This window comes from Schistocerca americana, chromosome 6 (assembly GCF_021461395.2).
Source record: "Schistocerca americana isolate TAMUIC-IGC-003095 chromosome 6, iqSchAmer2.1, whole genome shotgun sequence".
In the NCBI taxonomy this organism is placed as follows: Eukaryota; Metazoa; Arthropoda; class Insecta; order Orthoptera; family Acrididae; genus Schistocerca; species Schistocerca americana.
In genome coordinates, this window is record NC_060124.1 from 201,286,326 (window position 1) to 201,387,405 (window position 101,080).

Below are 101,080 nucleotides of genomic sequence, written 5' to 3' on the forward strand. Positions count from 1 at the left end.
TTGAAAGTACAATGCATAGGCCTCCCACAGATATGGTGCCAAATGCCCCAGACATTCTGAGCAGTACACCTCTATGTCCACGCCTCATGTGTTTTTTTGGGTCGTGAGTGAATGTTACTCATTCATTGAGGTGTATCCCTAGGTATCTTGTTGTTATTTTCCTCTCTATGCTAATGTTGTTCAGCCTAACGATGGGTTTTCATTGTAAGGCCCCTTTGATCAGTAAATATACTGTATTGTTTGCAGCAGTTGTGAGCTTGTTATGGTTGTACTAGTCACTTATTTTTATAAGGACCTGTGCAGCCGTACTTTCGAATTGCATTCTCGAGTTTGCAATTGTTACTACAAGCAAGTAGTCGGTATAGACTACTATACCCTTCATCCTATCATCTTCATGCAGATTGTTTAGGATCAGTTCTATGGCAATATCCAAGAAAATTGGCCCACAGATTGAGCCTTGTGGGCATCCTTTACTTATTTTCTTGATAACATTTGTGTTCCTGGTTGTCATTGCACAACCCTGTCTTTGCAGTAGTCGAGTAAGCTGTTATATGATGGTTGGTGTCTGTATGTTTCGTAGCCTTTTTGTCATCAGGGAGAAGCTTGTTCAGGTCTGCTGAACATCTCCAGCTCCTTGTAGAAGAGCCATCTGTGCATCTAAGAGTTGACAGTACTGTCGGCATCTTTACCTTCCTGTTAGAAATTTAAATGGTTTGCCCCATGTATTGTTTTGTAGCTGAATTTTGACAAAACTGTTCCAGGACCATGTCTGGTGTTGCGCAATTTGTTTTTATAACTTTATTTTGCATCACGGTATAGTTCCAATCTAACCGCCCCCTGTAGTGCTGGTTTTGGTTTTTGGTATTGTTTCCTTTGTCTCTAGCGTCTTTCCTCAGTTTTGTTAACTCACTGGACCAGGGACTTTCTGTTTCGGTGCGGAGTTGGTCTTTGGGTTAGCTAATTGTTGTGCTTTTTGAAACACGTAGGTCAGGATGTGAGCTTTATAGTCTATGCTACCATTGACGTCCCTTAATTTTTGCCAGTCAGCCATTAGATCGTTAAAATACCGATTTGGTTGGAAAACGTTACCCATAATACTCCAAACATTCTCAGTTGGAGAGAGATTCGACGACCTTGCACACAGAGGTAGGGTTTGGCAAGCACAAAGTCTAGCAGTAGAAATTCCCGCCATGTGCAGGCAGGTGTTATATTGCCAGAATGTAAGCCCAGGATGGCTTTGTATGAAGGGCAACAAAAGGGACGTAGAATATCGTCGATGTACCACTGTGCTGTGAGGGTGACATGGATGACAACCAAAGGCATCCTGCTATCAATGAAATGGAACCCTGACCATCACTCCTGCTTGTCAGGTCAAAGACCTGGGTTGATATCCACTACTGTCTGGGGCATCTCCAGACACATTTTTGGCCTGGAATCTGATTGTTTTAGAATTGTCTTGAGTGGTAAGTCCCACTTCGAACTGAGCCCCAATGAGCAACGAAGACATGCCTGGAAATGTCCCAGACAGTGGTGGGACAGTCGCCCACCATATGGCCTGACATCCAGGAGTGATGGTGCCATTTCATTTCATAGCAGTTTACCTTTGGTTGTGATCTGTGGCAGCCTTATAACACAGCAGTACGTCGAAGCTGTTCTACAGACCATTTTGTTACCATTCATGGAAAACCATCCTGGGCATACATTTCAGCAAGATAATGCCCACTCACACACAGTGAGAGTTTTGCTGCTTGTCCTTTCATTTTCCAGACCACACCTAGGCCAGCAAGGTCGCCAGATCCATCTCCAATTGAGAACATTTGGAGCATTATGGGGAGAGCCTTGCAACAAGCTTGGGATTTTGATGATCCGACAAGCCGACTGTACAGAATTTGGCATAATATCCTTCATGAGGACATACATCGACTCTATCAGTCAACGCCAAGCTAAATAACTTCTTGTATAAGGCGTAAAAAGTAAGGCGCAGAGGTGGAACAAAGCACTGATTTGCTCAACTCGTGAAGCTCTTTCTCTTGAATAAGTCATTTACATTTTCTGTACATGTACATCACATCTACTGATTTCCATTTCGATACTTCTTTCGTGGTGCATCCCTTTCTTGTCGTAGACCGTACATTGTATCAGACAATTGTATCAGAACTTCCGTATTTCAAAACATATAACTTTTGTAAACGCCATATAATGCTACCATGTGATGCTCTTCTTCACCTAATACTTCGCTGTGTACAGTAACTTCGATATGTACAATGAGTCAGTTTGCACTCAAATGTCATCAACGAATGTAGTCCAGATACTTTGTATCCATGTTTGACAAATTTAATTTCGTTTTGCTAAGAATGTGTTGCTGGCATTTTGGTGATTCTACTTCTCTTTGTTTTTGATGATTTGCATTTTATATATTTTATTAGTTTTTTTACTCAGTGCTTGCTTTTTCCATTTTTATGAATTACATTTTACTCATATGTAACTGCACCAATGCTTTTCCTCTATATCGTTTCATACATTTCTCTTCTACAACGTAGGAGAATGGTAAAAAGCCAAAACACGTAAGGCAGTATAAAATCAATAAATACAGTGATCAGTATTAATATCATATTTTTAGTAGTCAGTTTTGTATTCTGAACATTTAAAGCAATTTGTCAATCTCTACACCACTTTAAAATGTAATCAAGATCTGACTCAATATTTGTGCAGCTTCTTTCAGACAGTACTTCATTGTAAATAACAGCATCTTGGTAAATTATTGTTTTAAAGATAAGTAACCATTACATTACATTTAAAGGAGTACACTTTAATGTAGCTTATTCACTTACAGTTTGCTCGAAGAAGAAACAACAGACAAGTGACTGAACAAGAGTAGTAACTATGTATATCATTATGATGAAAAAGACATGGAACATATATAAAATAGCCTTGCACAACATATAACAACAAGAAAAATAGTTAACTCTCAACACTCCTTCTTAATCCTTTTTCTTCTTAATTCATAAAACACTTAACAAATCGGTGGTTTTGTCAGTAGATCAGGGAGCTTACTTGAAATTTCAACTTGCTTCAATTTTATGGTCGTTTCAGTATGTTGTTTAAGAATTTTCGTGGAATGTCAATATGTCACTTGTCTCTTGTTATTTGTACTTCATAGGTATTCTTCAACCTTTGTGTGGGAGCTTGATCATCAGTACATACCTCTGTAATTCACTCAAACCTGAAATTCCAAGTTATTGTTCAATGTATCACATCCAACATACTTCATCGATCGAAGAGATGGTGGTTCCATATTGTGCTTTGGCCATTGAAGTTGCCACAAGATATTACTTTCAAGCATGTCAGACTCTGGGTCCTCCTTGCATGATAAAAACACCGCTGGTAGTGGATCTAGTCAAGACATCACCTCCATTATGACATAAGATTAGATTAGATTAAATTAGAGTAGATTAGATTAAGTTGTCGTTCCATAGACCCAAAAAATGAGATGATTCTCGTGGTGTGGAACATGTCAGTAAGTATTACATAAAAACATAAAACATTTCAATATAATACTTACTACTCTGATCATCTGTCAGAAGATAGTCGAAATAGGTTAATACAGTGCAGTAAACTGGAACAGCTAGTATTTACAGAATTAACACACTGTCAGAATGAAACACTGTTATGCACTATTAGTAAATTTATCATACACAAAGTACCTAATCCTGACTATTGTGACAAAGTGTTGTCAAAACTGAAATCTAACAGATGTTTTTATTTAATCTGTCTTAACAGTCTCTGTTAAGATATTCAACTATGGGGTAGAAGGACTTGCCTATCAAAAAGTCTTTCAAACTCTGTTTAAATTGTGCCTTTTCTGAAACCAAGATTTCAATGGTTGCTCACAATTTATTGAAAATGTGTGTTCCAGAATATTGGACCCCTTTTTGGACCAAGGGAAGTGATTTTAGGTCTTTATGTAGATTGTTCTTATTCCTAGTATTGGTACTATGTATTGAGCTATTGGTTGGAAACAGAGATGTATTACTTGCAACAAATTTCATTAAGGAACAAATATACTGAGAAGCAGTGGTTCGAATACAAAGTTCCTTGAACAGGTTTCTACAAGATGTTCTTGAATTTACACCCCATATGATTCTTATCACACACACCCTAAAAACTTTTGCTCAGTTTGATGAGTTGCCTCAAAACATGCAATTTTTTTATATTTATATCTCCTACATCTGGCATCATTCTCACTGCAAATACAGACTTGTTTAGGCCCTTAAGCAATTCTGTGGTATGCCCTTCCCAGCTGATTTTATTATTGAATTGTAATCCCATAAATTTAACACTGTCAACCTCTCCGATGTGCATGTCTTCATATGTTTTACTCAAGCTGGAAGGAAGTCTCTTACAGGTTCTAAACTGCATATAGTGGGTCTTATCAAATTTTAATGACAGTAAATTAGCTTTAAACCACTTGTTAATGTCAGTGAAAATTTGATTAGCAGCTATTTCTAAATCTGTACTTGACTTGCTACTTATTGCAATGTTTGTATCACCTGCAAACAAAACAAACATAGCATCTGGCAATGTAACAGATGAGAGGTCATTAATATACACAAGAAAAAGCAATGGAACCAAGGTGGAACCTTGGGGAACACCAAACGTAATTAAATCCTAGTCAGATGAAGACTGACTGCTTACTGCATAGGTATTTCACAACGGCATCCTTTGTTTCCTGTTAGATAGATAAGACTAAACCATTTCACAGCAATGCCAGTGACACCATAATATTCTAATTTACTGAAGAGAATGCTGTGGTTCACACAGTCAAAGGCTTTTGACAGGTCACAGAAAATGCCAGTAACCTCTAATTTATTATCTAATGAATTAAGTACTTTCTCACTGTAAGCGTAAATAGCTTTCTCTATATCAGAACCCTTAAGAAATCCTAACTGTGACTTGGACAACATATTATTTGCAGTCAGATGCTTAAGGAGATTCTTAAACACAACCTTTTTAAATATTTTTGAGAAAGCCGGCAGAGGTGAAATTGGTCGATAGTTTGATAGTATCTCTTTATCCCCCTTCTCGTAAAGAGGCTTAACTTCAGTATTTTTTATGCAGTTTGTAAATGTTCCACTGATAAGAAATTGATTACACAAATAACGTTTTACATAGAACACAACTTTCATGACCACTCTCTGATTAAATTTGTTGATATGTTAGCATACCCAGTGGAATACTTAGATTTTAAGGATTTTATGATGGATGCTACTTCTTTGGGATACGTGTCATTTCCATTTTACTGAAGTTATTTTTAAAGGCTGGTCTCAGATACTCCATTGAGCTGTTCACTGAACCTGGTAATCCCAAGCTGTCAGTAATAGAAATGATGTACTTGTTTAAGAGGTTTGCAATACTACATGTACTAGTTACGAAAGTCTCATTTATTTTTAGAGCTATCTGTTCCTCCGCCTGTCTCTGTCTTTGTTACCTGATGTAATTATCTTTTCTGCTTCGATTTCTGGGTTACTTGCTTCAATATTTTGCAGTGTTATTTGTAATACATAACAATTCTAACATCAGAGCTGTTCCTAGATAGTACATACAGTCTCCTCTTTGTCATACATATCTTTATTCCTTGTGTAATCCACAGTTTATTTTTTTACTTCTGTGTGATTTGAGTTACCTTTAGAGGAAAACAATTTTCAAAAGTGGAGGCAACTTTATTAATGAATGCTTTGTATTTTCCATCTGAGTCAGACATATTGTAAACATCTATCCAGTTCATGTCTTTGAGCAATTTCCTGGATTTCTCAATTTTTACTTACTCATTATCCTCCTGTTCACAGATTTAATAGATTTTTTTATCCTGACAAGTTTCAACATTTAACAAAAGCTGCTGCATGTCATGATCAGATAGCCCATTTATTATTGGTTTTGTGATATGCCTTTTTCCCCCTGGTTTGTCTACAAAGAGATTATCAATAGCAGTCTCAGAGCATTTACATGTCCTAGTAGCAAAGTCCACAGTAGGAACTAAATTGAATGATAGTGTTACTGACTGCAGTAATTGTTCACTGACAGAGCTTTTCAATAAATCCACATTAAAATCCCTAGCAACCACAATTTTCTTTTATTACTATCAGATGGGATTTACTATGAATCAACAAAGGCAAGCTGAGTTAAGCCTTCGTCAAAACATATACGAAACTTCATAGTTCCTTTTAACTACTGAGAAACACGTTCACCATCTTCCAGTGACTAACTTTCGTTTATTACTAAATCTTCCAAAGCAGTTAATATCAAAACTGAGATCTAAACGAGATACTGTCGCAAGGTAGACTCCCAATAGCGTCTCTATAGCTTTCAGTCCTTTCCAATGGAACATCATTGACAAGATTTTCTTCATATATCAACATTCCATGCTCCATAGGTTTAGCTACTGGATTCAAATCATAAAAATTAATTGCCTTAAGATTTTCTTTTTATACATACACAGATTTACAAAAATTCTTGTAAACTTATTTTAATCTCCGTCCCAAGATATGACAGGTGATTTCGAAATATTCAGTCATATGTTATTTCAGACTTGTGATTCAGCTTGTTCAAATCTTCAAAAACACTGTCTGTCCCCCTTCCAGTAACTAACCCATCGTCAACAACCAATGCTAATACTGTGATTCTGTTTTAACTACAGTAGATACAAGGCTCATGGTCAGTGTTAATAAACCCTAGTAACATCAGTATGAGTATTCCTCATTCTAGGTATTTGGACCTTGTTTGTGCAATATATAAACTATTCTTCAGCCATCAAACTCCATTTGTACCATCGTTGAATCAATTGGATTGGCTCCTGTAGATTTACTCTTGTAGATCGCAATACAGAAATACTATCTCTACATCAAAAGTTCTTATTTTCACTGCATTTGTAGCCGCAAGACTAGGAAGTAGTCTAACTGATTCACAACGTGCTACAGGGCTAAAGTTTCTGAATATCTGTAGTCCAGCCCTTCCTCTTGCTCAAAATCTCTTGCAACTAGCTTAGCTTTATAATGTCCATCTTGCTTTTTATGCAGTATCCAGTGACAGGTTAGTGTTTTACATTCTTTAGAAGTTATACAAGACTCCTAATTTACAGTTTTATCAGGGATATGTATTCATCAGACACTACTTTGCGCCAAGTTATTTATATAGAAATGTCTTCAACTTCGCGTATGATGACAAACTTTGCGTTATTACTGCATTATGCAGCCATTTTGTAGTCTATCGATCTGATAGACTGTCTAAAGTAGTTGGTCATGTAGTCTTTGGGCGAGTCTCTTTTTTGTGTTATATAATCAGATGACATGCTGCACTCTTCAGAGACATCACCCAGTGAATCATCATATATTTGGTTTTATTTTGGATGCCAATACTCAGTCCATTCTTCTTTTCTCTTGTGAAAGTCTTTACTATGGGAGCTTCTTCTTTACCTTCTATTCTTTCATCAAATATGAAATTATGAGAAGCAACAACATCCTTATCATTGGGTAGGTAGATTACAAATCATATCTAACAAAGATTCCTTTCTTTGATTTCTTTTCAGTCTTTCTTAATTTGTGATTCTCATTCAAAACATTGCAATCACACCCAAAACTTCTCAACTTAATAACTCACATTTTCCCTCCAAACCACGATTTAGCAGGACTTTTTCCCTTTACTGAAATTCTTCCAGTTTTATTTAATGTAAAGATCACATAATTTATCGTTTCAGCTCAGAAATTCTCATTCAGTTTTCTTGCATTTATTGCTGATCATGCTGACTCGACAACCTTATGCATTTGTTTTTCAATTCTTCTGTTTTGTTGAGGTGTGTGTATGTTGGTCCTAATGTAAAACATTCCAAGTTCATCTAGAGGTTTTTTTTTTATACTGAGAGCATTCTTGATTTTGGTGTCATCAGATTTTCTTCCCAAACTAATTTTCTTTCATTTTCATGAAAGTTTCTAATTTGGCAACAGCTTCATCGTTTGTCTTCAGAAAATAAACAATGCAGAAATGGGGAAAAACAACTTTAACCAACAGAAAAATCTTGCTCCTCCCCACAATGTGAGATCTGTATCACACAAGTCAACATGAATTACATGCAGTGTACGTTCAGCATCTTCATATTTGTCAGACGAGACTTGTGATGTTTGCTGTAGATACAACCAACAGATCCAAGCTCATTCCAATCATCAATATAATTAATGCCAATTCTATTTATCATTTGTCTAACATATGTGTCATTTTGATATTGCAAACTGTTTATGCCATTTTAATTGTGATTGCTATCATGCTTTTGTTTAACATGTTCATATGAAACAACATTTTGTGCACCTGTCACTCGCTTCAGCCTAAATCTACATTTTCCAAATTGTCAGTAGTTTTGAAAATTGAGATGTCCACATTTGAAATCTGAACATATACCTCATCTAAGTTTTGCATAACAGAAAATTAATTAAAGTTTATTTTTGGTTCATTTAAAACATTCTCCAGAACTACATCATGACAATGTTCTCCATCGAAAACCTAAAATTCAGTGTCTCCCACTCCATTTCCTTTGAACTCAGTAGAATTGCCAGTCAACACTTTCGTATATTGATCTAATTTTACATTATTTATTAACCAGTACTTCCTAAATATCATGTTTTGCTTTGTGCCACCGTCTTGGTAGCAAGTGTTTTCTCGATCAGATAGCAAATTTATTTAATTTACATTGGCAACAGATAATTCAACACTGGCTAGTGCTTTTCGTTTGAGAGCTTTTGATTTTTTGCTGTCGAGTTTTTTACTTGTGTCATTTCTGTCTGATGTTACATTTAGGTACTTAAGCAAAATGACCCTTTTCTTTGCTGTTGTGTTTGTACAATACGATAAATATTTGGAATATGGTTTATTTCTGCAATGTTTCTTTACATGCCCATTTTTACTGCATTTGAAACATTGAACTGTCGCCTTTTCCTGCCGATTTGCTTAGACTTCATTTGTTTTAAGATGAAAGCATTTTTGGCATGTTTGAGTGTTTTGTTTCATTTAATCTATCCTCTTTCAGATGCAAACGTTCAAATAATGTGTCGAGATTTTTGTAGGATGCTGCAACATTGCCCCATGTGTCATGGAAGAGATGAAATTGTGGTGATGATATCCCAAGAATTTGCTACACAACCCAGTTCTATTTCATAGCTTCAACTTTTGCCTCTGAATGTTGTGTGTATTCTTGAATCTGCATGTAGTTTGAGTTGCTGACTTAGGTGTATTGTATTTGTAACTGAGGAAATTTTCTGAAAACCTTCCATCATTAAATCGGATTTCTTGCCATATGGCATTTCTAATTTTTGTCATTTGACTAGCAGACTTTCATTATGCTATTTTCCTGGCTATATTGGTACTGATACTGAAAACTATAAAAATTTGGGCCTCGTGATCTTTCTCAATCCAAGATTTTACGTTTTATTCATTTTGTTCTCTCTTTCAACTTTAATATTAAATCTAGTTTAAATCACTGAGAAATTGAATTAACATTTCTGTAATGATCCTATGACAAACGTTCCAATTGTGACTTAATAGAATACAAATAGACAAATATACTCTCTCTGAACATAAAGCGCATTACTGACTTTTCTAAATGTACTACATTACTGATCTGTTTGTGTGCTCCTTTATAATAGCTGATATCCAATTTTCTACATGCATGTCTCTGATCCTGCAACCTCTCAATGAATTCTGATTTTAAAGATAGGTAACTATTTTTATTGTGTTTAAAGGAATGCACTTACAAACTGCTTGAACCAGAAAAAAAACAGACAAGTGACTGAGCAAAGAGTAATAACTACATACATCATTATTAAAAATACATGGAACATATATAAAAGCACCTTGCACAATATATAGCAACGAGACATAGAAAAATGGGTAACTCATCTGCAAAAAGTCTGAGGTAACTATTAATGTTGTTCACAAGGTCATTAACGTACAACATGGACAGCAAGGGTCCCAACACACTTTCTTGGGGTACACTCAGAGTTACATCTGTTGATGATTCGCCATCCAAGACAATTTGCTTCTCCCTCTTTACCAAAAATTCCTCAATGTCGTCACAAATTTTGCTCGATACCCCATAGGATCGTATTTATGATAACAAGTGTGTAGAAGGGATCTAAGACAAATGCTTTTTGGAAATAAAAAAATAGTGCGTCCACCCAACTGTCTTGGTGGGTAGACCATCAGTGACAGAGCACCTCATGTTCCTGCTGCTAAGAAGACGAATACAGCGTTCGTTTGTTGTATATTTTTATGAGCTTCCAGCAGGAGCGACTTATTTATTTACAGATATCTGTGTAGTTATTCGATTATTTTTGTAATTTCTTGCGTGTTCGAGTGCTTAAGAGGCACAATCTTTTATTTTAATAACAGTGCAGTGCACCTTACCGCCGTTGATATCGACCCTCAGATTGTACATGCTTTTGTTGGTTTTGGTTAGTATAGCTCAGTGTCAGATAGACCGTCAGTGACAGAGCACCTCGCGTTCTTGCTGCTAAGAAGGCGAGTACACCGTTCGTTTGTTGTATATTTTTACAAGCTTCAAATGGGAGTAACTGCAGTAACGTATAGGAACTGCGATTGCTATGTATAGATGCGAGCTGAGTTGGTGACCCTTCACTCACAGCTCCAGGCTCTGTCAGCTTCCATCAAACAACTTGAGGCTGCTGCCAAGGGCATCACTGTAGGGGGGTCGGATGCGGGGATGTGAGAGACGCTGAGCATGTCCCACGAGTCTCCCGTTCAGTCCACTGCTGTGGCCGCCCCAGGTACTGCCTGCACTGAGGTTGACCCTTCACCCGTGGTCGAGTGGGACGTCATTCCAGAGTCTGGCAGGCAGAGAAAAACTTTCTGAGGTGCCAATCGTAGGGCCTTCTTGGTTCGTTTGTTGAACAGGTTTCGGGCGTTACCTGTGGCTGACGATGTCTCTGAGCCGGATGCAGTCGTCCATCCTGTTCCAGAGCAAGCTTCTCGGCCCACAGGGTCTGGGCATTCACAAAGGGTGAGTTTGCTGGTAGTTGGGCGCTCCAACATTAGGTGCATAATGGGGTCCCTTAGGAATATGGCTGCCAAGGAGGGGAAGGACGCCAGTGTGCATGTGCACTCTGTGTGCATCCTGGGGGGAGTCATTCCAGATGTGAAAAGGCTGCTTCTGGAAGCCATGAAGAGTACAGGGTGCAGCCAACTGCAGGTGGTGGCTCATGTCGGCATCAATGACGTATATCGCTTTGGATCAGAGGAGATTCTCTCTGGTTTTTGGCGACTAGCGGAAGTGGTAAAGACTGTCAGTATTGCTTGTGAGATTAAGGCTGAGCACACCATCTGCACCATCATCAATAGAACCGACAGTGGTCCTTTGGTACAGCGCTGAGTGGTGGGTCTGAATCAGAGGCTCAGGTGGTTCTGTTACCGTGTAGGCTGCAGATTCCTTGACTTGCGCGATCAGGTGGTGGGATTCCAGGTTCTACTTAATAGGTCAGGAGTCCACTACGCACAGGGTAGTGGGGGCTGTGTGGAAGGGTCTGGGCAGGTTTCTAGGTTAATGGGCCTCAGGAAATCACAGAAAGGGCGTCCGTCTAAAAGGGGGCAGGTAAAACATAGCAAGTTAGTTGCAGAGGCGATCGGTATTGTAGTTGTAAATTGTTGTAGCTGTGTTAGGAAACAACCAGAGCTCCAAGCCCTAACAGAAAGCACTGAAGCTCAAATAGTAATAGGTACAGAAAGCTGGCTAAAGCCGGAAATAATCTCAACAGAAATTTTTTCTAACGATCTAACATTGTTCGGAAAGGATAGATTAAATATAATTGGTGGTGGATTATTTATTGCTGTTAGAAGTAGTTTGCCTTGTAGTGAAATTTAAGTAGATAGTTCCTGCGAAATAATATGGGTAGAGTTTATACATGACAATCGGACTTAAGTATTAATTGAGTCGTTTTACCGACCCCCCTACTCAGAAGATATAGTTGCTGAACAGTTCAGAGAAAAGCCTGAGTCTCATTTCAAATAAGTACCCCATTCATATAATTATAGTCGGTGGTGTCTTCAATCTACCTTCGATATGCCGGAAAAATTATATGTTTAAAGCCACAGCAGGCACAAAACGTCATTCAAAATTGTACTGAATGCTTTCTCAGAAAATTATTTTGAACAATTAGTTCATGACCCCACTCAAAGAGTAAATGGTTGTGAAAGCATACTTGATCTCTTAGCAACAAATAATCCTCGCCAAACAGTGAGTATCGTGACGAATACAGAGATTAGTGACCACAAGGCAGTAGTGGGTAGGCTGAATACCATAACTCCTACAACCATCAAAAAGAAATGCAAAGTACATCTATTTACAAAAGGTGATAAAAATGCTCTTAACGCCTTTCTAAGAGACAGTCTCCACTCCTTCCGATCTGATCATGTAAGCACAGAAAGTTGTGGAATGATTTCAGAGAGATAGTATTGACAGCAACTGAGAGATGTATACGACATAAATTAATAAGTGATGGTACTGATTCTGCATGGTACACAAAACGGGTCAGATGGCTGTTGCAGAAGCAGTGAAAAAACATGCCAAATTTAAAAGAACGCAAAATTCCCAAGACTGGCAAAGTTTTGCAGAAGTTCGAAATATAGTGCGCACTTCAGTGTGAGATGCTTTCAATAATTTCCACAACGAAACTCTGTCTCGAAATCTGGCAGAAAACCCAAAGCGATTCTGGTCATACATAAAGCACACCAGTGGCAAGACACAATCAGTACCTTCACTGCGCGATAAGAACGGTGAAGTCACTGATGACAGTGCTACTAAAGCAGAGTTATTAAACGCAATTTTCTGAAACTCCTTCACTAAAGAAGACGAAGTGAATATATCTGAGTTCTAATCAAGAACAATTGCCAAGATGATAAACATAGAACTAGATATCCTCGGTGTCGCAAAACAGCTTAAATCACTTAGTAAAAGCAAGGCTTCTGGTCCAGATTGTATACGTGTCAGGTTCCTCTCAGAGTATGCTGATACAATAGCTCCATATTTAGCAGTTATATACAACCGCTCGCCCACAGAAAGATCCTTACCTAAAGACTGGAAAATTGCTCAAGTCACACCAATATCAAAATGGGAAGTAGGAGTAATCCGTGGAATTACAGGCCCATATCACTAACGTCGATCTGCAGTAGGGTTTGGAACATATACTGTATGTGAACACTATGAAGGACCTCGAAGAAAACGATTTATTGGCCGGCCGGAGTGGCCGAGCGGTTCTAGGCGCTTCAGTCTGGAACCGCGCTACCGCTGTGGTCGCAGGTTCGAATCCTGTCTCGGGCATGGATATGTGTGATGTCCTTAGGTTAGTTAGGTTTAACTAGTTCTGAGTTCTAGGGGATTGATGACCTCAGCTGTTAAGTCCCATAGTGCTCAGAGCGTTTGAACCAAAACGATTCATTGACACATAGTCAGCACGGATTCAGATAATATCGTTCTTGCGAAACACAACTAGCTCTTTATACTCATGAAGTAATGACTGATGTCCCCAGGGGATGTCAAATTGATTCCAAGTTTTTAGTTTTCCAGAAGGCTTTAGACACCGTTCCCCACAAGCGTCTTCTAGCCAAACTGCATGCCTATGGAATATCGCCTTAGTTGTCCGACTGGATTCGTGATTTCCTGTCAGAAAGGTCACTGTTCGTAGTAATAGACAGAAAGTCATCGAGTAAAACAGAAATAGTATCCAACGTTCCCCAAGGAAGTGTTATAGGCCCTCTATTGTTCCTGTTCTATATTAACGACATAGGAGACAATCTCAGTAGTCGTCTTAGGTTGTTCGCGGATGAGAGTGGAACGGTAGAGAGACAGCTTTAAGGTGGTTCGTTGAACCCTCTGCCAGTCACTTTATAGTGAATAGCACAGTAATCACGTAGATCCAAAGCTTTCAGTTGGCATGTGTGAAAAGTGCGAATTAGGTTCCACATGATCGATGTTTTCGGAATCCATGCTATTTGGCATGGAGGAGGTCATTGTGTTCGAGATATCTCTTTCATGTCTTGGCTCAGAAAATGTACTAAGCTTGTGCAACAGTGAGCAGTTTGGTAGTTAACCTGGTCCCTAACGCCGACTAGTCGGTGTTCCAGTTTTCTTGGTGGACGGTAGGCGGTATGGGTTTTATGAACATTTTTATTGGGTTGCATAAAATTTTGACAAAGTATTTGGTGAGTGGTTATTATTATGGGCCAGTTGTACAATCTCAGAGAAATAGGGTGTCTAAAGTAAGCGAAATTATTCGCTACAATCAGAAATAAAGGACACTGAAAATAACTTGAAATGCAATGAGCGATAAAAACATAGCATTCCCCATGCTACAACTATGTAGATTCATTAATTAGATTCCTGTTCTGCTCCTACAACGTACATATATAGCTATTATTTTATGATAAATATGAATTGACTTATGTGGATAATACTGATAATTGATAAACACAAACACAACAGTTATGTTCTGCAGCTGAGGAGGCATCACCTTTTTTTCTCTTCTTCTTCTTCTTCTTTTTTTTTTTTTAACTAGTTTTCGTGTTACCCTTACTGTATTAAACTTATCTTGAGTAGGCACAGATAGTTGACAGGCTTCATTGAATAATGGTAGGTGGGAGACAATGTTGTTGCTCTGAAGCATTAATGGGCCTGTAATCCTAATAATTTCACTAAAGGTCGAAAGTTGTCCTGAGACTGCTGTGGTGATAAAAAAAGGGGGAGGTAAGACCCTAATAGACAACAGAGAGGAAAAAAATTTTCTACTATTGAAGTAATGTGGCTGAAAGAAATTTGAATACAACTGTTTTATGAAAACGGTTTGTTCCGTGAAAAATTAATGTTTTTGTCCAAAAACTGAAACAGCTGTTAATGTAAATATTACCCATAACTGGTGTGGTTCTTCAATTTGGTTGTCTGTTAAGGCACTGTTAAATAAAACGAAACCGTCCATTCCACTACTGCGGGAATTGTAACATATGCCAGATAAATAAGGCTATTTTGGTACGAATCGTCATTTTAATGTGTTCGATTTATACAAATAACACGACAGAATTCACGAAGTACTGAAATCAAGTGCGTACTACTGCAAATAAACAATATTACTTCAGAAAACAGAGAAATAGTCTAACCTCCCTGTAATATCCTCCAGTTTCTCTCTACAAGATTGAAAAGACGAAGTACGGCTTCCTTCGATAAGTGAAATCTGGATGTAAATTCGGAATCGGTGTCACCTCACGTTTTTCACCTTCCACATTCTCATGAACAGTTCAAATTCCCGTCATTTCTGTCTGCAACTGCATATCTCTATTCCTGCCGTCTTGAAAATTGTTACGCGGTTAAGCTCGCTAACCGACCAAAAATCACCGGTTCAAGTTATCCCGAGTTTATTCTTCTGCTAGGCGTTATTCCCTGTTGGAACAACGCGTTACTCGAGCTATTCCGGAAACTGAGCTTACGCGGTTGCTTACCGGAGATTGTACAACCGGTGCTATGGTATAGGCTTTAACTTGCTGAAACCACAGTCTAACAATGAATCTCTGCTTCATAAATTTCTTGAAGTAAAGTTACTTCTCTACTTTATAAATCACCAATACAGTGGAACTGGTGGGTGGTTAAAACATTTTACTGGTAACAAGGAGACAAATCGATAATGTCAATTTTCTGTGAAAGACACATTGTTACCGCTACATAGCGTAGATCTTTGTGTGCAATTTCAACTTCATTGGTGCGTTTAAGTTTAAATATTTTGAGGGCGCCAAACGTGAAACTCACTATTTGAAAGCGGTGTAGTGAGTGAAAGTAGGTGTTTTAATAACCTTGCTATAGGTCAGTCATGGAAACTGGAGCTTTACTAGTTTATCAGTGCAGAGTTTGCAAATATATAGTAAGTGACAGTAGTTACCTTGTTCCTGGAAATGAGGAACTCATCCTCGTCTCACGTAAGTGAATTTTCGTTGTTTCTCGAATTGTAGATTTTCTTCCGTCGTAGTATTGTGTATTTGCTCATGACTTCACTTTCCTATATAGCAGAAGAGTGTAATGACATGTGTAGAGACTGTATATAAATCTCCCGTATGTTCATTTATTTAATTAGTACTACAGTAGGCCTACTGTAATGTTTTGGGCGATTTCATCTTAAATCATAAATGTCAAGAGTGAATGTGTCATATCATCACTTCAAAGTTTTCTGAAAAACATATGTTGAAGTCCCACAAGACACTTCTCAAAAACTACAATAGGCCTATTTTGATTTTGTGATTTGTTAAAGCGATACAGAGCTCTCAGAATGAGAGTATTTGTAAAAATGTTATGAAGGGAAAGTTAAAGAAACATTATATTAGAAGAATCACAAACGATAGAGATCTGAAATTATTTTTAATGAAAACCTTGTTTACAATACTGCCAGACACAATTAACGCATTTTTTCATCTTTAATTTGAAAAGGTAGACTACAGAAATTTGTAACTTTTAGCAAACTTGAAAATTGTTTTGCAAATATGGACAGTCACAGGATGTTAGGGTAATTCCATGTCAAATCAACACAGTGATTTTACTCACCATTTCAGAATTTGATAAAACTTGGCATAAAGGTAATAAACAATAGATTAAGAAAAATACCCTATTTTATTGACATCCGTTGACCTGTTTTGAAAAAAAACCGGAAATGTAAAGTTTTCAGAAATCACCAAAACACACTAAACTCACTGCGGCATGATCACTTGACCAATGATAACCTGGGGCCTCATCGTGGACACACAAAAGTGTGTAATTCTCAGAGCAGTCACATATAACAACACATTCATCCTCATCCAAGTTTTCCTTGATCCCATTTAGGAGAGAGCTTTGTTGCTTCGTTAGAAAGTCATGAAGTATTAGTGTGGTTAGTTTTTCAGAAAATAATTCAGTGAGCTCTGATGAGGTCTTCTGTATGATTTCTATGTTGCTTCTGTCTACTGAAACCCAAGGGTTGAGAAGTATTTTCAACCAAATTACCATTAAATGCACTTTATAGTGGTTCTTTTTACTGGGTAACTTCAGGGGCAAAAATGGCAGTTTCCTATAATGCAGTGATATGATGTTGAGTTGCACAGCACTTTTGCCAAACAGTGTTTGTAACAGGCCAATTCTCCAATGGTTAAGATACCGAGTTTAGTGTTTTCTATCATTAGTTTGACATTTTGATGTGTAGTGCAAACACATACTGAGTGTGTTCCACTATGACCAGTTAAAATGTAGTGTTTTGGGTGCAGTTCTGCAAATTTACAAAACCCAGTCTTCATTGTGGAAAATTTAGCTTTGAAACTGTTGAATGCTTCTTTTAAATTGCACAGAACAGTCCTTTAGGTATTACAGTCTTTGTTCCCTGGCATTATTCTACTTATTTCGTCACTTTCATAAAAATAATTGCACACTATTTGCACAACCTCTTGTAACAAATTCCTTCCCAGTTTTTGCTCAGGACTTTCTAATATTCTTCTTTCCTTAAAAGTCTTTCTGCTTGGTGTACCCTGGTTGGGAGCATTGAGTTCATGCATTATCTTCCTAATACTAAAAGATTCAGACAAACATGTTTGTAGCGTTACTTTCTTTTTCGTACTAGGCCTACTTGAAGAAAAACTACCTTTCAGGTTACATATTACAGACTGTTCCAGTGACTCACATTCATTCTCTGAGGAATCTGTGCATTAGCAAATAATTGTTTTTTAAGGGCTAACTCAGTGGTTTTCAGTGGAATACTGTTTCATCCGAAGTTTCGTACTATGTACAGGGGACACTTCTAATTGCTGAAGAAACATGTATTTAGTGTCTCCAGAATAGCTGAAGGTGGAGGTACAAAGTTTGTTTCCTCATCATATGAAGATTTTTCTACAATCATTATTTTATTGAATATTTTTCAATGAGCCAGTCTGCTTCGTACAATTAGCACACATTTTTGATACTTTTGGGGTATTAGGAAACATATCACACATCCATTCAGGCACATTTCTTAGTCTCTTTGTTTTTCAGTGAATGATTTTATTATTAAGTAAGTGTGAAGACTTAAAGGTTTGAAGCAACTGAATCATAACAGCTCCAGATTCACAGTTACAGATGGCTTGACCTTGAACTGGCATGGCGAAACCTGGGCAGCTACAATAATAGCAGTTAGCTATTTAAGATTGTTGGAATCGGTAGTGGGAATTTCTATCCCAGTATGTTCTTTTTACATATAGTAATCAAATCTTAATAATTAGTTACAGATTACAATTGTATTAAAAAACTTAGTTTTAGTACTTCTGATAAAATAACCACTCATCAGTCACTAGTGACATTTTAAACATATTACAAATAAATGTATGAAAAATTTTACTGTGTGCTGTATGGCATAGAAAACCTCGTGGAAAATGCTGCAAAATGATACCTCTCCAACCATTTCTGCTTAATTAGGAGAGTTTTATTGTGTTTTTACTTTTATATGTTGAGCATCCATTAATCATATATTTGACATGGGATATAGCCTACTTTTTACATTAGTACAAAATTTTAAATACATGTTATGGGGTCGACAGAAGCGTCCGATCCAACGCGTCGGCTTTGACCCGTGACGTAAGGGTGTTGTCGTGTGTGACGTCATGACGGCGCGGAGTTTGGTTTGAGTGTGGCTGTCTCCAGTTCTGTTTTATTTTATTTACTTTTCTGATCTGTTTGTTCTATCTCGTGAGATTTTTTTTTTATTTTTAATTTAAAAACACTTATTACTTATTTTAATTATGTGTTTCCTCGATTTGTGTTTTAGTTTATTATATTTATCTTTCTGATCTGTTCTTTCTATCCCGTGAGGAATTTTTTTTTTTTTTAAAGACAAAAAACACAAATCAGCTACTGAAGCATCTTTATCTTCTATGGGTTGCAGGGGTTACGACCCCTGGGGAGGTGGGTGGGTATTCATGCATGGCTGTCTTCACTTACACGTTGTAGCTACGCAAGGCGTCTAAATTTGTTTATATTTAGTTTTCCCCCCACCCAAAACACCCCATTTCCCGCGCTTGTCCCGTTAGTGTCATTAGGCTTCTTGTGGAAAGTGTGTGTGTTTGTTTTTGTTTCCGCCATATTTATGACGTCATGGGTCAAAGCAGACGGGTGGGATCAGATGCTTCCGTATTTCCCATGTTATGTAACAGTAACATTGATTCAATAACATAAGTAATTTAAGCACATGATACAGTACAGTAAATCATTGAAATAAAATATATTAATATAATAGTACCACCTAGTATATAGTACAATAGGTGAAAAAGCAGTTTCAGATACATAATACAAAAAAGAAAATAATTTAAGTTATGTCAATAGACATTCATTTACTGAAGGAAATGATTTACATTTATGTTAACAGGTATTCATTTACAGTGTAATAGCACCTGTCTTGTAAATATGTTTTCAAAGTCACTTTGAATTTTTGTGTTTCTTTTATTTCCTTGATGTGCCGAGAAAGTTTATTGTTAAATTTTTTGCCAGTATCCAGTAATCCATTTTGTCTGAGAGTTGTTTTGATGTTCGCTGTGGAAGTCTGATTTTTGCATGGTGTCATGTGCATGGATTGCTTGATTTGTGCATGCTAAGTGGTTTTTAGTTTCTGAAATTTTCTTAATGTATGTAATTATCTCAAGAATGTACATGCAGGGTTGTGGTAGTATCTGGAGTGTTTTAAAAAGGGGTTTGCAAGAATTTCTGGGTGGGGTATTGTCAGTTACCCGAATGATCCTCTTCTGTGCTATGAAGCAGCTTTGGCTTATTGACAAATTTCCCCAAAAAATTATCCCATATCACAACAGTAATTCTGCTTGGGCATAACACACATTTTTTAGTGTTTCTTTTGTTGTACACCTAACAAGTATATTTATGCCATTACATATTGTGCTAGGCTTCTTGCAGATGTATTTAATGTGTGCCCCACTTCATGCTGTCCTGAATCCATAATCCTAGAAATGCAACATCATATGGGATGCAATTAGCAATCTGGAGAGGGTGGGGAACTGTTAAGTTCTGCTGCATGTTGTGCCACTGGGCGTCAACTTTGCCCTTGGCCACAGTTTGCCGATGGCTGTTCATCCTGGTGGACAGCTGGTTGGTGGTCATACGTGTATCAAAAGCTGGGCAATGATTGCAGCTGAGCTGGTATGTGATAGGGCTGCTTTCACAGGAGGCCCAGCCTTTGATGCGGTAGGATAAATCTGTGACAGGACTGGAATAGGTAGTGCTGGGTGGGTGGCTTGGGCAGGTTTTGCGCCCGGGTCTTCCACTGGGGCATGATCCTGGTGGTAAGAGGTTGGGATCGGGAGTGGCATACGGCTGGACTAGGATACTGTGGAGCTTTGGTGGATAGAACACCACTTTAGGAGGGGTGGGAAGTATCTCAGGCAGGATGTCCCTCATTTCAGGGCACAGTGATAGGTAATCAAAGTGCTGGCGAAGGATGTGGTTCAGTTGTTCCAGTCCGGGATGGTACTGGGTGACGAAGAGGACACTCCTCTGTGGCTGAATTTTGTGGAGGTGGTGGGTGGATTGGGGTTGTGAGGGGAAATAGCACGGGAAATCTGTTTGCGGACTAGGTATGTGGGGTAGTTCCTGTCTGTGAAGATCTTTGTGACACCCTCGGCACACTGAGTACTCGCCACCAAGCTGTGGCAAGAGAAAAGTAGACCACCCTCTGCATAGCCTGCACCTAAACATAACACACTGTGTTTCAATGGCTGCTTCACTACTGGAGCCATCTGGATCTTTCCCTCCACCACCAGCTTTCCTGAGCTGTGCAGATGGGAGTTATCATTACAGTACATTCTCCACTCCCGTAATTATCCCGGGCTCAACCTACTGCACCACAGCCTCCACCCAACAGTTTCCATCCCCTATGTGCTGTCATCTTCTCCCTATTCTCATCTCCCACCATGTTTATTTGCAGCCCTCTGCCAATGCATCCGCCCGTCTTTCCCCACTTTTTTTTCCCCACCTCCCTGCCCCACAACCTCCTGGCACTGCACCTGTTGTCAGTCTAGTCCCTGCACACTCAGACAGCATTCGTCTCTGTCCCCACCTTTACTCTACTATTGCTTCCCATTCCCCACTCTCTCCAGATTGCTGCTTGCATCCCATATGACGTTGCATTTTGACCCGAGATACTGGAGTTGGCTGTTTTCTGTGTGCGTGCGTGCGTGTTCCCCCCCCCCCCCACCCCCTCTCTCTCTCTCTCTCTCTCTACTGACGGAGGCTGTGGTCGAAAGCTGTGTGTCAGCATCTTTTAATCGTGCCCATCTGCAACTTGATGTGTCTTCTTTACAATAAGTTGCAATCTATCTTTTCCTACATTGTTAATCTAAAAGAAAAGAAATTTAGTATGGTGTGCCCTAAGGTTCTATCTTGGGCCCAGTGTTGTTCTTAATATTTATCATTGACCTAGAATCATCTGGTGATTCCCAAAACGGTGATCTTTTGCTGGGTATCTGACCACATCGAGATGCAGGGAAACAACATGGCCAAGAAGCATGTCAGGATGGTGTTGTCCGTCAATGTCCCATCCTGTTGCATGCTGTCACCTCATTTTTTGGCACGCACATCATATATCAGTGGGAGACTCAATGGTTGAAGGTGACAAGAAACAAACTGTGGTCACTCAAATTGACCACACAGGCATGGCAGACTTCATGTCAGCCTCACTGCTGGAAGGACGTTCTGCTTACCAGACTGCGCATCGGACATAGCCCTTTAATGTGTGGTTTCCTCCTCTAGTGGGAGGATCCATCACTCTGTGAGGTTTGTCGTGTGCCACTTTTGGTTCAGCATATTTTGGCAAGACGTATTGTATATACTGATTTAAGGGCAGCCCTTGGTCTGGATAGAGATCTGCCCACCATACTCGCTTATACCGTTTCCAGTGTAACAAAGGTGTTGAGATTTTGTGAACTGTCAGGCCGCATCCCTAGGTTAGTGGGGAAGGGAGGCAGACTTTATTGCATTATAAACTGTTCCACGTGTGGGGACAGCTTTTGTTTACCCATGAGATTGGCATGCTGGCTTTTTGTTGGGGCACTGTGGACCATGATGTTGATCATCCATCACCTAAAATAATAATAATCTGCAACTGTCCATAACTGTGAAATTGTTCCTGGTACAGGGTTTGTGCACGAACTTCCCTTTCAATTATATCTCGTAATGTTTGCTGGGATTCGTGTCGGGTGATCTGGGTGGCCAAATCATTCACTCCAAATGTCCAGGATGTTCTTCAAAACAATAATGAACAATTGTGACAAAACATCTTTGTTGGGGAACACGAATCCATGAATGGCTGCAAATGGTCTGCATGTAGCTGAACACAACTAGAGGACCCAGTCCATTCCATGTAAACGTAGCCCACACCAATATGGAGCCATCACCAGTTTGCACAGTGCCTTGTTGACAGCTTTCGTCCTTGGCTTCATGGGGTCTGTGCCACGTTCAAACTCTACCATCAGCTCTTAGTGACTGAAATTGAGACTCGTCTAACCAGATCTCAGTTTCCCAGTCATCTGGGGTCCAACCAGTGTGGTTACGAGCCAATGATAGGTGCAGCAGGTGATTTCGTGCTTTTAGCAGACACTTGTCTGGTGCCGTAGCTCATTAACGCCAAACGTCACACTGTCGTAATGGATACGTTTCACTATTAAAGCAGTTCTGAAAAATAGTGAAGCTCACATTATACTCAACATGTACTGAGAGTTAGCCTAAACTAGAGACTGATATTAGTTTCATGTTTGAGGAAACAGGCAAGTGTTTTGTGGATGGTGGCGTAAATGATATGAGATGGGAATTGACCCCGTCTCCATTCTGGAGAACTACCATTCTGTATCACTGAATTTGTTCTTACTCAGAATTCTAAAACATGTTTAAGCTCAGGTGTATTGATCTACATATAAAAGTAGTCTAAAGAGTCTTCTTTGTAACTAGTGTGTGTGTGTGTGTGTGTGTGTGTGTGTGTGTGTGGAGAAAGCAAGTCCACGTGAAATTGAATTAAGCTCTTCACAAGAGTCATAGACGGAGATTCTAGTAAGAAATTTGATTCGATTTGTGTAGCTTCAATGACCAAGCACATAAATTTACTTACTATTTGGTTGCACAAAATGACGGAAAAGTTGTGGTTGATGACACAGTAATGTAGTACCCTCTGCCTTAATGAGTGAATGGGTAGTGTATTTCCTTATTCAGTTTTCTGTTGAGACTTTTTCGGTTTCGGGATATTCTGTTTTGTGTTTTTACCATTCATTCATTTCCGTGTCCAGTCAGCCTTTTCAAAAAACAGTAGCTGCGATAGCTTTGTCATTTCCTTTTTAAACATCTTGTGCTGTGCACGGGTTGTCCAGGAGAGGGCATACAAGTAGGTGGCTTAGATCTTCTTCAGCCCCGCAGTCGCAAGAGGTGTCTGCACTCACTGGAAGGACTCCCCATTTCTTCAGGTTGGTCTTGCATTGGGGGACGCCCAGTCTTAGGCGGTTGAGGGACCTCCATACAGGATATTGTAGGTTTGCGCCAGGAGCTAGTTCTTCTTTTGGTGATAGGTCTACGGGCAGTGAGCTCTTCCATGTTGCAAGACAAATTGCCTCTGGTGCTCCCTCCAGTGGCGCAATCCTAGCAAGGAAACTCTTGCGGGATTTAAGGTGGGATCTTGCTGCCAGATGACCATACAGAGGATGTTGGCGGACATTCTCCTGCTTTGTCCTCTCATTGTATGCAGCAGTGCCCCCCCCCCCCCCCCCCTCGGGTGTTGGGTGGGGCTATTCCAACAATCTGATACAATTTCTGCACCGGTGTTGGCTTCAAGCATCCTGAGATGATCCTTGCGGTATCATTGACCGCAGTATCGACTTGCTTAGCATAAGCTGAAGGATTCCACACAGGAGCAGCATGCTCAGTGGCTGATACACAAAGTGCAAGTGCAGAAGTCCTTAGGAGATGCGGGTTGACTCCCCAGCTGCTGCCAATCAGCTTCTTAAGTATCCCATTGCAGTCAATGACTTTCTGTTTCACATTTAGACATTTCTGCCTGTACGTTAGAGCCCTGTCCAGTGTGACACCTAGGTAGGCTCGTTTTGGGCAATGTTTCAGTTGCTCTCCTCGCCATGTGATGTCCAGTGTTTTCTGTGCTTCCCTGTTTCGTAAGTGGAAGGCGCTCACTTGAGTTTTACTGGGATTGATTTTCAGGGGGTTGGCATCATAGTACTCAGAGAGTTCATCCATTGCTAGATACGGTTTTCCCTCTACTTCTTTAAAGGTTGGCCCATGAACAGCTACTGCTGTGTCATCGGCGTAGATGAAGAGCCTAGTACTTGCTGGCACTGGCTGATCATGTGTGTAGATATTGTACAGTGCTGGGGCGAGCATACTGCCTTGGGGGAGACCGTTCTTCTGCGTTCACCATCTACTCTTCTTACCCTATAATGTAACTTGGAATCTTCTGTTGTGAAGGAAGGTGGTAATAAGGGATGATAGTTGGTAGTCCTCAGTAAGATCATACACTTTAACAGTTTCCTGTGATTCATATTGTCGTATGCAGCAGTTAGATAAACAAAAGCGACTCCAGTCATCTCACCATGCTCAAAACTGTCCTTGATGTGCTGGGCTAGATTCAGGATCTGACTACAGCATGATTTGCCAGCATGAGAGACTGCTTGTTGTGGGATAAACTTCACTTTGAGGGTGACACTGATTTAGTAAAAGTACCGGCTGTTCTAATATCTTGAAGGTGTGGCATAAAAGGGAGACGATTGAAATTTTTTTGGATCATTTGGTTCCTCTCCAGGCCGAAGTATTGCAGTGACTTCTGCCACATTTTGTGGATGTGTAGCTTGGCGACACGTGTGTTCATTAGGCTTAGAAGCCACTCCATTGTTTTATAGCTGAAGTTCTTCTGTTCAACTCTAAGCTCATCGACACCTGCTGCATTATGCACCTTCAAATTGGAGATGGCAGCTTCGAGTTCAGCCATGGAGAAGGGATCCCAAAGAAAACAATGCTGTTTCTGGATAGCACTGAAGAGCTTCTTCGGCCATCCTTCCTTCTGTTTTGCCATTCTGCAGGAGCTAGGTTGCCAGCCTTGCAATTGTACAGGGTCGCCACTCAGGTTTTTAAGCAGTTTCCAGGCTTGTCTACTGTTCAGCTTCATGTCGAGGTTCTCTACCAGGTTACTCCACTTGGCCTTGCGGGTTGCTGAGATGGCTTGCAGCAATATTTCACCAGCTTGGTTCGTTTCCTCTGCAAATGGATCCTCTTCATAGAATTTGGTGTCTTTCTAACAACAGTTTGTTGGCACTGGACATGCCTGGAAAATACGGAGTTCTGTATCCTCGTGGAATAGTTTTCCTCGAAACTTGGATGCATTTGATGAAGTTTTCGTACATTTCAGGAAGCGGTGAAGTGTTTATCACTTTTGAGTCAAGCTCTTCACTGAACTTCTGCCAGTCAGCCTTCTTGATGTTAAACCTCTTCAGGCTCTACTATGGGATTCAGAGTGCATATGACAGGTCTGTGTTGGGTACGAGGGATGGCCTCTCCTACAGCCTTTATACATTCTACAGCTGCCTTTGAAGAAACAAAGCTGTTGTCTGGGTTGTACCCTCTTTTTCACCTGCCACTGTTAAAGAAGGGTGGGAGCTTCAGATCATGGATCAGATGTATGTCATGAGCCTCAGCCCATGTTTCTAGACTCGTCCCGTTTGTGTCGGTATCTGGGAATCCCCATGATGTGCTTCTGCAATTGAAATTGCCTATTGCCAAGTTCCATCTCTTGAGTGAGGACACCTTCCTGGGGGCGTTTTCCTCCACCCACTATGCAGTGCCTTTTTCTGTGGAATTTTTGTGCCTCATATCCGGCAAGGTAGCCAGTCCATTGTGGTGAGGCTGCTATGTACCCTGTTGGTTGTAGCCCCCTGATTACACAGGGATAGCTCTACTGATGCCTGCTCCGTTAACTCCCCACATATGCCAAGGAGTAGATACCCATCCCCTTGGGGCATCGGGACTCCCAGCAATGGCCATCCTGCCAGGTGGCCTTTGCTGCGGTTGGGTGGCACCTGTGGGGAGGGCCCCTGGTTGGATTGGGTGGCATTGGGGCGGACGACATGTGATGAAGCGTACCATGTCATCACTTGCTGGTGATCAAACGGCAGCAGTCTCGAAGCATTCCAAGTCTCAGTACAATGCAAGTAAGTATGATCCTAAATTGTCCACCTCCATGGCCACACCAGGGGAGGAACGCCAGGCTAAGTATGGCAGCAAACCTTATTCGCCCCGGTACTTTGTATGTACGAGAGCTGATGGGGACTCCTTTGTCTCAATGAAGCCTCAATTTTTTGTAGAGCATTTAGAGGACATGGTTGGGGAGGTGGAGGACTTACGTCCAAAATGCGGTCAGGGTCAGTCTTTATACAAACGGCATCCTCTGCCCGGTCACGGGCATTACTCGCTTGTGACAAACTGGGGGATCTACATCTACATCTACATCTACATCTACATTGATACTCCGCAAGCCACCCAACGGTGTGTGGCGGAGGGCACTTTACGTGCCACTGTCATTACCTCCCTTTCCTGTTCCAGTCGCGTATGGTTTGCGGGAAGAACGACTGTCTGAAAGCCTCCGTGCGCGCTCTAATCTCTCTAATTTTACATTCGTGATCTCCTCGGGAGGTATAAGTAGGGGGAAGCAATATATTCGATACCTCATCCAGAAACGCACCCTCTCGAAACCTGGACAGCAAGCTACACCGCGATGCAGAGCGCCTCTCTTGCAGAGTCTGCCACTTGAGTTTATTAAACATCTCCGTAACGCTATCACGGTTACCAAATAACCCGGTGACGAAACGCGCCGCTCTTCTTTGGATCTTTTCTATCTGCTCCGTCAACCCGACCTGGTACGGATCCCACACTGATGAGCAATACTCAAGTATAGGTCGAACGAGTGTTTTGTAAGCCACCTCCTTTGTTGATGGACTACATTTTCTAAGCACTCTCCCAATGAATCTCAACCTGGTACCCGCCTTACCAACAATTAATTTTATATGATCATTCCACTTCAAATCGTTCTGTACGCATACTCCCAGATATTTTACAGAAGTAACTGCTACCAGTGTTTGTTCCGCTATCATATAATCATACAATAAAGGATCCTTCTTTCTATGTATTCGCAATACATTACATTTGTCTATGTTAAGGGTCAGTTGCCACTCCCTGCACCAAGTGCCTATCCGCTGCAGATCTTCCTGTATTTCGCTACAATTTTCTAATGCAGCAACTTCTCTGTATACTACAGCATCATCCGCGAAAAGCCGCATGGAACTTCCGACACTATCTACTAAGTCATTTATATATATTGTGAAAAGCAATGGTCCCATAACACTCCCCTGTGGCACGCCAGAGGTTACTTTAACGTCTGTAGACGTCTCTCCATTGATAACAACATGCTGTGTTCTGTTTGCTAAAAACTCTTCAATCCAGCCACACAGCTGGTCTGATATTCCGTAGGCTCTTACTTTGTTTATCAGGCGACAGTGCGGAACTGTATCGAACGCCTTCCGGAAGTCAAGAAAAATAGCATCTACCTGGGAGCCTGTATCTAATATTTTCTGGGTCTCATGAACAATTAAGGCGAGTTGGGTCTCTCACGATCGCTGTTTCCGGAATCCATGTTGATTCCTACATAGTAGATTCTGGGTTTCCAGAAATGACATGATACACGAGCAAAAAACATGTTCTAAAATTCTACAAGAGATCGACGTAAGAGATATAGGTCTATAGTTTTGCGCATCTGCTCGACGACCCTTCTTGAAGACTGGGACTATCTGTGCTCTTTTCCAATCATTTGGAACCCTCCGTTCCTCTAGAGACTTGCGGTACACGGCTGTTAGAAGGGGGGCAAGTTCTTTCGCGTACTCTGTGTAGAATCGAATTGGTATCCCGTCAGGTCCAGTGGACTTTCCTCTATTGAGTGATTCCAGTTGCTTTTCTAAACTTTGCTTTTCGTTACTATTATGCCTCATAAGAGCTTGAATATGGTCCAGGCTATTATATTCCACAGGGGCCTTCTTTTGCAGTCTGACAACGAGCTGCGTGCCAACGTAGAGCGACGACGAATTCATTTTGTCCAGCACGTCCATCGGGGTCCGAGGGACAATCAGTTTGCCACCGGTGCCTTCATCTTGGCCTTCAAGGGTGACACCTTACCTGAGAAAGTCAAGGTGATGGTCTACCGCTGTGATGTTCAGCCATATATCCCTCCCCCAGTGTGGTGCTTTAAGTGCTGGAAGTTTGGCCGTATGTCTTCCCACTGTATTTCCAGCATTACATGTTGAGACTGTGGACGTCCATCCCATCCCAATACTCCATGTGCCCCGCCTCCCATCTGTGTCAATTGTGGAGAGCATCATTCACCTTGCTAGCCAGACTGCAGGATTTTACAGAAAGGGAAGAAAATCATGGAATATAAATAAGACCCTGGACCGACTGACCTACACTGAGGCTAAGACGAAATTTGTGTGCGTACATCCTGTAGCTATGACCACCTCTTACGACGACGCTACGAGAACAGTTGTCGCCCCATCAGTTCCTTGCATTCCTGTCACCTCTCAGTACCAGAAGACTACACCTGCCCTCTTTGTGGTGGGGGGCATTTGCCTCCCTTTTGCTCACACACCACCTATTTCGGGAACAACACCCCCATTCCAACCATCGGGGATATCAGTCCCCACTTCTGAGCCAGAGAAGCGTAGGTCTTCTTCGGCTCCTTTTGCTAGGAAGGGGTCTCTTGGGTCACTCCCTTCCCAGTTTTCTGCTAGTGGGAAAGATGACACCCGCCAGTGACTGAAGCAACCACAGGTAGCTGGTCGTAGGGCTTCACGGTCCTTCTCAGTCCCTGAGACGGCATCAGTGAAGCTCTCCCAGCCGGACAAATCTAAGGAGTAGTGAAAGAAATCTAAAAAGAAAAAGACCCCCAAGAACCAAGGCTCTGCAGTGGCACCCACACCACCACTACCTTCAAGCTCTGTGTCTGAGGATAAGGTCGAGATTCTGGTGTCCACTGAGAACCTAGATCTCGCCAGACCCTCAGACACAATGGATATAGCCTGTTCAGGAAATGAGTCTGTGGCAGCAGGTGACCCTGAGGCATAGGCTGCCTCATTGAGTGTTTCATGCCTTCCCAGTCTCACGATCATGTCATCCTCCAGTGGAATTGCGGCAGGTTTTTCCACCACCTGGCTGAGCTACAGCAGCTGTTAAGCTTTACACCTGCTTTGTGCATTGCCCTCCAGGAAACCTGGTTCCCGGCAATGCAGAGCCCTGCCCTTCGCGGCTACAGGGGATATTACAAGAACCGTAGTGAATATATTAGAGTGTCAGGTGGAGTTTGCGTTTATGTCCTGAACTCTGTACGTAGTGAACCTGTGCCACTTCAAACTCATCTTGAAGCTGTGGCTGTCAGGATACAGATGACGCAGGAAATAACTGTCTGCAACGTGTATCTCCCTGCAGATGGTGCGGTCCCCTTTCATGTACTGGCTGCACTTATTGGTCAACTCCCTAAACCTTTCCTACGTTTGGGAGATTTTTAACGCCCATAACTCCTTGTGGGGTAGCACCTTGCTTACTGACCATGACAGAGATGTCGAAAATTTATTGTCCCAACTTAACCTCTGTCTCTTAAATACTGGGGCTGCCACACATTTCACTGTGGCTCAAGGTAGTTACTCGGCCATTGATTTATCAGTTTGCAGCCCTGGACTTCTCCCATCTATCCACTGGAGAGCCCACGATGGCTTGTGTGGTAGTGACCACTTCCCCAACTTCCTGTCACTCCTCCGGCATCATGCCCACGGACACTTACCCAGATGGGCTTTAAACAATGCAGACTGGGTAGCCTTCACTTCTGCTTTCACCACTGAATCTTCCCCCACGTGGTGCTATCGATGTTGTGATTGATCAGGTCACTTCAACGATAATTTCTGCAGCAGAAAAAGCGATCCCTCATTCTTTAGGGTGCCCCCGACGAAAGGCAGTCCCTTGGTGGTCACCGGAAGGCGCTGAGACGATTAAAGAGTGTCAGCGAGCTCTACAGAAACATAAGTGGCACCCTTCACCAGAACATCTAATGGCCTGTAAGCGGCTTCATGCACATGTTTGCCTGCTTATAAGACGACGGAAACAGGAGTGTTGGAAGAGGTAAGTGTCGACCATTGGGTGCAATATGTTACCTTCCCAAGTCTGGACGAAGATCACACGTCTTTTTGGGTACCAGACCCCAACAGGTGTCCCAGTCATTAACATCAATGGCATGCTCTCTACTGACGCAAACGCGATTGCGGAGCAGTTTGCTGAGCACTATGCTCGAGCATCTGCGCCAGAGAACTACCCCACAGACTTTCACACCCTCAAACGGCAGATGGTAAAGAAAGTCCCTTTCATTCACTACATGCCACAGTGGACCCTATAACGCCCCATTTACAGAGTGGGAGCTCCTCAGCACCCTTGCACATTGCTCCGACACAGCTCCTGGGCCAGATCAGATCCGCAGTCAGATGATTAAAAATCTCTCTCGTCTGACTACCAGCGATGTCTCGTAGTCATCTTCAACCGGATCTGGTGCGATGATGTCTTTCCATTGCAATGACGGGAGAGCACCATCATTCTGGTGGTAAAACACAGAAAAAATCCGCTTGATGTGAATAGCTATCAGCCCATCATCCTCACCAACGTTCTCTGTAAGCTGCTGGAACATATGGTGTGTCGGCAGTTGGGTTGGGTTGGGTTGGGTTGGGTTGTGGAGTCACATGGCCTACTGGCTCCATGTCAGGGTGACTTCTGCCAGGGTCGCTCTACCACTGATAATCTTGTCCCTTGAATCTGCCATCCGAACAGCCTTTTCCAGACGCGAGCACCTGGTTGCCATCTTTTTTGATTTACGTAAAGCATATGACACGACGTGGCGACATCATATCCTTAACACATTGTAGGAGTGGAGTATCTGGAGCCCGCTACTGATTTTTAACCAAAACTTCCTGTCACTCCGTACTTTCTGTGTCCAAGTTGGTGCCTCCCATTGTTTCCCCTGTATTCAGGTGAATGGTGTTCTGCAGGCCTCCGTATTGAGTGTATCTCTGTTTTTAATGGCCATTAAAGGCCTAGCAGCAGCTGTAGGACTGTTGGTCTCACCCTGTCTGTATGCAGATGACTTCCGCATTTCGTATTGCTCTTCCAGTACTGGTGTTGCTGAGCGGCATCTACAGGGAGCCATTTACAAGGCGCAGTCATGGGCTGCTTCCACTCTTTAGCCGTGAAGTCGTGTGTCATGCACTTCTGTTGGCATCGTACCATTCATCCGGAACCTGAACTTTATCTTAATGATGATCCATTCACTGTAGTGGAGACATATCAATTCTTAGGACTGCTTTTCAATTCCTGATTGAGTTGGCTACTTCACCTTAACACCAACTGGGGGCAGATCGCTCTACACTGCTGCAGCTTTACAGAGCCCTTGTTCACTCCCGTCTTGACTATGGGAGTCTGGTTTACAGTTTGGCGATGCCCTCAGCGTTGCGACGGGAGCTTTTAGATAGAGTCAGGTGACCAGTGTCCTGGTGGAGACTGGAGTCCCTCCATTGCAGATCTAACATGCACAACTGCTCGCCAGTTACATTGCCTACGTTCATCGTTCTCTTGTGCATCCAAATTGTGGTCTCCTTTTCCCACCCATGGCGGTTCATTGGCGGCCCAGGTCAGGGCTTCCAATTGCAGTTCGTGTCTGATCCCTTCTTTCCGAACTCGAGTCCTTCCCTTTACCACCTCTGCTTGAGGTCCATTCACGTACACCTCCATGGTGTACACCTCGGCCGAAGCTTCATCTGGACCTTTTGCATGGCCCTAAGGACTCCGTTAACCCTGCCACTCTCCGCTGTCACTTCCTCTCTATTCTTGATGTGTTCCGGGGCTCTGAAGTTGTTTACACCGACAGCTCGATGGCTGATGGTAATGTTGGCTTTGCCTATGTCCACGGAGGCCATATTGAACAGCATTCCTTGCCCGCTGGCTTCAGTGTATTCACTGCAGAGCTTGTGGCCATATCTTGTGCACTTCAGTACATGCGTTTCTGTTCTGGTGAGTTGTTTCTTCTATGTTCTGACTCTCTGAGCAGCTTACAAGCTATCGACCAGTGCTACCTCACCATCCTTTGGTAGTGAAGATCCAGGAGTCCATCTCTGCCCTGGAACAGTCCAATTGTTCAGTGGTGGCTGTGTGGCCCCCAGGACACGTTGGAATCGCATGCAACGAACTTGCTGACAGGCTGGCAAAACAGGCTTCGTGGAAACCGCTACTGGAGATGGGCATCTCTGAAACTGACCTGCGTTCTGTATTATGCTGCTAGGTTTTTCGGCTTTGGAAGACTGAGTGGAATAACAGTATGCACAACAAACTGTGTGTCATTAAGGAGACTGCGAATGTGTGGAAGTCTTCCCTGCTGGCTTCTCGCAGGGAATCAGTAGTCCTTTGTCGGATCTGCATTGGCCATATGTGGCTCACACGTGGTTACCTCCTCCGTCGTGAGGACCCACGTCAAAGTCACTGTGGCTCCCAGATGATGGTCGTCCACCTCTTGCTGGACTGCCCACTTTCCCAGCACTCTTCCTTTGGTGTTGGGGTGACAGTGCCTCAACAGCAGCTTTAGTTTTAAATTTTATTCATGAAGGTGGGTTTTTTCATTTGATCTGAGTCTTAGCGCATGTCCTTTGTCCCCCTGTGTCCTCCACCCTAGGGCTTTTAGGGTGGAGGTTTTAATGTGTTGCAGAGTGGCTGGCTTCTCCTTTTTTATTCTCATGATCAGCCAGCTGTGGTAATCTGCTTTCATGTTTTTAATCTGTTCTCCCTGTTTCTTGCATCTCTCTGTGGTTTTCTTGTCATGTTTTGTCCATTGTAGTGTTTGTTGTCCTTCTGTTGTTCTTCTGGTTCTTCCTTTCTCCTGTTATTGTTCCGTACGTCTTCTTTGTTTTCTTCTTTCCCTTGGGTAATCGTTCTACTGGGAACGAGGGACCGTTGACCTCACAGTTTGTTCCCCCCCACTCCCACCCCCCACCCCCCTTTAAACCAACCAATCTGCGGAAATCCCTGACTGTGGCCATGTTTTTCGATTGGAGAAGGCCTAAGACACCTGCTGGAGAACTGATGTCCTCCGTACTCTTTACATGTGGGGCTTTCGTAGCCGCCTGCCGTGTTTCCTTCAGGCATTTTTAAAAGATCGAGTTTTCAGGGTGTGTGTGGGTTCTGCCTTGTCGGACACCTTTATCCAGGAAAACGGTGAACCTCAGGGTTCCATCCTGAGTGTTGTCCTCTTTGCTATCGCCACTAACCCTATCATGACCTGTCTCCCACTGGGCATCTCTGGCTCCCTTTTTGTTGACGATTTTGCTATCTATTGCAGTTCTCCACAGACCTGTCTCACTGAGCGGCGTCTTCAGCATGTCTTGATCGTCTTTACGCCTGGAGTATCGGCAATGGCTTTCACTTTTCCACTGACAAAACCACCTATATGAATTTTTGGTGACGCAAGTGGTTTCTCCCACCATCTTTACATCTTGGGCCTGTTGCTCTTCCGTTCCTTGAAAACTATGAAATTCCTTGAGCTCATGCTCAATAGGAAACACTTTTGGTCCTCCCATATATCTTACTGGCATTCCACTGTAGGTGGTTCCTCAATGTCCTATGTATCCTCAATGGTACTTCCTGGGGTGCCGATCGCACAACCCTCCTCTGTTTGAAACTCGACTATGGGTGCTTTGTTTAAGTGTCTGCACGCCCATCCCTCTTACGCTGTCTCAACACTATCCCTCATTGTGGCATTCCTTTGGCCACGGGTGCCTTTTGCACCAGCCTGGTTGAGAGTCTGTATGCTGAAGCTGCTGAACTGTCCCTGTCCTACAGCCATAACTTCCTCCTCAGCAGGTATGCATGCCGTTTTTGTGCCTTGCTTGGCCATACATCCTATACCTCCTTCTTAGATGATTCCTTCGATTGTCAGTATGGGGCTCGTCCATCTTCTCTGTTACGTTCTGGAGTCCTCTTTCGGCGCTTACTAAGAGGCTTAACTTCACACTACCTGCACCTTTCCCAGTCGGTGCGAACCCTTCACCACCTTGGCTTCGTGAAGCGGTCCGTGTTAACCTTGGCCTCCGTTTGCTTCCGAAGGACACTACTCCAGCCTTGGTCTATTGCCTTAAGTTTCACGACCGTCGCGTGCAACTTCGCGATGGTACGTTTGTATACACTGATAGCTCTCGGACTGACCGTGGGTTCGGATGTGCCTTTGTCATTGGGCACCCTTGTCTTTACATAGCAGTTTCCGGCTTACTCCTCAGTATTTACAGCCGAGCTCTTTGCCTTGTATCAGGCCACAGAGTACATCCGGTGACATAGCCTTTTCAATTGTGTCCTCTGCTCACTCACTCAGTGCCCTTCAAAGTCTATGTGCACTGTACACCGACCATCCCTTAGTGCAGAAGGTCCAAGAAAACTGCCAACTGCTCACTCTTAGTGGAGCTAGTGTGATGTTTCTGTGGGTTCCTGGTCGTGTTGGTCTGCCAAGAAATGGGGCAGCTGACACTGCTGCCAAAGCTGCAGTCCTAGTACCTCAGCCCCGAGTACCTATGTTCCCTCTGATGATTTCTGCATTGCGTCCCTTTGGCATCACCAATGGTCCTCCCTTCACTGGAATAAGCTCGGGCTTATTAAGCCTCTCCCACCAGCTTGGACGACCTCCTCTCGGCTCTCCCGCCGGGAGGAGGTTATTTTAACTCGGCTGTGTGTTATGCACTGCCTTTTTAGACATTGTCATTTTCTAAGTGGCGCTACCCCACCACTTTGTATACATTGTGCCCAAGTTTTAACTGTCCGCCACTTCCTGATGGAATGTCCATTTTTTTAACCTTTTACATTCCCATTTGGGTTTGCCGTCTGCGTTATCAGCTGTTTTGGGAAATGACGCATGGGCTGTTAAGTTGACCGCATTTTACTTTTTATCCATCAAAGCAATATGGCGACGGCCATTTACTTTTTATTTTTGGACCTCCGTTTCTGCATGGTGTCTGTTTTAGCCCTTTTTCCACATACCTTATTTTAGCTGTCTTCTGTTAAGTTAGTCAGGACTGACGTACAGTCTTTGACTCCTCTCTGTCTTTGTGTTCTATAGTTTTGTTTTGGGCATGTATGACCCCAGTTGTTTTTGCACCCTACTGCATAACAAAACAAAACAATACTTGTATTAACGCCACACAAAAACCTGTGTTAAAAATCACTGGTTTCCTAAAACATTTTTATGTTAATTATAGCTGCTAGCAGACTCGAAAAGAGTTAATTTACGATACATGTGGATAATATATAAGGCTACTCTTCTTTAAGGGAAAACTATTAACACAGTATGTTAGAAAACCTGCTACAGTAACTAAATTACAAATTCTGATTTGTTACAAAATGCTCATAGATTATGCAAAAGACAATGGTAGATTCCGAAAATTCTCAAAAACGCGTTTACTTGTGTTGCTATACAATGAAATTCAGGAGTGACCTATACTTTGGCTGAACTGTGAACCACAAACATTGATTTGCTGCGAATTAAATTATGTATCGAAAACACTCATACCACTAACTTTTGTATGCACCTGAAAGCTCTGAAACTAAAATGCTTTTCTCAAAATTGTATAGTGAAATTAGAGAAAGATTGTTTTGAACAGGGATAGGCCTTCTGTCCTCAAAAATTTTAAAAGAGCACAGTTTAGTTTTTAGCCTACAGTTGACGATAACAGTACTAGTTCATTGCTGCACTCATGAATATTTGGAATTTCATGACACAAACGGGTATTGATACAGTCAAAGAAAGATTACGCAGAAGAAACACTACGAACAGTAAAATATGTGAATCTAGAACTTTAAATAGACATACAACCTTGTACCGGGGCCTCGCATGAGAGAAAATTCTTAAGTCGGCTTTTATATATAAATAAACTTGTGTGTTGCATTGATTTTTCACAAAGATGATTCTGTGCACACTTCTACACTGGCCTGGTAAAGAACAACACCACAGCATAAGTTTAGCTCAGTCAAAATCGCTAAAATGTGCAGCAGCAACAAATCATGTTTTCTGCCTGTGCGTAGTCTGTCATGGGTTTGCCTTGTGTATTTTGCTATTTTATGTGTAAAATATAAAGTGTTTTACAATGTTCGAACCCTACAGGAATTATCTGTAAACAAAAATGTTCAGTTTCAGGCACAGCAGATTGAATGGCTGCTGCTCAGTATCCAAAAGATGGCTCGGTTACTATTGCAACAATCAGCACCGGCAACCAGATGCCACATCAAAGTTTCACCCTCTCAGTAGTAATAAAGGTGACTGGTAAGAATATTGGGTGCAAATGAGAGCTCATTTCGCCGAATGCAACATTACATGTAATGCACACAATGCTTTTTTTTGTTTAGGTCGTTGGAACCGAAGTGTACCATCTGTGTTTAAAACTGTTCCCTGGCTCTTGTCCAGAAACTGTGGTCTGTTTGGCTGCTCAGTGAACGCTATGATGCTCAGGTGCATGTCGCTGCACCAAGGTTTAAATTTTTCTGGCTCGAGAAGCAGCCTCAGCTTACATTAAAACAGTGCATTGCCGAACTTAGAAGGGTTACAAGAGGCTTACAAGATGCAATCGAGCAAAATGTCCAACACACAAGTATTCATGCCGGTGGTCTCAATATGCTGGATCCGGATCTGAAAACATTTCTGTATATTGTGAAATCTCAAACTATTGTGGACACAACTGAAGGCGAGTCTGAGGCTCCATGTATTTCTTTTGTTAAAAGTGCATAAGACACTCGGCCTAAAGTTCATGCTAATGTTAAAGTGAATGCAAATAGGGCTCAGACTAACAGTAAACAGGAAGGTAAAAACATTCAGTCCTGCAATACATGAGGTGGTCTACAGAATACAGTGAGGAAGTCTTGTCCTCAGTACTTTTCAAATCACGACAGAAAAACTTGTCTTCATCATGACACAACATCTTTCCATTTCTGTATGCAAGGTCAGTCAGTGTGTTTACAAGGCAGCCAGTGCATAGGCCATGGCTGGCACTGTACAGGTGTACAGTTTTGGCGTACCAATCGACACATGCATGTTGTATAAGCTTTGCCACAGAACTGACACAGGCAAAGGCTCTCATTTCAAAGTCACGGAAATCTGCTGTAGTACACAGACAGCAAAATCCAATTAAGAGTGGCTCAGAAGACAATTAAATTTCAATTGGCCACAGGTGCAACTGTTTCCCTAATCAATAAACACATGTGAAAGGATTGGTAGCCCACAGCTACAGAAGTGTACTTCTGTTCTTGTCTGAATATAACCGACAGGAAATATCAATACATTGCACGTGGAGTTTGCCAAAACTTCCCACGCCATCACAGAATGTGTTTTGTTTCATGTACTCAGTTCTAGGAACAGTGCAAACATTTTTGATTGGTTGAAACTGTGCATACAAGACAGTGTGTTAGAAATGTGTTTCAGTACCTCACACTAATGTTGCTGACATGTCTAATAAGTACAATGAACGCTTTGTGCCAGGTTTATGAAGGGCTAACAATTTTGGTGTGTACGTTATTGTTGAAGACAATGTGCCTGCGTCCCCCCCCTCCCTTCCCACACACACACACACACACACACACACACACACACACACACACACACACAAACCCATTTCTGCAAGTCAGTGGGCATCCCCCTTGTTCATTCTCAGAAAGCCGTCAGGAGCAGGATTGCCACAAGTTCAAGTTCTGGAAATCAGGAAATATCAGGGAATTTCAAACATATCAGGGAAATTTGGAAAAAAAAAACACTGGAAAAATCTCGTTTTTTGTCTCAGTAGCATGAAATTGTTTGTTTACTGAGATGTCATGCTTCGTCACTGGCTGGGTGCAGCTGAGTACGTGCGCTGCTTCCCAACTCATTCTTACTGCTTTTCCCCTTCCCACTGTACCCCTCAGCTTGCAGTCAGTGCTGCTGCTGCTGCCGCCGCCACCACCACCACCACCACCACCACCACCACCACTACTACTTGCTGCTAGCCTAGCAGCTGCTACCGATGAGAGGCAGGGTGACGTGAAAAGTGGTTTGTTTGGATGTAATTCTCAGAGCTTGTTGACGCAATGGCCGGAGACAACGGTCATGTGTGCATGAGTTGTGTCTTAGGGATTGTGTAAATGTGTGTGCGCTCTCTTTTTCTGACAAAGGCTGTGGCCAAAAATTTAATTGTGAGAGTGTGATTGTCTTTTCTATGTGCCTGTCTGTGCCTCAATCATCTTTACAGTGAGTTGCTACCTGTCCTCATTAGTATTGATTCTTAAAGTATTTGCGCAAGTTATCTGTTGCATGGGTGATCACTGCAGTCACATTTCATCAACTTGGTGTGTCTGACATGAGATTACCTGGTCACACGAGTGGACTTTCGTGTCGGGCCAAAACCGCAGGCCATTTCTATGGGTATCTCTAACTGATGGGGCTTATCTGAAGCCCATAGTTTCCCACTAATGTGCAGGCCCTTCCTGTTGGATCTAGTCTGACAGATCTGTCTGTGTGTGGCATAATGCAGTGGATTTTCATGGTTTATCCATAGATCCAGGACTGTTGTGCTCTTCAGCAGGCCAGAGGCCATGGGCAATGGATTTCAGGAATTGCGACTGTCACACTGCAAGTACATTGTACAGTGCGGCGATTCATAGACATTTCACTTATTCTACTATATTTTGGCACTTACAAACGTTTTTATATAAGTATGGACGATAAGAAGAAGAAAATTGTGGCAGTCACTGACAGTTTGTACACTATGTACTCATGTATTGCTTGAAAGAAAAATCACACAATGCCTATAGAATAATAGACATAACACAGTGGGTAATAACAGGCAATAACGTGCATAGTAGAACCAACATTTTGTTCCCGGTCACCCACAGTGTTGGTTTACACAACTCTTCTCCACCTTATACATTTCTTTCAAGAGGCCTACTTTTTTCCAAGGTTATTTCTGAAAGCAGTGAAGGTATTTTAAATCTGTCTTACTACTCCAACAAAATGCATATTTTTGTCACCAAATGTGTTTCGCTTTATCGAAATAAAATACATCAGTGGTCTTAATGAAACATATGTACCATTTGGCTTGATTTCTCCATCTAAAAGCAGTTAATTACACAAGATGTTTATGTTAGTACTTCAGATTTTTTCTCACATGTTTAGAAGTACAGAAATCCTTGCATTTTTTTGTCAGCTTCTGTCTTTACTTACCCGTGAGATCTGAAAATTTATCAGGGGAAAATGCTAAAATGTGTCTGGAAATCAGGGAAATATCAGGGAATTTCACTTGGGGAAACTTGTGGCAACCCTGAGGAGGTTTATGTCAGTGTGGTGATTGTAAACCCACAATAAACCTACAAACACTCATCGATTCATTTCCTCCCATGATTGGAAGATACGAGGGTAATCCCAAAAGTAAGGTGTCCTATTATTTTTATAAGTTCATAGACCTGTTCATTTTTACAATGGTTTGCATCAGTTTACAGCTTGTAAATTTAGTTATTTTTCGACATAATCACCATTCTGACGATGCATTTTTGTAGACGCTGTGGTAGTTTTTGTATGCCCTTGTCACGCCAGCTCACTGCCATGCTGTTCAGAAAGTTATGAACATCTTCTTTCACCTCGCGTCAGAGCTGAATTGCTTTCCGGCCAAATGTTCTTTTAACCTACGGACCAGGTGGCAGTCGCTGGGCGCCAAGTCAGGACTATAGGGTGGGTGGGTGATTATGTTCCACTGAAAATGTTGCAGGAGAGCAACGGTTTGCTGAGCTATGTGTGGGCGAGCGTTGTCATGGAGAATGTGTACGCCCTTGCTCAACATTCCTCTTCTCCGGTTCTGAATTGCCTGTTTGATTTTTGTCAAGAGTCTCACAGTATCTGTCAGCGTTAATTGTGGTCCCAGTGATTCAGCTTCGATGGCGAGGTGAAAGAAGAGGTTCATAACTTTCTGAACAACTTGACGGCGAGCTGGTATGACATGGGCATACAAAACTGCCACAGCGTCTACGAAAATGCATCGACAGAAATGGTGATTATGTTGAAAAAAATACATAAATTTTCAAGCTGTAAACTGATATAAACCATTGTAGAAATAAACAGGTCTATGTACTTATAAAAAATTAGGAGACCTTACTTTTGGGATTACCCTCGTATAATGAACAGATAGGGACAGGGCATATTCTTTTCCAAAGTTAATTTGCGTGAGCCATACCTAGAGTTACCATCGGACAAGCAGTCAAAGCAATATTTTGTGATAAACATTCACTTTGGATTCATTCACTTTGAATTGTTAGAGTTTCAAAGCCTGCCATTTGGAAGTACTTCAGTTCCAGCTGTTTTTCAGTGGTTCCTAGAACAATTAACAGCAAGTCCGTTCTTGTACAAACTATTTGGACATTATTGTTGTACACCTGCTGAACATTTGCCAGATTTGGACTGCTTGTTTAAGGTTCATTCTGTGGCTGGCTTCATGTCCAGTAATGAAGAGTGCTCCTTCTTTCATGCAGAACTTGAATATATAGTATCGTATTCTGTGCTTGTATATTAAGGTAATACAAAGACAAGTAAAGATTGTAACACCAACAGTCAAATAACGAAACATTTTATTTAGTAGAAAATGAAACTTGTCTTTATCGCTCTCCACTGCTGTGACTGGAGTAAGCACAGGAATGGTATATACAAATACAACTCGTGATAGACACGAAACAGTCGTAGGCACAGAAATGTTTAAAATGAAAAGTCTGAATCTTGAAGTCCAAATACAGTTGCAATGTCACTTGCCTGTGGGACGCAAGTTAACACACTCTCTAGAAACAAGTTTGTCAGTGGAACACCTACTCCATACTCTGCAGTTGGATGAACAACACTCGTCAGAACTGTCTCTTATGGTCGTTGCGGCTGTATTTTGTTGCCATGGTCATCCTTGGTGCGACATTATTGATTATTGACTGTCAGCAACACTGCGTTCCTCCCCGCTCCCCCAAACATCGTTGTCAGTATTGGGTAAGGATGTGGAACATTGGGGGATAGGAGGCTGGGACACAAATGCAAATGAAGGGGCAGATGCCGAGACTGGAGTTGACACCAAGCACCCACCCACATCCTGGGATTTGCCCTGAGCAGGGCTGGAAATGTCAAGCAGGAAACTAGCTGAATGGTGCACGCTGACTGATGTGGACGCTGATAGGGCGCCGAAGAGGTGATGGGCTCCTCATGGGCGCCCAGCCAGGTGAATGGACACAACTCCTCCTCAGGCTGCTGCATGCATGACTGAGAGGCTGCAAGCGGCTCTCAGCCGACTTCCATTGGTGTCCCCAATGGAGGATGGATGTAGGGACATGACTGCCCTGCAGGGGCAGGCGATAGTGCTTGTGATGGCAGCTGCTGCAGAGCCTTGTGGTGAACTGGGTCTGTGAACATTGTGAGAAACAAGACCAAAGCTGGTTTGAGTACAGCCAATACAGCCCCATCGGACTTTGAGTGGTGTAGGTGGGCCTTGACAACACCTGAGACACGACGTCATATTCCCATCGGCGACCTTTGCTGGAAACTCTGTATTACACTCATTGCAGTGTCTGAGGCTTAGATGTAGTCGATGGGATTTAGAACCTCTGAGATGGATGGAGAAGTTGGAGCAACATTGGATATCTAACACCAGAAAGTAGTTCTGCTGGCAACATGCCATCCCTGGACAAGGAGTGGTATGACAACAAAAACACTTTCAAGACCTGGTCCCAGGAATGGGTGCCTTGTAGATTTGGACAAACCATTCAGCATCTCCATTGGACTGAGGGTGGAAAGGTGCCATGAGGATATGATGGATACCATTGTCACTGCAGAATTGTTCAAATGTGTGTGAAGTGAACGGAGGTCCATTATCAGCCACTGTCACATGAGGTAATCCTCAAATAAATAAATAAATAAATAAAAAACTGAACTTGTGGTCGCCACGGTAATGACAGACGTAGTGAAGGTTGTAAGGACAACAAAGGGAAGCTTGCTGTATGCATCAAGTACCAATAACCAGCAGGTATTCCAATAGGAACCAGCAAAACTGCCGTGGTTCAGCAGAGTGTGGCCAATCAAAGTAGTGCTGAGGGGGGAGCGGCTTGATGGTCCACACACATGGACACTGGGAAGTTGTGGCATCTATCTGCTAATCAATGCCCGACTGTATACAATGGCGCCAGGCTGGCTGTTTCTTCCACAGAACACCCAGATGCCCCTGGTGTAACAGACTAAACAGTTTACACTGGAGGGACTGAGGAACTGTGATATGGGCCTCCCCCCTGTTTGTCTGTATGCCCATCTACATCAAGGTAGCACACTGCTGCCCAAAAGTAGTGGCATACCGTGGTCTGGTGGATCTCTTTGAGGCTACATGACCACCCGGAGCCATTGAAGTTGAGAGTAGCACTCAATGCCTGGGTCTACTGCTGTCCCACTCGCCACCCAATGAACAGTAACGAGAAAGTTTTGTGACATATGCTTTTCTTGAGAGTCAATGTGAAAGCATGAGTCCTCTGATTAATCGTATTGGGGATCTGAACCTACCAGTGACTGCAACAATAGGTCAGCATTGGGATGCTTAGTCTAGGGCCGATAAATCTGTTCATACTGGTAACTGGACAACGCTAAAGTGCATCGCTGGAGCTTATGCACTGTCCGGGAAATAACATGCTGTGAGGAAGCGATCAGAGCCTTTTGTGGCCTGTGGTCAGTAACTAACTAAGTGGCGCCCACACAGATACTGGTGGACGTGAGTAACCCTGTTACTGTGACTGTGGGCTCCTTTCCCTAATTGGCTGTAATTGTGTTAGACAAAACCCATGCAGTGTCACAACACCACATTGGTACCGTAACAGGTGTCCACTGCAAGAGTGAAAGGATTGTCCAGAGACCAGTCACTTAACACGTCCTTTAAATGCTGAAAAGTGGACTGACAATCTTTGGACCAAACAGAGAGGACGCCGTTGCAGCGTAAGCAGTTCAATGAAGACACGATTTCGTGGTGTTAGGTATAAATCAAACGTAACATGAGAGTTATCACATTACTGCGGGTAATGCAGCCGTAATTGTGGAGCCAGGCAAGTCATAAGTGGCATTCGAATGGGCCTGAGATGGATGAAATCTGTTTGCATTGATCACTTGACCCAGATACTCAGTTTCTGTGTTGGAAAAATAAGTCGGCCGGGGCGGCTGAGCGGTTCTAGGCGCTACAGTCTGCAACCGCTACGGTCGCAGGTTCGACTCCTGCCTCGGGCATGAATGTGTGTGATGTCCTTAGGTTAGGTTTAACTAGTTTTAAGTTCTAGGGGACTGATTACCTCAGAAGTTAAGTTCATAGTGCTCAGAGCCATTTGAACCATTTTTTGAAAAATAACACTTTGTATGATTACACTTCAAGCCCACCTCTGATTACACAATGAACAAAGCCTCCAGATTCTGTAGGTGTTCTGCTGGTGTATGGCCAAGATGACAGTGTCATCTAAATTATTAGCAAAGGAGGGCACCTGTGAAGTAAACTGCTCTAAGAAGGGGAGGCCACGACGCTTGAATGCGGATTTACTGTAAACTTCGTACACTCGTAGTTCTCCATGAGGATAACAAAATGTGTAAGCCTTAGCGTGTACTACTTAAGCGTTATTGAGAAAATCGTAAAATAATTTCGGTCGTCAAATATATACCTGTGCATGGCTATTTTTACTACAAAGCGGCGGCAGCAGAGTGGTTAGCGTTCAAGCCCTGTAATCGCTGGATAGAGTCCCGTTCATCAGTTTTTTATTTTATTTTATTTTTTTATTTTCAACACAGTCTTTTCTTTACTATTTATATTACAGTTGATATAACCCGTATAATATGATGAACTTTTATTAAATTTACAATGTTATTTGGCAGTCTACAAATTTTTACTATCACAAATAATATAATATTCATAACTATTGACTAGTACACGACCAAATGCGTAAAGTGATCATGTAAATGTATGCTTGTCTGTGTCTTCAAAATTGTTCGCATTTGATCAAAAGAGAACGAGAAATTGCCTCTCGTGATGACACTATTAAAATACAGTCGATACTGCATGACCAATTATCAGCGTCAATATTTATGGAAATGCTGTGTTATGCATGGTTTGCTTCCAGATTATCGTCTGAAAGAGAAGTTTTTGAAAATGTTAATGAGGTTTGATTTTCCTTGGAAAACCTCAAAAGACCTTGCGTATGCAGAAACATAGCATTTATTCAGTGCAGCTGGTACCGTTGAACTTTGTTTTCCATGTTTTTACGAAAAATACCTGCAATTTGTACTCGTAATGTCGAAAGCGACGATTAATTGTACATCTTTCGAAAGCCATCTGTGGCGGTCAAAACTTGCAGGTAGCAAGTAGTTTCGGGCTCCTTCCAGGTATAAGGGATTTCTCAAATCATGGACAAGCATACATTTTCAATATCACTTTATGCCTTTGGTCGTCTACTAGTCGATAAGTTATGAAGATTGTATTATTTATGATAATAAAAATTTGTAGACTGCCAAATAACATTGTTAATTTTAATAAAAGTTCATCCAATTACACGTATTTTTCCCATTATATCAATTGTAATATAAACAGTAAAGAAAATGAGTGTGTTAGAAATAAAAAAAAATATACTAACTGACGAAAGGGCTCGATCCAGCGATTACGGTGCTTGAATGCTAACCACTCAGTTGCCGCTGCTTCATGGTAAAAATGGCCACGCACAGGTACATATTTGACGACCGAAATTATCTTGCGATTTTCTCAATAATGCTTGAGAAGTATGCGCTACTGCTTACACATTTTGTTGTCCTCGTGGAGAACTGCTAGTGTGTGAAGGTTACAGTAAATCGGCATTTCAAATGTCATGGCCTCCCCTTGTAAGTATCTCTGAAAAATTATGGGAGCGGACTCAGTAACTGCTAAAATTGGAGACCCTGAGGGGTATTCAACACAAAAATCTTTGTGGACGTCTTATCCAAAGGCAGCTGTAGATACACTAAGGTGACAAAAGTTATGGGATACCTCTAACATCATGTCGGACCTCCTTTTATGTGGTGTATGTAGTGGCTTAGACTCAACAATTCGTTGGAAGTTCCCTTGCAGAAATATTGAGCCATGCTGCGTCTCCTGCTGTCCATAATTTCGAAAGTGTTGCTGGTGCAGGATTTTGTGCACAGCCTGACCTCTCGATATGTCCCATAAATGTTTGATGGGATTCACACTGGATAATCTTGGGGGGCCATATCATTTGCTTGAAATAGTGCAGTGTCATCCATAGCGTGAAGTGCATGAATGGCTGCAAATGGTCTCCAAGTAGCTGAACATAATCATTTCTGAAGGTCGATTCAGCTGGACCAGAGGACCCAGTCCAGTCCATGTAAACACAGCCACACCTTTGTGGAGCCACCACATTTGAAAGTGCCTTATTGAAAGCTTGGATCCATGGCTTCGTGGGGTCTGCACCACACTCTAGCCCTGGCATCAGCTCTTACCAATTGAAATTCGGGGCTCATCTGACCAGACCACTGTTTTTTCAGTCACCTATGGTCCAACTGATACAGTCATGAGCCCAGAAGAGACACTGCAGATAATGTCATGCTGTTAGCAAAGAAACTTGCGTTGGTTGTTTGCTGCCATAGCCTATTAATGCCAAATTTCATCAAACTGTGCTAATGGATACATTCATAGTATGTCCCACATGGATTTCAACCATTATTTCACACAGTGTTGCTTGTCTGTTAGCACTGACAACTGTATGCCAGTGGTGAGAGGTAATGCCTGAAATTTGGTATTCTCGGCGCACTCTTGACACTGTAGCTCTCGGAATATTGGATTCCCTAAAGATTTCCGAGATGGAATGTACAATTCTTCTAGCTGCAACTACCACTCCGCGTTCAGTTTGTTAATTCCCAATTTGCTGGCATATTCACGTCAGAAACTTTTTTACGTGAATCACCTGAGTACAAATGATAGCTCTGCCAAAGCAGTACCCTTTTATACCTCATGTAAACTGTACAACTACCATCTCTATATGTGCAAATCGCTATCCCCACCTCAGTCTACGCCTCCTGCAAGTCAGTTTTTGGGGGGAAAATCTTGATGTGGTTTGTCCATCAAGGGGAAGGGGAAAGAGTAAACAGCAGTCTTTGGGTTGACAGTAGCTTTGAATTCTGCATAGAGTTGTAGCCTACCTGATGGCTTTGACAAAACGATCGGGAGGTATGCCTACTGGCTCATGGACACAGCTTTTATTATGTCACAATCCTTCCAAAACTGTAAAGAGCTGAGACCCAGTCCTGAAGAGCATGAGAGTCAGGCCGACCTCGAAACAATTTAGGCTCAGCACAGTCCTGGAAAGTCATGTGGGCTTTGACCCCCAATGCCTTAACTAGTCTTCCATCAAACAAAGAACTGTACTTATCTCACAACATGTTGACTCTAGCAAGTGGCACCTGTAAGTTGACTTGCAACTCGTCTCCTTGAATGGACACTCCAAAAAAATCAAAACTGTCCGTACTGAAACTGTTCAGACTGCCTCTTGAATGGAAGACATGAAAAGGAACTGATTAGTGCAGCAAGAAAAGTAGCCGGTAAACTACACACACCTAAAACAGAAATGTTCTGTCTGTTAAAGGCAGATAGTGTATCACTCATTTGCTGAAGCTGGGGCTGCCTAAGCATTAGTACATCACATGATTTAGCAGTGTGACAGTAGCCCCAGTGTCTAATTTGGAACTTCACCTACTAATTCGCCACACACAAATGTACAAAAAGTTTGTTACATTGCCTGTTAATCACAGATTGTTTGGCGTGGCAATCGTGATAGGCTACCACCTTTTCTGTTTTGCACAGGCACCACAGAAACAACATACTCATCAACTGGGACAGGGTTTGACTTAAACTTTGAAAACTGACCAGCACCCAATAGCTGAAGACAAACTGTTTGTATGTGGCCTTACTTACCGCAAGTGAAACATTTTTACCTGCTGGCACGGGCACTATGCCCTGTCATATGCAGTGAAACAATGCGTGCAAGACTTCCTTATAGACGTGGGCTGTGAAGTGCACAAATGGTGAAACTTCCTAGTACAGAACGAGACATCGGGCTATGTTATGACTGTATTTAGGAGCGATATGGCTCTGGAATTTTCTCACTACAGAAATGGCTGGGTTTGCATGTCAAGTTCAGTAATGTCTACGATGTCTTGAGACTCAATGATCACTAATACAGTTTTCAAGTCTGGGTTCAGCAGTTTTATAATAGAGGATATAATGTGAGCATTGGAAACTTCCTGAGTCATAGTGTCACGAACCACCACATCACAGTAACTCGCAGGAACATTTAAATTGATGCTGTCGTGTGAGCCCCCTTGAGTTCTGTTACCCACTGTCTGGGATTGACCAGCCAGCTGTTAAGAGTCTAGTGAATTTATATCTAGCAGCTGAAACATGCATCTGCAATTCAAAGTGATTGGGCGGTTTAGAAACTAACTCATCATATGACATTTTGCCAGGATGCTTGTCTGCCAATAACTTGACACAGAGGTGGTACACTCCCACATTTACTGTGGACAATAAAAAGAAAAAATGCGCTGGTTGCCTGTTATGTTGTAGGCGTGGAAATGTGCTGTAAGCTAGGCCACATATTCCATCCGTCCTTGCCCCACAAGTTCTCGAAATTTAGACTGTTGAGTCACTTGTGCTGGTTGAACTTGAACAGGCTGGGGCACCAGTTGCGGCACTGCTGCTGTTGCTGCTGCTGCTGCTGCTGCTGCTGCTGCTGCTGCTGCAAGCAATGTCCCATCCAGCGTTTGTAAGGTCTAGTCAATATGTTGTCCGCGTGACTGTACAAATTGAGTTAGCAACAAGTCCTGAACTGAACTGGAGGAGGGACAGACATGATAAACACTCTTAGTCAACTAACGCACAAAAAAGTTCTGAAAGAAGCAACGGGTTAGTGGAAAATTCTGCAAAATTGTAGTGTGTCCATTCCATTGCCATATGTCGTATTCTGTGCTTGTACACGAAAGTGAACACACAGAAAATTCAGTTTAGTAACAGCAACAGTCAAATAACAAAACACTTTAGTTAGTAGAATATGAAACATACCTCTATCACTCTTCATTACTATGTCTGGAGTAAGCATACGTGGAACACAAATGATACAGCTCTTCATAGACAAGAAATTGCAATAGGGGCAGAGCTGTTCAAAATGACAAATCAGAATCTTGAAGTCTTAACGTCTGAATACAGTTACAAGACCACATATCCATGTTGTGATGTTGCCTGGCATCTCTGGGAGCTCTCACCTCATCCAGATTGGCACCACTGCTGATGCTGCTTGGAGGTCCAGCATCTTTGCGGTGGTCAACCTCGGTGTGACATTATCTACAATCGACAACACTGCATTTAGCACTTATTATAGATGCACAGGATATTCATCCTGCTAATCCACACTTGTCTGCAGTTAAAGAACTGCCACAACGTTAAGAAGCTCCAAGCTGTCATGGGAAGGTTACTTATTGTATTAAAATCGTTGCAAATGCTGCGCCAGAAAATTGTTCCCTTAGTGTGGTCACAAGAATGAAAGGACACGTTTCAGCAATTAAAGGATGTATTAGCTGTGAACGTATCTTCTTATGAGATTGGAGCTGTGCTCTCTCATAGAACTGGTTCTATTGCTTTTGCCTCAAAAACTCTTTACAAAGTGCAGTGTAATTACAGTCAGCTTGAAAAAGAGGCACTAACCAGTACCTATGGTGTTACCAAGTTCCGTCAATAATTGAACTGTCAGAAGTTCTATTTAATTACAGATCATTGGCCATCAACAGCCTTTTTTAGTTCTGCCAAGCCTGTCCCACTAAAGACAGCACAAAAATTGTAATGTTGGGCTTTGATATTGTCTAGTTATCTAAGAGAGTTGCTGCATAGGCCCACTGCCCAACATTTGAATGCTGACTTGTTGTCTTGGTTATCAGTCAATACAGACAGAGTATTCATTTCATCTGAGGAATCACGTTATGAAATCAATACTCAGGATTTTGAAAGTCTTCAAAATGTTCCTCTCAATTTCTGACGTATTGCCGCAGAAACTGCTTATGACCCAGCTCTTCAGGTTGTTTTGCAATATGTGCATCCTAGGTGGCCATGCAGATTGAAAGTAATTCGTACAGCCACCTCCTTCCAGCATCACTATTTTTTACATTGCTGTCTGTGCGGTCAGGTATTCTGCTGTTGCAGATGGAAAATGATGATGTGCATGTTGTGATTCCTCGCTCCCATCAGTGAGAATTTTTGTCTTCATTGCATTGAGGCATGATTCACACAAAGAAACTCGCTTTGTCATTGCACTTGTCAGGGCAGGGGGGCTCAGATTGAGCAAATGACCTCTCGTTGCAGTGTTTATATTGAACATCAGTGAACTCTGCCACAATGCTTTCTTGCATGGCCACATCCGTCTGGGATGTGGCAATGCTTCCGTATTGATTTCGCAGGTATATTCTGGAATATGCAGTGGCTGTTGGCGGTAGATGCATATTATTTATTTATTTAATTAATTTATTTATTTATTTAACCTGATCAGATTAGGGCCATCAGGCCCTCTCTTACATCGGACCAGTGTTCCACACAAGCAGCATTTCACACATCAGAGTTACATCATGACCATGTTTAAATGAGAAAATTAGCTTACTCTAGTGACAATATGAATAAAGAGTAGTGACTAAGACCTAATAAAGTAAATGCTGGCAGTATTTTTACAACGGGTGCTATACATACAGATTATGATAAAAGCAATAATAATAACAGTAAAAAATCAAATAATAATGACGAACATGAGAAGGATTGGCAATAGTAATGAAGGTTTGTGCCGATGTACATAATATCTTGGTGTGTAAAGTAGATGTTTACTAGTATAGCGAGTTTTGGGGAAGGGAGATTTAAGGAGGGGGAAAGAGGGAAGTAATGAGGTGAAGTGCATTCATGTACAGAGGAAGGCATTACTGTTGCTTAAGTAGATACGTCATTAACTGTTTTTTGAAGCCGGACATGTTTTTAAGTTCTCTAACAAACGAGGGAGGTTATTCCAGAGTCGGGTTCCCGCTACTGTAAAGGACTTGGAGAAGGTGACTGAGCGATGCAGTGGAACGGAGAGGATTTTATTATAGTGGGAACGTGTGTTTCTGTCATGTTGTTCCGACATTAGCGTTAGGGACGAGGAGAGATATGAGGGACAGTGTACATTTATAAGGCAGTAGATGAGACAGAGTGTATGGAAATCTCTGCGTTTGTCTGCACGCAGCCAGGACAATTTTGCGTATGCTGGTGAAATGTGATCAAAAAGTCGAACGTCACAGATATATCGGACGCAGGCATTCATGACCAGTTCTAGACGTCGGGAATTTTCCTGAGAGAGTCCTTGTAGGATAATATCGCTGTAGTCAATGATTGGGAGTATAAGCGTTTGTACTAATTTCTTTTTCAGATCGAAAGGGAAGAGTTTTTTATATTTTTGTAGGACATGAAGGGATGCTGATGCTTTTTTGCACACTGCAGTTACGTGCTCTGTCCAATTTAGATTTTCATCTATTATTACTCCCAAACTCTTTGCTGAGGGAGAGAAGTTAATATTTGTTCCATTTAGGATAAGAGGTGCTACGGATTCCCGATGTTTTGGGCTAATGAGCTTAGAGTGACCAACAAGTACCGCTTGGGTTTTAGATGGGTTTAGTTTTAGACCTATGTCCTGTGCCCATTTTGACAGTGCATCGAGGTCAGTATTGAAATTTTCAATAGCTTTCTTGAGATTGCTTGGTTTCGCACTTTGATACAACTGAAGGTCATCAGCATACATATGGTATTTGCAATAGGTCAGAACCGATGACTCATCATTGACATACAGAGAGAAGAGTATAGGACCTAATACTGAGCCTTGGGGAACGCCTGACACTACCTGCCGCCATTGTGATATTATATTCCCAGACAGGACGCGTTGCTGACGAGACGTCGTGTATGAGCGAAACCATTGCACTGCACTTGGTGAGAAATTTAGACCGCTAAGTTTGGCCAGTAAGATGTCGAGGTCGACAGTATCAAATGCTTTGCTGAAATCTAAGAAGCAAATGATAGTCGCTTCTTGTCTGTCCATGGCAAGTTTCAGGTCATCTGTCACCTTTATCAGAGCGGATGTTGTGCTTCGATGTTTACGGAAACCTGATTGGTATTCGTCTAGTAGGTTGTTAGTAGTTAGGTAGTTGGTGAGCTGTTCATGAACTATATATTCTAAGGCCTTTGATAGTGCAGGAAGAAGGCAGATGGGGCGGTAGTCAGAGGGTGCTGTGGCGATGTCCTTTTTAGGCAGTGGCTTAATTTGTCCCAGTTTCCAGGCCTCAGGGAAAACACTTGTGATTAATGAATCGTTGAAAATGTCTGTTATAGAGGGCAGTAGTTGGTCAATAATAAGTTTTACCATCTGGATAGTGATACCATCATGTCCAGTAGATGCTGATCTAATCCGCATTATGGCTTTCTTGACAGTACTGCAAGTGACGTGCAGTAGATAGAATTTTTCTTTGCTACAGTCGTTCATCCCCATGAAGTAATCAATGATTCTCTGTTTTTTTTTTGTGGTTCAATTTTGGTTGTAGGTAATGTGAAGAATTGGTTAAGTTCTTCAGCTGGGACCATGTGATTTTCTGCAACTTTTATTTTGCCTAAACCGAGACTACGGAGATTTTTCCACAGGATAGCTGGTCTACATCTATTGTCAGCTAATGTACGGGCATGTCTGAGCTTAGCGTTTCTCACCGCTTGACTGACTTTGTTTCGTTTCTGCTTGTATACAGCATGATTTTCAGGTGTAGGGAGTATCTTGTATGCTCGATGTGCAGCATCTCTGAGATTCATGAACTGTTTTAGTTCATCAGTCAACCAAGGTGCAGGTTGCCTTTTTACTTTTCTGGTCTTTATTGGAGCATATTTGTCATATAGTTGAGTAATTTTGTTAGTGAAATCCTGGAGTTTGTCGTTTATGTCCATGAGGGGAGTAGAGGTCATCCCCCAAACTATTTCTTGTGCCTCAGTTTCGAGTTCAGGCAAATTTATGCGTTTGAGGTCTTGGTATGTAGACAGTTTTTGTTTCTTTCTAGGACATTCTAGTGAATACGTCATGGAAATGATGTCATGGGCAGACATGCCAGGCGCAGATATTTGAGAGGTGCAGATTATTCTGTTCAGAGATTTCGTTGCGAATATTGCCAGGCGCAGATATTTGAGAGGTGCAGATTATTCTGCTCGGAGATTTCGTTGCGAATATATCTATGAAAGTGTGACTGGTAGTCGTGTGATGAGTAGGCGCCAGCTGAAGTAGCGTCATATTTGAGGAAGAAAGCATCCTCTCAAATTTCCCAGTGGAAGGACTATTGCACAGAAAATTAATGTTAGTGTCACCTGCTATAATTACATGTTCATATGACGATTCGAGACTAGAGAGGGCAGTTTCGAAGCAGGCGAACCCACCTACTTTAGGTGGTTTGTAAAGGACACATATTAAGCACTTTCTGTTAAGTGATTTGATCTCTATGAACATATATTCCACTTGTTTATCTACATTGTTGTCGGATATGTGTAGTACTGTAGTACTGTTGCATCTGTCATGCCTGAGAAAGATGTAGCCATCTAGGTTTACAGAAGTTGTAGGAATACTTGGTTTGAGCCAAGTCTCTGACAAAAGTATTAAGTGTATATCAGCAGTTTGAAATATATATTGGAACTCGTCAAAGAGACTGGACATTTGCATGTGCAATATGCAGCTTGGTGCGTTCGGATGTTGATTGTCCGAGGAGGCTGCCGACCGATGTTTGCGGGTCGCTAAACACAACGGGAGTAATCTGCACGTTACGACAGAGTGTGATATTAATTGCACTTATGAGGATTACAACTAAAGTATGATGGTGGGTTGCTAATTAAGCATGAAAGTGAGACTACCTTATGCAATAATTAACAAAATTACATGAGAAAAACAATTAAAGATGAAAATAGTTATGTGGAGAAACGAAAAGTTGATCATACAAATAGTAACAAAAATTACACAAGAAAAAATAATTAGAGAGGAAAAAAAAAATAGTTATGTAGAGAAACGAACAATTTGATAATACATTAGTTAAGATATAGTTGACAGTGTAAACAATATAAACATACAGGTTAGTGGCAGGAAGATTAGACATGATTTAGCTTCTAAAGCACAGGCTTTAGAGTTCATTAACACTGCAAATTGTTTTCTTTGCGTTTTCGGTCTTAACCATTATCCTGCCGTCATTTGTCCATACGTTCTGTAGCCCAAATTTTGAAATCGCGCTCTTCAAAATTTTTAGTCTTTCAGAGGTCAGATCCTCGTGTACTGTCAGACCCGAATTCGCGAGATTCTTCTTTGCTCTGAAGATTTCAGATCTTTTCCTATACGACATAAATTTCACTATTATAGGTCTTGGTTTTGTAGAACCTGGCGACTTACGACCCACTCTATGACGTCTGTCAATGTCACTCAGTCACCTGCACGCCTAGCTTTTCTTGGACAAGGTTTATCACAAGTTCATCTGTGTTCTCTCTGCTGCTCTCTGGAATGCCGAACAGTCTGAGATTATTGCGTCTCTGATATTGTTCGAGCTCGTCCGTCTTCTCGATCAATTTCTGTTCAAGCAGTCGTGCTTTCTCCTCACTTGCTTTTAACGATGTGTCTAGTGCACAGATCTCGCTCGCATTCGCCTCCAGAGTTTTCTGTATTTTGTCCGTCACTGCTGCAGTGACAGCATCAGTGATGGTTTGAGCAACGAGCCCGAGCGTCTCCTTAGCCTGCAGCGCGGCACTCACCTCAACCTTCACGAGTGCGGCGATGTCAGCGATGCCGGGCAGAGTGGCCGCAACTCCCGGTGTGGACTGCACACCTGCACTGTCTCCGGCCTGGCCGTTGGCTGCACTGCGCGTTGTTCGGCGATTTTCCATTTTAAGTGCGATTCCGTGTAATTGGTGCTCAGTATGTGATGTAAAATACGACACTCGGCAGTAGATATACGGCTTTAGTATATGTAGACTAGCCTAACTGCTTAAAACACCTCCAGATTTCGTGTAAACTTAAGAGCCAAGCTAACGCACGTCGCTCACTCGCCGCCATGTTGCACTCTATAGTAAATTTCCTTTTGTTCTCCACTTGACATTCACCACTAGTGCAAATATATTCTATTTTTTGGCTCGAAGGTCTTCCTTATCTCCTTGTCTTTGACAGCGGGCCGCAATTCACAACAGCTAGTATTCAAAAGTATTGTGCTGCCATCAGAATACACGGTGTGACTACTGCTCCTTTTCACGATCGTAACAGCAAAACCAAAGGATTCGTTCGAACATTCAAAAGTAACTCTGACAAAATCTGTTCCTCCCGCATGTGGAAGCAAGCCTTACAGTTTTCTTTCCTCCTACTCTCTTTACCACATGACAAGAAATCACCTGCAAAATTAATACCAGATCGTTGTCACGTTATCCTATTCCTGCGATGGCCATGGAATCAATTCATTCTGCCAAGTCAGACAAAATTTCAGCCGCAGGATACAGTATCCATTAAAGTTTTTGGCAAGAAGTAGTGTTGGGAGCACAGTGTCGTAACAAAAGGCTTAAGACATTCTTATTACATCATACAAGGGTGATTTGAAAAGTTCTAGGAACGAAATAGGAAAAAAAAAATACTTAAATCACTGAAACATCTTTATTTATCAATGTAGTCTCCTTATACATTAATGCACTTGGTCCAATGATGTTCCACTTCCTTGATCCCATCTCGAAAATGAGTTTCCTCCAGGCCTGCAAAATAGTTGTCAACTCCGGCTATCAGTTCTTCGTTTGAAGTGAATCTTTGTCCTTCAAGAAAAATTTTCAGTTTTGGGAAGAGGGGGAAGTCTGACAGAGCCGTATCAGGTGAATAAGGCAGGTGTGGCAACAATTCATGCCTTAGTTCGTGTAATTTTGCCATGGCGATGGCACGTTTTTGATACAGTGTTAAGAATCACTGCACCCATCTTGCAGATAAATTTTTCATTTCTAATTCTTTGGTCAAAATATGATACACTCTTACAGATGACATCTGGCAAGTGTGAGCAATTTCACGTTCTTTCAATCAGTGTTCCTCCATGACCATTTTGTGCACTTTTGCAATGATTTCTGGAGTAGTGACAATTCTTGGCCGACCACTTTGCTGGTCATCGTCTAAGCTCTCCTGGCCAAATTTAAATTCATTTATCCACTTGGCAACACTTGAATATGAAGGAGCAGAGTCCCCCAGTGTATTCTGGGAATTGGCATGAATGTTCTTTGCTTTCATACCTTTCTTTATGAAGTACTTAATCGCTGCTCGAATCTTGGTTCTTCCCCCCCCCCCCCCCCCTTCCAAATCTTTGCAAATCACTACGGGGGGACAACAACAGACAGAGCCATGTCACCGCCACAGCTCTCTTCCAAGAGCACTGATGTGGCACATATTTATGGGCAACGGTCCAATGAATATCACAAGAACAACTTGTTGCACTACTGCTGACCTGTCGTGATGATTCCGAGAACTTTTCAAACCGCCCTCATTCAAGGTTCTGCTGAGCTGTATCGGTTTTACCAGGACCAGCTGTGGTATGTTTAAGGGTATGTCAGTGACAGGGAAGGGGGGGGGGATAAATGAAGATGACACCCAAATGAAGAAATGTGAGACCTATATGGTCACTACAGCTTATCTGTATGCCCTAAGGTCGCAGGGTGGCCTAGTGAGGTAACTGAGGATTTCATCTTCCAGTAGGATGCAACACATATTTGTCTTTATTTGCCAGTTTTTCTTATTAGTTACTGGGTAAATGTCAGGAGTCATCGGAAGACAATAAAATCCCTTTATTTCTCCTGTGCTACGTCTGATAAGCTCAAGCCCTCATCTGGTAGCACTAGAAGGTTGGCCTCAACCCTTGACCCATGGACTTGGTCGTGAATCGTTGCAGCAGATGGCTGGCAGCTGCAGCCCCGGTGAGATGGGTTCTCAGGTAATAAACATCTCCAGCCGGGAGCTGAGCTACATAAGGACTGATGCAGCAGCCTGAAACAGCCTGCTGATACGAGGTGGCTGGCTGGCTGGCTGTGATGTGGTGGCTGGCACTCCAGTGGATTGGTGTCTGGGCTGACTTCAGTTCACCCTCAGCCCATCAGGTGGTGGCTGCACCCCTCATCGGTGGTCATGTCGAGTTGACAGTGAATCAGTGCGAACTTATCGCGGAAGTTGACACCGAGATTTGCTGATTAGATCTGATCGCTATCTGGGCCAGGTGGCCAGTGTATAGCAGAGGAGGCGTGTTGTGGGGTTGTTGGTGGAAATGTTATGTATACTGCATGCTGAAGTGCCCTGTTTCAGTAACAAGCTGGGCACCGGCAAGCAGCCAGATGATTGAGCGCAGTGAATTCCATTGTGCAATGCTGTGCCAGTGTATTGCTGCAAGTGGCCTGTTTAATATTCCACTTGTTGTGTGTCCGACAATGGATTCAAAATTGTTATAGAATCATAACTCGTGTGACAAACCTTTTTTTACAAGTGTGCATTGTGCAGTTAATTTTAATGATTGTTTTGTTTTGATGTGTGCATTTATTGGGAAGAGGATGTGTGTATGTATGTGTGTGTGTGTGTGTGTGCATGTGAGTGCTTTCACTTTAATGCAGTTTTGCGTGCATTTTTGTGTGGTCCAATGAAGTGGAGGGTTATACGAGCGCTAGTGTAACCACTGACAGTCTCCTAAGGCTGCAGTTCTAGTGGAGCGGTGCAGTGTGGTATCAGTGCAGTGTGGTGAGCAATCCAGTGTGGTCAGCGGAGCAGCGCTGGCAAAACAAAGAAGTGCCGCCTAGTGTGTGTGATCATAGTGACGCTGCAAGCAGAGCAGCACAAAGAAAAGTGGCACAGAGCAGTGCCGAATGAATAAAACATGTTTGTTTCACAGAGCGGCGACCAGAGCATTCGTTTGTCTCAGGTTGCATTCAGGCAACAGCAGCAGCATTTGGCTGTTGCAGCAAGTAACAGAGTCAGTACTGTTCCTGGTGCTCATGGTGCTTTTAGAGAATGGTATCAACGGAAGCTTTGATAGCAGCTTTATTTTTTCCTCTATGCCCTTTATGGGCCCAGCGAAACCACTATCATCACAATTGATTCATTTTGGACAAGTTTTATGTGATGAGGTGGCAGCAGAATTACACGCTATAAGTACAGAATACATTTAATTAACCTCGTATTTCTTTCATTTCCTTAAAATGAAAGTTGATAATAAAGTTGAAGTAGCCTAGCTGAGAAATGTATGAAAATTGTATTTTATTATGTGAAAAAAAGTTTTTAAAACCATCTCATTTCGAAAGCTTCATGTGGAGGTTTGTGAAAGTTTCGTCTTGTCTGATAAATGCTGTGCATGGAACACTCTATGTTTACTGTGTGATGCTCATTGATTCTCGGGGATCCTTGTAAGTCAATGACAGTGTTGTGGAGAACATGTACATGTGCAAATGTGGGTGAATTACTTCCCAAAATATGCTCCACTTAGCACTCATTATTCCAAAAGTACATTATTAATCACTGTGATCAGGAAAAGTGTTTGTTGAAATGTTTATTCCATCGATCTAAAACACACTGACTGTAATATTTGATAAAATACTTCTACAATAGATATGCCTAAATCTCCAATGAATGCAAAAAGCAATCCAACTGCTATATTTAGTAGTATATTGTGCCACCCTTCTTGCAGCAAGCAAAATACACTAGGAGAATAAAATCTTACACCTTCCGTTTCCTTCGTATTTCCCCCAACATTGATTCTAATGAATTTGACCTGAGGATCTGCAACTGCTTATGGTACAATTGAATTGAAATTTTTATAACTATAAAACATTTTACCAGAATTTTCTGGGCATTTTAGATGACTGTGTCTTCTGTCAACATCACCGATTGCACTTGGAAAGTTCTGTATGTTAAATAAATCATTTATCTCGCTAATCCAGCCATTCCCGGCACAAATGGGTGCCGGCTTATTGAGAGTGTGAAATTTTGTTTCATTCATTTATTTTGTTTTTTATTTATTTTGAAAACATAGGGGATGTAGTATACTGTACTTTATTAAACCGAAGGATACAATTTTAAAACATAGAGGATATACTTCATTAAATCCAAAAATACATTAATTTTCAAAGAAAACTTAGTCCTTGAGTGAGCAATATACTGTACACAATTATACAGTCATATCACTTCCTATGAAACATGCCCCTAATTTTTAACTGTCGCAGTGATGATAGGTGATGGTGGCATGCTTTACCATGCAACTGCTTTACAAGCATTACATCAGTACTGCAAGTATCCGGTTATTGCATAATGTACTCCAGGAAGACCTCGGTAGCTTCAACACCAGCAGTGTGAGAAATCTTTATGCTCTCTCCTCCTGTGTCCCCTTCTTTGTCACTTCCATCATTACTTTCTTGCACGCTTTCGATTATTTCTTCATCTGTTAAAGTTTGGTCCATATCACAGTTTTCCTCATTCAGCCACTTAATAACATCATCATCATAAATTTCTTCTCCTCTTGGAAGGTTGTGGAACATGTCAGTGTACAAAGTAATTGATAATTCTGAATTGACTGGCTCATCGCTGTCACTCACTGCTGGATGCAACTCAGCATCAATGGATGGTCACAATTTTCTCCAGCTCGTTATTATGGTAGCGCTCTTCTCTTTATTCCATGCTTCGGCTACTTGGAAAACATCACATATGTTTATTGCTTTCAACGCCTTCAGCATAGTTTCAACAGTCGTTTTCACTTTCGCTCAGCAAGGAGACGAGAAGTGAGTGTCGGTAATGACATTTGATTGATTCCAAAATTCCCTGGCCCATGGGCTGAATTAGAGCTATCACAGTGGGTGGGAGAAAGAGTGCTTGTATACCGGCAGACTTTAGAGAAACATCTGAAGGATGACAGGGAACATTGTCAGTTACAAAGATAGCTTTCAGTGGAAGCTTTTTCTTCTTTAGTTCTTTCCTCACTGCTGGTACAAACATTTCATGGAACCAAAGAGAGAATATTTGTCTGTCCATCCAAACTTTCTTCTGAGCACAATACTGCACTGGTAGAGTATTTATGTTAGTATGTTGAAAACAATGTGGATGTTGGGATTTTCCAACTACCATAAGTGGTAGTTTATGACTCCCATTTGCATTAGAACACGTCGTTAATGTTATGCGCTGTTTCTGTTGCTTGTAACCATGAGCTTCCTTCTTGTTGTTAGCAGCTAATGTTTTTTAAGGAAGCATCTTGTAAAAGAGTCCTGTTTCATCAGATTATACAAGGAATCACCAGTTAAATATTCTTCCTCTGTTATTTTCCGTATCTTGCCTACAAACCCGTCAGCATCCTTATCGTTAGCTGAGTGACTTTCCCTGGCGACTGTCAGCTGCTGAATGCCATGTTGTTTTTTCCAGTTAGATGGACAACCTTCTCTCACTGCAAACAAGTTACTACCTCACAGTTGTTTGTTAAATGCAGCTGCTTTTTCCTTTATAATCGGGCCACTGTCTGGAATTCCTTTACTGCGTTGTTGTTTGAAAAATCTATAAACAGCTACGTCCAGTTCATCATTCTCTCTTTCGCATAACCTTCCATTTTCCTAATTCACTATCCATTTGTGTTGAGTACTGTTGAATAACGTCTTTCTTTTTGATGTCATAAATAGTTGTTCGTCCACATTGAACTCAGCAGCAATGGCTTTCTGCGAAGAACCTCGATTTAACTTATCTAAAATTTCGAGGTTCTGCTGGAGGTCTAGCGTAACGTGTTTCCTTTTAGAAGACTATTTTGAACTGTAAAGATAGCTAAAATTTCAAATACAGTATTTAAAGCATTATTTAACTAAGCATTGTTGCACTCGATAATTCATTGTGCACGTGTTTTTGGATGTGCACCGGATTACTGAGGGGCCGAACTACTGAGGGCCGGATTAGCGAGAGCCTAGTGTATTCAGAAAAAGGCCGATGCATGTGGAGGGGCTGGAGACAATCTCACAACATTTTGCTAGTTGACCCCACAATATTACAATGGTTGTGACTCCTATTGTCAGAGCCATGTCTTGAAAACTTCTTCTGGTTTCCAGGAACTTGTAACAATTCTCATTTCATCAGCGGTTGAAGGCCCTAAAAATGACATTATTTCGTTGTAAAAATCTATAGTTGCATGATTATTGGTTAGATATTGATATTTCGCTTATTAATCATATGGCAAAATATTATCCTCTTTGTGTACTATAATTTGTCAGAATCTTGTTTCGATGTCTCAAACCATTTACGAGATACAAGGAATGTTAAGTATATTTCATTCAGTCTCCTTCACTCATGCGCGAGTTCGGAACGAAGCGCTTTACATATGATCAATTTTCTCGAGATTGGTGATAGATAGCGATATCCTTCTAAGTTTATTGAATAATTCAGTATGTTAACATCATTTCTTACGTAGAAACATACTACCACCAAACACAAAATCACAGTGATCTTTGTTTTTCAAAGTAAACTTTCCGAAGTTCTTCCTGTAGATTTTTGAAATATCACAATAAATACCATTAATGAAATGAAAGGCAGACCACCACAAAGCTGACAAGCAAAGTTAGGAGACGCATGAGAATAATTTTTTTTTACTGAGCATCACCCCCCCCCCTCTCTCTCTCTCCCTCTCTCTCCCCCCCTCTCCCCCTCCCTCCCTCCCCCTTCTCCCATTCTCCCCCCCCCCCCCCCCAATCATTTGAGAAAGATTGTAGATCGGCCGGGTTGCGTGTAAGCCATCCACGCAGTGAAGTGAGCCTGCTGGCTGCTGCACCACTCCATAGCCCACACTATATCTGGATGTGCAGCAGACGCAGCACTGTAGCAGCTGCCCGATACACAGATCCACTCTACACTGTTGTGCCACCCCACTATAATCCAGGACAAAGCCAGGCAGGACCCTACAGAGGATTCAGAACATCTCAAAACATCCTGTCTTGTTAGCCTTTGCTGTTTACCTCTCTCTGATTGTGTGGCAGCAGAGGATCCTTGGTAAACATCGCATGGCTGATGCACATACGCCTTATTGCAGAGGGACGGGTAGCATTCTGTAGTTGAGGTGAAGACGAGCTATGGGGTAAGGCCCTGAAATAAAACCTTAAAAACCTTGACAGTGTACAAGCCATAAGGTGTTAGCCACACCAGGACATTCGGGCAGGGAAGGGGTGGGGGAGGGGATCCATGGAAGAGGGGAGAATTTCTGTGTGCCGATAATCTGAACATAAAAAATTTTCAATTCACGGAACCTAAAAGGAGAACTAACTGGATGGATCCTAAGAATTAGAATGCTGGCCTGGAAAGGAAATCCATATTGGATTTTGAAATGTAAGAACATTAAGAGAGATGGGACAATTAAGAAAAATTGGAAAAGAGATGGAGAACTACAGGTTGGATGTACTGGGATTAAATGGAAATAAGGTGGAAGTTAAAATATAGAATAGTTGAATGCTGCTTTATGCAGGACAAACAAGTGAAGATGCAATGCCCAAGACTGGTGCAACACTCTTACCTATAATCTGCAAAAGAAGCCTACTGGAATGGAAACCTCAGGAAGGATAATGACTGCACACTTAAAAAACAAGTGTATGAAGTGTCACTATAATTCAGTGCTAAACACTGTTAAAGGACACATTGTGCACAGGGATAAATGGCTTAATCATGCAAACCAATCTCAGACAAAAAATTTTAATGGGAAAGTTGAATGCAGAAGTTGGTTCAGATAACGAAGGGCTTGAATGTGGTGTCCATGGCATAGGGAACAGAAATGTGAATGGTAACTGCTGATAGATATGAATGTACTAACCCTCAATTTTGTGAAAATTAGTCTGATCACACAACTTGTTGTGTCTACTGTGCTACCTGCTGATAGCATGTAGGTCAATTTGTATCACTAAAGTGCTGCCAGCTATATGCATTCTTTTGTATTATTGATTTTGTTCTTATCTTCGGATGAAATAATGCTATGCTACAGAGTAAACATGGCAGTTATGATGAAATCTTGTAATCAAATAAAGAAATGGTTGTTTGGTGAATCTGGTAATGACAGCTGTGATGCAGATCCTATTACATACCAGAGAATACATCAGTTACTGAAAATACTCCCAAGTTTGGCTTAGCATTATATTGCTACCTGTCTTAATTCACATGGGTTAGGCATAACATTTATTAAAATTTAGGTGACTTCACTCTTGTTAAGAGTACATAAATTTAATGTAAAATATATCAGTGAATGCTTGCAAAACTGTTAGTCTCTCTTCCATTTCACCTTTTAACAACAGAAAAGCCTGTTATACATGTGTTTGAAGGTTAGCATTGTTTTTGTCCTGACATTAAATGCTGTTGGTTAGTGTCATTTTTATCCCATCTTAGTCCTCTACAATTGTTGGTTTTATTTTTGAGAAGTAGGTAGCAGGTCACCACATCCTACACTAGATTGACCACTTCACACCAGAAAAAGGAAAGACCTGTTGCTAAGAAGACAAGAAACAAGTGTAGATGAAATGAAGGCGGGCCATACAGAAACTATAAAGGGGAGTTCCTGGACACTCTGTTGACGAACTGTGTAGTTGTCCACTGAAATCTGAAGGAAAAACTGTTTAATGTGAAGAACGACATTTTTAATTGTCTCTGGAATCTGGAGAACTTGGACATACAAAATTCATATTTATTTTGTCTTATAAATGTCCTTCTCAGGTATTGTTGAAAGGAAAGTGTGAGTATTAGTTGAGGACAAATTGGATGAAAATCAGTGTGGGTTAGGCCTCGTAGAGGTTGTCAGGACCAGATCTTTAGCTTACGGCAAATAATGGAGAAGTGTTTAGAGTGGAACAGGGAATTGTATCTATGCTTTATAGATCTAGAAAAGGCGTATGACCGGTTTCCTAGGAGGAAGTTATTGTCTGTTCTACGAGATTATGGAATAGGAGGCAAACTTTTGCAAGCAATTAAAGGTCTTTACATAGATCGTCAGGTAGCAGTTAGTTGACGGTAAATTGAGTTCATGGTTCAAAGTAGTTTCAGGGGTAAGACAATGCTGCAACCTGTCTCCACTGTTGTTCATATTATTTATGGATCATATGTTGAAAACAATAGACTGGCTGGGTGAGGTTAAGATATGTGAAAACAAAATAAGCAGTCTTACATATGCGGATGACTTAGTTGTGATGGCAGATTCGATTGAAAGTTTGCAAAGTAATATTTCAGAGCTAGATCAGAAATGTAAGGACTATGGTATGAAGATTAGCATCTCCAAAACGAAAGTGATGTCAGTGGGAAAGAGAGATAAACGGATTGGGTGCCAAATAGGAGGAACAAAGTTAGGACAGGTGGACGGTTTTAAGTACTTAGGATGCATATTCTCACAGGATGGCAACATAGTGAAAGAACTGGAAGAGAGGTGTAGCAAAGCTAATGCAGTGAGCACTCAGCTACAATTTACTCTGTTCTGCAAGAAGGAAGTCAGTACCAAGACTAAGTTATCTGTGCACCGTTCAGTCTTTCGACCAACTTTGTTGTATGGGAGCGAAAGCTGGGTGGATTCAGGTTACCTTATCAATAAGGTTGAGGTTACGGATATGAAATTGCTAGGATGATTGCAGGTACTAGTAGATGGGAACAATGGCAGGAGGGTGCTCACAATGAGGAAATCAAAGAAAAACTGGAAATGAACTCTATAGATGTAGCAGTCAGGACGAACAGGCTTAGACGGTGGGGTCATGTTACACGCATAGGAGAAGCAAGGTTACCCAAGAGACTCGTGGGTTTAGCAGTAGAGGGTAGGAAGAGTCGGGGTAGACCAAGGAGAAGGTACCTGGACTCGGTTAAGAATGATTTTGGGCGTAATAGGCTTATCATCAGAAGAGGGACCAATGTTAGCACTGAATAGGGGATCATGGAGGAATTTTATAAGGGGGACTATGCTCCAGACTGACTGCTGAAAGTCATAATCAGTCTTTGATGATGATGATGATGATGATGATGACATAAATGTCCAGTGAAAAGGCGGTATGGTCAGATCTCACCACAATTTTGTCATAAGCAGAAGTCCTACAATTTAAACATCAGTATAGAAGAGCAGTTGCAGCATGTGTGCAAAAAGTCTTTCCTTGGTGGTCCATGATGTTCAACACACCAGTGGCTGTTTGAACAATGTATTTAAACAAGTTAAGTTGCAATATAACAATATTGTGAAAAGGAAAGTTGCTACTCACCATGTAGTGGAGATGCTGAGTTACAGATAGGCACAATAAAAAGACTGTTGCAGAATAAGCTTTCGGCCTATAAGGCCTTTGTCAAAAATAGATGACACACAGACACACACACACACACACACACACACACACACACACACACACACACACACACACACACACACCCATGCGCGCGCGCACACACGCATGCGCGCGCGCGCGCGCGCGCGCACACACACACACACACACACACACACACACACACACACACACACACACAGCCAGAGACTGCAGTTGTGTGTGTGTGTGTGTGTGTGTGTGTGTGTGATCTATCTTTGACATTTTGGCCAAAAGCTTATTCTGCGATCGTCTTTTTGTTGTGCTTATCTGCAACTCAGCATCTCACTAAATGGTGAGTAGCGACGTTCCTTTTCATAATATTGCTACATTCCATTCTGCATTTTCCATTGTTTGATTTAAGTTGCATTGCTCGGTCAATACGATCAAAGGAGAAAACATGAAAATTGTCCAAATCATATTCCTGAAACATACCTTTGTACCACACACATTATAGCTAAATGCAAAAACCAGATAAAATATATTTTAGTAGCGATTCAAATATAACAGCACTATATTGCGATTATCTTGTGAGGTACTGTTAAGAAAGAAGGATTCAGTCTGTCAGTCAAGACAAATACAGGCAGCTATTCTGTCAGCCTTATTATATTGGATTTCAACTACCAAAGTCAGAGATTTGCAATACTTGTGATAAACTGCTCATTACACTCAGAAGTTCTATGAGTACTGAAGGTGGGAAGAAAAAAAGGCCCTTAAAGAAAAAGAGCTGCACATGAGAAGAGCTGAAGCTTTGAGGTAATAACTTCAAGAATTGAGTGCTGAAGCAAAAGAAAACCTGGAAAATATACATACAGTTTCTATTGTAGCCACTCTTATAAGGCCATAAGCCATGATTGTAAATAATTTTGTTACTTTTTTTTGTATAATTGTGAATCATTTAAGGGCAATAATAAGTAGTGTACTAAGAATTTCTAGGTATAAGAAGTTACATCAACTTTTGTTTTGTGTAAGTCAATAAATTCAAGATAATAGTGTCTCAATCTCATTTTGTCAATTTATCTCAGCTCATCTTGTCTCACGTCGTTACCTGGCGTGTGTAAGTGCTTATTGTGAAACTATATAGTGTAAAGGTATTCAAAGCTTTAATTACAGAAGTACCTTCCATTTTATCTGAAAGTAATTATCTTTGTGAGAGGGAAAAGTTTTATTATTAAAAAGGAATGTTTTAATTTTTTAAATGGAATCAGGGAAGTGAGGTAGGAAATTTCAGTGGACACAGATTTATTCAGAGCCTGAAATGGTCAATTTTTTAATAAAACTGAATGAAAAATTAACATAGGTATAGGATCTTAGACTGCCAGCATCAATGAACGTTGACTTTATAACAACTCGCAAAAATATCTTTTCACGTGAAAATTACAGCCCAACAGGAATAGTTACAAAGTTGGAACATTTCAAGGAGCTGTTAAATCCATGAAGATAACAAAGAGGAACAGGTGAGCGATGTTCGGGAGGAAGTCATAGCAGGATTCCTGGTGTCAAGATAGATATACGAGGGCTGTTTTTTTTTTTTTTTTTTTTCAAAACAATTGAGGCACTTGTCATACCGTGACAAGCTTTTCGATGCCTTCCTCGAAGAATGTTGCCGCCAGAGAGGAGCTGCGCAATCGCATGACGTGTAGGTCCGGCCCCTCCCTACCTCTTACTTGCTTAGATGGACGATCGGAGGTTGGAAAAAATAAAACAGCCCTCGTAGATAAACTAGAGGAAGTGAGAATAAATGCTTGGAGTATGGAAGAACCTCTGTCTGTAGAGAAGCAGTTGGTAGAGTGTTTCAACTTGTTTTTCTACCTGGGTATTGTGGTGACAGATGATGGTGGAGCTAGAAAAGATATGAGGACATAAAGTAGGCTAATGCTGCCTTTATACAACTGTAGCCAATGTGACAAAACAGAAACACCACATACAAAACAAAATTCATATTTTAATACAAATGTGAAGGCTATCCTTCTATACGCCAATGAAAGTTGGAAAGTAGACAAGACAAGAATGTAACGTCATAGTTACAGAGCTTCACAAACAGGTGTCTCTGGCACACCATGAAAATTTTGTGGCCAGAAAAAATAGACTGGAAAATAAACAAGACATGTCTCGAAATCTAGATATGTGAAAAAAAGTGGAGTTGGTTGGGGCACCACTGAGAAAGCCAGCAGAGCTGTGGAGAAGAAGGCATTGGAATGGAATCCCTAAGGTACAAGAAAGAGAGGCAGCCCTAGAGGTACAGGGAAGAGGGCAGGGGAAGCGAAAGTGAGAAGAATTGGCAAGAGCTGGTTGAAACTGAGGGATAGCCAAAGACTGAGGTGGATAGCAATGTCGCCTGGATGCCCCGTGCCCCCAAAGTGGCCAAAGGAATTAAGTTAATTTCTTAATTTTAATGTGTGCTATTTGTTGGGAAGAGGGTGTTTGTACGAATGAATCCATTTACTTTAATGCATTTTAATATTTTATCAGCACCTTTACTTATTCATTTTGTAGAGTAATGTATATATGTTCACATCGTGGTTTATATTTTGCGTTAATGTTGACTGTGATCCCCATTAAAAAAAAAAAAAAAAAGGAAAGGAAGTTGGTTGCTGTGATCTGTAGACTTGGTGATTCACTGCTTCTTTTTTTTTTTTTTTTTTTTTTTTTTTTTTTTTTTTTTTTTTTTTTTTTTTTTTTTTTTTTTTTTTAAAAAATTAGGTTCATTGGTAAATTAAAGGTTAGAGTGCTATTTCACAACTAGTGGCTTTCTAAAATTTCCTTATTTGAAGCATTAAAATAATAGGTGGTGTTCTTTCTATTTCAGATGTGACAGTAACACTTGGCCCTGAATTTGATCTGCCTGACCAGCCCTTTAGCAAGATAAATGTTTTACTGTGTGATTGTAAGGCTATACTTGGAGTTTATTGGAAAATTCCTCCCCCTGATAAACCACAGTTTACAAAAAAATACTTACTAAATGGAGACAAACTACTCAGGTAAAACAAACACAGAGGAGATTCTGTTCATTCATATTTGTTGATTGATTGATTTGTTCTCATACTGTGTTCTATAAATCCCATTGTGATGGAAAGCACTCTTGGATGTGGAAGGAATCAATGTATACATTAACAGCCAGAAACAGCCACTGCACTGTATTTCAGTAAAGTAAAATAATGACAAATTATGACTTGTGCTAAAGTACTCATATAATGACAAAATTATAGGAATTGCACACAGAAGTTCTGTTAGCATATTGGAGGGGGGTATAGTGGTTTGTTGTGAAATGACCATGATGTGTAGTGAGGTTCAGTAAAATGCAGTTGTGAGTAGGGACACTGCTACTACTGTAAATACAAAAAATATTCGTGTTCTTATAAATGTGCAAGATAAGTGACAAAATTAATTTTCTATCTAGAATTGAGACAGTAAAGTTGAAGGCAATATGTAAACTCGATTTCTGTTATGTGAATGAATAAAATTATTACAATAACAGGATTATAATTTCAGTGATAAAATTTTGCTTGAACAGTATCCATAACATCTAAGTATTTGAATTAATTGAAAACCAGCCTCTGACCACAGAAAAGTAGCAAGTTAAGTGTTGATCTTTTTCTGTGTGTTGCTAATAGTATATTATTAAATTTTGCGTGTGTTTCTCTATTTAAGAGGTTTAATCTTGACTTTTTATAAGTGTAAATTCATTCAATGTGTAGCACTATAGTTGCTCACTGAACAGCCAGCTACATAGCTCATTAACACATCAGGAGAGTAGCAAGTTGCATATCTAGGATTGTCTGCTTTTTTAGTTCACTTCTTCAGTTAGTCTTGCTAAGATGTGTGCATTCTATGTGCCGATGCTGGAGGAGCTGGCTGCAGTCTGTGAACAGCTGAATGTACTTTTGGCTACGGTCAGTCACCTCCAGGCTGTTGCCTCTGGGTGTAGCGGTGGCAGAGAATCTGGCATGTCGCATGGGACACCTTAGATGTTGCTTGTTCTGTCCATGGGCTCAGCTTCAGAGGCACCTCCCAGTGCACCTGACACATTGGATCTGCCCTCGCAGCAGGGTGAGTGGCAGGTGGTAAGGTGTTAACGTTGCTCGAGGCGGAGGGCCAGTGTGGAGACTGGCCACCTGGCCTAACTGTGAGTGGACAGGTGGCTGCTCATTCAGCAAGGTATGAGCAGACATACGGGAGAAGGGGTTTACTTGTTGTGATTTTGTAGACTTTCCCGGCATAATAACTGCTGATATTCTTCACGGGTTTGCAGCCAGATCATGTCATCATCCAGACCTAATATTTTGGTGGACCAGCTGGCCACCATCTTCAGGTGAGTTAATGCTCGTGCACTGCCTCGCTGGAAACTGAATTCCAGCCACAACGATGGAAACCTTTATACACCACGGACAGAGCACTGCGCGTGCGTGAGATGATGGGCAGCCGCCTCCTAGGCAAGTAGACACGCATTGTGCCACTGAGAGAAGACAGCAGAAATGATAAATCGCAACAGCACTGGTTGGAAGAATCCAATGATTGAAAAGAAGACCGTTGTTGTTTAATGTTGGACAAAATTGGATTCCACACCTTACTTAGAAGAAAACCTTTATCCCTGTTAATAATATTACTTGATAATCTAATTTCAGTGGATTCTTTAAGAACACATTCCCAGTAGCGGAAAGCAGGAGCGATCAATTGTGTCTTGTCATACGTCATCCTTTGTCCTTTGTTAAGGCAGTGTTCCGCACTTCCGACTTCTCAGGTTGGAACATCCGAGTGTGCCAATGATGTTCCACACACCAGTCCTGAATAGTTTGACCAATATACTTCTTTCCACAGTGACACGGAATTTCATAAACCCCGGGCTTCCTCAAGCCCAAATCATCTTTAACTGAGCCAAGAAGGGCTCTAGTCTCGGCCACCGGCGTAAAAACACTTTTAGTATCATATTTTCTTAAAATTCTTGAAGTTTTGGATGATATACTTCCCGCAAAGGGTAAATGAGCAACAGCTTCAAAAATATCCTCTATTGGCTCGTGTGACAGACCAAATGAAGAGCAAGGCATATTTGTTGTTCCATACATCCATTCTGTTTAAAAACAATCTTCAAATGATAAAGTTCTCCTTTCAAATGTTCCTCGTCAGAAATGGCATAAGCTCTTTTCACCAGAGTCCGCAAAACTCCACTACATTGGTGTGGTGGATGACAGCTGGTCACATGAAGATAGTGGTCAGTATGAGTAGTTTTCCGATAAACACAGTGTCCAAAAGTCCCATCATCCTTTCTTTGAACTAAAACATCAAGAAATGGAAGTTTACCATCACTTTCAATTTCCATAGTAAATTGAATACTACGATGTAGACGGTTAAAATGATCTAACAAGCAATTGAAAGAATCCATTCCATGTGGCCAAACCATAAAAATGTCATCAACGTAGCTAAAAAAAACATTTTGGTTTAAGAAACAAAGTTCTGAGTGCCATGTCCTCAAAGTCTTCCATAAAAAGGTTGGCGACTATGGGGGACAGTGGATTCCCCATAGCCACTCCGTCAGTTTGCTCAAAATATACATCATTAAAAAGAAAATACGTTGAAGTCAGCACATAATGACATAACTTGGTGGTTTCTTCACCTAATTTCTCACCGATTAGTAACAGGGACTCTTAAAGAGGAATGCGAGTAAAGAGAGAAATAACATCAAAGCTGATGAGCAAGCCAGAAGGACCACAGTAATCGTTGGATAAAGTCGGACGAATTTGATATGTGATGTTCACATTTTCCCACATATGACCTGAGGACTGAAGCTAAATATTTGGCCAAATTATAGGTAGGGGCACCCAAGTTGCTGACAATGGGACGCAGAGGAATATCACTCTTATGAATCTTAAGTAAACTATAATATCTCGGAGGAACCGCCGCACCAGGATGAAGTTTCTTGATGACATCACTAGGTAAGGAACTCTTCTTTAAAAGTGAGAGTGTCTTCCGTTTTATACATTCCGTGGGATCATTTTTGATTTTTCGATAGGCGATTCCTCTAACAAAAGATCCATTTTGGCAACATAATTCTCATGTGAGAGGATAACAACAAATATGCCGTGCTCTTGAGTCTGGTCCATCACGCGAGCCAATAAAGGATACTTTTGAAGCTGTTACTTATTTACCCTTTGCGGAAAGTATATCATCCAAAATTTCAAGAATTTTGAGAAAATATGATATTAAAAGAATTTTTACGCCGGTGGCCAAGATTAGAGCCCTTCTTGGCTCAGGTAAAGATGATTTGGGCTTGAGGAAGCCTGGGGTTTATGAAATTTCGCGTCACTGTGGAAAGAACTATATTGGTCAAACTATTTGAACCGGTGTGTGGAACATCATCGGCACACTCAGTTGTCCCAGCCTGAGAAGTCAGCAGTGCGGGACACTGCCTTAACAAAGGACAAAGGATGATGTATGACAAGACACAATTGATCGCTCCTGCTTCTCGCTATTGGCAATGTGTTCTTAAAGAATCCATTGAAATTAGATTATCAAGTAATATTATTAACAGGGAAAAAGGTTTTCCTCTAAGTAAAATATGGAATCCGATTTTGTCAGACATTAAACAACAACGGTCTTCTTTTTGATCACTGGATTCTTTTAACTAGTGCTGTTGCGATTTATAGTTTCTGCTGTCTTCTCTCACCGGTGCGCTGCGTGTTTACTTGCCTAGGAGGCGCTGCCCATCATATCGTGCATGTGCATTGCTCTGTCCGTGGTGTATAAAGGTTTCCATCATTGTGGCTGGAATTCAGTTTCCAGCGAGGCAGTGCACGAGCATTAAATCACCTGAAGATGGCGGTTAGCTGGTCCGCTAAAATATTAGGTCTGGATGGCGACATGTTCTGGTTGCAAACCTGTGAAGAATATCGGGTTTACTTGTTATTGGGAGCTCCAGTGTTAGGCGTGTTATGGAGCTCAGTCTGCCGGGGGGCCTCATCTGGGAAACTGAGGTGGCCTTGCCTATGGCTATCGAGCGTGCAAGGTGCAGTCATGGCTCACATTGGCACCGACGATGCCTGTTACATAGGTTCTGAGGTGATCCTCAGTTTGTACAGGCGACTGGCAGAGGTGGTGGTGACTGCTGGCCTGGCACACAGGGTGCAAGTAGGACTTGCAATTTGCAACATCGTTCCCAGAGTTGATCAGGGTCCTTGGATTTGAAGCAGAGTGGAGGGACTCAACCAAAGGCTTCGTCAAATCTGTAACGGTCGTGGCTGCAGATTTCTAGATGTGCATTATCGTGTGGGGGATTTGTAGGACTCACCTTCATAGGTCAGGGGCGGACTACACAAAGGAAGCAGCTACTCGGATAGCAGAGTACTTGTGGAGTGCACATGAGGAATTTTTAGGCTAGGTAATAGTTTGAGGTGCTGTGATGAACACTTGTCAGTCAATATGCAGCAAGGGGAGTCAAATGGTGTTCAGAATAAAAACACTTAGATCTTCAAAATTTTATCAGTATACTGTCGAGGTATTCGTAATAAAAGTTCCTGAATTTACTGCTCTCCAGGAAAGTTCTTGCACTCAATTTTTTTTTTTTGGGACCAAGAGCTGGCTGAAACCTGGAGTGGGAAGCTCAGAGATATTTAGCGAGTCATCAGTGTATGGGTGCTGATGACTGCGATATTGAGCGCCTTCCAGATGCAGTAACAACAACAAGAGCAACAACAATTTAGCGAGTCGTGGAAAAAAATATCAGAAAGACATATTGGAGGCCATAGGAGGGGAGCGATCATTGCAAATGTCAAAAATATTGTCATTATTGAGGTTGAAGTTGAGTGTGATAGTGAAGTTGTCTGGTCACGTGTAACAGGTGCAGGTAAAACCATGTCAATTGTTACATGTATTTACCGGCTACCTGATTATGCTGTGACTGTTCTAGAGTCATTCAAAGGAAGTCTACAGTACTAGTTGATGACTTAAACCAGCCAAGCATGGACTGGGGTGCCCATGGGTTCACTTTGGGGGGAGGGTTACAGACACAGTCATGTGAAATACTTTTGAATATGTTTTCTGAAAATTGTCTTAAGAAGCTAGCTCAGCAGCCCACACATAATGGAAATATCTTACACCTTATAGTTACAGATAGGCTGGACCTTATTTACAGTATCAGTTGAGAAAAGGGGATTAATGATCGTGATGTCACTATAGCAACTTTGATTACGAAAATTAATAAATCAATCAAGAAAGCTAGGAGAGTGTTTCTGCTAGATAGAGCAGATAAGCAGTTATTAGCATTTCAGTTAGACACTGAATTGGCATCACTTAGTTCCAGTTAGCTGGATGTAGAGGAATTATGGGCAAAGTTTAAGCAGATTGTAAATCTTGGTCTGAAGAGATATGTGCCTAGTAAGTGGATAAAGGATGGAAAAGACCCACTATGCTTTAATAATGAAATTCAGTGGATGCTGAGGAAGCAGAGGCTGTTCCACTCTATGTTCAAATGGAAATGCACAAATGACAACATGGGAAGGTTTGTGGAGACTTGTGCATCTGTGAAAAGGTCAAAGCGCAAAACATACAGCATTACTGCTGTCACACCTTAGCAATTTTACATACGACCAGAATTTTCTCAGTTTCTCTGTCAGATCATTTGCTAAGTGGGGCTAAGGTTTCTATTCAGTCCCTTGTTGACCAGTCTGGCGTGACAGTTGAAGATAGCAAAACGAAAGCCGAAGTTTTAAATTTCACATTCAAGAAATCATTCACACACATTCGTGCAAACATACCACCATTGTGACTATTGGACAGACCCCGCGCCCCTACTTAAACCTAACTAACCTAAGGACATCACACACATCCATGCCCGAGGCAGGATTCGAACCTGCGACCGTAGCAGTCCCGCGGTTCCGAATGTCCTTGCACTCTACATGTCTCATATGTATTACTTTTTGTTTAATTTTGCAGTGGTCATGGTTATAAGTGATAATGTTAAATTACCTAGCTTTGGTTGTTTTGTTGCAGGTATGCTTCTAGAAAGGGATTTATCGAAGCGCTAAAACTGGATGAAGAGATTAAAAATCTCAGTGACAAAGTATCAAATTTAAACGACCAAGTTATGTTGTCACTTTGGGACATTGTGAGAATAAAAGAGGTATTGTGTCTTGTTGCAAATGATCCTGAACTGATGAACTTGCTCAAGTTAGATACCCCTTGGACAAATACATCCTGTGATGTGGACGATTTATAAGAATTGTTTGTAGACGTACCTTGTTTTATGTGACTGATGTTTTTACCTGTATAATTTGTTTTATTTTAAATTATATTTACTGAAATGTGTGCTTTATTGATGTTTCTTAGCTATGTGAGACAACTGGAGTTAATATCCTCAAATTAGTTGTGATTTAAAAATACTCAGAGAAATAGATTTGTAAATTTCTAATGAGGTGCTTTCATTGTGCTCTGTCATTGGCAGATAAGCATTAAACTGTTTCCCATTCTTGTGTGTTAGGACAACCTTAACTCATGGACATGATACATCAGGATTTTGTTTGAGAAGTAATTAAGGTGGTAGAGGTTATAAGAGTATGCTGTTGTCTCAAGAGTACGCTGGGTAAGTTTATATGGTTGCCAACACTGCTGATGGTATCTAATGTAATAGTCTAGTGTGTGTACAACAGCAGTTGAAGAATCCATATTGCCAATTGTTTACCCAGCTTTATTTAGAATTCACAGGGTAAAATGTTTTTTGTCCTTCCTATGTAAGTTTTGGAACTTCATATCTCTGTGTGTGTATTTTTGTTTCCCATGTCACTTTATAGTACAGTCAGTTCGTAACAAAATGCTGTGGGTCATAGCTGTTTGTGCGAATGATGCTGACTCATGTAGCACCAATTCTCTAAAATTCTACACAGTTGGCCAAGAGAATCTAACAACAGAAAAAACCTCAGATAACGAAAAGTGAACTTTTTAATCAAGATGATGCGGGAAGTGATATTTTTCCCCTTTGTGGGACTGTTTAACCACCAACTGAATGTCCAGCAAAATCTGCTGAAGGACCTGATAAAGCTGCTGACTAAAGAGTAGTAACAGATAAATCCTTAGACCCTACAATGAGTATAGTAGTCCTTCTCGAATAGGACTACAGGTATTGAAAGTCCTATTTTTAGGTGTTCACGCAATTCTTTCATTTCCTCAATCGAGGAAGGAGGGGGGCGGGGGGGGGGGGTGTTTAGAAGAGCAAACCTACATAAAAATCAGATAAGTACCTTTCCCTCATTCAGAAATTACTTAGAAGAAAAAGAAAATGAATATACTTGGAAGAAAAAGAAAAGGAATAACAGGAAACATAGGATGCAAAATTGAAAGGAGTGGCAGAAAGAACTGTAAAGAAAAAGCAGAAAACACTTTGGTACAGATTTATTAATGACATCTTCATGATCTGGACTCACAGTGAAGTACAACTCCAGAATTTCCTCTCCAACCCCAACTCCTTTGGTTCCATCAGATTCACCTGGTCCTACTCCAAATCCCATGCCACTTTCCTCGACGTTGACCTCCATCTGTCCAATGGCCAGCTTCACACATCCATCCACATCAAACCCACTAACAAGCAACAGTACCTCCATTATGACAGCTGCCACTCATTCCATATCAAACGGTCCCTTCCCTACAGCTTAGGTCTTTGTGGCAAACGATTCTGCTTCAGTCCTGAATCCCTGAACCATTACACCAATAACCTGAAAACAGCTTTTGCATCCCGCAACTTCCCTCCCGATCTGGTACAGAAGCAAATAGCTAGAGCCACTTCCTCATCTCCTCAAACCCAGACCCTCCCACAGAAGAACCACAAAAGTGTCCCACTTGTGACAGGATACTTTCCGGGACTGGATCAGACTCTGAATGTGGCTCTTCAGCAGGGATATGACTTCCTCAAATCCTGCCCTGAAATGAGATCCATCCTTCATTAAATCCTCCTCACTCCACCAAGAGTGTCTTTCCGCCGTCCACCTAACCTTCGTAACCTCTTGGTTCATCCCTATGAAATCCCCAAACCACCTTCCCTACCCTCTGTCTCCTACCGTTGTAACCGCCCCCCCCCCCCCCCCCCCCCCCCCCCCCCCCCCCCCCCGGTGTAAGGCCTGTCCCATGCACCCTCCCACCACCACCACCACCACCACCACCACCACCACCACCACCACCACCACCACCTACTCTAGTCCCATAACCCGGAAGGTGTACATGATAAAAGGCAGAGCCACGTGTGAAAGCACCCACGTGATTTACCAACTGACATGCCTACACTGTGAAGCCTTCTATGTGGGAATGACCAGCAACAAACCGTCCATTCGCATGAACGGACACAGGCAGACAGTGTTTGTTGGTAATGAGGATCACCCTGTGCCTAAACATGCTTTGGTGCATGGCCAGCACATCTTGGCACAGTGTTACACCGTCCGGGTTATCTGGATACTTCCCACTGACACCAACCTATCAGAACTCCGGAGATGGGAACTTGCCCTTCAATATGTTCTCTCTTCCCGTTACCCACCAGGCCTCAACCTCCGCTAATTTCAAGTTGCCGCCGCTCATACATCACCTGTCATTCAACAACATCTTTGCCTCTGTACTTCCGCCTCGACTGACATCTCTGCCCAACCTCTTCGCGTTTATATACGTCTGCCTGTGTCTGTATATGTGCGGATGTGTGCGTGCGTGCGTGTGTGTGTGTGCGTGCGTGCGAGAGTGAGTGTATACCTGTCCTTGTTTCCCCCTAAGGTAAGTCATTCTGCTCCCGGGATTGGAATGACTCCTTACTCTCTCCTTTAAAACTCACATCCGTTCGTCTTTCCCTCTCCTTCCCTCTTTCCTGATGAAGCAACCTTGGGTTGCGAAAGCTTGAAATGTGTGTGTGTGTGTTTTTTTGTTGTATCTATCTACCAGTGCTTTTTCGTTTAGTAAGTCACAGCATCAGATGCTTTAACTTACCAAAAGAGAAAGTGCCGGTATGTTGATAGACACAATAAAATAAAAAAACAGATGATGTGACTTACCGAACGAAAGTGCTGGCAGGTCGATAGACACACAAACATACACATGAAATTTAAGCTTTCGCAACAAAGTGTTGCCTCATCAGGAAAGAGGGCAGGAGAGGGAAAGACGAAAGGATGTGGGTTTTAAGGGAGAGGGTCCAATCCCGGGAGCGGAAAGACTTACCTTGGGGGGGAAAAAAGGCAGGTATACACTCTCTCTCGCTCGCGTGCGCGCGCCCACACACACACACACACACACACACACACACACACACACACACGAGCAGACATTTGTAAAGGCAAAGAGTTTGGGCAGAGATGTCAGTCAAGGTGGAAGTACAGAGTCAAAGATGTTGTTGAAAGACAGGTGAGGTATGAGCGGTGGCAACTTGAAATTAGCGGAGGTTGAGGCCTGGCGGATAACGAGAAGAGAGGATATACTGAAGGGCAAGTTCCCATCTCCGGAGTTCTGACAGGTTGGTGTTAGTGGGAAGTATCCAGATAACCCGGACTCCCACTTCCAGCTCCACTCCCCCCCAAAACCTCAAAATTCCAATCAACACAATCTGGAACAACAACACCCTAATTCAGTAGTTAACCTTTCCTCCAAACCTCTCTCCCAATCCGAAACCTCTGTCCTATCCAAAGGCCTCACCTTCAGCCCCACTCCCAGATTCAATCAAACAGCCCTCGTCAGTCCGGGTTAGACTTACCTTAGGGGGAAAAAAGGACAGGTATACACTCGCGCGCACGCACACATCCATCCGCACATTCACAGACACAAGCAGACAAATAATACCATTCAGAAAGATGTGCGCTATAAGATGAACATATTTTTGAAAATTTGATTTTTTTTCAATTTTTGATGTCGTATTTGAAATGTTTGAGGGAGGGGAACTGGGGTGGGGGGGGGGGGGTGCCACTATCTTAGTATTGCCCTGGTTTGGAAATATCATCATAGATCTGAGGCTGATGTGCAGAGCAGTCTGAGTTATAATGGGGAAGTGTGTAGTCTCCACATGACCCATGTTTACATTTAGTGATTTTCCTGTTTCCTCTTCGTTTACTGCTCTCATGTCAAATGAAAACAACAATGGATTTCTGTGGCCGGGAGCTATCAAGTGAACTAAAATACATTCACATAATTACAGAAGGCTAATGTACGTTGTTAGTCTCAGATTTTATTTTATTTCCACGTTTCTGACAGCCATGCATTAATCGCCTTGTAGAACAATGAAGTTACTTTTGTCGGTTTGCTAAATCAATTTGGTTTATATTAATCTTTTACACTGAGGCAGTCAATGTGTTTAAAACAAAGTGTTTAGTTCCATACTATTGGCTAATTTCAACTGCTTGCTGTATTTCAAGTGCACATTTTCATCTTCTAGCACGTATGGCATTATGCCATAATATAGAATCAAAAATGAGTTAATACATTACTGGTACTCCTAGAAAATTTACATCCCGAAACCCAACTGAAAAGCTTAATATCAGGTCGAGGGCTTCTTCATTGGGAATCTGGACATACGAATGTACTCTTCAAGTATGCACTTTAAATGTGCCATTTTAGTATGCTTCACGAAATTCCGATGCTCTTGGAGTATCCTCTGGTGCCTTTTTTCTTTTATGACAAATGTAAGATCTTCTGATGTTTTACATGTACGAACATATGGGCATCCTGCGTCATAGCAGCTGCCAAAGCCGCGGTGGTGCCTGTTATCTGACACTCTCTGACGACTACTGAAACGAGCCTATTTCTAACAGGTCGCAGGAAAGTATTGCAAATGGTGGTTTGAAAAGCATTACTTTCAAAGTAAATTTCCTTTTACACAAGTTGAATTATGTGCGAGAATGTACGATGAATTTCTTAAATCACAGAGCGTTTGATGACGAGCCATTTAGAAGTATTTCGAGCCCAGAAGATCAGACATTCATGTCGTTATTATGAGCAAATTGATGTAGTACTACGGGAAGCTCTCTCTCCTCTGCTGTAGCTAATTTATTTGTGGAAGACTTTGAGGACAAGTCACTGGCCTCGGGTAAAAATTTTACTGGGACATTTGTGTGATGTATCTTAAAGTGTAACACGCGCAAAAAATATCATTATAATATGTGAAAGCTTAGCTTCTCTTGCAGCTTATTGACCTTGGAGACCAATGTTATATGTGAAAGATTTGCTTTTCTTGTAGCAACACTATATATATTAATTTAAAACAATAACTTTTCGGTTCCCGGGTTCGATTCCCAGCGAGGTCAGGGATTTTCTCTGCCTCGTGATGACTGGGTGTTGTGTGCTGTCCTTAGGTTAGTTAGGTTTAAGTAGTTCTAAGTTCTAGGGGACTGATGACCATAGATGTTAAGTCCCATAGTGCTCAGAGCCATTGAGCCATTAACTTTTCCTGTTTGTGTATCCGTGCTACTTAACAGTGGTGTTGCTATTAGCTGACTGCATCACGTGTCCTGTGGTCTGAATATCCGCCGTCATTGGCTGGCGGGATCACGTGACATGAACTATGACTGGCTCACAAAAGCGCATCACAATCTCGAACATGCAGTGTTTGGTGGAATTCGAATTTACACTTTCTTAATATGAAAATGTTTAGGGTACATGTTGCTGCACATCAAAAATCTTTCCAAAAGGAGTTTTTTTTTCGCTGAGTTTCGTTTTCTAAAGTGTCCGGAAATTCTACGCCCGTGTATAAAAAATAACCATTCAAAGGATTGATAAGTTTTATAGTTCCGAGGGAAAATATACAGTCACTTAATAACACGGAAAAAGTGTATTTTCATCCGGGAGAAAGTGTATTTTTAACTGGGAATTCCGGGAAAAAACCGAGAATTTTTTTTCAAACACAAATAACTAGTAAAAGAAAATTTAAAATAAACATAAATAAATCATAAAGTCACTTGTCCACGTATACATCCTGTGATTAACAAACTTCAATCAGCAATTTGCACTGAATGATGATGGCTTTTGCCATGGAATTGCGTGATAACGCCTGTCCTCACATGGCTTGCCTCACCCTTGAAACCATTGAGAAATTGGGTTTTGAGCTACTGGAACATCCACATTACAGTCCAGATCTTGCTCCGTCAGACTTTAGTTTGTTTGGGCTGCTGGAAGACACTTTTCAAGGCCACGATTTTCTTCAGAGACAGAGGTGCAAGAAGCTGTGCTGCAATGGCTTTGCAACCGACTGAAAACCTTCTTTTTGGCAGGAATACACAAGATTGTGGATCACTGGAGGAAGTGCATTTCAAAGAAGGGAGACTATATTGAAAAATAAAGTGTAAATCAAACTGTATTTTTGAAGTAAATAAAGTGGTTCTTGAAAAGTCAGTAATTTTTTACTTGCCCTCGTATTTCATTAAATAAATAACATACAATAATAATTTCAACTGAAATCCAACTTGCCTATTATATTATCTCAATGCGAGCAACACAAATATTATATTATGATTGTACAATTTGCATTCCTTAATTTTTTATAATGAAAGTCAATTCTGCACTAATAAAAGAAACTTACTTTTGATCGTGACTGTTTACTGAAATGTCCATTGTCACTGAGTTTGCTAAGATAACTGACCTTAGCTTTCATTTTGAAGCCGTAACATGTATCCTTCAATGACTATAGTGAATTTTCTCCATTTCTTGTGTCATGAACTCCATTGATTCCAAAACAATTACTTACTCTTATTGTGAATAAGGATTTCCCATTATTAAATTCTGAAAAGCCAACTTTATTGAATCTTGAACACTATTTATTGACAGAAATAAACTGTCCGTCTTGTGAACACTTTATTAAACTAATATTATGCTAATACTATGTACCACAAATTAGCTCGGTAAATGCGAAACAGTCTTTACATACTAATGTGACTCAGACTGAAGTTTGACATTGACTGCACCTTCTGTTTGCTGAGCTTGATATGAAGTATTGTTGGCATCAACAGTTGTATTCCATCCATTACATGTATGTACCCTTACACACCCCATGAAAATTGAAACTTTTCATGCAACTTTAACCAAGAAATAAAATTTGGATTAAAAGTTGAAAGTGTGAAAAGCACAACAGGTAAGTAACATTTCAATATTTTTTAAAGTCACAGGTTATACAAAATGAAACAACAGTTTTATACAATGTTTTACACTTAAGGTGTATATATATAAAAGGCAAGTACCTGAGGATCCTGGGTGTACAGTGTAATTGTTTAAAAAATTCATACAGTTAAGTTCTATCATTGTGGACTCAAAATGTCGTAATAAATTGTCATTTGTATCACTGTGCCTTTAAAGAATACACCTGTTCTGCTTATTCACTTTCTTTTGTCACTTGCACAGTTATGAGGGTAGCATTCTTCATCACTTGACTGCTGTATCATTTGACTGTGCAATGTATTGCAGAATGTGTCAACCATGTTGCTGACCTGTGTCGTGACTACGAGGGCGACTGACAGCCTGGGTGGTTTGCCGATGAGTTCTGAATCAATGTTAGACTCTTATAGAAGTTCTTGTACACTGGAGGAATGACATGAAGCCATCAGTCTTTTTTCTTCAAACACACTGGTTCATGTCAAAGTAGTGAAAGATGTGCAGGTATTGTACCACACCTACATTAATGTGCAAGATTTACTTTTTGAAATTATATGCCTTTATTCAACATCTACCTAAAGAAGAAAGCTCTTGGTTCAGCTTTCCTGTACTGCATTCATCTCACTGTCAACCATTTAACCTTTTGCTTCCCAGTGTATCTTTTTCTGTCAATCAGAAGTTGTGCAATTATTTCTGTAGAAAGGAAATGATCTTGGATCATTTCATTCATGTAAAATGTCATCTTGGCATTTTCTACAAGCTTCATCCAGTCCTGTGGCACTGGGTTATATTTCTCTTCCCCTCATTGTGAGAAAAATCAGCATCATAAATATGAGCGGTTATGAGGAATGTGGGATCAACAGTTTCGATAGATGTATGAGCAACAATATAGAGCAAAAACTTGGCTATTATCTGATTTATGTTTTGCCTACCACAACTATCACTGTAGGCAATAACATGTTTAATTTCAGATGACAATGATTTTACATACTTCAGTATGCGTTACTCAGTTTCTGAAGGACCGTGCGAGGCAATATTTCCAGACCACATATGCGTGAAAGGGTGATATGTTCTACAGTCATGTATTCCGAGATCAAATGTCCAAAGCTGTCTCTTGTAAATAACATAAGTTGTTACATCGGAGTTAGCAATCGTTTTTTCAAGATTAAAAGTAATTACATGTGATGTGCCTTTTGACTTCTGAACATGTCATTTCTTAACGGATCTCGCTTTATCAAATCATCTTGCTCTTTCTCCAGTATTAGTCTGTTTCTTTTACTGGAGTCTACCTCTGCTTTGGTTAAATTTTCTAATCTGTCACAAGTATTGAAAGTGTTACTTAGTCCATAAAATGATACATTACATTCTGAATTGAACACATTACGGAGAATGCAGGCCTTCACTGGAGAAAGATTTTCTTTTTCACATTTCTCAACATAAAAGCTTACACATTTTTGAGACGGATAACTCCAGTGACAGGTATATCCTGTGAGGATTATATTTATGAGAATAGTGACTTGTATAATGAGCAAAGCTTTTTATGTGGTTCCCTGCAGTACTGAGGCGATCTTCTGCTATTTTATTTCCTGGAGCATGTATACCACTTTTATCAACAGGATATAGGCTTCCACTGTTAGTATGGACACGGTAAAGCGCTAATTGCTTATAGCTAGTGTCTTGAGAAACAACTCCTTACACACTCGCTTACAATCCAAAGTAATCACAGTACTTCACGTTTTTTACTTCTTACAATTTAGTGTTGCGCATCATAGCTTGGTAGTTGAAAAACATTTTACCATGAAGGGTACTTGTCGTTGCCAAGAACCAGTTTTCCAATACTCTTCATGGATAATTCTTCACTTTTCTTCTGTAAATATCTTGCATTTATATCAGGAGTTATGTTGAAATGGCTGGATGACTCTTGCATGTTTCCTGTGGTAGATATGTAATCTTTTCCCAGCTTCCTCAGTGTTTTTCTTTTCTTCACTTGTATGGAGTGTAGCCATGTATGGAAGTGAAACATGGACAATAAATAGTTTGGACAAGGAGAGAATAGAAGCTTTTGAAATATGGTGCTACAGGAGAATGCTGAAGATTAGATGGGTAGATCACGTAAGTAATGAGGAGGTACTGAACAGAATTGAGGAGAAGAGGAATTTGTGGCACAACTTGACTAGAAGAAGGGATCGGTTGATGGGGCATGTTCTGAGGCATCAAAGGATCACCAATTTAGTATTGGAAGGCAGCATGGAGGGGAAAAACCGTTGAGGGAGAACAAGAGATGAATAGGATATAGGGAGATATTGTGTGCAGTGGACATCCCTATGCAAAGAGGAGGTTGGCCTGTGTTTGTGGTAGTTCTGTCTTCACACCAGTCGACAATACAAAACTTTTTCTCATTCTTCGTGCCGTTTTGTGAAATACTGTGGTGGTTACTGCATTGTCTATGTATTTTTGATGCTGCGTGAAACTATTAAAGGTAAGCGATTTATTTTATGGTATGTTATAGTCAGCGACACAGTGAATGTAAAAATGTAGCGCAATTACTTGTGAGGCTTAAGGGGACCACACCGCGGTTCAGGTTGAAAAAAAATTGATTTTTGGTTTTCATCATATTTCGATAGATTAAGGTTTTATTTAAGTACTCTGAAGAGGATTTTGCTGAAAAAATTTTTTTTCACGCATTTAAAGAGCATTTTCCTACCACGTGTGTTTACGTGCCATGCCCACTTTTGTTTCGCCCACTTTTCTGCATATATTTGAGATTTTTATATCCCCTACATTGCACATTAGGGATGTTGTTTTTTACTCCCGAGTGTGTTGGCTATCCTTGGAATGCAACGGTCGGTATTCTTTTGTTTCTGCTGTTTGTAAACAACACGCTTTCAAACACACGGTTGGTTTTGTTCAAGTGTGATTGCGAGTAATTGTTATACTCACATTTGCAGTACTTGTTTACGTGTGTTTTGTTGTGTTTATTGAATGCGGCGAAACGTAAAGGCATTTTCCAGAAATGACAATATAGAGGAAACAAGTTTAGAAAGCTTTCTGTACAAGAGGTTATATCGCCTGGCAACAATGTTTCTAATTGTAATTCTTCAACAAGTGCATTATCAAAGAAGCTCTCACCATTTCAAGAGAGTTGAAACGAATTTACTGTAAGTGATAAGGGGTGCAGTAACATTATTATAAATTTGAGAATATTATCAGATGTAATTTCTAAATTTGTACAATGTAGACAGTGTCGTGAGTCACAGTGTGTGAAAATTTGTGTAAGTGCCAGTGGGAGAAAAGGCCTAGCAATTGCTTTGGATTTAATTTGCACTAAATGCTCAGCTGTGTTCCCGTCCTGTTGTCCTGATGGATTCTCACACATCACATATTAACTCTGATGTCATAGCAGTGGCTAATAGCGATCAGATTTTCTTGTTGACATTTCCTGCCCACACATCGCATCTGCTGCAGCCACTTGATGTAGGTGTGTATAAATCACTGAAGGGTCACTGGACCAATACTTGAAAGAGAATCCAGCTGATGAGCCGAACAGAAGCAACTTTCATACAGTTTTAAATCCAGCATTTATTAAGAGTTTTTGTGTGAAGAATATCCAAAAGTATTCAGAAAAACTTGAATATATCCCTTCAACAGAAATGCTATTGCTAGAGAGGCTGTTGCTCCATCACAGCTAGCAAATAAGCCTCTTCAACCAACACAAAAGAGGCCTATGGCACAAGACATATAAAACGAGATGTTGATATTGCCAACAGCACCAAAAAAATGCAATAGGCCTACCGTGAATCAGAAAAGAATAAAAAATGATACAGGAGCGAAGCGTCTCAATGAAGAACTGCAACTAAAAGCCTCTACTACATCGAAATCAGAGATCACAAAAACCACACGCAAAAAAGACAAGACAGAAGATGATTGGCTTTGTGCTAAATGCCATAAATCTTACTCAAGTGATGTTTGCAAAAAGAGTGGAGCTAAATGGATCCAATGCTCGTTTTGCTTAACACCATACCATGTGCTGCGGCAGCATTCCGGCGCAGAGGAGGAAGTTTATATGTGCGACAACTGTCCGAGGATTCAGACATCGTAAGCAACAATGCTTAGCAGTATGTTATAAGAAAAATGAAGACTATTTTCATCTGCATGACCATTTGTATTGCTAGTTTGTAAAAAAAAGAAGTAATCCAATAAATTTGTTGTGAAAGTACCATAATTACGATTTATCACAAAATTAGATTACTATTATTACAAAATTACCTACCTGTGTCACGAAATTACATACATTTTATTGTTTGGAAGATGCACTATATTTATTCAGTAGCACTATTTAAATAAAAAATAGTCTAAAGCCGTTGTATTATGTCCGATCCGTAACAGGAAAGTATTCATAAAGGATTAATTTCATAAACACCAGAAGTAATTTGCAAAACAACAAATTTATCATGAATATATCTCTCTTTACCATACACTAAACAGATTCAGAAGGTTGTAGGTTGCAGCAGTTACATGGAGATCATGAAGCTTGCACAAGATAGCGTAGCATCTAGAGCTGCATCAAACCAGTCTCTGGACCACAACACCACTCTCCATGACTCCACATTCCTGTTTCCTTTTCTTTGCACAAAGTTTTCTCGAGTTTCTGCATGAGGCACTTCTGAGCACAAATTTTCAGCTGTGTTTGGATTTTGTCATTGTTAGTTTTTGTTGCTGACTTGCAGTGTTCTTGGTTTTTATCTGAAGACGATACATTTCAATAGAAAAGGAAATATGTCACTTCTGCATCAATGCAAAGCAAAACTCAGTACAAAAAAAATCAGTTTCATAGATAAAATGCACTTTATAGTCTTGTCTTTTGGTCATTTTAATTGGTTCAAGTGAATGAAAATGTATCGGTTCAAGTGAATGAAAATGTATCTCAGAGATGTTAAGCATCTCAGTAACTTACCGATACACAAGTTCTGTTCAAAAAATTCTGGAACATTCGTAATTTCGTGCCAGTAGTCTGTTGAGAGAAATGTGGTTGGCATTGCTGCTCATGCCTGTGTTTAATGTGTAACTGCCTGAAGTTAGTGTTGTATGTTTGTTAGTTATTGAGTAGAACGTTGTGTTGCACAGCTCACGAATTTTGAGATGGCAGAGTTAGAGGAGCAGCGCATCTCTGCATTAAATTTTGCTTGACACTCGAGAAAACCTTTACAGAGACACACCTAATGATGCAGGAAGCCTATGGTGATAAGAGCTTAAGCTGTACTCGGTGTTATTAATGGTCCACACTGTTTAAAAATGGCCGGATGGTAGTTAAAAAAGACCCTCTTTCAGGATGCCCTTTGACGCCTACCGACGATGCTCGTTTTAAGAATGTCAATGAAGTTGTGCATGCCGATTGAAGACTTGTCAGCGAGATTGCAGAAGAATATAACATTTCGGTTGGATCATGTAATGAAATCCTGGCACAGCATCTTGTAATGCTTAATGTTGCTGTCAAGTTTGTCCCACAGCTCACGAGTGAAGACTAGAAAGACCTTTGCCTCCCAATCTGTGAAGAGCTTTTATATCGCACAAATGAGAATGAGATGTTCCTTAAGAGATTCGTAACTAGTGATGAGAAATGGGTCTACAGTTATGATGTTGAAACCAAGGTCCAATCTTCACAGTGGGTTGGGAAAAAGTTCTCCAAGACCAAAAGAAGCTCGTCAGGTCAGCCTTTACAGGTGAACCACACTTTCCTAAAATTCTCCCAGTAAACCAAAGTCGACCAGTTGCCTTCCCTGCCACAGTTCTCAGACATTCGTTCCATCTAATATTGCTTTACAATGTTACGCGCAGATGTTTAAATGACTTGACAGTGTCAAGCAGGACACTAGTATTACTGCACCCTACTCATCCGAATTAACTTACATTTTTCCACATTTAGGGCTAGCTGCCATTCATCACACCAACTGGAAATTTTGTTAATGTTGTCACACTCTCTTGTGTATTATTTCCCAGAAGAGTATCGTAACATCGCGAAGGGTTTAGTTACTGTTTCAAAATTATCATTTGGCTAACCTGGCATACAGTCTACATTCTATTTATACAATAATATTCCTATTCACGTACCTTGAATTGATCCATTCACTTACAGCCTAGTAAGCAGGAAACCCAGGTTCAAGTCCCAGCCTTGACACAAATGTTGATTCAGTACTTCAGCTTCATCCGTATTGAAGTAAAGTTTGAGACTCGTGTGTCTCCAGGAAAATGCAATTCCATCAGATTAAAAAAAAAGTTTTCAATACTTCATGCAGTTTTAAACACATCAGTAGTTACACTGCTTTTAATGCCCTGCTTGCATGTTAATCTGTATTCCACACACAATTGCATGCTTTCTTGAAGTAAAAGACTGTGACACTGTCAACTCTGGGGACTAAAGAAAATATAAAAGTGTCGTGAGCACATTAGTTGCTCTGCTTTCAATTTGCTGCTTATATATTGATGAAGCAGTGAGCTGTGGCATTGAAGTGGCTAGGGACTAAGGAAAGTGTTGTTTGGCATAGCATCTTGAAAGGTCGGGTGCGTCAGTAGAGTTGTAACAGCTGTTTCATGCCTGCCTCTAGTTCGTTGACATATGTGGCGACTGGTTTAGGCGATGGTGTTGGCTTCTATGGTGATGCAATGAACCATTGTATTCTACTCAACAACTTGCCAACCAAAAAAAAAAAAAAATTTAAGCCACCATTGTGAACAATACAGTCAGCTGCACACTTCACCTCAGGCACATGGCTGACCGTATGGAAACTGCTAAATAAATACAGGCACATGGCTGACCGTATGGAAACTGCTAAATAAATAAATAAATAAATAAATTTCCACATTCACTATTGTCTTCAGCAGCAACATCTTATGAAATACACTGTGTGAAAGTGACAGCATAGCACTCATATGCAGCAACCTCACTGCGCGAACTACTAGTCTCTTAAATGTTCCTAGCAGCTAACTACTGTCAGCCTAAGCTTACAATAGGTACTAATGATTCTGTTAATCCAGACTCATGGTAATTCACATGCTCTTGTAACATTTCCTAGTGATGTTCATTTTTAAGTTTTCAACATCCTGGAAACTGTAATATTTTCCGTACTTCATCACATCAACTTCAAAAGAATTGTGATGAATGATTTTCTAAATTTTAAATTTCTGTGATAATAGTAACTGAACTTCCTTACTTCTTCATTCACTCTGGAGGATTAAGTATGCACTTTAATTAAGACCCAGTAATCTACTTTATATGCAATTGGCTTCACAATTGTCATGCACATTTCCTTTCTTCAGCTTTTTTCTTCATCTCTAATGCTATTCTAAGTTGTTCATCTCGGATTAGAGTAGGCTATCCCTGTTCGGAAAATTACTGTTTTCATCAAAAATATATCCCATGTTCTACCAAAGAGAACAGTGTGTGGCAGTAATCTGATTGAGGCATGACACACACTGCTGATAACTATTCCAGTCTTCTAATTTTTCAATACAGTGGCGTTTTATTTTTTTTTATTAATTTTTTCCAGTGAGCACAGAATAGATGTTCCAACCCACACGTTAATTCTTCTGATGGACTTGATGACGTTGTGTAAGAAGATATCATAATGTGATGAAGTCCCTCTTCCTACGTAAAACCTTTCTCATGAAATGCATCCTGCTTTGATGACTAAGTATTTTGCTATTAGGTTTTCTTAATGGATAGTGGAATACAAATTTTGAGAAGACAGCCATAACAACCATATTTTGCAGTAGTTTCTCTTAGATTGTGGCAATGGGTCATAAAGATAAATTCCTCCCAGAGCGCTCAACGCTCTTTACTGAGTTCGTGCTTGGCTACCGTGGGGCTCCAGCTTTTGCTGCATCTCTTCCCTTTCCGTGCTGCATGTCTATCCTCCTGCTATTATTTTTCCTCTCCCTTAGCAAACATGTATTGGATATTTTTGGGAGTGCATTCTGAAGTTTTCTTTGTTCTCCATCTCCTGCCTTCCTCCGTTTCAGTGTTTGAGGTATCTTTTTTTTTTTTCTTCTTCCTCCACGTGTGCTCCTGAAGGCCGGCCCACGCGTTTGATGTGCAGCAGGTGACTGACTAACATGTAATTCCCAGCTCCAGGCCAACAGGTAGGTTTCGCATATACCCTCTGGTACTGGTATAGCTTATGGATGGGCGATTGCCTAAGCTGTTACCTTCCCAATTGCCAGTTGGTCCCTCTATCTAGAGTTCGGGAGGTGTGACCCAAGGTGTGAACAGTCGCCTAATGTGGATGAGCCCCCCTTGAGGGCCATCAGATATGCAGGCAATTGGGAGATTTTTTTTTTTCTATGAGCCAATCCTCTTAATCTCAGTCTGCGCCTACGAAATGTAAATGAAGTGAGTCTAAAAATTCGATGACACTAGCAGCTGCAAATTGGTTCTTTGAATTGTCATGTACCGTAGGAGGTCAGTCTTTTGCTACAGTTACTCTGTTTATTATTCAGAATGGTGCTGACGCAATTGCAGGCTCTGTAAAATCATGGTCTCTCTTATGCGATGGGATTTTGCTTCTCGAGACCAATGGTGATTTGGAAGCCCCAGCAACTGCTTACAGCTTTGCTCCTCCACGTCCGTCCTGTTCATGTCGAGGCCCATTGAACGCTGAATTCTTTGTGTGGTGTTATTTACACTCGGCTGCTTCATGTCTGACAGGGGGAGATCCAATATTATCTCTCTGATGAGGGCATCATTGCCATTCATCAGGTAATGAAAGTAGTTGATGCAAATTTAGTGACTACATACATTGTTTTTCTCACATTTAATCGAGTAGGGCTTCCATCAGAGATTAAGGCAGGCTACGAATAGTGGTCTGACTGTACATTCCAAACCCGATACGTTGCTACCAGAGTCAACCTTATAACCACACTCGCATGCCCTGTCAAAAGATGCCAAATGTGTTAACTTGTGGAAGAGATGCTCATGAGGGCAATTTCCCACCTCCTCCTCCCAGCTGTATCAATTGTAATGGTAACCATGTCACCTTATCCCTTTAGTGTCCCATGTACCTTGATGAGCGGACCATCCATGAGATCTGTGTGAAGGAAGTAGTATCCTACCCTGTCATTCGCAGGTTGTTGGCTAGTAGAAAGCCTAGCATTTTACCATCCAGCACATACAGTGCCGTTCTTTCTATGCCTCACTCCGCGAAGGACATTCCCACACAGACTGGTAATCTCAAAGTCAATACTTCAGTTGTGAAATTGCCCTGTATCACATTAGCATCCCCGTCTCCTCCTCCTCCAGCTGCACAACAAGCCAACAGATCTCTGCACCCATGGCGAAATCACCTGCGACACAATCAGCATGCCAGAAAGAACAAAAGGAGCACTCCTGCAAAGACTTTTTACGTCCCTCCAGCCAACAAACATCTGACTCTTCATCTGTCAACTTTAAAGGCATTAAGAAATCAAACAAAGGCAAACGGTCTTCTCTTTCCCTGACTTGGAGGTCCTTTTCAATGGTGTCACTGCGTGATACCCCCACCTAGCCGACTTCCATTTCACTGGTGCGCACTGCCTACTTTTATTTGTGCCCTTTAATACACAGACCGACCCAGGGAGACTGCAGAAGCCTCCATAGGTTTTATGGAACAGGATCCTCCAGCCTCTGTGCCCTATAACAGTGAGCCTTTGTAGGTGGCACTCGGGAGCTGCTGAGATGACTGCTCTTCATTTGTTACCTCTTCATTCCCCATTATGACTTATCCTATGGAACATTCGTGGCATTAGATCCAATAAGGAGGAATTTCAGCTGCTTTTGGAGTCCTAGCATCCGGTTGCTTTCTGCCTCCAGGAAACAAAACTGTGTCCTCATGAGTGCTTTAACCTCTCGGGTTTCTTTCCAGTCCACCTCGCTGCCGCCCCCCCCCCCCCCCCCCCACCTCTCCCTCATCTGCCGAGGTGGACAGCATTCAATTTCATGGGGGAGTCATGCTGCTCATTCAGGATGACGTCCATAGCTAAACTGTCTCACTGAACACCCGACTGCAAGTTGTTGCAATCCGCATTTTCTTTCCTTGCTTCACCTTTTCACTTTGTAATATCTACGTCCCTCTGTCATTCGCTGCCACCAGGGCAGTCTTATTTCAGCTTATTGGTCAGCTCTCTCTTCATTTTGCCACTTGGCAACTTTAAAGCCCACCATCCCCATTGGGGCTCTTCGAGAACCTGTCAGAGAAGTTCCCTCTTGGCTGACCCTATCAATCAACTCAACCTCATCTGTTTTAACACTGGAGCACCCACGTTCCCTTCAGACTCTATTTACACCTATTCCCATTTGGACCTATCGTGCACGCCCAGCTTGCCCATCATCTCGAGAGGTCCATTCCGACTCACTCGAGCAACCATTTTCCATGCACTATCTGTTTGCTGAATCCTACACTACCTGTGTGTAAACCCAATTTGCAGCTCGCTAAGGCCAAGTGGAGGCTTTATTCCTCCTAGGTGACCTTCTAAAAACGTTTCCGCAGTTGTAATGACCAAGTAGAGTACGTTATGAACATTATCCTTACTGCCAAAGAATGTTCCGTACCTTGCACATCTTTACAGCGTAGTATCCCATCCCCTGGTGGACAACGTGATTTGTGCACAGTGACATTCTGTCTGTCATCCTACGATGGGGAACCTAATTCGTTACGAACAGTTGCAGGCACAGGGTCGTCACACTCTTTGGGATAGCAAAAGAGTTAGCTGAATTTTGTTTCCTATTTCTTTTTTACATTTTCACTCTCTCTTCTGTCAAATGGGGCAATCTCCGTTGGCTCTCTGGAACTGAGGTTCATTCCTTGTTTATTGGCCTGACTGTAGCCGATGATGTCATTGTGGATCCTATTGCTATCTCCAACATCTTGGGTCACTACTTTGTGGAGAGTTTGAGCTCCACCCACTATCACCCTGCCTTCTTCCTTCAGAAATGAGTGGAGGAGGCTTGGATAATATCCTTCTCCTCGCGGAATCAGAGTGCTACAGTGCCACCTTTAATACGAGAGAGCTTGACCATGCTCTCACCTTATCCGGATCTTCTGCCCCAGGGCCGGACAATGTTCACATTCCGATGTTGCGGCACCTTTCTCTTGAGGGCATCCACTTTATCTTTCGTATGTACAATTGCATTTGGGCAGATGGCACATTTCCCAGATACTGGTATGAAGCCACTGATATACCCATACCTAAACCTGGTAAGGACTAACACAGTCCTTGTGACCACTGCCCCACTTCTCTCATCAGCTGTGTTTGCAAGGTGGTGGAACATACGATTCATGGCCGACTGGTATGCTCGCTCAAGTCTCATAATGTACTAAATACTTCCCAATGTGGATTTTGTGCGTGCTGTTCTGCAATTGACCATTTCGTCACTTTGTCAACCCATGTCACTAACGGTTTTCTGTGTAAATACCAGACATTAGCCGTGTATCTTGATTTGGAGAAAGCCCACAACACCTGCTGCAGGACTGGTATCCTTTGTTCTCTATACATGTGGAGCTTCCCAAGCTGCCTGCCCCATTTCCTTCAGGAATGTTTAAAAGACCAAATCTTCAAGGTATCTGGGTTGCTTTTCCACTGACAAAACCTTTTGTATGAATTTCTGGCAGTGCAATGGATTCCTTTACATCTTGGGCCTGTTGCTCTTCCGTTCACTGAAACTTCCAAATTCCTGGGGCTCATGCTTGATAGGAAACTTTACCCAGGCCCTCAGTGCCCTGTGTATCCTCAACAGTACTTCCTGGGGCACAGATCGGACCATCCTCCTTCGTTTATAGCGGTCCCTGGTCCATTCGAAACTAGACTGTAGCTATTTCATTTGTTCACCTGCACATCCATCCACCTTATACCGTCTTATTACAATCCACCATTGTGGAAAATGTTTGGTCTCTGATGCCCTTTACGCTAAACTGGTTGAGAGTCTACGCAGAAGCTGCCGAACTACTACTGTCATACCAGTGTGATGTCCTCAGCTGATATACGTGCCAGTTTTCGTTCGTGACCGTCCACCCATCTGTTGCCCCCCTTGTTCAATGACTCCCTTGACCACCAGTATGGGATGCACCCATCTTCTCTGTTACCTCCTGGAATTCGCTTTCGGCTACTGCTCAGCCAGCTTATCTTCATGCTACTTGCCATGTTGCTGAGGGATGCGAACCCTTCACCACATTGACTTTGTGTGGTGGCCCGTGTTCATCTTGGACTTCATTCATTTCCCAAGGACATTACTCTGGATTTGATCTATGTCTGGTTTCCCAGTCTTCACACGCAACTTTGTGATAACACCTTCATTGACACCGATGGCTCTGAGATTGACCATGGTGTCTGGTGTGCCTTCGTTTTTGGCACTGACCATTTTTGGCATCAGCTTCCAAAACAGTGTTTGATTTTGCAACAGATCTCTTTGCCCTGTATCATATCATGCAAAACATCTGGCGGCACAGGCTTTTCAATTGCTTCATCTGCTCTGACTCTCAGTGCTCTTCAGAGCCTCTGTGTGCTGTACACAATCTATCCCTTAGTGCAGCAGGACCAAGAAAACTTCCACTTGCTCGCTGTTGAGGCAGCCACTGTGATGTTTATGTTGGTTCCTGAGCATCTTGGTCTGATGGGGAAATGAGATTGCTGCCAAGGCTGCAATCCTACCTTTGTCTGCTAGCTCTTCCATTCCTGCAGATGATCTCTGTGTTGCTGACTGTTGGCAGACGATGTCGCTTTGGCATCACCAGTGGCCTTCTCTTCACGGGAACAAGCTCTGGGAAATCGAACCTCTCCCAATGGCTTGGCCAACCTCCACTTGGCCTCTCGTCGCAAGATCATTATAGCTAGGGTGCGTATTGGGTCCTTTAGCCATCACCATTTGTTACGTGGTGACTAGAGATGGGTAGTTCGTGAACGAACGGTTCCAAAGGAACAGTTCACCAAGATGAACGAAAGGACCGAGGAACAAAAAGCAAGGAACTGTCCTTCATAGTTCACTTTGGTCGCGGCGGTCTACTTATAGTTTGCGGGAACGAGGAACGATCGGTTCATAGTTCACTAGTTCACTTCAGTCGCAGCGGTCACTTCGGCAGTTCTCGTTCCAGCCTCGGTCGCGTGCTCGTGTCAGTCTCAGTCTCCCTCGGCCGCACCCGGCGTTCTTCGCATGACCACCGGTCGCAGTTCCACTGCCGACTGCTCCTAGTTAGTTCAGTATTCAGTTGTTCGTTTCGTTCACTGCGCTCGCCCATTTTACATGTGTTTCAAACTGTTCTTGCACTTGATTCTGGCTATTCAGCGTCCACTACTGGTAATTAAAAAGCATTTTATAGTTACGTAAATTACATAAAAATTACATTGTATGTAATAAGTACGTCTTTTCAGGTAACAAAAGGCCATATCAGCTGACTTCGTTATATTGATGAACAGCGGAAGACATACTTATAACAGGGCAAGTTTTTTTTGTTATTCGTATATTTTTTGGTTTCATTGACTTGATTTAGCAACTAACTTTCAATAATTTGCTTAATTTGTAGTGTAAGAAAATTCATATAAACTATTTTCGTGTATCTTTCATACACAAAATATTACATTTAGGAAGGCTCTAATTATTTTTAAGTTTGGTTTCATCGGAAAAAAAAGTGGGTTGTGGGTCATTTTGGCTCAGTAGGAAAACGGGTGCCTCTCCATTTGAAAAGACATAGATTGCCATAAAATCGTATTTACTTATTATCTCAAGAACATTTGTTCAGAAACAGCTTTCAAACCAAAAACTTTGTTACTGCGAACTCAATTATCATTATTGCTGCATTAACTTTAATAATGCAACATAAAAACCTAATTTTTACCAACCATGTGAGGCAAGTATGATCGTAAAACCACGTTTTATTTTAAAACTATTTACTCTTCCATAAAGTCTCTACTTCGCCTAGGAACTCAGAAACAATGTGAAGTATATAAAGGGTGTAAACGATTATTGTTTACAACATAGCATAGCTGTGTAGAGGAAGTCGAGACGAAGAATTTTATACAAGACACTTGTGGTCTATTAAGTTGAGAAATAGCCACCAACAGGTTTACAAGACTACATGAGCTATAGCCCATGCGAGTCGCATGAGATTTTCATGTTCTCTTCTCCAGCTCTCTACATGCAAACTATTAATGCTAGAAAAAATGAACAGGGCCTTTTTTTTTTTTTTAGGATATTTAATGTAGTTAAATATTATATCGGGATACGTTTTCGTTAGAGGCCATGATTTTCCACTTATTAAAGAAAAAGTAGAGAAGTGACTTTGAAACCTTTTCCATATTACGTTAAACAGAACTGTCAGCATTGAACTAATTATAGATTTCACTTTTATTTTATTTTCATAAACATTTGTGTAAAGTTTATATTAAGTACAGTAAAACGTAATTGTAAAATTTCATATTCGTTTCACTCTCGTCTGTTAATGGCTGCCTGACTGCCCTTATTCGCTCAGTTCTTTCTCAAATAACTGATGACTGATTCCATTCACGAACCCTTCCCCCCACCTTCTTTCTTTTCGCTTATAAAGTTAAGACGATATTCCAGCATCCTTATGTAGTTGCCGCGGTTGCTGATACAAAGCTTGTGATTTTAGTATGCCATTTCCCAGCTCCTGTGTCGTAAGTTATGATTTATATAAATAAATCTTCAGTTCCCGCACAGTTAGTATGGCAGTTTGATGAGCAGACAATGTGATGTAGACACCATCAGATTGCAAAAGAAATATATTAATGTAGGTTTGATAGACTACTCATTACTGGACAGTTATTTAATGCGAGTAACTCCCTTGTGAATGTGAGTTATTTTACGTAAACGAACAGAAAACAAAGACGTTGCATTTGCTAGATCTTCTCTCGAAAAGGAAAGGCGACTGTGTTCTGGGGTGGCCGTGCTGCGTCGTAAACAGGCTTTAGTTCTGTAAATCCGTACTTCCATTCGCGCTGAGCCTGCCGGCCTATCTGTTAGTCTTTACCTGACCATGTGGCCACCGAGTAACATCTTTGTCTGCTTGTAGTCACTGGCCCGTCACACAAATATTGCGATGCGAAAAACGCATTCAGCTAAGAAATTCTAAGTAAACAATCTGTCTACATCAGGCAATTAATGAATTTATTGTGCAGAAGTAATACTTGGATGGAATTAATATTTTTTAAAGGTTTTCAAATTTTTATGGTCAAAGGGGCTTATCTCATTGAACTCAAATGTCACAGCTCGTTTCTACATGGAACGGAGCCCAGTTGGGGAAAGGAGAGGGAGGGGTTGTAGCCCAAGAAAAGAAAACATAACTTTTAAAATTGTCATAAGAGCAACCATAATTATACTTCAAATCTTTTATCACTGACTTTATCAACACCATTCCCTGCTATTCAGTTTCCAACTACTTTAATCATGTGTAATTTTATGTATCAATATTGATTTGTAATGGTTTGTACAATGCATACAGAGATTCTCTTTAAAAGTTTTCAAGGTAACTTTTGAAGGCGAATTAGTAATGAAATTATAATAATATTACAGATGCCGAGATTTTCAACGTCTGTATTGTGGTATCACTATAAGAAAATAGAGATGGATAGAGGAGAATGCAAATATTGCAAAGCCATCAACAGTATTGCTGGAGGCTCCACGGCTAATTTAAAAACGCATCTTATAAAGAAACACCCCACAGTGCCACTGGAGAGGACGGATTTTCAATCTAGGTCTCCATCGTCAACATCTACAGAAACAAGTGCTGCGGCGTAAACTGCGTCTTGCCAGCGATTCACCCCAGCCTCTACCTCCTCAGCCTCTGTGAGCGAATCTGTCAGCAATGTTGATTCGCTATCGTCGAACAATCTGGTCAGCAGGATGCCTGCATTTTCCACCTTTGAACCTGGCTCAATAGGAGGAGGACAGTCATCTTTGACAAATTTTGTCAGTATTATTAAGCCTCTCCCAATTTATAAAAGCAACGAAATCGACTTACAGTTGCTTAACCCTTTAGTGACCACATTATTTCCAGAAGTTGTAGACTTTTTATGAGCACTTTATTGGGCTAAGAAACCATTCACAAAATCTTCGTTTAAATCTTGAAAGTGAGAATTTAGCCTACGGGTATACTCTGGAGTAACTTCACTTGCTAATTTTTTTTTTTAAAATGTATATCCTTTATTTTTAGTACAAAAAGCATGCTGAACATTACATTTATATTTGTATTAGTTCACATTGCCCTTTGAGTTCACTGAGGTTATGTACTACGGAACTTAGAGAAGCATGGTTCTACACACAAAGGTACATGGCAGTTGCTGCACGTTATTTTTATGATCTTTTCTTTGTTCTTGGTGCTACATTGGTGGCATCTTCTGTTTGTTGTTCCTTTTGTTGGCAAATGAGTTCTAACTTTCTCGAGACAAACTTCATCTGGTACTCCAGACAAGCCTCTTTTTTGGTGTTTGAAAATGAACGGGCCTTCCTCTTCGCTTATGACTTGAAAATCCAGAGATAAGCTGCCTTGCCAATTGCAGTCTAAATGTTAGCTGGTCTGCTTTTGTCTTCTGTAGCTTCCACATAATGTAGGAATTGACAACTGCCAAATCTACAAGAAAGAAAAACAGTCTGTGTCACCACTTCCATGAACGATGGCCTACAGCATACCGTTCACGCAGGTGGTCAAATCTATCCACTCCTCATATTATTTTATTATAATCTGCCACAGCCAATGGGCAGAATACTCCACTTCTGCTTACATCTTTGTTTCTTCTCAAAACAGTTGTAATGTGTTTGGGATTGTGGTCATTTGACAGTATACAGACAGGTTTACTGTCCTGCCACTTCACTGCTGCAACACATGACCTCGCAACAAATTTGAATTCTCCCCTCCTATGTGTAGAATTTTTTTTCAGCAGATCAGACAAATCCTTCCTGTTTGAACCAACAGTTCCAATGCCATAAAGTCCACGAGACTGTAACTCTTCCATTATTCGTACTGTTGTAAAATAATTGTCAATTGCTACCAGCCTTTTGCTGCCAGCCATCGGACAAATATACACGAATACTATCTCCATCGTAAATATAAAAGTAGATAAATACAACACAAGTCATTTCACACGCAAAAGGAATGCACACTGTACAAAAAACGCTGTAGCGGTCGAAGCAGCGGCTCGTTTTCACACGGAAACTGCGCTTCTGCATTGATTGACTAACAAGGTAGAAATGCAACAGCTTTCACACACCCGTTTACAATCTACACGTATTTAGCATACTCTAATAGAGATGACAGCAGAAGTTAGAAGTGGAAACACGGGTTACCACTGAACTTACAGCAAAAACAAATAAGTGGGAACTATAGTTCCCACTGGTCACTAGAGGGTTAAAATGATTTGTAAGCAATACGATCCCTTCAGCTTTGTGGAAGACAAGGAATTTAGGAAATTTTTTTCCCCGCTCTGCCCAGTTACCAACTTCCAAGTAGGAAAACCCTTTCGACCAGCTTGCTGCCACAACTATTCAGTCAACTGCGGGATAATTTACAAGGAACACTGACTTCGACGACAGCAGTCGCTCTGACAACTGACGGCTCGACATCCTCGAACAATCAAAGTTTCATTGCGATTACTGCACACTATATGGGTGATAACACGAGACTTCATTCGAATGTATTGGGTTGCCTGGAATTTTCTCCTCAACACACCGCAGAAAAAATAGGTAATTTTTTACAAAGAGAAGCGACGGGCTGGGGAATAAGCAACAAAATAGTGACACTTGTAACCGACAATGCAGCTAACATGGCAGCTGCGGTAGAAATTGGTAAATGGGCTCACATCCCCTGTTACATCCGCATAATAAATTTAATTGTCAAATCGCGTATAAAATCAATTGAGTGTGTGGTCGAAAAAATTAAATGTCTCGTTCAATTTTTCAAAAAAAAGTTCGCTTGCAATGAATAAACTAAAGAAACGCAAGTGCAAATGAATCTGCCGATACTAAAACTAAAACAAGAAGTCCCCACGCGATGGAACTCGCTTTTTGACATGCTAGTACGTGTTATTGGAAACAGATTGCCCATAATTTCCACTTAAGCTGTTTTCGGAAACGATGAGCATAAACTGACGTCAGAGGAGTGGGATATCATAGAACATTCAATTACGTTACTTCAAATCTTTTATGAAGTAACTAAAGAGATGAGTGTTGAGCAAAGTGTGTCGTTGCCCAAAACGGAGATTTTAACCTGGACTCTTTTAAACTTCACATCTATGTTTAAAAACCAGGAAGGGTTGCCCCCGTAATAGTTGCAATGTCTGAGATGATGATAAAGGCTGCCAAAGAGCGGCTTGTTAATACGTCGTATGTTGTTGGCCAAGCGACGTTACTTGTACCATTTTCACATTTCAAGTTCGGTTGGTAATCCTTTGGCGGAATTACAGGGCCGTCTGACTGCTTTAAGTTCATTCTAATCTCCTTTACATTCGCTCAAGTCACCAATTTTTTTAATAGCACATGTTTTGAAAATGTCTGATCCCACTTGAGTTTATAAAATGTGTATTATTTATTCAAATACTACAATTTTTGTATTACCTGTAATACTTTTTTGTTGGAAATGAGTCTGTGTCATGAAAGAAAGATTTATGAATTGTAATTTTAAAAAACTGTTTCTACAATTTTTATCGAAGACTGTAAAACATAGTGTTTGTAGGGTACAATACTACTAGTCATGAGTGTCCGCAGAAATTTTTCCAAGGAGGAGGCAAGGCTCTAAAATAGCCATTTTTGATATAAATTAATTGATCACTTTTGAGATGTGTCATGCCATCAGAACTCTCCGCGAAATGATGGATATCGACTCAATATTCGTATTTATTATGGGTAGACTACTTTGATACTTATAAGACAGACATGATTCACGATTATCTTCTTTGAAGTAAACCTTTCTGTGTTATTAATATGATCCTAGAAATGACACATTTCTCAAGTTGACGATCTAACATTATATCATTTTACGATAGCATTTTACATGTATTCAAGAAAATGACCAGTAAGTTAGGAAATAAAACAGTAAAATATTTAAATATTTTTATCAAGTACTAATAACGTCAAACTGATATTGAAAAAGAAAAATCTGAAGTATGAAACGTTCAGAAATGAGAATACTATTGGTTATAAACAAAAATGAACCAGTCATAAAGAACCTTTGACTAATCTTTCTCAAAAGTGATAAAGCAGAAAATTTTTTTTTAAGGCATAGCGCAATGCACACGGCATTCTGTTAAACAAAACATTGCTCTAGGAAGCGCTACCTTTAGCTATTGCTGATAACGTTAAGAAAACTGTGATGAAGAATTTGGTTCCACGACAACGGTGAAACGCCTCATACGCAACTCCACAATAATATTTCTAAGAAGGCAGTGAAGGAAGTTGGTACGGCACAGACGAAGGCTATTTTCCATCCTTCTTTGATCCAAGGGAAAACAGCATGTTCATTGCTATGGAAGGCAGGCCAACTTACAACCGAATGAAGCCTGAGCTCCATAATCGAGTGTCTGCTGTCATATTTTTTAAAGAGAATATGATAACTTCCACAATATTATTTCAGTGGTACAGGCTGGCACACGAAAAGTCGGCCCTGAGTACTGGACTGCCCATTGTCCCCCCACAATCGTCATCTATTGTTTCGCAGTTGTTGCATGCATTAGCTTATTTGTTATTTCTTCACTGCCTAATTATTACATGTTTATCTGTTTGTTGTATCTGCTCGTAACCGGTAACAAATCGTGCGTAATTGGCGAGCAGTCTGTACTCGGGGCCGGTTTTCCGTGCGCCACCCTATATTATTTCCCTGCGATCAGCCACACAACGATACAGTTGGCTAAATGAGAGGTTCTGCAGAATCATGGAAATTACTTCTACAAGTGTGTAAGAATTCTGTAATGAATAAGAACTCTGTACTCCAGGGGGGAGGCAAGTGCCCCATCTTGGTGCCCTCCATCCTTCAGTCGCCTACACTGCTAGTTTTCAGTTTTTCGTAAGAGCCATATACCAAGCACAAATGAACGGTGAATGAGTAAAAATGAACGGTTCCCAAAAAAGAACGATCACCAGTGAACTAGTTCCCAAGGATGAACGAGTTTGCCCATCTCTAGTGGTGACCTCCACCACCTTCTGCTCATTGTCATCAACCTTTGACATTTTTCCATTTCCTGACCCAGTACCCTTTTTTAACAGTTTTCATTCTAGTATATGTTTGCTATCTGAGTTATTGGCTGTTTTAGCGAATAACGTGCGGGCTTTCGACCACATTTTACTGTTTATCCGTCATAGCAATATTGC

General features: G+C 41.3%; 1 protein-coding gene across 3 annotated transcripts; it reads left to right on the plus strand.

Moving 5' to 3' along the window:
• The first annotated feature begins 15,610 nt into the window (after positions 1-15,610).
• Positions 15,611-73,959, plus strand: LOC124619678. Of its 3 annotated transcripts, none has more exons than XR_006980109.1 (4): positions 15,611-16,011; positions 36,369-36,493; positions 67,472-67,643; positions 73,645-73,959. XR_006980109.1 is itself a non-coding variant. In XM_047146220.1 (4 exons), exons 2-4 carry the CDS (start codon positions 36,389-36,391, stop codon positions 73,868-73,870), a joined length of 510 nt encoding a protein of 169 aa, XP_047002176.1. In that variant the 5' UTR covers positions 15,621-16,011; positions 36,369-36,388; the 3' UTR covers positions 73,871-73,959. The 3 variants fall into 3 exon arrangements, 2 of the variants coding, with proteins under 2 accessions (XP_047002176.1, XP_047002177.1); XM_047146220.1 differs by having other exon boundaries at positions 15,621-16,011; positions 36,369-36,500; XM_047146221.1 differs by lacking the exon at positions 36,369-36,493 and having other exon boundaries at positions 15,631-16,011.
• Positions 73,960-101,080: the final 27,121 nt, after the last annotated feature.

Excerpts from the sequence above, each read along its gene's own strand:
- LOC124619678 (XM_047146220.1), top strand. The coding sequence starts at position 36,389 with ATGGCTGCTGCTCAGTATCCAAAAGATGGCTCGGTTACTATTGCAACA. Across the intron at positions 36,501-67,471 it reads AGTAGTAATAAAGGTGACTG|ATGTGACAGTAACACTTGGC; the intron begins GTAAGAATATTG and ends TTTCTATTTCAG. Across the intron at positions 67,644-73,644 it reads AATGGAGACAAACTACTCAG|GTATGCTTCTAGAAAGGGAT; the intron begins GTAAAACAAACA and ends GTTTTGTTGCAG.